Genomic DNA, 144,179 nt, shown 5'->3' with positions numbered 1-144,179 from the left:
TGTTGCGCTGGGTTCATCCCAAGTTCGTTTTACCATGAGATGTCCCTGGGGCGGTAACGGCCATGTTGCTGTGTTTGGGACAGTGTGTAGCTGGTAATGGTCACGGGATGTACAGTCTGAAGATTGGAGGGCTTGTCAGGGATCCATTACTGGAGTCACAGAGCACTAAATCAACCTTATACCCTTCTGCTGAAAAAAAAAAAGAGTAATACAAGGATGTCCAACACACACACACACGTATATACTGGTGGCACTTATGAAGAGGCAGCATGAAAAAAGACGCTGAGAATGTGAGAATGAGCAAGACAGAGAAAGTGAGAGGCAGGGAAAGAGAGAGTGGAGCCCATCCATAAAAACATCAGATGTAACACTTCAAGGACTCAGACATCAGTTTTCCTTAACAGCACACAAGTTTATATCATGCCTCTCACATGCCCAAAAAAGACAACTGAAAAAAGAAGAGATAACACCTGGATTTTATCAGGCACAAAAAATGGTAATTCACTCGGCACCAGTATTTTCAGGTGACACTTTTTTTTGTCCTTAAAGGGATAGTTCACACAAAAAAAGATAGCAATTTACTGACATTTACGGTTATTAAGATTTACAACAAGCCTATTATTGCAATTAAAGTCGAAATGTATATTTTACACAAATATGTTTTTTATAATTATGAGATAAATACCATGAGTGTCAAAATATTGTGTTCGAATTAACACAATTTTAATAGCGTTATTGTCTTAATTTAAGTATGTGAGATATTTTGATGTTTAGGTTACAACTCTGAACTTTATTTTAGAATATTAAAATAGTATTGCTTCCCACACATAGACTTTACTTGGGTAAGCCGCAAAGGTGTATTAACAGCCACCCAAGTACATTTAGTGATGCATTTTTTTTTTTTACTGTTATTATCATCCTTTTTGTATTCGCCCCAATAACTAAACATTTGCAATTGATTAAGTAGTGAGGAATCTTCTTTCCTCATTTCGTTCTGTGTGCACGAGAACTGTCAACACTCCCACAGAAAATCTCACATAGTCTGCAGACACACAGAGATGCACCTTTTTGAAACTTTAAAAATGTGTCCAGCATTTTTCTTAAAGTATTACATAGCTATGCAGTTGTCAGCAAGTTCATTGAATTGTTTGAATAAATTAATGCATCTTACAAGTAAACTTTACGTCAACAGACACTTCTATCATCATTTAAAATGATCTTTTGGGAGCTGTTTGAACAAAACTGTGTGTCATATCAAAGTGATATAATGACAACACGTCTCTTTTTTAAATTTCCTGACAATAAAATAGGATCCAAATTCCTCCCATTCTGAGGCCCACAGCAATGTGACGTAGGAGTGTGGTTTCCCAACCCACCAAATTGATTAACATCCCCGTATTAACATGTCTCCGTAGTAATGCGTATAATCATATCAACAAGACTGGATGTGCACAAAGTAACCGGGATTAAAAGATCTGTTCAGCTCGCTGTGATCATCAACATATAACAAATAATCTGATGGGTGTTTTGAGCTGAAACTTTACAGACACATTCTGGAGACACAAAAGAATTATCTTAAATCTAGAGAAAGGGTTAAAATAGGTGCCCTTTTAATATTAAATAACTTTGAAAATTCCCACTTGACATTTATTTAACTATTCACCATGATTGTTTTGGGGGAAAAAGACAACCAGTAGATTCTTCAAACATTTCTCTTTTCTTACTTTCCCCCAAAGTATGTCCCTAGGAAACAACATGAGGTTAAGAATATACGAACATCATTTACATTACTTGGGCGAACAATCCCTTAAACTTCAATACACAGAGCTTTTTAAAACTCCCCTAAATTGTGACTCACGCAAAATGTAATGCCTGTACAAGAGAAGTTGTGTTTGGGAGGAGGAGAGAAGAGCTTTTGCCTTTCCACCACTCTAATTACACAGCCTGACCTCCCACCGGTCGCCCTGCACAGGCCCTTCTCAGATCAATATTCATTCTTTTAGATCTGTCATCTGCTTTTGACGCTATCGACCACACACTGTCTCTGCTCTCTCCTCCCTTTCTGATTTATTCATTTATTTAGCTCCCCCGCACCCCCTTGACCCCTAAGGCTAGCTCCTGCACATACACAAGGGTCAGTCTATATGAGATGGTTAACCTGGCATTATCCCTGTTTTTCTCTTTCTCTGTGTCTCTGCGAATGTACTAAGAGACAGGGAGAATTGCCCTTGGTGGATTCAGATGGCGGTCATTTTCTATGGTAATATTTTGTAGGCTCCCACTCTGCGCAAAGTGAGTATATTGGTTTTTGGCTGGCGTTATTGCGGATAAGAGCCCAGGAGCTAATGAACTAAACGAGGGCTGAGCCAAGGTCAAAACCTTCATTTAGGAATATCCAATGGGCATCTGCCACTCTGTGTGGACACGCATATGGTAATCGCCTCTAGCACTCTACAAGAGTTTGCTCTCAGGACGTTGTTTGTCTAGTTCTAAACCTGTATCACTCAAGCTCTGAGTTACGCTGATTTCCAAAAGTGGCTTTTAAAGGTCTTGGAAATTATACATTCATCCTGCCTCTTGAAAATTGTGGTAAGTCTAGGTAATGATCATGATGATGATTATGATGATGATGATGATGGCATAAAAGGACAGGACACAAAGATGCTAAGTGTACAGGGTGCAGCACCAATACCAAACAAGGACAACTTTGGCAGTCTATTTGTCTGTTTGCCCAATGTATTAGCAATATTTGATATTTTCATATCTATCTCACTGTGTATCATATCTCTTGATATGCGCAGTATTTATCTCATTACTGTACATATCATATCTATCTCATACACACCTTAAAGTGTAGAAACCTCAAAGCATCTTGACAAATTTTACTTTCCTGGTTAAAATTAATTTCATTCTGTTGTTTTTTTCTATGAAATTAATGTCATTATTATTGAACTACAGTTGTTTGAATTAAATTGGAATTTTAAAAGCATTCAAATCAATTCTGAAATGAGTGCAACAAAATATGGAGAAATGTGCTGTTATTTTTTAAGATTAAACAAAAATAATAACCATCTATTTCAACCACAAAGACATATGCTAACAACTACTAAAAACATCAAAGCAGCCACAAACAATGTTCAACAATGCCAAGCAAGCAATAATTTACCACTTGTATATTCTTCACGAGATGTACAAATGTAATGTATATTTCCTGTACCCATAACCCTGCTCTGTCACTGTGAATTCCCTTTTGATGCTTAATGTGACAAGTCCATCTCTGTACTGTCCCCTTCTGGTGATGGCCTTCAAATAAACCACCACTCCAGAGTCAGATGACTGACAGCTGTCAATCAACATTTTCAAAATTGTAAACTCTGAACAGACAATAAAAAAACTAACTTTGAATTTCTTGTACAATACTAAAATTGATTACTTGGTTAATTTTAATATTGTTATTTTTATTTGTCTCTTCTACTTTATTTATTTGTTATTATTGTGGAACATTAGGGCTATTTAGATCATTGTTTTTGTATTAAAAAATATATTTTAAAAAGTAATTTCTTTCTGTGATAATATTAAGCAGTCCGGTCTGTCACATGATTAAAAAATGTTAAGATTTGTCTGAATTTTATATTCTGATTTGATGTTTCTTTCCATTATTAATAGTGCCATGGACATGCTGCTTAGTAGTATGATGCAATATCTATGAAAACTGTGTTTTGATATTGTCAACATTCTTTGTGCAAAACAATATTATTTGAAACAGGAGTCTCATTATAGTCTCATTTGACATGTATTTAATGTCTCCTTTGAACAATGTCATACATTAGAGTATTATTTGCTTAGACAAGAGCCCTCTTTCAGTGTTTTATTAACATAACATTAACACTCACCTGTCTCATGTCACCCTGTGCCTTCCAGTTTTCCCATGAACTTTAAAGGCCAGATGACTTGGTCAAAGATGCTAAGAGATTTTCACAACCGACAGCCAGATGTCAATCACTTCCAGCAAAATCCCAGGACCCTCAGCAATCTTTGGCACTGGCACCTTTTTTTTTTGGGCAGACAGTTAAGGACAGCTCATAAAAAGCAAAAGTGGGAAAGGTGTAGAGTTAAACTTTCAAAGTCAATACCCTCAACAACTTACAATGGCTAAAATACTGAAATAAATAAATGTGTATGAGTGTTAATTTTACTTAAATTGTACTTTCCCCTCTTTTGTTATTAAATTCCATCAGACTCACCTGTCTTATGTCATCTTGCACCTTCCAGTTTGTCCCATAAACTATAAAAAGGCTGGTCACTTGGGCAAAAAGGCTGAGAGATGTCAACAACAGACCCAGATGTCAATCACTTCCATCATAAGAATCCCAGGACCCTGTGCGATGTCTGGGACGTCTTTGAGTTTGGGGGGAAGGTGTAAAGTACAGCTCCTAAAAAGCAAGAGAGGGAAAAGTATAGACTCAAATTTTCAAAGTCAATACAACCAACAAATTACCCAGGCTAAAAGACTGAAATAAATAAATAAATAAATGTGTGTGTGTTGGATGGAGGGTGATCAGGGGCTCAGAGGGGTGGAGGGATGAGGTGTATGTGGGGCTGGCTGGAGGGGTTTACAAAAAATCAATAGACAAACAAGCAATGGAAAGGGAAGTGGGGAAAATAAGCATTTAAAGAAATTCCACTCCTTTGGACGGGGACGGAGATGAGGCCGTACATGTAGGGGGATGAAGCGCTCCAGGGAGCTTCGGATGAGGCAGTCGGCCCACAATGCCCTGCAGCCTGACAGGGTTGAATGACCATATTAGCGTCAGCAGGCAAACAAGGTAAACCTATGGGGGTTGGCGCAAAGAATTATGGGTAGGCGCTTTTCCACCATTTCTCCTTGGCATAAGGTAGGTAAGGGACTCTGTGTTGAGATGGTCAATTGCTAAAGAGCAAGACCAAAGTATTACTAATAGTGTGGTTTAATGTTTCAAGTGGTAAACGGGAGCGCAGGGTTGTGTGGTCGGCACCAAGGTAAACAGGTCAATAGTATTGATCTTGCTTCCCTCGCACTTCAGCCAGGGCCAGCAACATGTAATGCATTACAAGCTCCTGTTCTGCATTGCACCTCAACAGCAGTATAAGACTCAATGAGTGCGTGCTTGTATGTGGGTTGGACGCATGTAGAGGATGTACTTTTGCCTGAGTGCATCTGATTTTAAAAAAGCACAAATTTATAAGAGAGGAATTTAAATTGTGTTCTGAAAACTACATCTGTGTTCTATTAGTAACACCCACAAAACTTGAATTCATGTCCTGACAAAACTAGGGAAGGGACGATAACCGTTTTCATGGTATACCGCGGTTTAGAAAAGTTAAGGTTTTAAAACTGTCAAAATATTTTTAACGCTGTACCGTTCCTAAGGTATGTGTAAGATTTTTTATTTACTTTTTTTTTTTTTTTTTAGGAAAGCAGTATCTTCAACAGAAAGGATATCCAAAGATGCCGTTTTCAATCGTAAAGAAATCTGTGTTTTTAAAACAAATGAAGACAGCTAACTTCTCCAAAATAAAATAAAATATATTGAGTTCAAAGGAGAAAAACTTTTAGTTTTTACTTAGACATTTAAAAAGAATAGATTTTAGAGCAGAGATCACAATACTGTCAAACCGTGATTATCTAAGGTTATCATACCGTCAGAATCTTATATCCAGCCTATGCCTAGACAGAACAATTGAATACTTGCTTCAAACAATTCTGCTTTTTGTCATTTTTTGTGGGAGTTTTATGAAGACAACATAATATTTATTCTGGTGATTATTCATCATTTGGTTGTTTCTTCATCTATACACACTTTTAGCTCAATTTTGTCAATTTACAAAAGATTTTTAAAAAATGAAGAGAAATATGAAGAGCTCAGATGCAAAAAAAAAATACTCTAAAAGCCGTTTAAAAAATTACCTTACAAAATGAGCATTTTAATCAGGCTCCTGTCTGTAGGTTTAGTAATTTCAAGCTTATAGCAAAGAATACGTTCTTCTAAAGGTTTTTAAAATAAAATAACTCAACATAAACATAGGAGTCTGAGAAAAATGTTTATTTTTGCTGGAAATTTCAGACGGCACTTTAAAGGTTTTTACATCTGAACTTTTCATATTATTTAATACAAAGAATAAATTACAATAAAGTCCTAAACACACAGTCCTAAAGACTCTTCACAGTCTAATTTAAATGTATCTGCTAAAAATGAAAGCATCTTCAATAAATCTCAAATCATACTTTTTTGCATAGTTCTGTAGTTAAAACTATTCATTTTCACACAAAAAGAATGTCCATGCATCAAAGCTTTATTTATTTATTTTTTTCAAAGCAAAAAATTATAACCATTATACATTTTGAAATTATTTACAGAAGACCCCCACTGGAATTGCATTGTGAGATGATGTGAGGTCTTATATAGACAGCTGTGTGACTTAATCAAGTCCTAATCAAGTCCAATTAGTATAGTCAAACAGCTGGACTCAAATGAAAGTGTAGAACCATCTCAAGGATGACCAAAAGGAATGAAGTTAAATATATGAGTGTCACAGCAAAGGGTCTGAATACTTAGGACCATGATAGTTTTTCTATTTTTAATAAATCTACAAAATGTCAACAATTCTATGTTTTGTTTTTGTCAATATAGGGATTAAAGAAGTAATGAAGATTAATGTCAACATGCTTAATGAAGAAAACAATTTACTTAAATGATTTTAGTAAACGGCTGCAATATAACGAGTGAACATTTTATGGAGGTCTAAATGCTTTCCGTACCCACTGTGTACTGTACTGTACTGTACTGTACATCCAGTGGGAGCCTTCTGTAAATAATTACAAAATGTAGGATTGTTATAATTTTTTGCTTTGAACAAATAATAAAATAATAAAAATAAAAATAATTAAAAAAAATAAGATAATAATAAGATAAAATAAAATAAAATAAAATAAAACAAAATAAAATAAAATAAAGCTTTGATGCCTGGAAATCCTTTTTGGGTCAAAATTAAGGATCAAAGTGCAGCCCAAAACAATTAATTGTGTATTAATATCATAATTTATTCTTTATATAGATTATTAAAAAATAGATCAGGAATGTATGTTGTTTGATTTCTACATAAATGTACCTGTTATCCAGAACTAATTGTGAAATTTTCTTATCACCAAAATAATTAGAAAAACTGAACACTGGACTAGTTTTAAATTGGACTATTAAAATAGCCACTTTCATTTCATATGCTCAGTACATAAATCCCTTTTGAAACGTATTATTTCTTTCAATTACTAGTGAAGAAAGATTATATTAATGTAATAATATCATAACTAATGTAATAATAAACAAAACAAACATAATAAATACAGATAATGTACACCAAGAACATTTTCATAGATGCTTCAACATTCTGGTGTCTGCATAAATCAACATGAAAAATGATCAATGTATCTTAAAAAAGGGATGAGCAGTCCATTATATTAGATCTAAAGCGCTGTGTCAATGGACACAGCTTCAGTCAATACCAGAAAAATGTGATGTTAGTGGAATTTTTACAAAGTGTGAAAATTAGTAAACGGATCTTAAAAGTTAAGTAGATAACGGCGCAGAGCAGGAGACGTAATGAAATAATGAATCAAATCCACCTCTCTCCTCTGCAGTAACTCCAAAGCACGGCCCATGCCAAATCCATTGCATGTGGGAAATAGATTAACTCTCTATTTACACCCTCTCCTGGCTGGCAGCGGTGGCCAGCGTGGCCAGCCAGCTGATGACAAGGGAAACCCCACCTCTCCAGAGCCCATTAAGACACTCAACAGACTGTGTAACCCTGATTATTGCATCACAACACCGCGAACGGCTGTGCAAATTATGGCCGGCTGAGGAGATTGGGTATTTCCTTAATTTAAACAATAACTCACTGCCCTACTCTTGGACCTCCCATTGATGTATGGCTCTTTTATTTAATGTGTTAATTATTCCAGCTTGATCTGTAATTCCCAGCGCAAGGATTTACAGAGGCTGAGACGGAGCGAGAGAGGGTGAGAGAGAAATAATATGAAACAGAAACCTTGGGGAAGGATCTGTTTAATTTGCTGCTCGCCAAAAAACTGCTCGCTTGCTTTATTGATTTACACCCCGACTCATCTTTTTCATAGATTTACTTATTATTTTTCGATTGCGACTAATTCAATTAAAACAAAAAAAAAAAAAAGACTTTTCTCACATCTGATGTAAATTCCATGCCAACATTTCATGTTTCTTATTCACACACTTACACTCACACTCTTAGTAACACATGCCCGGACACGGTCTCACGTTCATTCGGCGGTGGAGACTTCGCAAGTGTAAATGAGCCTGTGCCTTTCTCGCAGACCGACTCCGCTTATTATACTTCAGTCACACTCGAAGCGTCAATCAGAAAGCGTTGCCCTGCAAAGTGGCGCAAAACACCGTTTCGGCTAACCATATGCTACGCGTACACGCTCCATGTCAGCTCGTGCCCATCCAGCCAGGCATTTAAGCATTGCTAAGACCCAAACGAGAGCTTTAAATAAGTGCACTAAGGGGGGAAGAAGTGCGCCAAGTGGGGCACAAACATCCACATGAACATTCTTCCACACAAATATGGTTGGGAGAGCAAATGCGCTTTCTCTCTCTCTTTCTTTCTTTCTTTCTCTCTGTCTGTCTGTGTGTGTGTTTGGCGAGCAGTAGACTGAAGTTAGCTGTGCTTGCCCTAGGGAGGACTCGTGGCCGTGGCGGTGTGACAGGCTGCTGGCAGATCAGGCTCCTGTCAGCCATGCAGGCCCCCGTTAAACAAGCCACACTTATGAGCCAGAAAAATAATTGGAGGCTGCCGCCCGCAATATGCTGCCCCCACTCTCTGTCCATCCGGGTGGCTTCAATAGTGTCAGCTTCGATTAGGGCGTGGAGGCCAGTGCAGAACATGCTCCTTTCCACACCACCTATCTATCCATTTCCCTCCCAACCTCTCTCCGTCTCTCTCTCAGGTCCACTAGGACGAAAAGAGCGACCTGAACTCACCCTATCGCCCTCCTCTTTCTGAGAAAATTCAGAGTGGAGGAGAAAAAAAGCAGAAGGGGGAGGAAGATGGGCTTTTTTTCCCAGTCGGGCCTGTCATGTCAGAGTCTCAGGAAGCCTGGCTGATTCCGTTGATGTTGTCGTATTGTGTACGCGTGCATGTGTGGGACGGTGAAGGCATGCTGAAAGGGACAGGGGTGAGGATGTCACAGAAGAGCTTAGTGAGGACCGCAGCCTCTGATCTGACAGGTCAGTGGGGCCATGAGAGATACACAGCCGGCCGCGCTCACACTACATGGCCATTATCCCCCTTGGGACGGCAGGATTGCTGACCTACTGACACCGGATCAGCCTAACTAACACACCAGCCACTGTCTCTACAATGCCCAGTGTACTGTCAGCTCGGACACGCGAGGCACAGCACATGTAACCGCATTCCGCTGCAGCGCGTTACACAGCAAACATGTCATACTGTTTGGACAGGGCTAAAACCATCTGACACACTGCGCTGTGTGATATCCCAGACAACAGCTCACAATGCCCACCTTCCCCTCTGGCCTTAAAATGGCCAGGCCATAGTAGACTCATGCAGTCTTGAGTGAGACAATCGATGCAGTCCAGTAAAAAAGATAACTATTTAGACTTTTTGGCACTTTAAAAAGAGGCATATGCTGAATTATTTTAATGGGATAGTTTACAATTCTGTCATTTTTATTTGACAGGAGCAAACCTGAATGAAAGACTTTCTTTACAAAAGAGGAACCACTCCTGTCCACTCCTTTCACACAAGGCATGAAGTGTGAAAACTCCTTTAAGGTTATTGGGCTCCAAAACAATACTGGGCACCAATAGTTTTCACTGTAAAGAAAAATAAAAAAAATTATACAGTCAACCATCTTTGGAACAACATGAAGGTGAGTAAAGGTACTTTTGTTGATCCCTCCACTCCTGCCAGACTGTTTACACAGTGCTTTTTTGGTTTCAAATCAGGTTTGCATCACCAGAATGTCAGATGTTTATCCCTGTTGCTAGGTTGTGCCAACAAACAAAAACACACACACATCTGTTTTTCAGAAATATGTGCAGTTCAAAAGAACATGGGTATCAATTTCTCCAAAGAAATGTCTGATCTCTGGCAGTGCAGTGTCAAGCTTTTTAAAATACACCAATTTTGACCAATATGCTAGTTATTAATGACAACTCTCTTCTGTGATTTAGTCTGGTTAGTTTAAAATTAAATGTGAAGCATACAGGAGTACATTTTGGTGAACTCTGGTTTGGTCCACAGGTACGCAGCAGAGGTCAGACAACAGCATTCATCCAAATGAACTCCAATGTCAAACAAACTATTGTAGAATTGAATTTTCACTTGCAATAATATCCTATAGGTTTATTAAGATTCAATCAAATCTCAAAGGAAAATATAGTCACATTTTTAACCAATAAAGCTTGATGTATTATCCAGCAAATAAGGTAAGTCTCAAAAAGTTTCCTGAAAGAATAAAGATAGATCATTTCAATAGTGAACAAGTTCCGCTGGTGAATAAGTCGCATATAAAGAACTTGAACCAGCATTAAAAAGGAAACAGGATAGAAGTAAATAAGCATTATAAATGTAGCCCTAACAAAAGCTAAATGTTTACAAAAATGTTATTTTCACATTTAATTGTATTGGGCGGCACAGTGGTTAGCACTGTCGCCTCACAGCAAGAAGGTCGCTGGTTCAAGTGCCGACTGGATCAGTTGGCATTTCTGTGAGGAGTTTGCATGGTCTCTATGTGTTCGCGTGGGTTTCCCTTACAGTCCAAACACATGCACTCTTGACCTTACTCTTCAATGCTAAAGTGTGCTTGTTTTTGCAATTGTTTTAGAACTTCTGATTCAGCTCCCTATGGGAGAAATAACTAGGAATAATAAACCGTAGAAAACGGTCAAATTACTTGTTCTACAAACAAGTGTTTGGAAGATTATACAAACAAAGCAGAATTATATAATAAAAAAATGTTAGTTTGCAACATCACGCAGCAGAACAAGCTGTTTTTACCATCTAAGAATAAGTGAAAGTAAATGAGACAGGAAGTCTCGAGCCACAAAGATTCAAATGGCTGCACCCAGCTCGTCCGCAACGAATAAGGTGAATAGGTGGATTGAATAAACAAAATTGTGCATGTGTGAATGAGTGTGTATGATTGTTTCCCAATACTTGGTTGTGGCTGGAAGGTCATCTGCTGCAAAAAAAAAAAAAATGCTGCATAAGTTGTTGGTTCATTCTGCTGTGGCAACCTCTGAAATAGACACTAAGGCGAAAGAAAATGCAGAAGAAAAATGAATCAAGCCAAAGGAAAATGAATTAACTTAATGGTATTCATAAAAAGTATTTATAGAAAAAGTATTCAGAAAGCAGAAATTACAGTCCCATATTAACAAAGTAATTCTAGCGGCATACAGGAAATGTTCAACTACTCAAATGGCCCTTTCATTGGGCATAAATCTAAATGTGTGTCAGTTTTGTAAATGTTTTGCTGGCTTGATTAAGTGAATTACATAGCACATTTCTGATAATAAAGCAGTGACTTGTTTTCTGGAAATCATGCTACTTTTTTAAATTCATGCATTTCCAGGGAACTGAACCATGAATATCATGGTCCACAAAAAATACATCATATTACATAAATAAAATTGGTTGCACATGGTAGTTCATGTGAATGGTAATGTTCTTGACTATGCATGATGCTGTTGTTTATGAAATAGATTTAAGCACTAAATAGGAAAAACAACAGCTTAATCATTTGACCTCTGACAAGTGAATCAGGCCTCTCAAACTATCCACCGCACCCCCAGATCTAGAGCCGCTCTCCAGGTCTCTGTATCCCTGCGGAACCAGTGCAACTGAGCCAGGAGACGCTGAATGAGGTGACATTGAGCGTACCTGCAGTCTCGGTGGACGCGGGGCATCCGTCCGTCCGTGGCCGGCGTACAAATAAATAATGCAATGTACACCTAATGCAGTGGTCCCAAACGTAGGAACCTGCCGTCGCCTCCAGCTGCCTTTGGGGTGGAAAATAATTACAATGCAGAGAGTGAGAACAGGCCTCCTATACACAGCGTAATGGGCCAAAATAAGGGGATGGAATGAGGCTGCCCTCTACGCTTCACTGCCTTCTCCACAAACACACACACACACACACACACACACACACACACACACACACACACACACACACACACACACACACACACACACACACACACACACTGCCCAGCTGAAAGTTACTACCAGCAAATTGCCTTTGCATATCCCCATTCAACACTGAAAAAGGCTTCCATCTAGGAGGAAGTGAGAGTTACTTATAATGGAGGGATGAATACACAAACAAGTAAACAGAGGCCGGGAGCGAGTAAATAAACCTGCGGAGTGCAGAGATGGAATCGTCTTGCTTGCAAATAACTTTTCTGTTTACCTTGTTTGTTTCCTACTGTAATTATGCATTATATGAATGCCGACAGATTATGCATATGCAGATTATTCGTAACAAATATGTCTTTTAATGCTTTAAACGTTTCCGCCTGTGCTAATTATGCATATGAGGAAGCTGGGATGTGTAATGTGCTGAGTTATAGCGATGAGGCCTTGAAGTATTGATTGGAAATGGAGTAACAGATTCATTGATCGGCTGATTACTTGATTAAGCCAGCGATTAATATTCGCTGAATATATTAATATTTAGAGTCAGGCGATTTGCATATTTCAGGGGCAGGTTTTGGTGTTTATGTATCGGGATTTATGTAAGTGAAGACACAGCAGAACAATGTTGTGATCCAGTAGGTATAAAGAGAAAGAGTGCATGTGGCTAATACAGATGGTCGATGTGGTGATGTTTGAATAAAGACCAATGTGTTTGCTCTGGCTCTCTCTCTCAAACCTCAGTCTGGGCTGAGATGTAAGCCACTGTACCTTTAGTTTCAAATCACAAACTACTTTTTTAAAGCCATTTTGAGAGCCTGTAAAAAATGCATAACCCTTATAATGTATTCAGATCAATTTTGACCTGGGATAGATACAGCTATCATTACTGTATAGTTTTGAGTAAGGGAACAAAACTTTGCAGTGCTTTAAAACCTCTTTATATTTATTAAGATATTATTCATTAATTTTTGGCTTAGTCCCTTCATTAATTTAATTCATTACCCACCAACATATCCAGCATATGATTTAACGCAGCAGATGTCCTTCAAGCTGCAACCAATCACTGGAAAACACCCATACACTCATTCACACACATACAGTATGGACAATTAAGCCTACTCAATTCACCTATAGTGCATGTCTTTGGACTATAAGAAAAGGGAGCACCAGGAGAAAACCCAAGCAAAGACGGGGAGAACATGCAAACTTCACACAGAAATGCCAACTGACCCAGCCAAGACTCAAACCAGCGTCCTTCTTGCTGTAAGGCGACAGTGCTACCCACTGCACCACCGTGTCACCCCATTAGATCTTATTATTAAGAGTTTTTTTAACAAATGTAAATTGTTACATTTTGTGTTTGGATCTTTTGTAAATTATATACAATATAGTTAGTCTTTTGTCAATATCTCAAATAGTTTTGGGACTAGTTTATAAACATGAATATGTACAAATATTGACAGTCCACTGCAGCAAATATTGATTGCTTGTTCATCTGAAAGGGAGTGTATGCATCTAAAATGAGTTTATTTTGCTTTGAAACTTTTCAGAGTAATATGTGTGTTATATATTGTGCGTGTATATATATATATATATATATATATATATATATATATATATATATATATATATATATATATATATATATATATATGTATATATGTATATATATATATATATATATATATATATATATATATATATATATATATATATATATATATATAATTATTTTTATTATTATTATTATTATCTTATTTTATTTTTTTACACGATGAGGCATTTTGTACATTGTCCTATCTTTTGAGAGACACCTGTCATTTCCAATAAAATAAAATAAACTTGCTGTTTAAATAAAAGTAAATTTAGGTCAGAATTTGTTAGGGGTGTGAATAATTTTTGGGCTTGATTGTATATATTTATACACATTTTATACAAGATTTACATTGCTCAGCATATATAATTACACCCTTCACAATTCTATCTTTTAAATTAATATTTTTAATAGGAAGCTATACAATACTATATTTGTGCATATGCATAATCTAATGGAGGTTATCTAACTAAATAACTTACGATAACAGTCTTAAAACTAGTACACCCAATTATATGGTATAGAACAATATTAAATACAAATTTTAAAAACAGAGAAAAAATTAGGAGAAGCAAAAACATTAAAAAATTTAGTTGAAATTTTGTAATTTTTTTTTTTTTTTGCAATATTTTGCTAGAATTTAATTGTATTATCTTTAAATTTCTAAATATGTTTGGTGACTAATTTATTATTTTAACAAATATATCTGTTCAATAAATCGATTTTGTTTAAATGCACCAGAATACATTGCCTATATTCACTGAGAAATGAATAAAAATATTCATTTTCCCAAATGTGGTGTACTCAATTATGGTATGCACTGTATCACCAATATTGAAAAATATTTAGATAGTTTGAATAAAAACGTGTGGAGCTTTGTGTATTGGCTCTGATTTTTACTATAATTTGATTAAAAACTAATTTGCTAATTGCTCATTATAATGTAAATCTGACAAATAAAATTTATTGACACCAGGATGACTTCAACTGGAAATCAAATCCAAAATCAATGCTTCAATACACCAGAAGTCAACAAATAAGCCAGATTTGCCAATGTAACTCCTGTTTTTACCATATAATAAAGTTTCCTCAGTCTCCTCAGCAGCTCCTCAAGGTCATGACAGAGTTTGTTGTCCCACAGGAGCAGCGCTGGAGCCGAGGTCTGCTCTTTAAGCTCAGCTCGGCTCTCTCCGGAGCGGCTCAACTCATCTGAGCAGCCCACATCGGCCTGCTTCCCCATGGGTGACTCTGTTCTGGGGCTCTGGACACTTCTCTTTGAAGCTCCACACACTTTTGCTGGAGACACTGAATGTCCTTGAGAGGCTCCACCCAACTGTGACCTCAAACCAGCTCCAAAACTCCCCTGTCTCCCATGATATTTTGAGTGCCTTATCTTTGTCTAGGGCTACAGTTTAAGAAAAAGGGAGGGGTGAGGGTCGAAGTTAATATTCTACAGAAAAAGGTTTTTAATTTTGGCAAAATTTTAAAGATTGAAATATTAAAACTATGTGACTGTATGAATCTTCAAACAGCTAAGTTGTGACAAAATGGAAATGATAATTATTTGTCAGACTACCTTGTCTGAAAACAAATAATTTATTTAAAATCAAAAGCACAATAAATTTTTGTTTCAAACATGCATCATGTACGATGACATTACACAGCGCTGTTATCTAGTTATCTAGCTGAGTTCTATTTTCAGGCACTGTGTAAAATCATTGTGCCTGCCGCAACCATAAAACAGCACCAAAGCCCCTGATTATTACACCACAATGAGAGTGTAGTTACTATATTTTGCCTTAGAAAATAGCAATTTTTCATTTACCATCTGTCTTAGTACATGATATATTTTTTGAATTTTTTGAGGAGATGCTAATGGTCTAATCCAATTCAATGATTTGTGCTAAGCTAAGTAAAAGTGTTCACGCCAGACCGGGAGAGCGGCTGAATGAATTTAAAAATGGTAAAACTCAACTGTTTAACCTTACATGACTTGTAAAATAAACGTATTTCCCCCCAAAAGTGGAGCGTTCTTTAAAAATGCTTAAATTAAAAATGAAATATTACTTTCAGTTTCAGTTTTCAGTTTTACAGTTTGTAAACACTGATACTTATAGATAAGTTAAATGACTAAGTGAATGTTGTGAAACCAAAAGAGAATTAGGAATTTGGAAAGACAGTCATCGGCACAGTGGCTAGCATAGTTACCTCACAGCAAAAAGGTCACTGGTTCTAGTCCAGGCTAGACCAGGAGGCCTTTCTGTGTGAAGTTGTGCTTCTAATGTCTGCCTAGATTTCTTCCTCTGTGTGAGACCAGTTTCCCACCCAGTTCAAATACGTGGTACAGGTTAATTAGATGAACTAAATTGGCCACAAGGGGTGAATGAAAGAGTGTGTGTGTTTTAGCAGGGTATAACAGAATAAGAGTAATTGGTAGTTTATTCCACAGTAGCCACCCCTGATAAAATGAATAATAATTATGTAATATGTTTAAATATATAGCCCTAATGTTGTTGATGCTGCTTGCAATTCAATTTTAATTAAACAATAATAATTAGGGACAGTCATGTTGGTTGCAAATAAATAAATAAACAAATACTAATATTATTGTTAATATGGCTGTTGTTTCTTATCAATCAAACAACTGATAACTCTATAAATATGAAATGAACATTTTGTCTTTGCTAGAATATAGAGACCTTTAATCTTTCAGAGGCTGAAAATACACTTCAAACTAAAATGTGCGGTTCTTCCACACACCTTTCCCACAAGGGTCTCCGTTAGTTGCAAGTCATTATCACACCATAATCCTTCTGACAGTAACATAAAGTTTAATCAACATTCTCATTCGCCTTGGAATTGGTCGCATTTTCTTATGTCTTCCACTATACATCAATATGAGTTGCATATTACGCCTCAAACTGCATCCCCGTAAGATTCATTAGCAGCTATTTTGCGTCCAACAGCAGCGCACATAAAAAATCCACAAATAACTGAGTGTACATCATTAGGTTCCCAAGCTGAACACTGCATTCATTCGAACAAACAGACACACAAACACACAAACACACACACACAAAGCTGTCATTTTCTCAGAAACAAGCAAGAAACACGCATTTGACCTGGCAGTCTTTTCCACTGTCCCACTTCTATTTTCCTGTCATTATCATCCGATGAGGAGGACTGTGTGTGTGTGTGTGTGTGTGTGTGTGTGTCTGCTGAGAAACGTCACTGTGCTTCCTCTGGCACACATAGAGTAGATTCATGCCCAGAGGCAAGTGGCTTTGAATAACGGTAGGTTAAGACATAATCATCTACACGAAGGAGAAGATTCTCTTTGACCCGTGTCACCTCGCCACCTCGTTCACCAGGAGAGAGGAAAAGCTAATTGCGGAGGGTGAACCTGGAGGCGATGGCGGAGACACTGAGAGACAGAGAGAAGTAAAAAGAGAGCGCCAGAGAGACAGAGGGAAGGGGGATCCCAGTGCTTTGAAGCTAAATGAGGAGCTCTTGTAGCGCTCCAGAGACCAGGAGACATATTTTAGTCAGCTGACACCTGTTAAAGTTGGAGTTATTGGGAGCTCTTACATGCGAGCTGGAGATACTTGAATAAAGTCAAGGGAGACCCAGAAGTCCTGTTTCTTTGTGTTCACTCTCAGATATTTTTTGTGCTTGCAGTGGGCAGAATAAAACAGTTGGCAAGAACTATAACCATCAAAAAAAGGGGATTTTTTAAATACGTTTTCTAAAGACAAGCTCTCTGACTGTTATGTCTGCTGACAGCATTTACCAAAGTGGCAAACTGTTTTAATAGATAGGAAGTAAAGCTGGGAAATATGGTAAATATTGAAACTAATTAATTTTAGGACATCTGACTGATTTAAGATAACACCAAGAGTGAATAGTGTAAAAAAATTAATTTGAGAAAACAGCCTTTAAAATATGTACTGTTAATTAAGTCTATGACACAATTTGACCAAGTTTAATTAAAGAACTGCTTAAATATGTATTTTGGATATTTTATTTCCAATGGACTGATAAAACAGTTAATGAAACAACAATTAATAACGAGAACATTATTAAAGTCTCATAATCTCTTGTATTATTTTACATTCCAAAGCCTGTGAATATTATTTACCATGAAATTGATGGTCCAGACTGATTGTACATGTTTATGACCATTTGCAAATGTTTATAAAGGTACTTCTTGCATCATTTGTTTAAATCGCTTTTAAACAACAATCAACATGCTCTTTGTTTAGGTTTATACAAGTTAATAAATTAATAAAAATGTATTAATAATACGTCAAATTTAAAATATATAATAAATTAATAGGTTACATAAAAACAACACTTATGTAACTAACTATCATGTATATATAAAGGTCAATGTACCTGTATACCTCTGCATAAAGTGGATCTTGCACCTCTAAAAAAAGTAACTATATTCAGTAAGTGTGTAACGATACGCGTATTTGTATTGAACCGTTCGGTACGAGACTTTCGGTTTGCATTACGAACCAAACGATTCAATTCAGACTAATATCTAAAAAGATAAAAGGGAATAAGTACAAAATATGTTTTCAGTGCAACAACGCTCAACATGGCATCCCAAATGACGTGGCAGACAACATGCTGCCTTCCCCGCTGTCATGTTAAACAGTAGACCATCCCAAGTCTCCCGGAAGCTTCGGGAGACTCGTGGATGCCCGCAAACAAATGATTATCTTCTGGAAATCGCACGTCTCTCCCCATAATATACCTGGGCAACTTGCCCAAGTAAAGTCTATGTGTAAGAAGCACTAATATGTCAAGATGGCGCAGACCGCAGAATCTGTGATTAGCCAGCTTGGTAGCATTGATAAGTGTGGGTGGGGCCAACAGTCGTAGATGTAGAGCAATGCTGGTGGCTAGAGTTCCTCAGAGGAGCTCTGAATGAATACTTTTGTTTTGTGTTTATTTTAATGATTAGAGCTGTTAAACATTCACTAGTTCCGTCATCTTTCTTCCTTTAGAGTGTGAGATTGTTTGTAAATTTCAAACACTGGCAATTAAACTCGACAAAGTGGAACACAGAAACCCCACTGAAGAATACCGTTTGCCAATGATATGCAGAAGTATAAATGCTCAAAATAGCATTGACTACATGCAAGGTATGCACTATGGGGGATGCCAATCACAAATAAGTATAAATCAGCCTGAAGCTTTTACAATCTCTCTAGAGTTCAACATAAAAATCTGCAACGACAATTAAATATAAAAAAGGCAACATAAGAAATAGGTTTTTTGGATCTTTATAGGCCCAATCCCAATTCTACCCCTTAGCCCTTCTTCCCCTTCTCTCTACCCCTCGTTTTGCGCATTACTGTGAAGAACTAAGGGTGTCCCAATTCTCTTTAGCTTGAAGGTGTAGGGCTAAGGGGAAAGGGGTAGATACCCCTTCAAATTATTTTTTTCAGGACCACACTCTAAACCAAGGGGTAAGAAAATTTCCTAGAATACACCAGCCACGACGGCAGGATTGTTGCACCCTGAAGTAAGGAGACCCACAAATTAGTATTTTTTGTCGTTATTACAAATTTTTACAACAAACAAGCACATTTTTTAATAAATTCATAACTGCGTTCGTGTTTTACCATCATGCTTTAAAAAAAACTGCTAAAATAAAAACGGCTAAATTTCGCGATCTATAATTCCAAATAATAACACCTGTACAGCAGTCCCACAACATTCTGACACTCGATGACACTTGAATACCCTTTTTGGGCTTTTTACAGCGTCTGCTATAATGTTAATGTTGTTTTTGGTGTGTTTACATGGATGAATATGGCCACTGTGTAAATGCAAAGTACAGTTACAATCTTCTTGCCACATTAGATCATTATGGTAACATAATATATGCCTTCAGTGATTTCCTGAAGATAAATACAAAAAAAAAAAAAACTGTAATAACTACAACAGTCGTGATCCTCTGATCTCATATGAAGCAAGAGATCACGATGGCATATGATGACGTGTACAAGTGCTGTAGTGATGTCCCAATTCTTAGGGGTAAATTTTGAAGCCCTTCACCTACATGCTCGGTTTTAAGGGCCAAGTAGAAGGGGAATGGGTAGGGGTAGAAAAATAGAATTGGGATTAGGCCCTAGTGTACCTTATTAACTAAAGAATCTATGAAAAAATCTATGGGAGATAGAAAAAAAAAAGGTATTCAAATACCAGGAACAACATTCATTCATTTTCCTTCAGCTAAGTTCCTTTATTAATCAGAGGTCACCACGGCGGAATGAGTGACTTATTCAGCATATGTTGTACACAGTGGATGCCCTTCCAGCTGCAACCTAGCACTAAGAAACACCCATACACTCTCACATTCACACACATACACTCCAGAGCACGCTGAGGAAACCCGCACAACCACAGGGAGAACATGCAAACTGACCCAGCCAGGACTCGAACTTGCGACTTTCTTGCTGTGAGGTGACAGTGCTAACCCATGAGCCACCGGAACAACATAATGGGACAATACATTTGCAAAATATTGATTATTTAGGCCACTCAATCACCATCAGCAGGTTATGGCCCCTTGTAAAGACAAACTCACATACCATCACAAAAAAATCTTCCCGCTTGTTTTTTTAACATTTGCTGTCCTACTTTCACCGTTCCTACAGGAGTCAGTCTCTCTACACGTTTGTGGTCCACTAACCTACTTTAAAGCACGTCAACACGTTCTCTCAGGTCTTCCTGTCTCGACTGTCGTTTGAGGTAACTCAAGCTTTTAATGAGCTCTTAATCACAGAATCCCCGCAAACCAATTCCCCCCTCAGCCAAGAGCCATTCTCTCCACAGAACGAGACGACTCGCTGCGCTCCGTCTGTGAAAATTCATGAATTCAAAAGCCTGAGCCGATTTGTCTAAACACAAAGGAGCAGAATCGGTTCAGGAGATCAAATCTACTGAGGAGTGTCAGTTGAGGCATCTCATGCATCACAGTAACATGAAGTTCATTCATGAATATACACAAGCCAAATCACAGAGAGGATTCACATGGCTTGACTTGGCATTTCATCCTTCAACTGTCTCACTGAAAACCTTTTCCCTAAAAGCTGGCACGTTATTTTTTCATTGCTTTCTCCTTTTTCTTTCCCCGGGCTGTGGAATGCATGATTGACCTCAACTTCAAAGGCAGGACAAAGAGCAAATTTTTAACACTGGAGCTCTGTCACTTACATAAACAGGGAAACGCATCTAAAACGACAGACAGAAACACACACATACACATACAATACGCTTCACCCTCAGGGTGTTAAAATTAGCATCATGCAAGCAGTAAATGCTAGCAAAACTTGGTGAATATTTACTAAAATTCAAAACACAGATTGTACAGTATTTTAGGCAAATTTAGCATTTTTGAAGTCAGTATTTTACTGTGTTCAACACGCCAACATTTCATTTCAACAAATACGCATGACATTGGCATTACATGAACAAAAAAAGAATTTAAAAAAACAGGCTATATGATCTAGGCATGGGCCAATATAAGATTCTGATGGTATGTTAACCTTGGATAAAACATCACAGTTTCACAGTATTGTGATTTACTGTTTTAAAAAAATTTATATATTTTTTTAAATGTCTGGGTAAAAAAACGAAAAAAAAAAAATTCCTCTTTGAACACAACATATTTTGAATTGAGAAACATTCAAATTTGCAGTGCAGTGGCGCAGTGGGTAGCTCTCTCGTCTCACAGCAAGAAGGTCGCTGGTTCGACCCTCAGCTGGGTCAGTTGGCGTTTCTGTGTGGAGTTTGCATGTTCTCCACGCGTTCGCATGGGTTTCATTCCGCTGTGGCAACCCCATATTAATGAAGGGTCTAAGCTGAAAAGAAAACGAATGATCGAATAAACATAAAAAATATTTTGGAACAGTAAACCTGTCAGGCTATGTAATTAGGCTGAATAATTGTCTTCATTAGTTTCAAGAACACAGATTTCTTTACAATTTAAAACGTCATCCTTAAATATCTTTCTGCTGGAAATACCGTTGTCCTAAAAAAACATTTTTAAAAATCTTACAAATACAAACAGTATAGCAGAAAGTGGTTTTAAAACCTTGACTTTTTCCAAGCACGGGAAGGTTTCCGCTACATTCATTCATCCATGGCGGGGCGCCACACTGCTGCCTGACTGACTGACTGACTGACTGACTGACTGACTATTTCATTGAAATGACGCCATAGGTACAATCGTTGGTATATCTGTGTAAAATGTCTGCCACACAGCTGAAAAATCTCCTAGACGAAACAATGCACGGTATACCTTAAAAACGGTCATGGTCCCATGCCTAATATGGTCAAGGTAATAAGATTTCATTCTTTCCCCACACCATAAAAATCAGTATCTGTAAAATTAGATAAAATCAGTATCTGTATTTATTGACCGTAGACGATTGCCAATACCGCTTAAAAAAATTAAAAAATCGGCATAAAGTTTCGATATGAAGGTTATAGTTTTATTAAAGTGTGACTGCTGAGCACGTGCTTTGGAAGCAATGCCAAAAAGCTTAGGGTGAAAGTTTGTCTTTCAATGGGATTGATGGGCACATGTTGTGCAAGCGGCGCACATGTGATCAGCACACATTTTCCAGATAAACTTCATTAAGCTACATCTGCTTCACATTATGTAAGGAATATACACATCCTTTAAATTTTTTTCCATACACTTGCATAGGAGCTGCAGCATTGGTTTGTCATCCTCTGAGAAAACAGTTAATGATCGCCTAGATATAAGAGAGGCTATAAAAATTGTGAAGGAAATCACAGCATTTGTCTCTTCAGGTCAGAATAACAACACACACAAACATGAGTGCGGCGGCTAGCAGTGGTGAGAAGATTTTAGCAGAGGGGGTAATATAGTCATTCAACTAGACAATTCGTAAAGTTGCAGTATGTACTTGAATAATGATGGCTGGTTACTTTACTTGAAGCTCAGATTTGATTATCATCATTTGTTTTGTTTACAGAGTTTGAGGTTTCCTGCATCATTATTATTCACACCTTACAGATGTTGATCTCCCTTAAAGTTTGCTTTGACTTTCCAGTACTTATGCTTTACGATTACACACACTTTGTAACATTTCATTTATCAACATTAAGAGTTTAACACTTATGTTTTTTATTATAAAAAGATGAGATAGTTTTCTTAAATATTTTTGTTTTTAACTTTTAAAACTATTTGCCTTAGTAATATTGGAAAATCTATGTTGAATGATATAAAACATGAAATCAAATTAACTAATTTTTCAATAGTACCCAGCCCTACTTTGGACTGTGGGGGAAACTGGAGCAACCAGAGGAAACTCACATAAATACAAGGAGAACATGCAAACTCCTCACAGAAATGCCAACTGGTCTAACCCAGGACTTGAAGCAGCAACCTTTTTGCTCTGAGGGGACAGTGCTAACTACTGGTAGCTCTAGCAGTTAACACATATATTAACATTAAATGCAAATATGAAAAATCTATTGATTTTTACAGCCATCGTTTTTTATTATTAGTTTGAGCTTAAAGATAATCATATCATCAATACTAATGCTTACAAATGATTATGTAGTAATGCACATGGAGCTGGTCTGAAAAATAAACAAAGAAATATGTTGGTTTAGACATATTTACCTTATAAAAAGACAAAAATACAAAATAATTAACATTTTTTAAAAGCAGCACAAGTGCACAAGCGAAACTCAGACAACAAAAGCCCGCTTAAATGACGCAAATATGTCCCAATCAAAACAGAGCACCGCCACACACACATACTGAGCCAGCCAGCGATGAGGGACAGCTTTAAAGGTAATTGATTTTATCCCCGCCTAATTTCCCCTTCTCTCTCCCTGGAGCTTCATCAGCAGTCTGTCAATAGGCTTGCCGGCCAAGCTCCATTCGTTAGTGCCAAGGAAACGCCTCAATCAGATCACCATCACTCACACACACATACACAGCAGCCTTGCGGAAACCCTGGAGCACAGTTCAAATACTCAAAAACACTGAAGCTCTGTCATACACACACACAAACACAAGGTACATCCACAGTGCGGATGCAAACACACGCAATGCTTAAGAGTAAATCAATGCTAGCAGCTAATCACTGGTTGATTAGCGTGTGTTAAGAGGACTGAAGTAAACACGGCCAGGCATGTCACCATTAGCTTTCAGCCCTATAAAATATAAACGCTATAAAACAACTTCACAAGTATACCAATGTTAGACTATATTCCGGCGTAGTTCAAAACTGTTGCAATCCTGCTGTTGAAAATGGTGGGATTCCTCATTTTATTAATGCTGGTGCTTTAAAAATCACTGCATTTTAAAAAGTTGTACAGTATTGAGAGTGTGTGCATATAACTATGCAGCACAGGACTGCTTAAAGATACCGACGTCTTATCAGACAGGATAAAGAAACATGCATGAATAAGAAAATAAAGCAGAGGATGTGTACGATAATAAAACAGGACAGACTCTGAAAATAACTCAATGCTGCTTTTGACTGACACACCTGAAGCACAGAGAACCCTTCCGAGAGCATGCGATCAGTAATTCAACACTCTTTAGCTGTGTTAGTGTGCTTGAACAGTCTAATACACATGAATATATGCCTATATCTTGGCGAATATCCTTATAAACACAGTTGGTAAAGTCTAATTAAATGAATGTAAACACTTAAGAGGATTCAGATGTTCATAATTCAATTGGGTTTGTGCAGTTCTAAAAGTGACCACCAAGTGTTCCTCCGAGTTATACAATCACAATCAAACAGCATGAAATGAGAAAATTACTGCTTTTTACTAAATAATTTCAGTTGTTTAAAGAAAAATCCTAAATTGAATTCCAAAAAGACAATTCCTGAAACATATTGTTATTTATACATAGTGTTATTTGTTTAATTTGTATCTTTATTGAAATGCATTGTCATTTTTGGGTAAGAGAATTAAACAAACAACTAGAACCTAAAGTTCATTGATAAACTTTGATGTTGGCTTGAGAAAGCCAACGTGACTGCGCTAGGACTGGGAATGGCAGTTGGCAGGAAGCACGGCGGCGGTTGCTAAGTGGTTGCTAGGCAGTTGCTAAAACAATTATGGCATTGTTAGGTGGTTGCTAAGCAGTTGCTAAATAGCAATGCTCGTGTACATGTTTGATCAAATGCTAATGCTTAGTAGGCATTTCTAGCATATGTTATTGCATTTAGATAATGATTCATAGCATGTAGCAAATCGTTATTAGCACTTGGCTTCCATTATCATTGTTACCATGCATAGTACACAGGAAGTCCCATTTGCTAGCATGAGTCAAACAAGCCAATGCCCAGGTCCCTATGATGTTCTGATGTAGAGATATTGCTATTTTTAAATGGTTGCTAGGTTATACTGTTTTATTGCTATGGGGACATTTGACAGGTTAGTGATGATACATCAAAGCTTCTTGGCAATATGAGTGATCTTAATCAACCCCAATGTTTCTATGACAGTCTGTATGAGTGTCAAAAACTGGACTTGAACATTATGTATTCCTGGTGTTGGGTTGCGGCTGGAAGGGCATTCGCTGTGTAAAACAAATGCTGGATAGGTTGGCGGTTCATTCTGTTGTGGCGACCCCTGATTAATAAAGGGACTAAGGGAATGAACATTATGTAAAAATGGCTTGCCGTATTTTTTTGAAAATAAAAATGCAAAATAAGTGTGAAAGTGATGCCATATTAGTAAAAAATATGGAGTTTAAGTCAAAAATGGCTTGCCATATTATGAGAAAAATAATGCTTAAAAATTATTTATTGTAAAATTTAAGTCTGATAAACCTTAAAGATATAGCAACAAAATCTAACGCATCTAAATACAGCTTTTGGCCAAATTTGGGGCTTGTATAATTTTTTTATATGCTCGTATTATAAAAAATTTATATTTAACATTTTTTATAAAAAAAAACAATAAGTCTTATAGGCATGAGGAGATATAGCAACAATCTTGAATGTAGAAGGCACATTTTGACCACATTTGGGTCTTGTGGCATGAACGGCCTAGGAGGAGATACGTTTGTTTTCAAGGAAAGAGTAGTATAACAGTATGTTGGCTTTTTCAAGCCAACATAATTACAATACAATGAAACATCACAATTATTAAATACAAATGTATTGGCAGCACAATGGCTCAGTGGTTAGCACTGTTGCCTCACAAGAAGGTTGCTGGTTCGAGTCCCAGCTGGCATTTTTTGTGTGGAGCTTAAATGTTCTCCCCGTGTTCGCATGGATTTCCTCCAAATGCTCTGCTTTCCCCCACAGTCCAAAGATATGTGCTATAAGTGAATTGAATAAACTAAATTGTTCGTAGTGTATGAGTGTGTGAATGAATGAGTGTTTATGGGTGTTTCCCAATACTGGGTTGCGGCTGGAAAGGTGTTCGCTGCATAAAAAAACATTTGCTGGAAGAGTTGCCGGTTCATTCTGCTGTGGCAATCTTTGATATAGAGACTAAGCTGAAGGAAAATGAATGAATGTACTGTAAAAGAACATTTTATATAAAAATATATATCTCATCAGAGCTCATGGCCTTAAAAAGGGTTTAAGTGAAAATAGTGTGATTTATTTTTCATCTTTTTTATTTTGGAATTTGACAAGGAAACTGAATTTATTTGGCCAATTACTACAAATTTTAACACGGGCCCTGTGGTACTGACAATGATTCACTGAACTCATGAGTCATTTGATTCATTTTGATTCCACAATTCAATTTTCTAATTAGAGTTAATCACTGCATATAATCATCGTGATCCAAACAAAGAAGCAGCATACATACTGTATTAACAGTTTTTAAATTTCTTAACTTGAAGCAAAAACATAATGGTCTAACTTTAGCTTTTATGAAGCTATTGTCCTACTACATAAAACGGTTGAAGAAATAGCAGGTTACCAGAATGAGATATATATGGAATTGAATTGAATTGAAATGCCAGCAGATGGTCCTTATGAGCAGCAATTTACAGCACTTCCATAGTAATAGACAAAGCTATATTAATACAACATTATTTTAACTTGTGGTTTGTAAGCAAGACAAACCAAACAGTCAGTTCTCCTTAGATATTCATTCATATAAATTCTTTCTCCCATCTCTCTCTTTATTGTTTTTTTTTGTCATCTCAGCTGATTTTCAACCTGTTATGAACTTTTACTCCAGTGAATGGCATTATTCAGAAAAGAAATCCAGCGAATAGTTCACATAAATTCATATTTTGTCAAAATATAACTCAGCCAACACATTCACACCACAACCATTAGTGCTCAATTCCAATTAATTATTTTTTTTATTATTTGTGTGTTCAGATTAGTTTTTCAAATAAGGCCAATATGGCTTTGCAGTGTGGACTGATAACTGATCCATATGTGCAAAAGAATGATAGCAAGACTGCACAATACGAGCTGTCTTATGGAAGTAAACACAGAAGCCACTGAAGTCACTGTTTATGTTTATTTATGGTGATGTACAGCAGAAGAGAGTGAACTCCTGCTCACACGATAAGAAGGATCAAGACAAGGATGAAGAGAGTTTGTAAATATTTACACTACAACCCCTAAAGTTGAGCTTATATAACACCTCACTGTCCCTCCACTGACATACTCAACTGTCATATTCAGAGCGATCAAAGAACTACAGCAATGAAAAATCTTTCCCCAGCACAGAATTAAGACAAATTTTGATCTCCAATTAAAGCTGCACAATATTATTTTAGCATCAAAACCATAAACCTAAAATTACTGCTATGAATAAACCACACAATTTCATTTATCATGTATTTCCTCAAGATACAAAGCCACATAATGTTTAATGCCCATCGCCCAAATCAAACAAATAGTTCAGACTTTAGAATATAATTTTGCTATAAAAAAACATCTTTTAGACTATCATTCTAATACCATGTTTCAATGGTTTCACGTTTCTACACTGTATTAGCAGTAGGCATGAGCTGGTATAAGATTCTGATGGTATGATAACACTGGATAAAAATATCACAGTTTCACAGTATTGTGATTACTGCTCTAAATTATGTTCCCCTTCGGTTGGGGAACTTCAGTGCCATGAAAGGGAGGATTCGGATCAGAAGCCGCTTATCTGGAGAGTATTGAACGGGCCAATGAATGAAATTAATTGGCAGCGTAAGCTTGCGCAGGTGTGCAACATCTGCAATCATCTCAGCATATAAGCACACCTGAAGCCAGCAGACGCCATCCTTTTCGCTTCAGATCCTTTCTGAGTGAGTCGATGAGGGTTCCTCTTGCTGATCAGCACTTCAGAGCGAACGAGTGTGTCTCCCGGTCCAGAGTGGGTCTTCGCGGTGGCAGACGGTCGAGCTGGGTTACTCCCTTGCCTGCGGTTCTTTGGGTCCGGTCCTCCAGAGCGGTGCGTATAGTTGCAACTTTCCTAAAAGAGCAACACAGTCGTGCAGCACGTCCTTTTCAGGATGGCGCTCCGACTGTGCGTTTCTGGATGCGGGGGTTTCCTGTCTCCGGATGATGGACACGATCACTGCATTGCATGTTTGGGGGTCCAGCATGTTAATGCGGTGCTCGCGGGCGGTTCATGTCGTCATTGCGATGCCATGACCGTTGCACAGCTAAGATCGCGGCTAACTTTCGCAAGAGAGCGAGCCACCCCAGTTGCCTCCTGTTCTAAAAAAGCAGCGGGCGCTCGGGCAGATCTGAGGGTTTCAGCGGGAGCCAATCCGCCGCCCACGGGCTCGCGGACCTCTCGCTCCTCACGGCGCTCCATCCAAGCTTCGGGTGGTGAGAGTGATCCGTCTAACCAGATGGTAGCTCTCACACTCGCTGACACCGGAGATCAGATGTCCTCCGCGGCATCGGAGGGTGGGCTTTCACTGTCCGACGAAGATCCGGACCCGCTCGCCCCCTCCGGGCAGGTGAGCGCTGTCAAATCGGATCCTGAAGCGGACATGTTAGCCGTGCTTTCCCGGGCTGCTTCGGCCGTGGGGTTGGAGATGGTTTATCCCCCAGCTCCGCGGCCGGACCGACTAGATGGGTGCTACGTAGAGGACCAGAAGGCGAAGCCTTCGAAGCCTCTCGTCCCCTTCTTCCCGGAAGTGCACAGTAGGCTCACGCAGTCCTGGAGGGCACCTTTCTCTGCCCGTGCTGCGAGTGCCTCCGCCCTCACCGCCCTTGACGGCGGAGCTGCCAGGGGGTATGAGGCGATCCCGTCAGTGGAGCGCGCTATCGCGGTCAATCTTTGTCCGCGCGGCGCCTCTACGTGGCGGGGTTTGCCCCGCCTCCCGTCCAAAGCCTGTAGGTTGTCTGCCTCCCTCGGAGCCAGAGCTTATAAGGCTGCGGGCCAGGCTGCTTCTGCTTTGCACGCGATGGCCACCTACCAGCGCTACCAAGCGCAGGCGCTGGCCGAGCTGCACGAGGGCGGGTCCAACCCAAGCTTATTACATGAGCTGCGCACCGCGACCGACTATGCTCTTCGGACTACTAAGTCCGCCGCGTGTGCGCTGGGGAGGACGATGTCCACACTTGTGGTTCAGGAACGCCACCTCTGGCTAAACCTGGCCGATATGCGCGACATTGACAAAGTTCGCTTTCTTGACTCGCCCATATCCCAGGCTGGCCTGTTCGGCGACACCGTCGGTGAATTCACCCAGGAATTCAAGGCGGTGAAAGAGCAGTCGGATGCGATGGGCAATGTCATCTATCGGCGTGGCCGTAAGCCCGCTCCGCCCGCCGAGCCATCCACCTCCGCTGTTCCTCGCCGAGGGCGCCCGCCAACGAGTGCTGCCCCGCCCCCGCCTGCGCCTCCGGCCAAGCGGGCGCGGCGTTCACCTCGAAAGCAGGCAGCCCCTCCTGCCCAGGGCGCCGTTAAGTCCGGTAAACGGACCGCGAAGCGTCCCTGAGACAGGCCATCCGGAGAAGAGGAAACTTGCTCTTTCCCCGCTGGAGGGCGGGGCCCCGATAACAACGGTACTTTTCAGTGCCACCAAAACATCAGTAAAAGAGCACTTTTTCCCTTCCCCGGATGTGACTGCACGAGTTCTGCCAGTCCGGGACGCGCTGCCTTCCGGCTCGCAGACTCTACGTGCTTCGCCAGTGGCTCACGAGCGCTGGGGGGACGGTCTCCCTTCCCTCAGCCCTCCAGCCCCCTCTCCGGAGTCAGGGTGCGGAGCCAGAGCGAATCGCTCTCCTCCAGCTTTTCCGCGGGACCCTCGTGCTTCCCGGATCAGCACACCCACTCCGCGCTGCCCCACCGCTGGTACGTCAGCGATTGTAGCGATGACTCCATTAGCGAGGGCTCTGCCTGCCTGGTTAGCGCGGGCCAGCCCCTCGCGGTGGCTCATACGCACAATCAGACTCGGTTACGCGATTCAGTTCGCGAAACGGCCCCCCAAGTTTACGGGCGTGTATTTCTCCAGGGTCAACCCCCTGTCCGCCCCTGTCTTGCGAGAGGAGATTGCTGCCCTCCTGGCGAAGGGTGCAATCGAGCCGGTTCCTCCAGCCGAGATGGAGAGTGGGTTTTACAGCCCATACTTCATCGTACCCAAAAAGAGCGGTGGGTCACGGCCAATCCTAGATCTGCGCGTTTTGAACCGCTGTCTGCACAAGCTGCCGTTCAGAATGCTCACGCAGAGGCGCATTCTCCAATGCGTTCGTCCTCGGGATTGGTTTGCAGCCATAGACCTGAAGGACGCGTATTTCCATGTCTCCATTCTTCCACGCCACCGCCAATTTCTGCGGTTTGCGTTCGAGGGTCGAGCGTGGCAGTACAAGGTCCTCCCCTTCGGGCTCTCTCTGTCTCCGCGGGTCTTCACCAAACTCGCGGAGGGTGCCCTAGCGCCCCTTCGGCTCGCGGGCATTCGCATACTCAATTATCTCGACGACTGGCTGATTTTAGCCCACTCGCGGGAGCAATTGATTATGCACAGGGACGAGGTGCTTCGGCATCTCCGCCTACTGGGGCTTCAGGTCAACCGAGAAAAGAGCAAACTCGCCCCCGTGCAGAGGATTTCTTTTCTCGGGATGGAGCTGGACTCGATCACCATGGTAGCGCACCTCTCCGAGGAACGCGCTCGCCTGTTGCTGAACTGTCTGAGGGAGCTCGACAGCAAACTAGTGGTCCCACTGAAGTTCTTTCAGAGGCTCCTGGGGCATATGGCATCCGCAGCCGCCGTCACGCCGCTCGGGTTGCTCCATATGAGACCACTTCAGCACTGGCTTCACGATCGGGTCCCCAGACGCGCATGGCACGCGGGCACACACCGGGTCTCGGTTACTGCGCTGTGTCGCCGCGCCCTCAGCCCTTGGAACGACCCCTCGTTCCTACAGGCCGGTGTGCCTCTAGGACAGGCGTCCAGCCATGTTGTTGTTTCAACAGACGCTTCCAACACGGGTTGGGGGGCCGTGTGTCGCGGGCATGCGGCTGCGGGCCTCTGGAAGGGTGCCCAGCTGCATTGGCACATCAATCGCCTAGAGCTGTTGGCAGTGTTCCTCGCTCTCCACCGCTTTTTACCGGTGCTGGAGCGGCAACACGTGCTGGTCAGGACGGACAGTACGGCGGCGGCGGCGTATATCAACCGCATGGGGGGTATGCGCTCTCGCCGCATGTCTCAGCTCGCCCGCCGTCTGCTCCTCTGGAGTCACCCGCGGCTGAAATCGCTGCGCGCCATTCACGTCCCAGGCACGCTCAATCGTGCAGCCGATGCGCTCTCACGACAGCTGTTACGCCCTGGAGAATGGAGACTCCACCCCGAGTCTGTTCAGCTGATATGGGCGCGATTCGGGGAGGCCCAGATCGATCTGTTTGCTTCCCCCGAGAACGCTCACTGCCAGTTGTTTTTTTCCCTGACCGAGGGCTGTCTCGGCACGGATGCACTGGCCCACAGCTGGCCTCGGGGCATGCGCAAGTATGCGTTTCCCCCAGTGAGCCTGCTCGCGCAGTTTCTGTGCAAGGTCAGGGAGGACGAGGAACAGGTTCTGCTAGTTGCGCCCCTTTGGCCCAACCGGACCTGGATATCAGAGCTCTCACTCCTCGCGACGGCCCTCCCCTGGCGGATCCCTTTGAGAGAGGACCTACTCTCTCAGGGACAGGGCACCATCTGGCACCCTCGCCCCGATCTTTGGAACCTCCACGTGTGGTCCCTAGACGCGAGGAAGACTTAGGTAACCTACCGACTGCGGTGGTTAATACCATCACTCAGGCTAGAGCCCCCTCCACGAGGCGCGCCTACGCCCTGAAGTGGAGTCTATTCACTGAATGGTGCGTCTCTCGCAGAGAAGACCCCCGAAATTGCCAGATTAGTGTTGTGCTCTCTTTCCTTCAAGAGAAGTTGGACAGCAGGCTGTCGCCCTCCACTCTCAAGGTTTACGTGGCCGCCATCTCCGCTTATCATAGCGCGGTAGCTGGCGGCACCGTGGGAAAGCATAACCTGGTCATCCAGTTCCTTAGGGGTGCTAGGCGAATTAATCCATCTCGCCCCCCTCTCATGCCCTCTTGGGATCTCGCCCTCGTTCTCACGAGTCTGCGATCCGATCCCTTTGAGCCACTCGAATCAGTATCTCTAAGATTTCTGTCCCTGAAGACAGCTCTGCTGGTTGCGTTGGCCTCCATCAAGAGGGTCGGGGACCTGGAGGCATTTTCAGTCAGTGACTCGTGCCTGGAATTCGGGCCGGATTACTCTCACGTTATCCTGAGACCCCGCCCCGGTTATGTGCCCAAGGTTCCTACCACCCCCTTTAGAGATCAGGTAGTGAACCTGCAAGCGCTGCCCCCGGAGGAGGCAGACCCAGCCCTTTCTTTACTTTGTCCAGTTCGCGCTCTGCGCATTTATGTGGACCGTACTCAGAATTTTAGATCATCTGAGCAGCTCTTTGTCTGTTATGGCGGTCGGCAGCAGGGAAGTGCCGTATCGAAACAAAGATTATCCCACTGGATTGTGGATGCCATTTCACTCGCTTATTCGAGTCGAGGTCAGCCGTGTCCCCCGGGAGTACGTGCACACTCCACTCGGAGCGTTGCATCCTCTTGGGCGCATGCACGCGGCGCCTCTCTAACAGACATCTGTAGAGCTGCGGGCTGGGCGACACCCAACACATTTGCAAGGTTTTACAATCTGCGAGTGGAGCCGGTTTCCTCAAGGGTATTAGGTAACCCTTTGGTGATTGAGGAGACAACTCGGTAGGGTGTTGAAACACGCTTGCTGCGCCATTCTCCCTAACACGGAGGTACGTGCGCCTTTTTTATCTGTCAGTAAAGTTCCCCGTCAGGTGAGCCCTGCAGATTCCTCCGTGGCCCCCAGCACTGACTCAGCGGAGGAGTCACTTGCTGGCCCACTACGTTGTAGGTCTGCCCGCTGGTCAGCCCGCGTTTTGGGTATAGGTGCCTGCTATGCGTGATCCCCACTAGGCGATCCCATATGCTTATTCCGCCACGGTTAAGTCCCCCCCTGGGCGGACCCGTGTCTTCCCTCTCCGCTAACCACTCTTTGCTATGCGTACTCCCCCTTTTTAGGGCTAGTCCATAGGTAAATTCTGCCATCTATCCCCCCCTTGGGTAACGGATGGCCTCCGCAGCGTCCTCCCTATCGGGATTGCACGCTTCCCAACGTACTGTCGTATTTCCTAGAATTATCTAGATGCTCACGACTTCCCAAAAAATATATCTAAATCCGTAAAACTTCTGTTGAAGTAGGATAAATTAGGGCCAGGGACACGTTGGAGGACCGCGCCCCCCATGATGTGGGTGCGTCACGCTTGCTTGACTATCTCCTCATCGGGGGTGTTGGTAAGGTGCAGTCATTATGGCGCTTTCCATATTCTCCCTTTCATGGCACTGAAGTTCCCCAACCGAAGGGGAACGTTCGAGGTTACAGAAGTAACCCTTCGTTCCCCGAGGAGGGGAACGGAAGTGCCATATTCCGTCGCCATAATGACTGTCCCTTAGCTGTTTGAAAGTCTCTTCAGCTTAAAAGGATGGCGTCTGCTGGCTTCAGGTGTGCTTATATGCTGAGATGATTGCAGATGTTGCACACCTGCGCAAGCTTACGCTGCCAATTAATTTCATTCATTGGCCCGTTCAATACTCTCCAGATAAGCGGCTTCTGATCCGAATCCTCCCTTTCATGGCACTTCCGTTCCCCTCCTCGGGGAACGAAGGGTTACTTCTGTAACCTCGAACGTTCTTTGTAAATGTCTGGGTAAAAAAACTAAAACTGTTTCCCCTTAGAATGCAATATATTTTATTTTGAGAAACATTTAATATTTTGCCAGGCTAAATTATTTATCATTAACCTCTGCTGTCTTCATTATTTTCAAAAAAAAGATTTCTTTACAATATAAAATGGCATCTTTGGATATCTGTTTTGCTGGAGATACTGCTGACCTTAAAAAAAACCTAAATAAAAAATCGTACATATACCATAGAAACAATATAGCAGAAAATTTTGGCAATACCTTGACAATTTCAAATCGTGGCATACCATGCATGGAAATGGTTATCGTTCAATGCCTAATTAGCAGTTTTCCGTATTTTGTGGTTTATGTGTTTATTATGTTTCCCTCATTTATTTATGCTTTTAAATGGCATTAAGCGTTCTTGATCTCTCTTCCAACAATTTTTAACCTTAAAAAGTTCCAAAAAGTGACTTTTAGTTACTATTTAAAGTTTAAAATGATATATTGTCTGGGTTGGTGTTCTGTATCACTGTACAAAATCCTCCCAGTACATTTTCAGTTATATTACAGACTTATTTCTTTATATATTATTTCTTATACATAGTATTATTTCAAACGACTAAAATGTCAATAGTGGGTGGCACGGTGGCTCAGGGGTTAGCGCTGTCAGCTCATAGCAAGAAGGTCATCAGGAATGCATCGGTTCTCTGATAAAAAAAAAAAAAAAAACGTATCATCCTGTTGTCATTCCTACGTTTCGGTGCGCCCTGTGATCCGCAGTTCAGAATATGCATTATTAATAATGGTTTGGTGATAAAAACAACAAATCAAAAAAGTTCCACTTTCGTCCGCGGAAAGATTACCTTTCAAATGCACTGCATGTGTGAAGACCTTTCCAATCACCTCTTAGTATTTAAATCTGTTTTTGACATCACGTTTCCTCACGAGTCGCTGTATGTTTCATGTATTCATTCTGCAATGAAAAGTTTTCTTTTTGATGTACTGTTCCCGCTGAATTAAGGAAAAAGACCCGAACGCTCTCTCTTTGGTTAAGTTTTATTCACTAGAATTGTGCTGTTAAGTAATAACGGAGGGATCTGGAATGATATTAGGGATGCTCAAAATAATAGATTAACCGTTAACCGAAAGGGTGCGTTTGTAACTGATTAATGGTATCAGTTCTACGATTAAAAATACTATTTTATATATTTTTAGTTGCATAAGGGGCCGATCAAATGCGTTTTTTGCATTAAGAGGGGCATCTTTTGAATGGTTTACTAGTGGCCGCAAGTGTTTTTCACACGGCTCATCACAGAGCTGCAATGTTTGTGTTGCCAAAACAACTACAGAGAACTTTTAAAGAGCATGGTTTCCGCTACATTCATTCTTTGCCTTCCTCCAAGGCTAAATTACAGTTTCCCATTCAAAACATTTCGTCATTCTTTGTTGTTGTTGTTTTTGTTTTTAATAGGGGATTGTAATTGCACTATAAAGTATTCAAAACTCAAAAAGCGCAAACTTTTCTGTAACCGTATAGTGCTGCGCACTATTTGTTAAACCCTTTGAGGTTACGTGCTGACTGACTGACTGACTGACTGACAGGTGCGTGATGCGGGAGGCCAGCGAACATGACGCAGCTTTCAGTTTAGATGAACACAGTTTCCATAAATATACTTTTTAAATATACATATTAAATATATATTTATAGATAAAGATCTGTGGCTCTAAATATAATGACTTTATCTTGCTGGAGTTTATAACAGTTTCGCTTTACTTCAGTGGGCATTAATGCCGCTCTGTAGGTCTGTTGGAAACTTTCAGAAATATTAAATATCAAATTTTTATTAAATATTACAATTGTAACAACATAGACAGCAACACTCTTGCACAATCAATTCCCAGCTGATTCAGTCGTTTTATAGTGACATGAAAAAGAGCACCGCACTTCTTGTCAACAATAAAGGCAGTGAGGTGAGCCTCACGTTTTTGGAACGGAAAAGCGCACTTGCTGTGATCGGCTCCTTGCTCAATTGCAACACATATTTGTTAACTCGCAGGACAGTAACGTGTAACCACATGTGCCTACAGACATATTTGCCAAAGAAGCAAAATGGAAGAAGAATATTGCTGTTCAACGCAGACGAGATGATGCCAAACCAGCGCTGATGCTGATAGCCTCCTGGATCTGCGTCATAAACACAACAAATATGTTTTAGCTTTCATTTTACAGCTTATAAAGCATGTGGAGTTTGTATGTTCTCCCCGTGTTGACGTGGGTTTTCTCCGGGTGCTCCGGTTTCCCCCAAAGTCCAAAGACATGCACTATAGGTGAATTGAATAAACTAAATTGCCCTAGTGTATGAGTGTGATGGAGAGTGTATGGATGTTTCCCAATACTGGGTTGCAGCTGGAAGGGCATTCGCTGTTTAAAATATGCTGATCAAGTTGGCGGTTCATTCTGCTGTGGCGACCCATAATGAATAAAGGAACTAAGCTGAAGCAAAATTAATGAATGAAGGAAAGTCAATAAAAGTCACCTTGTTCAACTACAGAGTTGAATTTTCAACATCATAAGTTGGCAGCGCAGAGATGAAAGACCCATAATGCAATTCACAACTGTAAATAAACAATTATTAATTACAAAATGCAGAAATTGTAAAATCAACAGAAATTTTTACAGTGTACAATGTTAATCATCATGACTTATGAACATGATAGTTATTTATTCATTCCTTCATTCATTTTCTTTTTAGCTTAGTCCCTTTATTAATCTGGGGTGGCCACAGCAGAATGAACCGCCAACTTAACCAGCATACTATATGTTTTAACCCATCTATTGGAAACATCCATACACTACAGACAATTTAGCCTACCCAATTCACCCGTACCGCATGTCTTTTGACTGTAGGGGAAACCGGAGAACCCAGAGGAAACCCACGCAAAACGCAGGGAGAACATGCAAACTCCTCACAGAAATGTTAACTGACCCAGCCGAGGCTCGAACCAGCGACCTTTTTGCTGTGAGGTGACAGCACTACCTACTGCGCCACGCCGTCGCCCTGATAGTTATTCAAAAACATGGTAAATGTAAACATATGACAGGTCATGCATCAAGTTATTAATTCAGTGTTACGCTATTGTATTAGTCAATGCACATTAGTAATTGATAATTATTTACTATTCATTTACATTACAAAAATATATCAGGAAGCTAAAATAATTGCAACGTCTCTCCAGTCAGTTTTTGTAAGGCATGTCTTTCCCAGCAGGAGTTACCTGTTCACTGCCACCTCTGGCGCTCGAGGGGTTAATTCTATTTTGTCTGGGCATGTGTGTGTATGTGTTTCACCGAAGTGGTTTGTATGTGGCTGTGTGTCTGTTTGTGTGTGTATGTGTGTGTGTCCGTGTAGCGCCCTGCCTCTATGTGTATGTAAAGGAGAAATTTGCCTGTCCTTGCCTAAGTGAATGGCTAGGATTAAGCTGACAGCCCACCTTAGTGATGGCGAAATAATTGGTTGTTCAGCTCTGTCCTTGTCAGAGCGCTGACAGTTCTGCAGATGTCCTGCGCGGTTCTCCAAAGGTTAGGCTCAGCTGGGGCTGCCGTTCATTAATCATTCTGCTCTGACAGTGCTCTGAGCAGCCCACAGCTGCCACCCCGTCCCCCTCAATTTCTGTCACCGCCTACCACCACAGCCACCGACCCCCCCACGCCAACCATCCCGATACACGCCCGCCATGTGTACATTTAAACACACATTTGCATCCAATAAGATCATATATACAAACGCTCGTACCAAATGACGGTGATGTATGAACAGACTGGGTTAAGGTGTCGCTGTGCTTTGTGATAGATCAATAATGTTAAGATACAGTGTGTACAGCAATAGTCTTGTCTGGTAAACCAACTCAAACTAGGATTTTGGACTTGAATATGATATTGGTGCTGCCACAAAAGCCAATGAGGTTTGTTTTGAGGCATCAAGTAGGTATGGTTGAGAATATGTTAGGAGAGAAAAAAACATAATAAAGAATCTCTCAGATTTTTCTAAAATTATCCTTTTTTGTGTTAGGAAGACGACCACATTTTTGTAGGTTTGGAACAACATGAAGTTGAAGAAAAATTAAAAGTAAGAGATTTAAGTACATTTATTCTATGGTAAACTAACCTTTAAGTTAGGGCTCTGCGATATTAGAAATATTGGACATTTATATTTTATTTTTCTGCAATATATATTGCGATATGAATACAATTTTACTAGATGACTTGAATAACTCTATTCGAGAAACCAAATCATTAGTTTAGATTGATTGGGGTGATTTTGTAAGGGTGTGAATAGTTTATAAAAATAATAAACAAATTGCAAGCAAGAAAACAGAACAAAGAAAAAAGACAAATGAACAGCGCTTAATGGTTTTCCTAAAGAGTCAAACAGTATTCAGCAACAGAAATAAGAACGAAGAAATGTAGAATAAAATGCATAGCCCTTATTATATTGATATGAAGTACAAATGTTCTTTATTAAAGTTACAAATGTTGTACGTTATTGTGCTCGAATGCACTCTTGAAATGCCTTTAAAACACATGCAAATGATAGTTTCACTCTGTCACTTATGTTATGGTTAGACTCTGTAATGATAGTGACATCACAGATCCTGCTATTGCGGACACACACATTGTAATGTCAATGCTGAAATGATATATTGTGTAGCCCTACTTTAAGTGGACCTTGTTATGTTGATTTTGTGCAAAAAAAAACATGTTTTGACTGTACACTTGAAATAAACCACAAGTAAATCTGTCATAATATCAAAATATGCACTACAAAGATCAGGCCATCAACAATAGCTCTCCTTCCTTCCCCATGTATTTACCTTAGTAAGTTTTAAATTTTGCTCCAGAATATAATCCTAGTTCGCAGACATTTTTAGAAGACAAGCTAAATGCTCCAATGGCACTAGAATTTACCCGTAATGGTATTTAACTGTTGTACAGTTGTAACAAGTATGTGTAAACGATTCCTCAGACCCGTGCAAATAAAGATCTGCTACATTTCCGATGCTTTCCGAATTCAATTCAATTCAATTCAGCTTTATTTGTACAGCGCTTTTACAATGTAGATTGTGTCAAAGCAGCTTCACATAAATGGTCATAGTAACTGGAACAGTGTGGTTCAGGTTTTAGTGTTTAAGTTCAGTTCAGTTCAGTTTAGCTCTGTTCAGTGTGATCCAATCACTACTGAGAGTTCAAACACCGAAGAGCAAATCCATCGATGCGTAGCTCCACCAATCCCGAACCACGCGAGGCAGCGGCGACAGCGGAGAGGGAAAAAAAACTTCACCTGATGGGAGTGAAGAAAAAAAACCTTGAGAGAACCAGACTCAGTTGGGCACGACCATTTTAATTTCTCCGCTGGCCAAAAGTCTTGTGCAGAAATTCATTCGCCGTGGTTTATGCTGGAAGATGGCCTCAATGAAGACTCGTCTGTCCCTGGAGCGTCGCTGGAATCAGACTCATGTTCTCCACTCCCCATGACCATCAGCGCAGCAGCAGCTCAGGATATGGCCTGGTCCCGAATATGGAATCCTTGGGATCATCACGTCGCTGGTCTTGGATCCAATCAGTGACTCCGCCTAATCTGAGGACCTCGGGATGAGTATCCCCAGGTGAAAATAGAGAATAAAGAGAATAATTAGCGTAGCTGCTGTTCATAGTGTATATAAGCAAGATGTAGAAGCCAGTGTGGAACCCGCTAGGTGATGCACTGAGTGTATGCTTTACTAAACAGATAGGTCTTTAATCTAGTTTTGAACTGGGAGAGTGTGTCTGAGCCTCGGACATTACCAGGAAGGCTATTCCAGAGTGTAGGAGCCATGAAAGAGAAGGCTCGACCTCCTTTACTTGATTTTGCTATTCTAGGTACTACCAGAAGCCCTGAATTTTGAGATCTTAAGGAGCGAGTTGGTTCGTAGCGAGACAGAAGGTTGGTTAGATAAACAGGAGCTAGATTATTTAGAGCTTTATAGGTGAGAAGTAATATTTTAAATTCAATACGAAATTTAACAGGCAGCCAGTGTAAGGAGGATAAAATTGGGGTTATATGATCATATTTTCTGGACCTGGTCAGAACTCTGGCAGCTGCATTTTGTACTAATTGAAGTTTGTTAATAGAGGATGCTGGGCAGCCAGCAAATAGAGCATTACAGTAATCCAGTCTCGAAGTCATAAAAGCATGGACTAGCTTTTCTGCATCTGAGATGGATAGCATATTTCGTAATTTAGCGATATTTCTCAGATGAAAGAAGGCAGTTTTTGTGACATGGGATATATGGTTTTTAAAAGTTAGATTGCTGTCTAATATGACACCCAAATCTTTTATAGTAGAGCTAAAGCTAACTTTGTATCCCTCTAATTGTAAATTGAGTTGCGAGTTCTGCTGTGTGCAAGATTTAGGCCCAATAAGTAATAATTCTGTTTTGTCTGAGTTTAAGAGAAGAAAATTGTTGGTCATCCAGTCTTTGATATCTTTGATACACTCAGTTAGTTTAGAAAGTTCAGACGTCTCGTCAGGTTTAGTGGAAATATATAATTGAGTATCATCTGCATAGCAGTGAAAGCTGATCCCATGTCTTCTAATAATGTCTCCCATAGGTAGCATATAAATTGTAAACAGTAAAGGGCCTAAAACTGATCCTTGAGGCACCCCATACTTTACTGGGCAGATTTGTGAAGGCTGTCCATTAAGATTTACAAACTGGTAGCGGTCAGTTAAGTATGACTTAAACCATTGTAGAGCCTGTCCCTGGACACCTGTAGACTTTAAACGATTTATGAGGATATTGTGGTCAATGGTATCAAATGCCGCACTAAGATCGAGTAAAACTAATAGCGAGACGCACCCTCGGTCAGCAGCTAAGAGTAAATCGTTGGTTATTTTCACTAAGGCGGTTTCTGTACTGTGGTGAGCCCTGAAACCTGACTGAAACACTTCAAAAATATTGTTCGTCTGCAGATAAGAGCATAATTGAGCGGAAACAACTTTTTCTAGTATTTTAGACATAAATGGAAGATTTGAAATAGGCCTATAGTTAGCTAAGTTGTTGGTGTCTAGTTGTGGTTTCTTAATAATAGGCTTAATAACAGCTAGCTTGTAAGAGTTTGGAACATGGCCTATAGATAAAGAAGAGTTGATAATGTTAAGAAGAGGTTCTCCTATAGCAGGTAGCAGCTCTTTCAGTAATTTTGTTGGAATTGAGTCCAGCATACACGTAGCTGGTTTAGAGCTATTTATAATTTTTACTAACTCTTCATGTTCTATGATTTTGAAGCAGTGTAGGTTATTATTATGATTTAATGAAATATTTACAGGATTTGGAGTATAAGCCGGTGCAGAAAGTTTGGCATCTCCTATTTTTTGTCTAAAGCCTTCTATTTTATTACTGAAAAAATTCATGAAGTCATCACTACTAATTTGCGGTGGAGTAGTTTGTTCCAAGGATGACCGATTATTAGCTAATTTAGAGATGGTGTTAAATAAAAATCTAGGATTGTTATGATTATTTTCTATCAGTTTGCGCAGGTGCTCGGTCCTGGCAGATTTTAGAGCCCTCCTATAGCTGGACATACTGTCTTTGTACGCAATTCTAAAGACCTCTAAATTAGTTTTTTTCCATTTACGTTCCAGGGCGCGGGTTGCTGTTTTGAGCGCACGAGTATGACTATTATACCATGGTATAGTTTTAATCTCTCTAGCCTTTTTTAATTTGATGGGTGCCACAGTATTTAGTGTGCTAGTAAAGATGGCATCCATACTGCTGGTTACTACATCAAGATCATTTGAGTTTGCGGGTGCATTACGAAATAGAGAAAGATCAGGTAAGTTATTGATAAATTCATCTTTAGTTGACGGAACAATAGTTCTACTAGGGCGGAGTATTGGAGCGGGTTTGCTGATTTCAGGTAAACACAGCTTATATAGTAAGAGGTAGTGATCAGTAATATCATCACTTTGTGGTATAATGTCTACGTCAATAACCTCGATTCCATAAGACAGAATTAGATCTAATGTATGCTTTAAGCGATGGGTTGGACCCACAACGTTTTGCTTTATCCCAAGTGAGTGTATTAAATCCATAAACGCGAGCCCTAATGTATCATTAGCGTCATCTATGTGGATGTTAAAGTCACCTACAATTAGCATTTTATCAGTTTTGACTAGTAAGTCAGAAATAAAATCAGAAAATTCTTTTAGAAATTTGACATAGGGTCCTGGGGGTCTATATATGGTGATTAAAGCGAGAGATAACATAGGTTTTTGTATAGTATCTGGAAGCTGAACATTAAGCGATAATACTTCAAAGGAGCTAAACATAAGTCCGTTTCTCTGTTTAATATTAAGGAAATCACTAAAGATTGATGCAACTCCACCACCACGACCAGTTTGACGAGCCTCATGTTTATATAAGAATCCTGGAGGAGTTGCTTCATTTAAGCTAATATAGTCATTTTGTTTCAGCCAGGTTTCAGTGAGACAGAGTGCATTAAGATTGTTTTCTGTTATTATTTCATTAATGATAAGTGCTTTAGGTGCAAGTGACCTGATGTTTAGGAGACCAAGTTTTACGAAATTTGTATTTTCACTTTCTACTGGTTTTTCTGGTTTGATTCTTACTAGATTTTTCCTGGAGCACACAGTACGTTTATTTCTTAATCTAATAATACGAGGAACAGACACAGTCTCTATAGGATTCGCCAGATATGCGTTACTGATGTTTAAGTGGGGTGAACAAGAGTCTAGGTGGCTATAGTGTGAATTTTGTGAATTTTTACCTGCTAGTCAGATGGTGCGAAGTAGTCTGGAGATGTTGTCCGACAGGAGTTCAGCTCCGGCTCGACTGGGGTGCAGGCCGTCAGGACGGAAGAGCCTAGGACGCTCCCAGAAAAGATTCCAGTTATTAGCAAAGAGCAATTTCTGTTCTTTACACCATGTTATTAGCCATTCATTCAAAGCTAAAAGTCTACTGAACCTTTCATTTCCTCGGCGGTAGGTAGGAAGCGGCCCAGAAACGATGATCTGCGTGGCGGGCGAGGTGCGTCGAACCGTCTCGATCAGGCTCCTGAAGTCCTTCTTCAGGATCTCCGACTGCCGGAGCCCGGTGTCGTTTGTCCCCACGTGGAGGACAACGGCACCAGGGCTCTCGGCAGCGCCCAGGATGGTTGGAATCTGTGTAGAAATATTTTTCACACGGGCACCAGGAAAGCAGAAAGTACGTACTTTATTACCTTTTGAGGAGGCGGCACGGACGTGACGAACGATCGAGTCACCGATGATGGCCACATCGGGACCCGACTCGCGGAGAGGGGAGAAGCGGTTCTCCGTGGAGATCTCGAACACAGGCGGAGACGTTCTGCCCCGGGATCTGGGAAGCACCTTGCGCGGCTGCACCCAGGCGCCGTGGTAGCCGGGTGTCGGCGTGAACGACGCCTGGCTGAGCCGCGCCCCGGGTGCGCTGGGCCTGGACAGAGAAGGAAGCGGGGTTGAGGTAGAGGGAATGATGTGGTTGTAATTTCCACGTACCTTAGGTGATGAGACGGCCTTAGCATTAGGTACGGCGAGGAGCCGTTCCCGTAGCCGCGACCGTCTTACCACCAGCGCACGGATCTGGGACTCCACTTCTTCCAGCTCCAGCTCCAACGCCTCCATCGATGCTTCTCCTGCACACAAGGACAGAGACGGAAGCGACATTTTACGGGGTAAAGAGCAAAGCCAGTAAGTCAAAAGTGTATGGTCAAAGAGGTCGGTAGCTTTAGCTGACCAGCGGCGCTAGCAGGCTAAAGCTACAAACAACAGGACTCCGAACTGTATGGGGCAACATGTAGCCCGTTTCCACTGAGTGGTACAGTACGGTATGATACGGGTCGGTACGGGTCACCTTTATCAGGCTTGCGTTTCCACTGCCAAATGGGTACCAATGGTGGAAACGGCATAAAAGCGTACCAAACCATACGAATTCAACAGAATTTTTTTGTTTTTATGGTCACATCTTGTGACATCATGAGATGTTTCTGCGTCATTTAGATTTTTTTGGTCATATATTTATTCATATTTTCATATTTTAGTCAAACCACAACAAAGCTGAATTGCAAACATACCAAGCCCATTTTTGCTGGTCTCTGACCACTTTTTTGGTATCCACAGCCATTCACACTAACACAAATGAAAAACACAAGCAAAGCAATCAGACTAGAGTTGGCTTTTATCAAACCAAACCTTTCAAGTGTGAACACACCCTAAATTATGATTGGCTTGTAGCTTTTTAAATTAACATAAAACCCTGTTCCTCATTGGCCAGCTAAGCACCTCATCCACCAATCAGAATCATCAACCCAAAAACACATAAAACTGATCAATTCCCAGACAAATTAGACCACTAACCTGCTCCACTCCCCATGATCACACACTGTCCCTCGCATTCCCCTAAATCTAACCTCTCTCCATCTCCCTTTTCCTCCATTTTTCTCATTTTCCCTCTCTCAGCTGTGGCTCTGTCTCTCAGGGGGCCAAGTGCTCATTCCTGTGTCTGTGTGCTGCTGTCGATTGGGCACTAAGTGCTGTGAAGACCCCAGATAAATCCTCAATTACGGCCTATCTGCTTCTTACAGCCACTGATTAACGGTCAGGCCCTGTGGCCGGTACTCTCCCTCCCTTGCTTTCTGCCTGTCTTTCTTTCTGCCCACTGGATACAGTAGAGTAGAAGCAGATTTCCCCAGTGTCTGGTCAGTTCTCCTGAGACCTCCAAACACCAGATGACCAGCGGACATTCACAGTCAACTGCACTCAAGTGTGCAAGCAAGTAAAAGACTGAAAATATAACATTTTTACACTTTCACAGAAATGTGAGAGCACTGTTTAGCAGTATTAATGTAAATAAATATTTTTTGTTCTTCAAATGCAATTGAAATATTTTCTTATTCTTCTTTAATGTGGTATTGTTATAAAAAAAATACTATGATTTGCCTGTAAGAGGCAGTTAAAAATCAATCAGGAGATGCATAGAAAGTTGACTATTCTGAATTCTAAAATGTGGTGAACAAAAAAATACACTGATAAGCATCAAAGACTTCTAGAAGTTTGCAGAGTTTTTAGTGTTGGACACCAATGCCACATCAATAATATCTAAGTTTGCATGTTTACCAGCATGTTTGATGGATGTTGTTTGAACGGTGGAAACTGAAGGTCAGATCAATACCTCTTAAAAAAGGGATTTCGGACAAAATATGGATGCATGAGCTTTGCGGGTTTTGTGTTTCTCAGTTTGAGATATTCACCTCTCCGATTCTTGACTCCCTAGAGTGTTGGATCTCAGTATGGTAGGACTACGGTCGTATATCTGGATAGATATTATTGATCATGTTATTTCAGTGTGGTTAAGACTCACCGGCCTCTCATCATGTCTAGTGATTCGCTCATCTGACTTGCAAGAACTTGATTGATGATGTTACGGATATGACAAAAAAGTTCCGGTGGGATGCTAATGCCGTTGCACATTTTCCTTAACGGCTCCAATGACTGAGTGGCCTTTGCCTGACATCTATGGAATATAATCGACTAAAATAACCAATATGCAAACGAGTTTATACACTGTATACCAATACACAACAGCTGGAAACTGGATTAGCGATAGAATCTGTAGCATAAACTACAAAAATGTTTTCCAAGACATCAATTCATTTAGTTATACTTGCAATAATCTTAATGAATATTTAATTGTATTAAATAAATGATTTTTTGTAGTCTTTCAAGGTATTAGAAATACTAACTTACGAATCTGTGTATTATTAGTTTTCTAAAGGGATGAAAAAGTTATAAGTAAACTTTCAAATAAGTATCAAATCAAAATGAACAGGTAATTTATTAAACATAATTAACTAATAATTTAATAAACATTTGCTGTATACAGTTAATAATTTAGTTCACACTGTAAAATTGGTAACAGTGTAGAAACAAACACCAATGTTATTACTGTAAATTATTATTGTGATTAACAAAAGCTGTAAAGGAATTGTTGTCATAACTTTCACAAAATGTAAACTAAACAAAAAAACAGCAAGTGTTTAGCAGCTTACAAGACATTTGCAAACTTAAATATGGAAATAAAAATGTATAAAAATCAAACTTTACAAAGTTATCAGTACATGGGTAAAAGTTTGCTATAAACCATGTGTAAGACTTTCTAAACAATCTAAACGATAACTGCAGTGTATAAAATGCTGGGATCCATACAAATTTCTTCAAGTTGTCCAAATATAAACTAATTAAGTTAACTTAATTGTTTTTACCAAAACAAGTGGACTGAACATAAAACAATTAAGTTGTCCCAAAAAAAACTCAAGAATATTGTCTATTCAGCTCATTTTTAATAAGTCAACAAGCGTAAAATATTTGTTCAGAAATCACTAGCAAATTCAGCAATAACAAAAAAATATTCGTGAAAATGTAAATGTGGAACATAGACATAGACTGCAGTTACTTGTAAAAATTAATATTTTGTTTTTAGGGTGGGGTGCAATGTAAACTTGTAATATGAATAATTAAATGCAACTACACTGAAAAAAAATTGGATTTTTTTAAGGTAAGTGGTTGCATACAATTTCTGAATTGTTTGCAACCACTTACCTTAAAAATCTGTAAATTCAATTATTTCTTTCAGTGACAAAATGTATTCAATAAAAATTACGTCCCTCATTCATAAAATATATTCATACTATTCATATTTTACAAATCATATTAATATTAAGCCATTATGTACCATTAATATCAGAATTGCATTTTATTTTATTCTTATATAAGGCATTTTTAAATTCCAATATATATACTTCAAAATTAATATTAAATAAAATATTTTTTATGTAGAAAAATAAATAAAGGTGTGTTCAGAACGGTAATCTTGCTGTGATGTACTGTCAACACACCAAATTGAAAAAATTCTTCAAAAAACTTACAAAGCCATTTTAGTTCAATAAAAGCATGTGAAAAAATAAATACTTTATATACTTTCAGTAGATTTCATGAAAAAACAACACTGTACTTTATGCTGAAAATGAATAATAGCACAGACACCATAACATGACATATAATGTTTACAGGAAACTTTACAGAAGGTTCACCTTATCAAGCAGCTTACAGTGTTGAGTTTCATCTATTGTGTGGCCAACAACAACCTGAGAAATGTGCTTGCATCAGCATGTGAGTAGATGAGTTTGGTAGGAGGTTGGGGGATGGAAGCGCTGACGACAAACATGATGTTGGGGAAATACCCCCCCTTTTTCACAGGTTAAGGCGAGACCTAGCAAAAACATTTTACATGCACTTGTTAATTTTGAGATTTTGGGCTATTCACCAGTATTTTACTGCAGAACAAAGAAAACAGAAAAAAATAAGTGTTAAACTTAATATTTTACCACACTTTGACTTTGTACATTTTTAATATACAAAGAATTAATTTATATACACTGTCTGTTCGCAGTATTTTCAAAACTATAGAATGATAAACAGAGATTCTCAAAATTCCATCTGTAAAATAATTTGACTGTAATGCGTCAAAAATGTAAACAGTTTTTAATTTTGAATCTGTCTTGATCAAATAGTTTAATTTCTGTGCTAGAACTGTAAATAACTCATGCACATTTAATACACCATTGCCTCATTTTTATAAATAAACAGTTTGCAAAACTTTTAATACAAAAATGTTAATAAAATCAATCAACTTTGGAAGAATGGTGAAAATGGCTTGTTTATTATCTTCCCTTATTCACCTCCAGTGCCTTAAATAAAAACATAATAGTGAAATAACAATAAGCCAATACTTAAACACATGTATAAATGACAAAAGAATCCTCCTCATTTATAATTGCATATCAGCTGTCATAAAAAACAAAGGGGATCAATGGGAAGTTTCTAAACAAGCACACAAACACACATCTTAATGGAATCCACCAGTGCAATGCTCTCATAAACAGTAGTCATGTGACCATCATGATCATGTGACTGGGTCCTCAGAGGAGCTCATCAGCCTGTATGTAGATGTGTGGTGAGTGAGTGATTGCCGAGGGCTGGAAATTGGTGTAGTGAGCTTCACAGGGGAATTGCAGCACACACATACATACACATATGCAGGCAAGATTATGGCCCTGTGCAGAGTTGCCACGCTGTAGCTGCCGTTACCTGCCAAGTATTAATATATGGTCCTGTGTGCTCTTAAAGGAACAATACACCCATGGCCTTCAGTGTGTCTGAGGGGTCAGAGGCCACTGGAGCACTCTGCATACGCCCTTATACATGTATAAATTAATCTTGTTCATGCAAAGCACATTCCGCACAAGGTTATGATTATTATATACTACTACTGAAGAAGATACAATATGTTACTTGCATTGCACTATGAGTTTATAATAATACATTAATTTATTATTATATATATACAGTTAAAGTCAGAATTATTAGCCTTATGTTTTTATTTTTTTTTTTCAGATTTACCAAATTATGTTGACAAGGCAAGGAAATTTTCACAGTATGTCTGGTAATATTTTTTCCACAGGCGAAAGTGTTATTTGTTTTATTTCGGCTAGAATAAAAGTAGTTGTTAATTTTTTTAAAAACTATTTTAAGGTCATTATTATTAGCCCCTTTAAGCTATTTTTTTTTCAATAGTCTATAAAACAAACCATCATTATACAATAACTTGCCAAATAACCCTAACCTGCCTTGTTAACCTAATTAACCTAGTTAAGCTTTTAAATGTCACTTTAAGCTGTATAGAAAAATATGTGTCTTGAAAACTATCTAGTAAAATATTACGTACTGGCATCATGTCAAAGATAAAATAAATCAGTTAGAAATGAGTTATCAAAACTATTATGTGTAAAAGTGTGTTCTCTCTGTAAACAGAAATCAGGGGAAAAAACAAAACGGGGGTCTAACTTTTACAGTTAATGTCTTATGAGCCCTTGTGCAATTTTTTTTTCTTCATTTTCAAATATTTCAAGTGATATTTAACAGAGCAAAAACACTTTTGCAGTATTTCCTAAAACATTTGCTTTCTTCTGGTTGAAGCATTTTTAGTTGTTTGGAACAGTTTTCACATTTTTAAAAGCAAATTTTATGGTCAATAATAATAGCCCCTTTTTTAAAGATTTGTTTTTCTGATGTTTGTCCAGTAACTTGCCTAGTTAACAAAATAAGTTAATCCTTTAAATGGCACTTTAAGTTGAACATTAGTATCTTGTAAAATATTAGGTACTGTCATAACTGTGATAAAAAATGAAATTAGTTATTAGAATATAGTTATTAAAACTATTATGTTTAAAAATATACTGAAAATAATTCTCAACGATAAATAGCACTTGAGAAATAAAGTATGATAAAAAAAATGTAAATAGATGGTTTCAACTGTGTTCACAATTGAACTGTGTGTGAGAAATATGCATTTTTTACATATACTAAACATGAATAGATGAGAGTCCCAATTGGGTGTCTGCATTATATTAAATTCACAAAAGTCATTTACAGCAAAGTTTAACACTTTAATATTACAGTTAATACATGCTTTGGGACTGCACTGGAATTATTAAATGGCATAAAATGTAATCAAATGATTCTTGTCGAATTTGACTGACAAGATTTTTTGATGACAGGCATTTTAGTCTGTCTTCTGATAAATCATCCTTTTTCTCGCTCAGAAAAAGAAAGATATATTAAATAATTAACTTTTTTTATTTAACCGTGTTTTTTGGTTTATGTGTATGTCTTTGTTATTTTATCACTTTTAGTGGTTTAAGCTTAATCAAATCAAAACGTTTTTTTAACCTCTATTGTCAGGATTTTGCCACTTCAGAATTTAGAGTCCAGAAACTAGTCCTGTCTTCTTCTGTATGTTGTGCTTAGCTGGAGTTTTCTCAGGCCGAGCACTCATATCCTGTCTTGATCTGTTTTGTCCGTGGCATGCTGTTTCATTCTCAGCGCTTCATTTAGTTTGGTTTCTGTTTTAGTGGGCGCTGGGATCAGAACATGCAAGTCGCATGTGTGAGTGCACACATAGTGGTAGGTGTTACCATGTATTGCGTTCTTCTGTTGGTGTGGTGTTTAGCACGTGGTTCATGTTTACATGTGCTGTGTTCTTTAGCTTTGAGTGTCACGAAAACACCCAGTTAATGGGTTCTCTCGTTGGCTGCGTCTTCTAGTCCTGTTTTCTTGTGAGTACATGGCTTGTGTTGTCTCTTTATGTCATGTGTTATCCTCTCTATTGTCTAGTCCTTTTTAACCCATTTAGTTTATTATGTTTACCTGTTTTTGTTAATTTGTTCTTCTTTATAGCTTCCTTTTGTCTGCTGTTCTGTGCCAGTTCGTTGTTAATCTAGCATTTTGTTGTGTGTTGGGCCTCTCCAGCCCTTCTTTTCCCTGCTAGCCCAGTCAAGTCTTGTTTTGGTTACTGTTTTCCACTTGTTTTTGTTGTCTTTTTGTTTTAATTTCATAATTAATAAATACCTATTTTGTATTGCATTTGAATCCTCACTCATTTCCCTTCCACCAACTGTGACACTACTGGTGTTCTGACAGCTTATTGAAAAAACCATTTGAATATGTAATGTAAATGTAATTTAATGTAATGTGTATTCATACAGCACATTTATTGCGTATGGCCATACACCCAAATCGCTTCTCACAAGGGGTGGGGGTTCTCCAAACTACCACCAGTGTGCAACATCCACTTGGATGATGCAATGGCAGCCACAGGACTACAGCATCAGTGCGATCACCACACACCAGCTATAGGTGGAGTAGAGAGACAGTGATAGAGCCAATTTGGTGGAAGGGGATGATTGGGAGGCCATGATGGGTAAGGGCCAATGGATGGAATTTGGCCAGGACACTGGAGTTAGACCCCAACTCTCTACTAGAAGTGCCATGGGATTTTTATTAACCACAGAGAGTCGGGACCTCGGTTTAACATCCCTTCCGAAAGATGGTTTCAGACAGTTGACAGACAGAAAGACAGTATGGTGTCCCCCTCAGTTTTACTGGAATTAAGGACACCTGCTGGCCCCTCAAACACCCTTTTCAACAGCAACCTATTTTTCCCATGTGGTCTCCCATCCAGGTACTGACCAGGCTCAGCCCTGCTTAGCTTCAGTGAGTAACCAGTCTTTTGCTGCAGGGTGATATGGCTTTATCACAAATAAACAAAGTTTTGCCCTCTGACTGTTTATAATAAAACTGATTTTGCTGTACATGTATCTCAACAAACTTAAAGTAATCACTGTGGAGCAACACAATTTTCACCATCCAACAAACCAAAAAATTCAATTCCTCAAAGGCTGACACAAAAATTCACAGAACATCACCTTAAAAATTTGTACATACCATATATTCACCAAAACCCTCAAGACATGAACCAAAGACACTTGCTCTCTGATCAGTTCAACATTCTATACCTTCATACAAGAGATTCTACAAGCACCCTGAACTATCTGATCCCAGTCCTACTGATGCTGTATTCAGCTCAGCCAAGTTCCCTTGGTATAGTGGAGTGAGGGGGTGATTTGTTACTCGTCTTGAGCTGCTCATTTCCCCATGCCGCGCTTTCTTACCTCCGCCTCAGTGCCGTGATGAATAGCCGGCTGCATGGAGGAGAACGGCCACACCACAACCAAGGTTACAGTAACCTGGGCTCTTGTCTTCAGCTACATGCCTCTAATTAGCAACCCATAGAGATGCTGAGAAAAAGAGAAAAGGAAAAGGGTGGAAGGAGGCCAAGCTCTATGTTTATGGGCTCTAAATCTGCATGGCAATTTTCGTCCGTCTCTCAATCTCCCTCTGATTACCTGCCCCCCACTAAAGGTGGTTTGTGTCGGCGTGCGTCTCTTCTGTCACTGATCACTTCTTCCGGCCTGCCTGAGGGAGATTACACATACACACACAACCGTGATTTATCAGAGAAGAGAATAGGATGGACTCCTCTCTCACTGACTCGAGCTGAGGAATCTAATGGATTTATGAGCTGGAGATGCTGAAACAGAGATAGAGGGTGAGAAAGAGAGATTCACATGGCTTATGTTAGTTACTTGTATAAAGAATAGATACAGTGAATCCAGCCAAATGGTATATGGTTGAGGGAGTGCTGTAAACATTAAGTCTGTTCTCATTATATAGTACAGAGAAATTGCTTAATACACTGTATAGGGGCATTGAAATGATCTGAACAGCAGGGAAAGATCTTATATGCTTTGTTTGAATATTATTAACCAACATAATGTACAGCTAGTAGTCTTTGCTGAACGACAATTGCTTGGTACTACACTGATATGAATGATCAGTCCACTTAATAAGTGACAAGTTAATAAAAGCTTCTGTTTAATAATATAGTTGTAGTCTTATGCATCTCACTCAATTTTACCATCCAAAACACAACAAATAGGATTACCTCCCAAAACAAACTTCTGAAAGTTGGGAGACTCTGTCAGTTTGCTAAAACAGTATCTAGATAAAGACAGTACTAGAGAAAAAAGTGCCAACAATAGCAGAGGTGCCAGTTGTAGAGGTTGAGAAAACAGACTTGGAACCGGGTGGCCAGTGGACAAAGAGTGGACATTGAGGATGTTTCTGTTCCTGGGTGTCAAATGATGTGAGGATTACAGAATTACATTGTTTTGTAAAATCCCTAGAGAATTCCTTAATAGAAAAATAAAAATCTTTTGCAAAATTAAGTAAAAATGAAAACATTATTAATGTATATACTCTTACATGTCTATTCAACAAATTTTCATTAAACAGCATCAAGCGGACAATTAGATTTAGATGCAAAGCGCTGTTAGAACAAACAAGAACTGCCATGTTTTCAAACTCAAAGACATCCTAGAGATAAAGTATGTCATGTGAGACCGCAAAGGCTGAAAACGCCACAAGCATTACGAGTGCTTCATGTGTGAAGTAAACACAGCCTTGCAAGCAGAACATGCAAACGTGGTGCACAGTACTACTTTGCATTTAATAATGCAAAATCTGTAAAACAGAGTAACATTCCATTTTAACCACTGTATTCTATGCCTCAATCTATTTTTCGCTCTCTTAAATGTCCCTAGGATGACATCGGGTTGAGTAAATATTAAGGATTAATCTGTTACTTCTGGAATGAACTAACTGAATGTTAGTTCAACAATTATTGTAGTTATTGTGCAGGCGGGTGGTCGTCTATTCCACACCTTCTCAGGCCACTAGACACAATCATCCCTTGACACAAACGTACTGTTTCTCTGTTCTAAAATATCAGGGTGCATGTCTGTTGTAGCCTTTACTTGTTCACTAGTGGAAACTCTTGCTGCCCAGTGCCAGTGCTAATTGCTTTTGACATTGTTTGGCCTCTTGCCGCCCAGTTTAGGACAAATCCTTCATTCATGCGGCGAGGAACGCTCACAAGACCCTCGACCCCTTCCCTTCTCCTCCGCCTCCCGCCTCTTTAATTAACTGCTAAGAAACTGCGAGGACGGTGGTGGGAAATTTGCACACAAAGGGCCGGTGTCTGGCCTCATCCCTCCATCCTTTACACTAGTGCGCTCTTTCTCACCTCACGCATCCCTTCATTTTGATCCATGTTCTTGTCCAGTACAACAAAGAAAACTGACGGAGGTTGCTTTTTTCATGTCTTGTCTTTCTTCTCACCCACCGCTCTTTCTATTTTAAAAAGGCAGCCTTTGCTTTAACACGACTCGTTGGAAAAAAGCCCATCGACCTCGTTCCTCCCTTTCATTTCACTGCCTAGCTTTTTTGCTTTCTCTTTCTTAGTTGCTCCTCATCCGATACTCTTTTTTTTCTCTCTCTCTGTCATGCTCTTCCATCCTTTTCATGGCTCTGCTGAGGGTCGCGGAGCCCTTTTGTGTGGTGGCGGATGGCGTTTTGAGGCAGTTAGCCGACTGAGTTGAGTGAGAGCCCTCCAGAGAGGCCTCAGAAGAATGCGGCCAGAGCAGAAGTGTAAACAGGTGGAGATCTCTATTGTGGAGCTCCGCACAGTTTCCCGTACAGCACACACACTCAACATTCCTCCATCCAGCCACTGTCAGTTATTGTTTTGAGATTTTTTTTTCCTTTTTCCCACTTTTTATTCAGTCCCCACCTTCCCAAAAGCAGCCCTTTGTGCTCATGTTGGGCCACAAGCTCCCAGTGGACCCCCCCCCTTGCTCTCTCCCTTGGCGATCTTTGAGGCATGGTCTGAGAGAGAAAGATGGAGTCTTGACTGGATCCATGTCTGGGTGACACAAAAGGACAGGCATTGCTATATTCATGCTGCCAGAAATCACTGCAAGGTATGCATCATACATGCAATTGCATACTGACTTTCAATAGTCAGATACTGTTTATTAATTTGTCTAAATTATCTTAGCTAAGATTACTAAATTATTAATAATACTAACTAACCATTTAACAGTTTTCATAACAGATGTAAAGTTTAAAGATTACACTTGTTTAGACAGAAAATATTTCAGTACAACAATGGGAAGATATTCTACATTATATACACTCCTTTTCCGTCAGTGCCAATTATGGTATGATTCAGTGTAAAATTCTCCAACGCACACATTGGACCAAAATTATCCAAAATGTATCTTGATGTATTACCATTACATGGTTCTGTGACTGGGTATCGATTAAAATATCTTGGTTTAATTTGATTCTGATTCCAAAGCTCTCATTTAGATTAGATTCAATTCTTGATTCAATTTATTAAAATACAAATTTAACTGATATTTTTAAAAATGAACAGTGGAGACTGTGGAGACTGAGTTTATAAATGGTGAATTATAGAAAAAAATTGATAAATTCAGCCTTGGCCAGCATTAGACACTTTAAAAAACATTAATATGGAAGCATGTATATAATATTTCCATATATAATCCTTTTATGGAGGGCTTACACCATTAGAATTAATATAATTAACACCTTGGCTAGCACTTAGATGACACAAGCTAATGGAATTTCAGCCAAATATTTCATGTTGCGCAGCATTCATGCATGTACACTAATAAGACTCCCTACTGCTATATGGCAACTAGTGTATTTGCAGTTATGGATATTACTGCATTAATAAATCAAATAATATATATATATATATATATATATATATATATATATATATATATATATATATATATATATATATATATATTCAAAATTGCAACTGACCCAGTTGGCTCCTCTATAAATGTTTTTAGAGGCAGGGAAAGAAGACTACTGGCGAAAGCCTGAACACATGCAATCACACATGGTTATATGTGTATGCTGAGACAATACCTGAAATGACACGATAGCACAGACAATCCTGGAGCACAACTCTAGAAAGAAATGACAAGCAGAACGAAAGCGAGAAAAACTTCTGTTCGCCTGGGGAATTAGCGCTGACCCATCTGTTGAAACCGCTCCACATATTGTGACCTAGATAATAGGGCACAGTTGAGCATTGTAGGTAGATCTAGTGATGCGTCTAAGCATTGGACACATATCGATTTATGTTTCTGAACTAGATGTCTTAAAATAGCGAGGGCCTTTGCATAATTTGAGAATGCAGATGGCGAGACACTACCCTAATGATGCAGGCAAGAGTTGAAATGAATGTCTCAACAAACACATTTATTTGCTAAGAACGCTCTCGCTTCATTCTGTTGTCACTTTCCTTGAAAAAGGTCTCTGTTTTGAGAACAGACTACGCAAACTGACTGTCTGAAACTGCATGGCACTCTCTTGCCCACCCATCAGTCCACTGTTCTTTTTTGGCCCCACTTTCTCATTACTGAAAATGTTGCTTTTCTTTTGCCCCTTTTCTTTCCTTGTTCCAAACATGGAGGTCTTTTGTGCAAGTCCAAAGGACTGTGCTCCGCGTGAGGGGCTGAGGTGTATGGGAGAGAAAATGATATCTCTACCTCCTAATGAAGGAGCTGTTCTGTTTATGAAGGCACCTTTTCAGGCCCACCTGACCTCAGAGGCACCAAGAGAAAGTTCTACAACACTGGAAGGATAAGTGGGGAGCATGTGTATGTAGGAGGACGGTGGGGTTAAGGACTTGTAGTTAGAAAAAAAGCCCCCCCCTTTCAATCCCTTTACCTCCATAAATGCACAGAGACACAGACAAGAGACATCCTCAAGAGTGTCTATTGTACTTGGCAGTATTATGCTTGAAACAGAGGAAAATTAATTTGGCTTTATAAAGAGTCCTTGTTGGCAGTCGAAAGGCCACTTCACAAGGGGGTGGGCTGAAGAGCCCCTGGTCCAATCTACACGTACAGGAGGACACATGTGTGAACGGATGCATCCATTTACAAACACAGCACACACACTTTTGATTCAAAAGTTCAAAATGCTGATCTGTGAATTCAACTAAACCTGAAATTCTGATTCATTAAGCCAAACGTTGAAAAGTCCAACAACTTCCATACTATTTTTTAGTTAATGAAGTACAAATATCTGAATTATACATGAATTATTATGACTAATTAATAATTACTCAAGCTAAGCAAGAGTTCATTACAAATCTAAAAGCTATGAACTGATTGAATTGATTAACCTTGAATCGCAAGTTAGTTTTGAATATTCATGAACAAAAAACTTTCATAAGAGAATTTGTTCAAAAATCAGATATTAGGGCTCACAATCAAAGGAATACAAATGTAACTAAACCTAAACAAGGAAAGAATCCTTTAGACCAGGCCAGATATTGTTGTCTGATGAGCCTCTTTGAACTTTTTTTCCTTTTGTTTTACATTTATATTTTTCTGAAATAGACCTTAATATAACTTGCTTAAAAATTTGGTTTTTATTTTTTTTTAAAAGTATGTCCAATTAATTGAATTGAGCATCACACACAGGCATCACACACACGTGTGCAGTAACCTAAACTGTACAATTTAATCACAGATTTCAAACAGTCCTAAATGATAAAGTAAAAGATAATAAACGGATTGCTATGCGTCAAAGGATTTTAATGGAATTTAATGCATGGCAAGCCATTGATTATCCTGCTTATTCTACACTCATTTACCAAAATAAGTTCAAACAAATCTCTCAGTCTCCACTCTTTCCTACTCAGTGAAAAAAGACACTGAAAAAAATATTCAAAGATGATTCCTTGGATTTACAATTTTCTTTTAGGTTAAGTAGTTGTAAACAATTTATTTAGGCTGAATTTTAAAAAAAATTAAGTTGAACATTACTAAATTTAATTAGTTTGTTTAAATTCAACACACTTTTTTTACAACAATTTTGCTGACATAATTTTTTTCAGTGTAGATACCTTTTTGGAATTATTTTTGCGCATATTTGTGAGTTGGATAGTCAACATCGGCTCACTGGTAAAGCACATGTCAGCTATTCTCTCTCTCTCTCTCTTTCTCTCTCTCTGACTTTGGTGTGGGGGAAGCGCATTTATTTAAAACTGTGATCAAAACTGACTGGAACTACCTGTGCATGAAACAATTTTATTGCACACTTTCCAGCTGTTTAGAATCAAAGTTTCAACAGGCCATGGAGTAAGTCTAAATATCATATCAGAGTTGCAAAAATACCATTCCATATGAATGCTGCCTCCTTTGCCTTCTCAGAGTGTTTTCTTTTCTTTATATTCAAATTTTGATTGAAGTTAAGGAAAATATTAATACACCTTGCGTTTAAAGTCGTTGCCAATTTATTTTAGTATTATTAGTACTACAGTCAGCTTTGACCTATTATACTCCCACAATAAAACGTGGTTCAGGAAGGCCACTGTAAATGGTCACCCCATAACATAACTTCAGAAGCTGAACTGTAATCATGACGCCCAGGCCCCAGCTTCTCTTTGTCAGCCCCACTGTAGTAGCATTAAATTTTAAGTGCGAATGTGATTATCGTGCCGCATTCATTTTTAATGGGCTTTGCCACTATGTGTTTTAACATGCAGCAAAGCACCAAAGTCAGCTGAGTCAGCCAAATTTTGCGCTGATGGTGCATATATTCGCATATATACATGTGCTGCTTATTTCTGCCTCTCTTTCTAACCCTTCTCTTATTCTTCTGCCTTTTTTTCTCCCTTCCTGGCAAGTTGTGGGACGAAGGCCAAGGCGATGTTTAGTGGTGCAGTGAACTATCAGTTTGAGTTCAAACTAAAGTTTCAAATGCAGATTTGCTGAGCAATAAATTATTTTAAAAGTGAAGAATGCATTTCTAACTTTTAATGTCACCAAATAGAACTGGATAAATTACACTGGTTGCTGAGAACACACCCCGTCTGCCAATACAGCGCAATATTGCCTATTCACTTTTTTAGAGGCTACAGTTCTGGATGTATTTTGCGCATTGGGATATTAAATAAGGGCTATACATGTTATAAGCCATGAACCAAACCAGCCAGATATACAGTAGAAAAAAATACACTTTACATAGTGCAAAATATTTATGTTTTAATACAAATATTTAAGTAGTTTGAGGGAACAGGGAGACTGACAATCACATAATTTGCAAAAATGTGATCAATCAGTTCTCTGATTGGTGAAGATTTCTCTGCAGAATAATTGGTAATGCATTTTTTTCACCAGAAGGTTTCATCTTTAACAATACATTATAATAAAAATAAGTTGAAATAATGTTCATTGCTTTAGTGTGAAGTGGTCAACATTTATATGTGAATAAAAGCCTAAATTAAACCTGTTTCTTATATAAAGTGATAGTATTTCTTCAAAAGACTTGGATTACCAATGTGACAACCTACAGTAAGTTAATTTATATGTAATGATTGATTGATTGATTGATTGATTGATTGATTGATTGATTGATTGATTGATTGATTGATTTTTATATGTTAATACAAGTTTTGAAGTATCAGGATTTTGACATTATATGGAGTTAGCGAAATCACTTATTTCAAGAAAAAATAATAATTTTCTGTTATTTAAAAAATTAACAAGTCTTGCATTTGCATAAACAAAAATGTTTATGAGTTATTATTCAAAATCATCCCCTACAAAAAAAAAAAAAAAAAAGATTTTGACTTTTCAATATATTTAATTTTTTCTTTATTTTCTTTATTTTTATTTTAAGTCCCATTGAGAAAAACAAAAATCTAAAACCTCCTCTTCCAGCAGTTGCAGGCCAAGAAAACCAATCAAAGAACTTCAGATTTTTAATTTTACAATAATGTGACATACAACGCTCAAATCATATTATAAAACACATCATATGATCATACATCGATCATACATCAACCTATTTCTATTAAATATAAAGTATTATTGGGTAAAAAAAAATCAGTAAGCATGCCCCAAATATACACCATTGGTTAAGTAATGTTTTAAAATAAGCACAGAGGCACAATAAAAACAACCTAGGTGAACCATGAACAGCTTAGATGTATATATCTATGGAAAAACCACTAGGGCAGGTGAAGACACTTAAATTACGCACTCTAGCTTTAAATGAACCAATAAAAGTCCAGTTTTGACAATTTGATTACAGTAAGTGAGAAAATCTACATGTTCACAAACATCTTTGAAAATATGTTGAAAATAATCAGTCACAATTTTCCTCAGGGCATTTGTTGCCATCTTTATCAGAAGCAATAAAGAAAATGGACCCATCTTACCACTGCCAGCTTAAAAGGCGAACAAAGACATGATTCAACAGAGGAAGAGCGAACTGAAAGGTGATGTCTCATGGGAGGGAAGCAGACAGGAAGTCTGCCAAATCAATAACACATTATTAGTTCGGGGGGCATGAAAAGAGATAGGTGAACCTTAATACACCTATGATATCTTCATAATAACAATATTGAGATTTATAAATAAAGGGTGGAGGGGAGGTGGGGGGATGCGTTGAAAGCAGATACTCAGGGCGAGTGAAATCCAGCTGGCTTTATTAGCTGCCAGTCTCTCTGCCAATATGTTCCTTGACTTCACTGCCCAAAATGGTAACTGTCCTTCGTCAGATCAAATTAAAGAGACTGACAGGCAATAAGAAATTTGCGACATTAAATGCATTTTCCTCTACTGTGTATTCATGGCTCTTTACATACAGAAATCTGTGTGTCTGTGTGTGTATGTGTGTGTGTCTGTGTGTGTGTATGTTGGGTGCTTTAGATAAAGCTTTTATTAAAGCAGGGAGAATTTTCTAAATCTATATAATGATAAGCACTGACAATGACATAGGAAGCAAAATGACATATGGTGACATCCCGTCATTTTTTTACAGGATTGGTTCTGTATGGTGTTCACAGTATTTATGAAAATGTGGACCCTATGTTGACCAGTAAAAATCTGAATATAGAGTAAAGTATTTCAGGGCTTTTTTAACTGCTATCTCACTGGAATGTGCTTGTATTTCCTTTCTCATTTTCTCTCTTTTCAACATATTTTTTTTAAATGCATTGTTCTCAGGACTTTACACAATCCCTCTCGAAGTGACTTTTTGTTCAGCAGGCCAGTTCAGCAAGGTTTTGCAAAGACCTAAACACACTTCACCTTCATATGACAAAACAAAGACAACTGAAAAGAAAGATGCTTAGGCTCAGCTGAGATCCCTGATCCTCCTGAGATCCTCCTGGTGCTTTAAGTTTTCTTCCATTGTATAAAATTTTAAATAGCCTACTTTATATTGACACTGATTATTTAAAAATACAGTAGAAAACTGCCTTTTAATTTACATTTTTTTACAAATACCAATAAAGTCAAAAACAAACAAACAAAAATGTAAATAAACACACTTTTTAACCTGACAAAAACAATTCAGTCCACGGTGAGACGTTTTGCTTCATATCATTTTAAATGCCGATGTACTGCTGTTCACCTTGCCCATCTCTCGCGTACTCACTCTATGCTATCCGAACCGTGCCCAGGCCCGTTTCCTGGATCGTTTGAGAAGTGTGGCCAGGCCAGGTTGGACGAGGTGTGCCAGAGTGCCGTTCACTTGGACTTTGGCGCGGTACGCTTGTAGTGTAAGTGCAAAGCGTGCCTGAGGATAATACATGACGTTTAAGGGACTGTTTGATCTGGATTTATTGATCATTCTTACTGTTCAATAAACACAAACTGTACGACAGTATTATTAAAGATGCAAACCCCTCACTGCACGACAGCTGCACCTTCAGCAAACCTCTTAATTCCAGCAGCATAAGGACTTTATGATTGTTTATAAGTGTCAAAAGTGGCAAAACTGTTCTGCGAAATATTTAACTGTGTGTCACTGCATTCCAAACGACTAAAACGATATTACGATATAAATAAATCTCCACTGTGCTAAACGAGAGAGCTTCTTTTAACTGAACAGCGCATCATTGATGATGTAAGCGTGCTCAGGCCCGAATGCGATGTGAGTGCGGGCCTGACGGGGGAGACGGGAGGGGGGACAAGCGTGCTTCTGCCTGGTTTAAGGCAACTGTACGTGGTGTGAGTACGCCCTTAGGTAAGTTATTGTATAACGCTGATTTGCTCTGTAGAGAGTAAAAAAAAATTTGCTTAAAGGAGCTAATAATTTTGACCTTAAAATGGTTCATAAAAAATTAAGAAAACCTTTTTCAATCTAGCCTAAATAAAACAAATAAGACTTTTTCCAGAAGAAAAAATATTATCAGACATACTGTGTATATTTCCTTGCCCTGTTAAACATAATTCAGGAAATATTTAAAAAGTAAAAATTCAAAGAGGGGCTAATAATTCTGACCTCAACTGTATATGAGCAATTTCAGCATTATAGATGTGACATTTGCAGTAAAAACTCAAAACATAAATTCACATATAAGTATACATTATCATTATATTGACATATATGTTTATATTTTCCAAAACAACTAACCAGAGTTATGGGATCAGAAAAATATCAATCTGTAAACATTTTTTAGATTTTAAATGAGAAAAATAAACATGCGTTGTGGATGTGACAATAAAAGTTTGCGAGTTTACAGTCTACAACAGATTTTGTAGGAATTCTGTCAATTAAACTGTACAACCCAATAGAAACAATGCTAATCGAACAGATATGAATCAGCTCACTATAGAATTAAAATGACTGAATGTAATGATGACATTTTTGCATTTATGAGGAAAAAGATTTGTTTTGGATGGGAACTTTTCCATTATGGATGTGACAGCTGTGAAATTGACACTTGTGTGATTTTAGCAAATCAAATATAATAGTTTGAAACACTGACAGATACATTTATGAGTATTTTTAAAGTACTCTAAAATACTTTCTAACACAAAAAAATGTAGAAATGTTTTTCTATTTTGGTGAAAACTTATTTAGTTTTCATGGCAAGATTGACATTTTCATGGAATTGCTCATATATTAAGTATAAGTCAGAATAAGTATACAGGTTAATTTTCACAAATGCATCTATTACACTGAATAATATTACAACCCAATTGTTCTCATATTTAACCCATTCACAAATACGTAATTGTCAGCATGTTTACACTACAGCCACATGTCAACAATAAAGCACTTTCAAATTATTACAAACAAAATTAAGGCTGCCACTGTTGAAGACAAACAGGAATCCGAAGCAATTTGCCAAGATAAGCACCCAAATTGAGATCATGCCAAAAACACAAATCTGTCACTCCGACACACTCCAGGGCCTGTAGTTGGCACACAACTTGCTGTGCTATAGGCTGTTCCCACTGGAGACCTATAGAGATGTGAGTTTCATGCCAGGAGGACTCCCTGATTATGTAACCCTGTCAATTCAGAGGCTCATATAGGGCTGAGTACATGTGGGTATATGTTTGTGCATGCCCTCTGCGCCCTCTCAGTGTGTGGCATGTGCTCAGTTGCCCTGTAGGTCAAAGGTATTGGGCACAGTGCCTGGTACTGACACAGGCTGGGCATCTGACTCCTGTCAGTGTTCCCATTGCCCAGGCAGCAACAGCCTGGCATGAGCCGTCGACAACTGGTAATGTTGGCACACAGACTCAGACACATTCTTCCACATGCCATCTATTCAACCCAGAGCTGTTTGGCAAGCATTCCTCATCCCCGATTCTGTCTGAGAAGGCCTTTTATTCCCTAATCATTAAATAGTTCATCTTTTGATCCTTTTCCATGTGTAATACATTTGTTTAACATGTTGCTGTAAATGCGTTGAACATTTTTTTTTTTGTTATATATTTTAGTTTTTGCCTGTTCTGTTATTCACTAGGGCTGTACAATATGACACTTCAGCGTCGATATTGTAATATGCGCATCCACAATAGTCACATCGCAAGATACACAATGTTGAGTGAATAATAGTCAAGTATTTATTAATTGTATTTAACAATTGTAATAACACAATTTATACAAAAAAAAATCTTGTCTTGTTTGTAGTCCAAATATCTACATTTGAAAGCAAAACAAGATTATTTTGTTTGCCCCACTGGAATATAATATAGCTTGTTTAGGAAAAACTTAATTTTCACCTGTTTCTTCTAAAGGTGAAAACAAAACATTTGCTTTTTACTTGATCTAAGAGTAGGGATGTAACGATTCACCTAAGTCACGATTCAATACAATTCAAAATACAAATCTCAAGACTCACAATTTAGTCACAATTTTTTTATTATTATTATTTGAGACAAATTTAAGGTGAACAAGAGACCTTTTACTTTTTCTCAAATTATGCTCTTTTCAACAATATATATCATTTTAAATATATTTTCTAATTTATTTTCTAATATAATTTATTTTTATATAAAATATTTTCTGCAATAACTAAATTGAAATGTTAAATCAAAATCCAAATAAAATGTAAATAATACAAACTAAATAAGACTTTTTAATATAAACAAACTAAAACCTTGTGCAGCTACAGTACTCTACAAATTTAAAATCAATTTCAAATAAAAAATGAGCAATACTAATTAAAGAAGGTTCTTTAATAAAAACTAAAACTGTGCTAAAAATACATTTTTTCTTTTTAAGAAATATCAGCATATCTATGTTTTCTGGCATAAGCTGAGTTCTATGCATAATTACAATTTCCGATGCTGATGAAAAAAACTATTTTACTGAGGACTGAGATAGCTGGTGTGGACAGGTAAGCCTTTCCTAAACCAGAGAGCAGTGTGTACAGAGGTGGTCAATTGGCCCTCTGCTTCAGGGGACTAGCCACTGCTGTTTAGAAGCATTCGTTTTTAAAATGAAATGCAGCCATACGTACCTCTGGCACATAATTTGCAGTCTCCAGAAATGTATGTAGGACAAGGTTTTTAGAATGAACCTGTGTTGATTGTTTACCTTGCTACTTTGAATATTTATTCTGGACTAGCATGTAGGTATGGCTTAGTAATAAGTTTAATTCCTGCACACCTTCGGGCAACCACTAAGCATACAGTAGTCGCTTTAGGACAAAGAGCGTTAGAGAGTGAGACCAGCAATCCCTGCATGCATGAAATATTGCACATTGACAAGTTTTGCTTGCTACACAACTGAAAACGTGCTACATATAATAAAAATTTTTGTTAAGAATTGTAGTATTATAAGTATTGTTAAGTTTTCTAACTGGCGAATGACATGATCTAGTGGATTGTCTACTGTCATCTTTAAGGTGCGCCCATTCGAGTTTCAGGAGTGCTTTGGACAGTGGGGAGGGACTGTTTAAAAGACATCATGCTAACCGGCTAGCATTTTGGCAGATCACCTACTGCACCTTTAATTTTGTTTATAATAATCTGAAATACATACTTTTGTTTTAGATTTTAGCATCAAATGAATTCCACCTAAATAAATCTACATTATAGCATAAATGCTGTTGATTGAATTAAAATGTATTAAACCAAGACATTTCATTAATGAAGCCCACATATTCTCACCACTCTTTGACATTTCAGCCCTTTCCCCGAGCAAACACACCGTTATCCCAAGAGGTTTTTGGCAATGAAGCTTTGCAACATGGTGTCTGGTGTGTAAAATAAATAAAAGCGCATGCTAACACAATTGGGTGGGAGACCTTGTGTGAATGTATGTGTGTGTGTGACTATGAGTGTGTACAGAGATGGATCACCACCGCCTCTATCTTCTCCGTGGCCATGCCTAGCAGCGCGTCAGCAGCGGGCCGATTTACATTAGGGAGATTTAAGCTGTCTGAGCCAATGGTGACAAGTCAAGGTGTTTCACTTTAATTACAGCCGGCAAGGTCACCTCCCTCCCCGCTCACCCTCACTCACAAGGAGTACAGAGAAAGCAAAGAGAGAGAGCACTCATGCATGTTTTTTTTGCATTTGTGCTTAAAGACCCCATGTTTTTGAACACAGAACAGCCTTAATTACAAACACTGGCACAGGACCAACCATCTCTCCCGCTTTCACAGCAACAAAACAGACACGTTCACACAGAAACAGTCTGTTAGAAATAATCCCACATGACAAAATAAATGCTGAAGCATGGGAGGCTATTTCTTTAATGTCTTGCATTGCATTGCGGATGACACAATGCATTATGATACCATAATACAACAGATTTCACTTTTTTCAGCTCTTTGTTTTACAACGGCTGCCTCTTTCGCGCACCCTGAGGCTGTTGTTTTGTAAAGTGGATATGACAGGCGCTGAGTGCCAACAGTAGCTTAAAGGTGTGAGATTTCAGACCATCAGTAGCCCTCTGCAGGATTCAGGATACTGCGCTGATGAGAGGTGTCAGACAGGTGTCTAGGGGTCTTTTTCTCTCCATCCCATGACAAGTGAGAGCAAGCCCCCTGGGCAAGCTGATAGTCTACATTGCTGTTCCCCTCGCATATCTGTCATTGAACACTGGGCCTTACTTACCCCTTTTACACCAACAGGGTGCTGGTCCCCATGCAGTGCTGGAGCTCCATTTAGGAGGTTTTCTCACATTCACACGGCAAAAAGCATTTTAGGAACAGAAAGACAGATACCTTAGGGTCACAAACATTTCCATTTTCTATTCCAGGGCTTTTCCCCCTTCTTATTAGCTGCATTAATTATAATAAGTACGGGAATGTAAATTACACATTTATAAAAGTAATTTATACAAAACATTATACATATTATTATTATTATTATTATAAATAAGGGAGAAGTGTACAAAAAGCTAAAGCGGTTAAAAAATAAAGCCAACTTCAACAGTAACAGCCGTAATAGCCCTTTAATTCTGCAAGTGCATTTTTTCCAACTTTTTTTTTTGTTGGTATGAAGTTTCTTTATGAAGGATATAGTTTTATTCAAATGTGGCTTTATACGTCATCGATGCTGCGCTGTCCAGTAAGCGCTCTCGCTCAGCACAGTGGAGATTTCTCTAGTTATATCGTTTCAGTCGTTTGATATGCAGTGACATGCAGTCAAATATTTCGCCAAAAAGTCCTTAGGGATGCTGTGACACGCAGTCAGATATTTCGCCAAACAGATTTTGGCGCTCATAAAAAATCATAAAGCCCTCGTGCTGCAGGAATGAGGAGGTTTGCTGAAGGTGTGCAGCTGTCGTGCAGTGAGAAGTTTGCGTCTTTAATAATCTAGGGCAGTTTGCGTTCATTAAACAGTAAGAATGATTAATAAAGCCATATGAAACAGTCCCTTAAAGTCACGTCTTGCTTTCAGTTTCAGGCTTTGGCGCATTTTGCACTCACACTACAAACGTACCGCGCCAAAGCCCAAGTGAACCACGCTCTGGCCCACCTCTTCTAAAAGGGCCAGGGCCAGCCAAGTGAACCGTACCTGAGCCAGATTCAGCACATTCACACTTCTCAAACGATCCGGGAAATGGGCCTGGGCATGGCTTGGATAGCTTAGTGTGAGTAGGCCCTTAGTTTGTCATTTCTAATGCAGACACGTGACTTGCAGCACAAACTGGGAGTGACGCACACACGGTGTGCAAGAGACCATCAAGTTTAAAAGTCTCTTCAATACTTATGCTTATTTCATTATAAAGAAAATAAATATTTAGTTTAAATATTTTTTGTTTTTGACAATTACAATTAGACTTAGTAATTTTGGTAAATTAAAATAAAAAGGGTTAAATAAAAAAAACCTAATATTCCTAAGTGGACTTAAAAAATATCTTATAAATATCAATACCGAATGATATGAAACATGACATTGTGATAATTTTTTTGCAATATCGCCCAGCCGTAGTAATAACGATAAGTATAACAACAATATACTGTATAATTTTTAAATACTTTAAAGTTCGATAAAGTACCATATCAGTTTAATGAATTGTTTCACTTGTATTATTTAAGCAATTAATTGCAAATAAATGCGTTTGACAAATTTGTTTTCCTTATTTTATTATTATTTTATTAATGCAGCATCACCGGCCATTTGCAGGTATGTCAAAATTACAGTTTCAAGTCCAGCATGTAGTTCTACAAACTTCTGGATAACAGAGTAAATGGTGGTTAATTCTCACCTATTAATAGTCTCAATTTGGTTTAACTAAAAAAAAAAGAATTTTTAAGCAAGCAGCTTTCTCATTTAGTATATAGTATTCATCAGAGAGTATTTGGTTATTGTGTTAGACAAAAAAAGATGTTCAAATCAAAACCTTAGATAATGTATGTTAAGACTAAGCGAAGGCGGCAATCTGCAATTTTATATGTGCTCAGGTTAATTCAAACATAGCCAGTTATGTCATCATCCATTTCTGTAGTCTGTGTGTATGTATGTATGTGAAATAGGCAGACTTTAACCATGTAAACTGAAACACTTTGAATGCATTGCTTTTTGGAAGCACCGTATCAAATTCACATGGTTTGTCTAGGACTTATCACGCATTGGCGCTCCCAGTCTAGCATCTCGGTTTTACGCAATATTACAGACTGAAACCCCCCACGGGATACGTTTAAGAGCAGAGCTCACTGAGTGGCGTTGAATGCAGATCTAAACGCACACAGATGCATTTGCACATGCACATACAATTGGGGAGACGGCGAGCTGTCAGTTAAATGCAGCCATACCTTTCTTATCAGCATCACAGCTTTGCCAGAGAGAGCCATGGTCAAATTAAAAGGAAGGGGGTGTGAAGTGGAAAGAAAAAAGAGGGAAGTGCCTTCCGGGGAAGTTATTAAAAAAAAAGAGAGCGGGAGAAAGAAAAACAGAGACCATAGAAAGCTGGCTGCAGTTCAAAGGGGGAGGGTCCTACGCCTCTTAAGAGTCCAAATGGCAGTTGCTGGCAAAGCTGCAAAACACACAATGCCTCGTGGCCATACGGCTACACACAACCCTCTGACGGGGAATACAGTAAAAAGGGGGTTTAAAGGGGCAAAGGGGTGAATTAATTTTGTTACCATTTCTCTCACTCACTTTTCTTCAGCTTTTAACAAGTGGAGACTGAATCGCCAATTTCTCTACCACCTTGGAATATAACCCTCAGTGCTGGGAAACACCCACACACTTTATGACCAACTGTGTTTATTCAATTAATTTATATGACATGTCATTGGACTAAGGAAAACCGGAGCACCTGGAAGAAACCCATGCAGACATGGGGAAATCATACAAACTCCACACAGAAATGCCTCCTGGTCCAGCTGGGACTCGAACCAGTGACCTTCTTGCTGTGGGTCGACTCCTGCTAACTACTGTGCTGCCCTGTTACCATTTCTTGTCTAGGCAAATGAAGAAAATTACCTAAATCGATGTTAACCCTTAGCTATAGGGGAAATGAGAATAGGGTGAAACCAAGGGCCAATGGAGACGCTGGATGTTTATTTATCATTTTTATGACTGACTGTTATGTGTGTCCAGACTCTATTGTCTGGGTCTCTATATAGCATATTATCATGATAGGCAGCTTTTAGCCCTAGTTACAGTAAATGCATAGAAGGAATTATGCAAATACTGCTGTTGGAAATGTAAAAGGGAAGGTACTACTGTTTACTGCAGTGCATGATCAACCCAAATGCACATGTATACCAGCCTATATCTAAACCAGCCATTTAATGAGATACTATTTCATTGCATGTATGCAGCTAAGCAGATTTATGCACAGTCCTTCTCTCCCACTGCTGCTGTAGCCCTGACCTCAGGTCAGTAGTCAGGCTGGATAGAGGAACACAAGCTCACAGTTCATCATTACAGTCGGCAGCGTGAGCCCAAAACACAACACACCCGGCTCATCCTTAATCATAGCAGTTATACGATACAGCACATGGAGACAGAACACAAAATCAGCTCTAGTGCAAGAACATGTTACAATGCAATACTGAGAATATTATTTATGTAATCAAATTATATTACAGGCATGCAACAATCACATGGGCAAGACAACTGCTGTTCAGAATTTCAGCAGGTAAACAGATCACGCAATATGCAGAACAACAATATGTTGCTGCTTTTACTCACCTTATTTTTCATGTAAGAGTGAGTGCGGCTATTGTCATCTAAATGTGTGAAGACCTCCTAGACAATTACCCAGAGTTGCAAATGTATCAGTAGTCTTAACACATTTTCAGAAAAGAGCCAATGTTAATGTTGTTTAACTTTCATTTTAGATTTTAGAGTATTTGCTAGGGCCAGACAGAATACGCCAACATTTTTTGCTATTTCTGTGGAGAATTTTGTAAAAAAAAAAAAATCTGTGGATTTATGTGGAATTATTTTGAGAGTATCGTAACTAACAACTTACATTAATATATCAAATAAAAAATAGCTTTTTAACCTTTATTAAATGTTTTCAATCCAAATCCACCTACATCCACTTATTTGGTAAACAAAGCAAGCCTATCATATATCTCCTAAAAGACAGCATAATACATCTTCTAATAGAAAAAATGACTTTACAAACTGTATTGTAAATAACCATATGAACACTTTCATATTTGTCAATATTATTACTAAAACAATTAAAAAACATAAAAAATATAAATTTATTATTTTATAGTAAATACAGTATTTTGTTAATAATCAAATAATGGGCTAAACAATCTAAGAAAATCTGCAGATTTCTGTGTGCACAGATTCTGTGTGGGCCTATTGCTGATCATTTTTGTTGCTGCCAGTGAGGAAGATAATACCAAATAAAGCTACAGCAACATGCTTCCATGCAGTTGAGCAATTTACTTCCAGAATGACTTGTGAGGTTTTGATTAGTTTGTTCCAGGATGTATTCACCTTATTTTCAGCTGTCGAGTGGGCGCTGCCATTTGAATCTTTTTGTCTCGCGACTTCCGGTCACATTCACTTCCATTCATTTTTTGACGTTAACAACTGCTCGTTACGCTGCTTGATGTTGCAATTTAATATTTTCTTATTATATTATGCTACTTGGTCTGCAAACATTTGTTTGTTGAGCAAGTAGTTTGACCATTTTCTGCCGTTTATTATTCCTAGTCATTTCTCCCATAGGCGACTGAATCGGAAGTTCTAAGACAATCGCGAAAACAGGCGCACTTCCGCATTTTAGAATAAGGTCAATAAGTGTGTCGACTCTGACTGAAATAAGTGAATGATTCAGTCCCTTTAAAGAGCCCTTTGTTTTGATGCTTCCTATGAGTCTGATAAATGAATTATTCAATAACGCATTTAACGACATTTAGTTGATTTGTTCTTGAATACATAAGTGTGTGTTTTATGACTTAAAGGATCCTTAAACCTGGTATCTTGCTTTGTTCACAGATCAATATAGCCATTACATTGATAAGAGACTCTTCCTTCTTTAATGGATCAATGTTTTAAATGGGTCAGATGTGTAAATGATTCAGTCCATCAATCATAAAGACTGTTACTTGTTTTATTTATACCAGAATGAATCAGTGTTTTGAATGAATCAGCTGATTATATGAGTCAACCACTAAGTCAAAGATAAAGCTCATGTTGCTCCAAACAATATCTTGGAACTTTTAAACATTTTATCTACTGCTGTTAGCCAAGTCTGAAAACACACACAGCATTAATACAGAGCTAATTTTTCAAAACGTCTGCCAAACTGAACAAAGCAAAGGGATGGCCAGCATTGCACGGTCATTCTTGAAAGAGAGAGAGAAAGAGAGAGAGAAAGATAGAGAGAGAGAGAGAGAGAGAGATTTGGGGTGAATAGGCCCAGGCTCCGACTTGACAGCAACAGCTGCTGAGAGATCTGCAAAGCTAACAGCTGCTACTTTCAAAATGCCTTTATTTCTCTTTATTTTCAATTAAAAGCCTTTTTTGCTCTCTCGATCCAGCTCTTTGCTAATAACATAATGGCAGGTGGAATGTCATTGCTGGGTGTAATGCAGCTAAGTCCTGGTTGCTGTTTTAATGCCTTTCTAATTGGAGCCCACTCTCTGCCACAGCGTGCGGAAGGCAAACAGAAATGATTTGTAAAATAACGACTGCGGAACTAATAACTAGCCCTCGTCCTAATGTAAGGCTTTTTGTGAGGTGGAAAAAAACTGTGCGAGCCCTAATTGGGTTTGCCTCAAAAAGACGTTTTAAACTCATCATTTCATTTCACAGGCTTTTTATGTCACATTTTGCCGGAGAAGAAAAAAGTCGACGAGAGAGCGCTCTCTCATCCATTTTGAGGTTAATGGTCAAGTTTCAGGCTTTTAAAACAGGGTGAAACCACGCTGAAAGGATTTGGGTTAATTAACTAGAAAGGTGTTTTACTTTTTTTGCTTCTCTGGATGACTTTTCAAAGTGATTTTTTTCACCATACCACATAAAAACAAACAAGCCACGGTTCACCCTGAAAGGTACCTACAGAGACAGTGCATGGCTCACCAGATGATACACCACATTAGGTATTCTAAAACCAAATCTTTTTCCTCATAAAATCTCTTAAATACTTAGGCTTCATTAAGAGTTTGCCTTTTTATGATATTTGCCAGCCTGCTCCTAAATGACTAATTTACTAAAAGTACTTAAGAGAATATAGCTTATCTGTTTTTTATAACTACAATATTTTTAGTATACAGTACATTTTCCAAGTGTTTTTTCAAAATTTGTTGCACATGCAGGTCTACAACAAAGCAAGCAGAGTTTAAAAATGGTTCCAAAAATGATTAATCTGATGCAGTGTTTCTCAATCACGTTCCTGGACCACCAACACTGCATGTTTTGCATGTCTCCTTTGTTTTTCACACACATTACAAGTCTTTCAGTCTTTTCTAATGAGCTGATGATCTGAATCAGGTGTGTTTGGTTAAGAAGAGATGGAAAATTTGCAGAGTAGATGATCTGAGTGAGAAACATGCTTGAGAAACACTGATCTGAAGCAACATTTCAGTAAAATAACAGTACAATAAAAATGTAAGTTGAAGTGAAAAAAAAATAATGGGTCAGCATCAATTTAAATTTAGGAAATTCAGGGATTTTGAACAAACTAAAAGCATAATATTAAAGTAGATTATCAAATGCATGTCTTTTCATATATATATCAGTAAATATTCACCATCATCATTCAGTGTTTCAGATATATTTAAAATGAAACAATATACTTGTCATGTACTTATTAAAATACTGTAAATTTAAATAATTTCAATTTATTTAAATAAAACCGTTTGAATAAAATAATAAATTTTTAATAATAATAATAATAACAATAATAAATAAATAAGTTTTTTAGCCGTTCTATTAAAAAAATATTTTTTTATTTAATTTATTTTTGTACACTATAACACATTTTATTTACTGTTTCTATGTAATTATTTGATGTTGTTTGATTGTTTGTGTGTATGATAAAATAAGTGACAAAATCACTTACAAAATCTATATTTTAATAGAAAATACAGACTTTTTGCAGGATTCACAGATTCAAATTTAAGACTTTTTAAGACCCCTTTAAGACCATTATAAAATTTAATTTCAGACGTATACAGCACTAACAACTAAGAAATATTTCTTTTGGTCCCATGAAAAAGAGACTTACTTTCCCTATTCAAAAAAAATCTATTTAGTTGTTCGTTTGCCACATATTTTAAATAATATGCCAAAACAAGCAAACCCTAGTTGTATGCATACACATTTTTTTTCAACATAACAAATATTTAGGTAAATAGAGTTATAAATAGAGTTTTGTTTAAAATTTTGAGATGGATTGTTTTTGATTGGATAGCCTTATATAGACAGAGAAAAATTAAGACCTGTTTTAAAGGATTTAAGACTTACAAGACACTTTATAAACGAATTTAAGACTTTTTAAGGCCTAAAATTTACTTTTTGAAATTTTAAACATTTTAAGACTTTTAGAGACCCTGCAGCAACCCTGAAATGTATTATCATTAGAAATGTCTCATTAACAAAAGTGGTTAGAATGATTGTGGTTATTCCATTATAAATTGCTTCATAAAACCTGCATTTGGTTGCTGAATAACAAAATTAGTAAAAACAAATAGTCTAAATCAGGTACAAACTGAGAGTGAACTACAGTGGACTTCAGTCTATAAACAGCCTAAGCAGAGCTCGTTTTCTGTTTAGCCTGCATTAGTGTCCTGACCTGCAGGTCCTGTTGAATCTCTGTCACATCGTAATAACCTGTCTTTTATCTTAAACACCTCCTCTCCCCCCAGGCCATGGTAAAGCACCTGCAAGCCTGACATATATCAAAAGATAATGGTAAAAGCTGGAAAATCTTTTTTATTGGAGTCTCCCTCCACTAGCAGGCAAGATGTGGCAAGGTGTACAAATTAGCCTTGGTTCTCCTCTGCTGTTTTACTCGTAGATAAACAATGACTTTAAAAAAAACTCCTCATTCTTGCCTTGCTACTCTGTTTTGTTTATTGAGAATTTGGAATATTATCTTTACAAAAAAATAGCAGTAAAAAAAGCTTCAAAAGTACAATCTGTCTAGGTCTACTCTGTTTGTTTTTGTTAGAATGCTTATGAACAGGGGACAAACTATCTTGTAAATATGTAATAAAAAGCATTTTTAACATTTTTTTTAATTCATTAACTCATTCAGAATCAAAACTAATTAATATCTTTAGCTTACCAGGAAAGATTCAAAACCCACAAATATTCCCAACTCAGTGCTCTTCGGGGATTAGATGTCAACTCATATATTTGAATATCCTTTAGTAATGCAGGAGATATGCTTTATGATATCATGCCTAACAGCAGTATCAAACTGAAAAGGGGTAAATTAGGCTGTCTGTAGCCTGTAGGTATGGGTAAAAGCCACGCAGTGGACAACAGCCACATCCGAGTTCATCCGCCTTCACACACCTGCTCCAAAACACAGCTGCAACCCTCTTTTCCACTCCACAGGAACTCACTTTCACAGCTGTAGAGCTGCTTTAAAGTGGTTCCACTAATCTGAGATCAGATCAAGCTTGACAAAGTGGATGTTGCTCACTGAATGCTATCTGTAAGACCGATCTAGGAACAGTATAGCCTCAGGTGTCCGCCTCACCTTAAAATACCTATTTTATATACCAGCGTCTCAATTTCCCTGCCAAACATCTGCTTCCGAGTTCTTTAACAACCCGCATTATGGCTAATTACATGAGATTTTATCTGAGGACCGACTCTTAAAGTTCACTCACATCTCGCCAAATGGGGCGAGAAGTCTGTGTGTGTTAACATGAGCCTTATGTGACAGATGAGAGAGAGAGAGTGACATTAGGGGACGTTCGGGATGGCAGAGATGCCCGCTCCAGCTGGTAGTGATGTCTGTGCCAAATGTTTGTCGATGCGAGCAGCTTGCTCAAACATGGCAGTAGAGACCTGCAAGGCCTCCACAATGACCAGCTCAGAGCTACAGGCCATCAGCTGCTGAAGCCACATATTCACTCACTGCCCAGATGGACCCATATGCGCATTAAATACGGAAGTAAAAATACGGAACACAACAAGAGATAGAAGGGGGAAATCTCACAATTCCGTAGAAATTAAGAATATCATGACTGAATGGGTTTGTACCAAGATCTGTGCCATTTCGATTGCTGGGGTGGGATGGGGTTGGGGGGTGAAAAAGAATTTTAACTTTTAGTTAAACAGTTCACACAAAAATGAATAGTTGTTGTTGATGTACTCAACCATTCAAAACAGATTAATTTTTTCTTCAGTACAACATTAAAGACAATTTATTGTTGAACCTGTTGTCCTTGGTTATTTATAAATTGCAAGTCAAAGCTAAATTAATAACCATGACTCCTGTTATAATCATGGTACTTTGCACTATTGTGGAAAGACGCATATACTGTATATGATGTGGTACTTTTTATTTAAATGCATGGGTGTGATCTGTTGCATGAAATCAATGAAACGTTATTTCTGTTAATGTTTATAACTTTCAAAGTGAATATATTGTGACGTTGTTTTCTGAGTGACACTTTGCAATGTATAATTAATGAGGTGACTAAGGTAGTTTGCAATTGCTAAAATTTGTTGTAATAAAACTGTTAAGTTTATATTGAACAATCTAATAGTCTCAGTTCATTTATAGTGTTTCTTAAATATGTGAAAAATTGCTTAAAAATGCTGACACGGATTTAAGCACAGTATACAACACATACACAGAATACAGCAAATGTGTAAAATAGAGTGCACATTCATTCTCTTGGCCATAACTCTAAACTACGATGATCTGAATGTGTTGTATTGCCCTTACATTTTGCACAATGCAAACATATTACATATACTGTTGAAGTCAGAATTATTAGCCCCCCTGAATTATTACTTTTTTTTCCCCAATTTCTATTTAACGGAGAAAATATTTTTTTCAACACATTTCTAGACATGAAAGTTTTAATAACTCTATCAAATAATTCTAATAACTTATTTATTTATCTTTGACATGATGACAGTAAATAATATTTTACTAGATATTTTTCAAGACACAATACAGCTTAAAGTGACATTTAAAGGCTTAAGTTAATTAGGTTAACCAGGCAGGTTAGGGTAATTAGGCAAGTTATTATATAATGATGGTTTGTTCTGTAGACTATCGAAAAAACATATAGTTTAAAGGGGCTAATGATTTTGACCTTTAAAGGGTTTTAAAAAATTAAAAACTGTTTTTATTCTAGCCGAAATAAAACAATTAAGAATTTCTCCCAAAAAAAAAATTGTGAAAATTTCCTCGCTCTGTAAACAACATTTGGGAAATATTTGAAAAAGAAAATTCAAAGGTGGGCTAATAATTCTGACTTCAACTGTATATTGTATGAATGTATTTGTCATTATTACTATTATTATTATTGCGGATAACATGGTGGTTCAGTGTTTAGCACTGTCTCCTCACAGCAAGAAGGTCGCTGGTTTGAGTCCCAGCTGGGTCAGTTGGCATTACTGTGTGGAGTTTTCATGTTCTCCCCATGTTGGCGTGGGTTTCCTTTAGGAGCTCCAGTTTCCCCCACAGTCCAAAGACATGCGGTATAGGTGAATTCAATAAAACTACATTGGCCATAGTGTATGAGTATGAGTGTGAATGTGTGGTATGTGTGAATGTATGGGTGTTTCCCAGTACTGGGTTAGTGCTGGAAGGGCATCCGCTGTATAAAACACATGCTGGATAAGTTGGTGGTTCATTCCGCTTTGGCGACACCTGATGAATAAAGGGCCTAAGCCGAACGAAAATGAAGCAATTATTAATGAATTAATGAATTATTATTATTATTATTTTTATGTTAATAGTTGATCTTGCTTTAGTTTTCATTATTTTGACAGCATGATAACATGCCATGTTAATATGAGAGTTTGGGCCCCACTTGGCCTAAGCAGAACTAAAATTATTTAACTAGTAATTTCTTTTAAAATGATTACTTATGAATGCAAAGCCAGTAGAGAACATTGTCAATGTGTAAACAAAATGTTTCTGCACACATATTGTAGTCTGGCACTGTTTTGTTTGTCAATTACATGAATGTAATATGCACAAGTATTGTTTTACAAAACGTAATATTTGAGATTCCTGCAAGTTTTCAAAGGTTTCTAATTTTGAATGGCCCTGTTTAATTTATTAAACAGGGCCATTCAAAAATAGCGCCCATGGTCACAAGACAGCAACAAAAACCTTACTTGCAAAGGTGCAAGACAATACCCGTGAGCTTAGCTATTTGCTACATTCACTTAAGCCGCAGCAGTATTCATGTGAGAAAGTCTACACAATGGAAATAAAATTATGTGGGTGAGAGAGCAGTTGTCATGGCTTTTCCTATGGCAAAATAATCAATGTGGAATTGTGAATGTAAGGTAATTTTGTTCACCTTTGATAAGATATAAAGAGAGCTGAAATACAGTACTGTCGCAGAGAAAACAGCAGTGAGAACTGTTTAAGAATTTTTGTTAAAATATCCACTTGAATTGAAATCACCACTTCAGGTATTTCATGTTATTTTAGTCAGCAGTAGATTTTAAACCAATCTGACAAGACTTCTAAAAGCACTAAAAGTTACAGGAACACAGAACAGCAGTAACTCCCCTCGGTGAGCTCGAGAAGAGAGACGAGAAACTCCCACAAGCAGTCAGAAGTCTTGTTAGTTCTCTTGGCTAATGGTGGCCACGTGAAACATCGAGGTTGCCTTTCATTAAGGCAGGGTTGTTTTTTTTGCCAACGTATAGCTCGGAGGACTGCCTGTTGCGCTAGTAGGCTCTGTTCCATCTCCAGTCAGCGGATGACGCAGAGAGCAGTGCATGAGAAATGATAGGAAGGCGTCTGATCGGAGTGAAATCAAAGGGAATCTGGTGTAGGACTTCACTGAGCACCGATTCCTGAGGTGAGTGATATATGAATGTTTGATGAATCTACCACCATCTTTGCTGGAGCCTCCCCACACACGTGCAAGATTGAGTGTTCAGGCAGAGGTTTTGATAGGCATGCAGAAGAGGGACGATGAAATACCTGCTCGTGCACGCACACGCTCAGAGCTATCGGGAGGGGGCGTGGAGGTGGGTTTGTAGAAGGATTCGGGCTGTCAGTTGCCAAGATGAATCCTGACAATCAGTCAGTGGGAGAACAATGTTGCCTGTCAGTAGGTACTCTAATCACCTCACTACAGTTTTAGTTAAACTGCTTTCTGCACGCGTGCCTCTGACACCCAAACCGTTGTTCAAAGACTACCCTGAGGGTGGGGAGGTGGAGGGGGGCAGTCGGCAGTACCAAGACAGGTAGGAAAGAGGGAAACAAACAACTGCATTTTTCACCTCTTGCCGTTTTCAAAGTGCATGGAGAGAAAAAGCAGCTTGTGCCGCCTGCCTCACTCCGGCAGGTAGTGCCTGTCAGAACACATCGATGTCTACTAATTGGGTCATTTTTGATATGAGGACGACGTGCCAGCATATTGATGGGGAAGTGATTGGGGAGCCAAACTCCTGTGAGGCCGATCTGGCACAAGATCAAAGCCGGAGCGAATGCCGCCTGCAGACAATCTGGCACAGGCCGGGCACTGCCAGGCACAAGAACAACTGAATACAGGCCCGGCGCCCCTGCTGCAGTCACAGGAATGTAATTTGTTACATGGGCATTGAAAGAGGCGAGATTTAATCCACACGTGTACTATGAAATTGGCGGTTTTGTAGTCAGTTAGACTATTCCTTCAAACAGCCGTTCTCTCTGTTTCCAGTGTCTCAAATCCCCGCAGGAATGACCACGCTGTTTAGGCTATGAAGGCGGACAAGGATCTGTAATCTGCACTCGTTGCTTGCTTTGACAAGATTTTGCTCTTTTGTGTGTGCTTGTGTCTATTGGAGGCTGGAGCGAGTGATGTAGAAAGGGAAAAAGCCCCAGGAAGTGCGTGCTATCATCCTCTCAGCATCCGTCCGTCCCCCGTCATGTTAAAAAAGACATGAACACGCACCACCCTCCTACACTTGTTTGTTTGGAGAGTTGTTTGTTTCCCTTTTTGTTTTTCTTTTTTTTTTGCTTTCTAGAACTTCAGTGAGCATTTCTACGATCTTTCACAGAATAGCAGTTGAATTGAAGGTTTCTTTAATGTCTTAATTGTTTCTCTCAGACAGCAATGTGATTAAGTTGAGCCTTTTTTTATGTAAATGTTAATAATGAGAAAAAGACCACAATAATCCTGTGTCTAACATCTCAATCTCTCACACAGGCTCAGATTTAAGGTTATTGCATACTGAATCCAAAATTTATGTGTATAACTTTTGCACATTACAAAACAAATTAAACCTTATGTTACAGTATGTCAATCGTATCTCTGAAACTTTTATTCGTCATAAAAAAAAAATCCACCTGGGTTCAATTTGTTCCACTTTTCGCATCCAAAAAAGCACTTTGAGAGGTGTTTTGACAGTAGAGCCACCGTACAAGCGAAAAGCTAAATACAGAATGGCGTCATTTGAGCTACAGATAACTTTCTGACAAACACAGTGCATAAAATAAAGACAGATGTGACAGACAGTTGAGAACCCCTATATGCTGGATTCAGTGACTAGCGCACCTCTGCCCTGCTGCTGTTTGGTCTGTGTGTCCATACATTTGACATACTTCTCATAGACATAACAGTAAGCATGGTTCACTTTCAGTTCGTTGCTTCGATATGTCAACGTGGTCGCAATCTATTATAATGTCTACAGGTACTGTCAGTCTCTGTTCAGGATTTGTTTACGTACATGAATGTGTGAAGTATAACAAGCAATGTCACAAAATTCCACTGATTTCCTAAAATAAACTTTGCATTTCGCAGCTCTTTGATAATGAGCACAATATGCAGAGTCTACTGTATTTCTCTTTCATTTCTACTTAGGAAAAGAGAATCATTCATCAAGTTATCATTGCATACTTTTAGGTAACCTAATCTGACAACTTTAATTACTTTTGACTTAAGCTGTTTATCACATGGACTTTAATAATACTTTGTACCATATCATATGAAAATCCAAAGAAATGTTTATTAAACATCACATACAGGTTTCAGAGTCAATGAAAACGTGTATATATATATATATATATATATATATATATATATATATATATATATATATATATATATATATATATATATATATATATATATATATAAATAACTTCATGTTATGTGACTAAGTCAGGGTTATCCAAACTCTGGAAAGTTTAGCTCCAACCTAATCAAACACACCTGAACCAACTAATCAAGCTCTAACTAGACATACTGGAAACGTCCTGGCAGGTGTGTTGAAGCATGTTGGAGATAAACTCTCCAGGACATCGGCCCTCCAGAACCAAGTTTGGACACCCCTGGACTATGTAATTACCAAAAACTGCATTTCATAATAAACATTAAGAAATATAATCCAATTACAATAATTCCTTTTTGTAATCATAATACGTAATCAGTTACTACCCAGCACTGCTTGCACTATTATAATCTAATACCTTTTACGTATTACATGATAACTAAGGTTTTCAACCACATTCCTGGAGCCCCCACACACCTGATTTTTCTCATCAGCTCATTAGCAGTTACTTCAGGGGCCGGTTGCACCAGCAGTGTGTAAGTTAAAACGTAGTTGTGACGTATGGGAACACACACTACTAAATATTTTTGTGTGGCACTATTGAACGTGTATACATATAAATATAACCCTATGTTCCAATTAAATATTCATGGCATCCCCTACCCATGTATAATGGTAGAAAAGAGATGACAATGAGATTAGTTTACATTGAGGAGCTTGTGATGATAATGATGAATGATCTCCCTCTACACTCACCTTAATGTCCTTCTAAATCTCCTTTTTTTGGTTTGTGAAAAAATAGTTTAATTTTCCTTTAAGAAATGTATCCATCAATTAAAATGAGAGTTTTCTCTTTCATTTGTAGGCCATAAAATGTCTAGTTTAATGTTTTGATAAATTAATGTGTATTTTGCATGCATTCATGGCTCGCAATGCAAGTGTGTGCGTCGTCTGTTCTTAGTGACTGACTGTGATGTAATTTAGTCTATTTATTTTATTTTATTTGTCATTTAGTTTTTATTGGACAGTTGTGTTCACAATATGTTGTCATTTTCTTGGAGCAAAGTACACTATAAATGCAGAATTTTTAAGCAGTTTAACAATTTAAATATTCTTATTAGATATTACGTCATTCAATACAACTACAAATTACTTTACGAAGAGCTTAAGATCAACTAAGTGCCTTTTGCCTTCAGAACCTTTGGTGAAACTGAAGTAAGAACACATTTAGTTACAAACTAGGTAGTAGTTATTTAGACTCTAGTATGGACTTTATGTTCCAGTTTAAGCAAGCAATTTGTGCAAGCCTACCCGGGACCTAAAATATACAGTCCAGAAGGGACTCTAAGCATGTGGTTGAGAACCACTGCATTATAACATTCACATATGCTTAATAAAATAAAGCAAAATAAATTGTGAATTTATATATATGCTTCATGTATTACACTACCAAAAAGCTAAATAAAAAATATGCTATTCATTTAAAAATGGTAATGCTAATATTTTATTTGAGTTAACTATCATATTTCCAGAAAAGCATGTCTAGTCTGAAAAAAATCTGGGACAAGCAGTTTAATTTTACTTATATTAACAGCATGAACGCTACAATAACAACATAGTAATATGAGCAAGCCGCCAATTTTTTAGATTAGTTGGATCTTTATATTTCCCAACGGGGTCCTGTTTAAGCAATAACAAGATTAAGCCTTCCTTGCTGCGTATCTGACAGTCTAGGCTTGTTTGTTTATTTGTTTACAGGGCGTCACTGGCTCAATCTGGCTCTAGTGCCACACTTCAACTGGGTAATAACTGTGGGGCACACACTTCCCACACCTCCAGAAGAGTCCCGATTTCCTGCATTTACAGACACAGGCAAACATACGATCAGCTTTGAGTCCAGAAAAACTCACAGACCCTTCCCCAGACCTCAGGAAACCTCTTACTGGCCAACAGAGCAGAAGACAAAGGACAACTTCTCTCCCCATGCCAAGATGAATCACGCCTCAGCCTCATCCATAAATCATGAGCTCCGGAGGAGTCTTTAAGACAGAGAGAGACAGAAAGAGGGAGAACCCAGAGGATATTTTGCCTCTCCGATTCACCCACGCTGTTTTGGGTGAGTTAGATTCACTCACATATAGATATTGGAGGGGGTTGGGGAGGAGAACAAATAAACAGGTGCAAAGGAAGTCCCTCTGAGAGAAACCCCAAAAGTGTTTGTGTGCTTGTACGTTTGCTTCCACGTGTGCTCGTAATTGCATGTGTGTGTCTGCGAACAAACAAGTAGGGGCTTTAAATGTATGGGATATAGCAGCTCTTTGTGTTCAGAGATCCAAAGAGAAGCCAGCAGCACTGGGAGAAAAGCACCTGTTCAAAGAGACCTGAAAAAGCCAGTGGAGTCCTCAATAGTCTCCATAAGGCCTGCTGAGATGCCGACTGAACTGGCCAGATCTCAGAGAGAGAGAGAGAGAGCTCTCTCTGCTCTTTCATCACTTCTAGTCCGTGTGCTGCCATCTCCACCAGGGCTAGGGGAAAAAGTGCTCCAAAAAAATGCCAAGGTGACTGCTAAGACCTTGTACTTGTAAACTCACAGATGGACTAAAATTCATGTTGCAAGATTTGGCAAACCAAAAGTGCACACACTGGAGAATGTAAAAATTATGTTTAGTATTTTGATAATAATAATAATAATAATAATAATAATAATAATAATAATAATAATAATAATAATAATAATTATTATTATTATTATTGTTATTATTAATAATAATAATAATAATTATTATTATTATTATTATTATTATTATTATTATTATTATATTTGCTTGTGATGTTGAATCTTACAAAAGAGAAAAGTTAAGTTAATAAGTAGATATTCAAATGCTTATATACATTTTTTCTGATTAATATACATGACATGGGACGACATGGTGGCGCCATGGGTAGCGCTGTTGTCTCATAGCAAGAAGGGCGCTGGTTCAAGTCTCCGCTGGGTCAGTAGGCATTTCTGTGTGGAGTTTACATGTTCTCCCCGTGTTGGCCTGGGTTTCCTCCAGGTGCTCGGGTTTACCCCACAAGTACAAAGACATGTGTTATAAGTGAATTGGGTAAGCTGAATTGTCTGTAGCGTATGTTTGTATGTCCTGGTCCTCCAGTTTGGAGGTTGAGTGTTGGATTAACAACCCAGGTCATAAAAATTAGATGTTACAAAACACCAACATGGTGTGGTTAAATATCAACTTCGACATAAACAGCCCTGGGAGTAAGTAAAGTTGTCCTCAAATCATTTGAGTAGTCTTAACTTATTAGGGTTAATATCCCCCCCCCCCCCCCCCCCAACATAGTTACAAAAATTTCTCCATAACATAAATAAAACAATCAAAATGCGTTTAAGAAGTGATCTGTCATGGGGCGGTCAAAACTATAGTTACAATGAACAAAAATAACACACGTAGAGTTAATCGCACAGTAATAAAACCAGCACCGTCAAAACTTATTTGCGTTGACGTGTTAACATTGACAACTTTTGAGCACCTCTAAACTCCTGATTAATTGCTCATCTCAAAACATCAATACTTATTACAAATACACATGAACATAGTTTGAAGAATGTTCAAAACCAGCAGAATTGTCTTCCAAAGTTTTGGGGGATTTTCGTTTAACCTTTTAAATAAAAATATTTATAAAAATCAAATGTGTTCAACAGAAAAACTTGAATATAATGAAATTTGGAATCACTTGAGGGTAAATAAATAGTGAGCAAATGTTTATTTCTTGCTGAACTTACCCTTTACATAATGAAACAGCACAGAAAAGATGTACAAGTAAATGGAGAGTGGTGCAAAAAGAAAGAAAAAACTAAGAATTAAAAATAAACCTGCACTCTTTCCATAAGTATTACATCACCTGACAGCATTTTCCTCTCAGTCAGTATTACTCTGCACCTAAATTTTGTTCCTTTAAGCATCTTCACTCACAGTTAGTCACTAGTCTAAAAGCATCATCACTTATTACAAGACACCAAAGTTCTTTGTTACAAAAAAGCTGGTCTGATTGGGAAGTTGCTAATTACACTGTCACAGGGCTATCAGTGTGTTCCCACCTCACTGGAAGTAGAGTGCAGCCTCCTGAGGGACCCTCATAATGGGGCAAGTGGTGCTATCACCTCAGGGCCTGAAGTGACAGGGTGTACGGATGTCAACGGCAGTTTGGTATGAGGTGTCTGACTGGGAGTTCAGTTCAGAGCGGGCCGATGACATCAACCCATCATCACCATCACCGTTCTTACAGTTCTCGGCATCTGTGATGAGTATAATCATCACACTCTATCCGTTAAGTCAGACTATCACACACTCCTGCCCAGCCAGAAGACATCTACTGCCAAAAACAAGAGTCTTGCACTTAAAGTACAGCAGCAACACGGACGAAAGGGAGATCAGAGGCTCAAGATATGCTTCTGGGTTAAAGGGAGAGTCATCAGGAATGTCACAAACCAGTAGCCAATTACTTCCAGAGTCAATTGATTCTTGAGAAGTCGGACAAAACAGGGTGCAAAGTTTAAAAAACAAACACAAAGTATCTTACATGTACTAAGCTTCTGAGCTACACTTTGAACTCCTTAAATAAACATGCATTTTCTCTGGGCATCCCTTATATCCATACCATTAAGATAGCTACCAGGATATTTTTAATATTTCAAAATATTATTATGTTAGCCAGAAACATATTTAGGTAACCAAAAATTCAAGAAATATAAAATAGCAAAATGAAAAAGCAGTCTGTCTACTGTGCTTCAACAGTGCGCTCCATTTTATTTATGAATGAGCTCTATATGCAGAGAGCATAAAGCCTGCACTCGACTACATGTACGACTACACTACAACAGCAATCCAAATCCTCTGGATGTGGTCAAAAGTGGACACGCTCAAAACGGTTTACACCAGTGTTTACACAGTCATTACTGTAACATTATTTCAGGTTCAGTTAAATGCACTAAATCTAAAAGCATAAGTTTCTTTAATATTTTAATTTGGTCCTTTATTTAAACGTGCTATTTAAGATGTTTATAAAATGTTGCAAAATGTAAAACAATTTTAAAAATGTAAGAAATACTATTGTAGATTTGAATAATTGTTTGAACGTTCATATATTTTTGTATATGCAGTGCTTCACACATATAGGACGGCCGCCCAAGTATTTGGTGACATTTATTTTTTTACTATTATAATCCTTTTTCAGTTTTTTTGTATCCGCCCAATAGCCAAACATCTGCGATCGACTAACCAGTGAAAAAATCTTCTCTCAACCTATATGTTTCCCAATTGTGTTGTGACCTCTCATGAGACCTCTCAACACTCCCACAGACAATCTCACATGCTCTGCAGAGACCCACAGAGACTCACCATTTTTGGACTTGATGGATCTTTCCAAGGTTTTTTAAATCTTCTAAAATGTCTGGGAATCGGCTTTTGATTTTGCTTTCAAAAGTAATCATTAATTGTGTGGGTTTTTGCATTACATTTTTATTTTAAGCCTGATTTACTTTCGCTTGGCTTCGCAGCTGACAGCACGTGCACAGCCAGCAACAGCGAGAGAAACATTAAACAAATAATTCCTTGATCTAAACGACTCAGATAAACTTTTCTATATACACAGAGTATGAAATTATATCTAAACTACCTGATAAAATATTTTTACACCATTAGAAGTGGTTAATTAACTCATTTGCTTTATTTAAATAATCTACACTTTTTATTCTTGTAATTAATGTACTTTTTAGAGATATTGTCTTTTTTTATTCCTTTATGTCATTTATTTCTCAGTTGCTGTATATATCATTAATTTGATAATGTTGATATATTACATATTTTTCCATATTAAGCATGCTTTGGCAATAATGTACAAATTGTCAGCAGCTTTCAGTGGGTGCACGTGGCTCCTAAATAAAATAAAAGTAAAACAATTAGTGGATTTCTTTATTTCAACAGTCTTTTTTTTAAACTTCAACCCACTGAAAAGAAACAGTGTATAACAGTGTTATAATAAATTTAAATATTGTTTAAAATTACTTCCTTTTTTTCTCATATAAGTAACCATGTACGGTGGGTAATAAGTAGGCCCACACGGAATCTGCGCGCGCAGAATTCCACAGATTTTCAACAGAATTCCGCAGATTTCTGCTGATTTTTAGCCCATTATTAATTCTGTTCATTTACTTGAGTAAATGTGTAAATCTGAATTTATTCAGGTCTTATTCAGTAAGTTATTACTTTTTATTTAATAAATTAAGGTTTTAGTTATGATACTCAGTTGGATACTCCCAAAATAATTCCGCAGAAATCCGCAGATTTTTACCAAACTTCTCCGCAGAAATAGCAAAAAACGTCTGATTCCGTCTGGCCCTAGTAATAAGGTGCGTTTCAGTCCGGCTACTACCGCAAGTATATTTTAAACCTGTGGGAAGCACTAATATTTGTATATTATAAGTTATTTAATTTCTTTTATATGTTAATATTTATTTTAGTTTTAGTCAATTAGTTGACATTAAAGTAAAATAAAGGTAACAAACATTTTCTTGGCAACTAGATCAATATTTTATTTCACTTATTACTTATTAACCAATTTTGATTTTAGTGTTAGTTACCTAAAATAACCCTGACATACAATATTCTGCAATATAAATGAAACTGATCTCTTTGCGAGATTTAATCCCTAATGCCCAATATCAAAATGGTTTATTAACATACAGTATATGGAGCTCATATATGGGATATATGTTTGCCACAGGGGCTTTCCAGACCAATATATTTGTGTAAAAGACTGATCTGCCACAGAACAAGTATGCAAAGCGGATCACGCACAACCCTGATGTACTGTCGTCCACTGCCACCTCCAGCAGCAGGGCTGTGAGGAATGAAGGGACTGAAGTGGAGGGCTCTATATAGGGATCGATGGTGGGGGAGGCCAATAAGAGCTCTCGCCCCGCAGACATGCTGGTGGTACCAGGATTCTGCAGGTAATCAATCTACTCCCCAGGCCGCCCGCTCCAGCCAACAGCTTTGTTGCAGAGGGCCCCGTGGAGTCATGGGGGGAATCTGCTTTATTAAGACTCATTTGTCCTCTAACAAGCCACAGTGGTGGACAGGTGATGAAACACCACACCACAAACACATATGATTACCGTCATCATCGTTGGCATTGTAGGCTACAGCCGCCATCTCCCCCTGTGCAGGTTTGTTTTGTTGTGGTAGCTCACAACACCGACCGCAAAAAAAGCATACACCATATTGACCAGAAGCTACAGAAAAAAGCAGTGCAAAACGTTGGGTAACCTCCATATAATAGGCATAATATAACGCAATAATAATGACAATAGCAGGTTGCCATTCTAATTTTTTTTTTTTGTTTTCAGTGTTGTTTTGAAGTCACCTTTTGGTCTTGTTCATTGGTTAGCAATGGTTGACTCATCAAATTTGTCTTGTTATATTGCTAGTTATGTTGTTTACAGTTTTTAGGGCTGGGTGATTAATTAAAAAGAAATCAAAATTCAGAACCTAAAATCGATAAAATTTTTCTAGGTAATTTTTTTCCCGATTACTTACTCTACCACATGCGGAGGCATGTGACTCCGCTGTGTTAAGGCTGATTTATGCTTTTGCGTATTCTGCTCTATGCACGTGTAGCGTAAAAAAAAAACACCTGCAAAGACACAGAGGAACATAGAAGCCCCGTTTACACTAATGCGTTTTAGTTTGACAACGCATAAGTTTTGCTACGGTTACGCCATCCGACCACACTACGCTGGAGTTTACGAGCACTGAAAACGGAGCGTTTTGGAAATGCTGAAGAGGCTGTTTTCATCCTAAAACGCTGCTGCTCCGTCTCAGTGTGGATAGGGGAAAACTGAATCATCTGAAAACGGAGACGAGGCTGCCGACATACGCCTCTCTCATTGGGGCTTTTCCTCAATATTAAGTAGCCTACTCACAGTTAAAGTTCTGCATCCTCTCCTTGTAAGTTCAGACTTCGCAAGTTTGATATGGAAAACAGACTCCCGAGAACATGTCGGGTAAATTTTCAAAGGGAACAGTGTACTGTATAACCTCATTTACATCATCCTGGCTACTTTGTTTCACTTACTTAACAATAAAATAAAAACATGAAGGAACTGCTATTTTCATTTTGACATTAACAACTAACAGACAGCAGAAATGTTGAGGCGTTGTGCTGCATAAATGAGCGTCATCTTCACTGTATGCATATTTGTATCAAAACGGAGCCTATAACATTACTGCCTCCTTTCATTTTCTTTGAAAATATGAAACATACCCTCTCTTTTGCTGAATATCAGTTTAATAATCAATAATGGCCATTATAAAAGTATAACATACAATAAGTTTATACATTATAAGAAATAAAGCAATTACTCAACATACAGAATGTATGTGGTTAGATTAATTATTAATTTATCTCTGCGATCAGACAAAACACGTTACCGGAGAACAAGTAGCCTAATAGATTCAAAAAACCAAAGTCTGGGAATATGTTAGATATAGATGTAAGAGTTGAAATATTGCAAATATTTTGATATCTTTGACAATTCAAAACATGAGCTGAAAAAAGAGACTGGTGACTCCACAACCCAGCAGGTGGGCACCAGTTCCTGCTGCATTTGCATCTGAGTCTGCTGAAACTCGGCTTCATCCACCCCATCTCACATATGGTCATTTCAATGTTTGAATGTTCTAGATTAACCAAATTGACTTTAACTATCATGTTTGATATCATTTGAAATGTCCAATGTAGTGCGATTGGTACAATGGTCCCATTCTCTCAGAAATAGACATAATCAAAACAATAAATATATAACTTCAGGCATCTTTTGAACCACTGTGAAGGGTGTGACTTTTCCACTAAGTGTGAATGCCTTTTGTTATACACACACCCCCTTCCTTGAGGGAATTCTTGGATTATTTAAGGTAAGGTTTGAGAAAGACTCAGCGAGATTCTGCATAACCAGATCAGCCCATAACATGGCTTGCTCCATGTTATGTATATTTTTGAAGTCAGGAATGCATCTTTTTCATCTTGGATTTGTCTTTGATAATTTGATGTTTTGTATTGATCGTTTATGAATTAACCGATTGAATTTGGCATAATACATTTACCTGACTAATAAATTATGTTTTGAATTATTCAAACCTCGTGTTATTGCTAGCTATGTATGCTGGCTTTGTTCTGCAATAAATAAATAATAAAAAATATATATTTAAAATTTTTTTTAAAAAAACCTTGTGTTATTATCACTGATAAATGTTGTTGTCCATAGCACTACAAGCCACGGTACAGGTTAGTAACGGACTAAAACATGTTAGACGGAGCAGCGTGGCACGCTATACAATGTTGTTAGAGATCCGACTAGCAAATTGGCATTATTTCAAGTATACTTAGACTGCAAAAGGCCAACTATGGGTTTTTTATTTAGAACAACAAAATATTGTTGAAACTAATTTAAGTGTGGATATTTAGGCCTTCATCTACAAACTTATAATCCTGTGCGATTATTATTAAAATACTTTGTCTTGATTACGTAGATAACAGATCTATGGGGACCACATAAAAATCTCCTAAATTGAGTAAGTAGGGTTCTGCCTTTTTAGGAGAGTGGTTAATCGCCTCTGTTTAATGACCAAGACTGACAAGCTTGTATTAAGAGATTGTATACCCGGCCAGTGCAAGACTCGGGATGCTATAGGAATCTGAGTAAATGAGAATAAGGTATAATAACAAATCAAAAGAAGTCAGATATGAGCTAAGTTTCATATAAATCAACATTGTGCACTGGAAAGACCGAACATCCAGTGAACCTTCATCCACCAGTGGATACCGTCATTGGACCAACTGGGTGGACCCTACATAGACAACAAGATTGATTAAATATCACGTTTAGCAAATATAGTAAGATTAGATCCAGCGGGAGATCCTTGATGAGCAGACCGACTAGCACAGCTCACATCTGTGTAGATAGGCTGCTGCGCTTGCCAGAGAGTGTTGTGTATTCATGTGATGTGCGTTTTCAGTGTTTTGTGTGGACGGAGAGCTGTTCAGAATTGCTGGGTGAAACGCTAGAGTGAACGCCGATCATTTTCATTCTAAAACGCCGTTTTAAAACAAAAACGCACTAGTGTAAACGTGGCCTTAGACTACAGCCAGCTAGCATTTCAGAATTGTTATTGCAGAGCTACACAAAAGCAGAAGTATAAATGCACGGCTATGCGCAAGGTAGGCAAAACATTTTTTATTTATTAAGCGGAATCGAGTTAAAATGTTCAGTTAATTGAGATTATAACTTTAAGCTAAATCCCCCAGCCCTACAGTGTTTCCTCTAGGATTTTTCCCTCTTGTTTTGCTCAAGGATCACTGTTTGACAGTCAATCAGTCACCAAGTAACCTTAATAGGTCAACAAATAACGCAGAGCACTACTACAATTAGATTAAAGTTTGCTCTGTTATAATTCACTTACATTTTAATACATTTTGGTGCATATGTAAACCACTATTAAAAAAATTTAACTGCAACAACTGAAGGTTTTGAATAAGAAGCTGTAATGTAGCCATGGTTGGAATGAATTTTGGTGTGGCGCCAAAATTTGCAGAAACCACGGTATAGATAGATGTCTTGTTATATTGTTAGCTTGTCAGTCCCTGTTTTTATATAGCCTTTGTGTTCAAATGCCAACCCGTACCATCAACTAATAGATCCATCTTGGGACTAACATCTGTCGTCAAAATCTTCTAAATAAAACCTTGAATGTTGAAAAAAAATGGTACAGAACAACTGATTTTCACCCGAGCCACCAAGCCCACATTTCTGCACATATGCTTGACTATGAATACCTAATGATGACAAAGACCTACAATAATCATGATGACCTGCTCATATTTCAACACAAAGAGAGCGAGCGAGAAAGAAAAACTGAAACTAGACGAACAGCAAAAACTATCCCCAAGGGCCTTTTTTACAGTTAAATGAAATAATTAGAGCCAACTCCCCTGTGGAAGCACTTTTAAAATTCATTTTCAAGGAAATAATTAGTTTTTTGTAATTATGTGTGTGTCTTGCATCTTTAATCTTTAATCATTAGGAGGCAGCCCCCTTTGGGCAGCAAGGTGCTACGCTACACCTCTTTGTTGGCACACTTGTAGTTTCTCTGACTGTCCACATGGAGTGCCAAAAATGGACATGAAAATCAGGGATGTTAACGCTGAGCATGCATTGTGTTCCTGTGCTTAAAGTAGCCAAGGTTTAATTGGGCCACAAGGTTCAAAGGAAGTCCCTTTGGTGGCAAAAAAAAAAAAAAACATTAATTATAAGCAGCCTCCTCAGACTATTGACGAAGCAAAAATCTCAACAGAGAAGGAATAAGAATAACCACATTCAGTCTCATGGGTCACAGCATATTTTAAACAGACAAATTTATGACAAACAAAGGTCAATGGCAACAAAGGAGTCAAAGATAGCAGGGCAAGTCAGGAATGAGTATTTTATCTAACAAGCTTAACACACAAATCTAACTATACTTAATAAATGCTAACCAAGTGCAACAAAATGGCATGCAAGCACTAACCCATGTTTCAGTTCTTAGAAGAGGCCATATTTTCCTCAAGAGCCTTTGTTTGTATGTTTATAAAACCCTCCTCACAAACACAAACTGCACTTTAAACAGGATGAAGTATTAACGGTTAAGCCCTGAGATTGGATGTGGGATTGCCATGGGCGGTTTAGTTTATGCTTGGCCACAACATCTACTGCGTAACGTCTTCCCTCAGAGCTCTGAGCTCCCAGGCACTCGTATTAATTGAGCTAGTAATTGAACAGTTGTCTTCATTAGTTCTGGTCGCCTGCACACGAGTCTCGGTTTTGGGATTACCAGCGATGTGTTTGTGTGGGGAAGAGGGGGTTGAAGCCCTGAGGTGGATTTACAGAGGGTTTCGAGCGCACACTGCTAGAGTCTGTTAAAGGAAATGAGAGATGACCAATGGGCTCACCCTAGCAACCAGAGATAATCTAAACAAAAAATAAATGAGATGGAATTCTATATAAGATCAATATAATCAATCACCAAATACTACAATAACATAGGATATATTTAAACAGTGTACAGATTTTATAATAAAATCTCGATTTTTTTATATTTGATAAAACAATTATTGCTAATACAGTGAGTGGAAAAAGTATTTAACATGTCACATTTTTTCTGGGAAAAATATTTCTATAGGACCTGTTAACATGAAATATGACACAAGTGATAGTGTAACTACGGAAATGTATTTAATACATTATAAAATTATATATATATATAAATATATAAAAGGTTTTTTTGGTGATGTCAACTTAAAAAAGCCTCTGATATGGAGAATGAATCTACGTATTGCACAGGTGTGAGTTTTTCACAGACTTCAACAGAGTGTAAAAATCTTGATGGTTCTGTGGGTCTCATCTATCTAATCTGAGCTTTATATTGTATCCTCTATTGGATTCAAGTCAGGTGATTGACTGAACCATTCTACAGCTTGATTTTCTTTTTCTGAAAGCATTTGAGAGTTTTCTTGGCTTTGTTTTAGATCATCGTCTTGCTGAAATGTCCACCCAGGTTTCATCTTCATTGTTCTGGTAATGTAGATGCTGGACTGAAGCAGCTAATATTAATTTACAATGACAAAGGCAGAGGGTTGCTGAATAACTACTGAGAGATTTTAGCTGCTGTCTGGGCTTTCACTGCCTTTCTAAACCTCCCATTCTTCATGTTTTCAATACTTTGTCGTATGTCATTTCATTTTATTACACATAGCTTACTTTGTAAACTATTTATTATTGTTTTCTTTGCATATATGGATTTCTTTGGTTGTTCCCAACATCTGGTAAAAATATGTTTTCAAAGAAAAATGGTGACGTGTTGAACATTTATTTCCCACAATGTAAATGATTCAGTGAATGTGATGTCCATTAAAATTATATACAAACAACCTGAAGGTTTCAATCTCATTCATAATTAATATGCTACTTTTTAAAACTGTTTTTAGTAAATCAACTAAACCAACTCATCAACATTTTATTTATTAAAAGTAGATACTTTCTAATAATCACCTAAACCAGTTCATAAAATCTGTATTTTTCACACAGTATTTTGCATTCAGAAATCCAGATGAGGTTTTAAACTGTATAGAAATTTCTCAAATCTTTCCTAACACTGAATTCAAACCAAATGAGAATTTAAGTATTCATGCAGGTTGATTACTTACAACGTTGATGCAAACATGCAGATGCAGGAGAATTTGCAACAGGTAAATCAAATGATGCAAAATGCATGACACGTTTGTCCCGAGCACATGGTACTTTCATGCAAGAAAAAAAAAATCAACAAGCTGAAAAGTTGCATAAAGAGAAAAAAACATTCCGTGAGTAATACAGAGCAAGTGACACATGTTCACTCTAAATTTAGGGTGAAACCAGCATAAGAGCTTGCTTCCAATCTTATTTCATGAACAGAAAAAAAAGCTAGCAAAACAGAAGCAGGCCCCTTTATAGCAAAGCAATGTGCTTGAGGTCAGGCAGAACTGAGGATAAAACTAAATTAACTGAGGGCTCCCTGACCCCCTTTTGGATAGTTTTAAGGGGTTTACAAGAGCTGCAAATCCTCACAAGATGAATAAAAAGCTGGTGTCTGACCTCATCCTAAGCCAGAAGAGGTTTATTGATGACAAAAAAAGAGAGAAAGTGGATACAAATTATACTTTGACTTCCGAAGAGACATCTCCATCCCCTTTTAAGATGCATTTTAACATCAGCTACAATTTGCATCCCACTCTGCCGACCAATTATTGTGGCATGCAACGCGGAGAGGCAAACTCAAATTGTCAAGGAACAAAAAAATAACATACCAAATAAAAAAATAATAAATAAATATGTACACCTCAGACTTCAGGAAGAGTGGGTTAGTATTCCTCCTGATTTGCTCAAGGATTTAGGACAGTAGTTCTACTCACAGAGCGCCTCGTGCTGAAATAATTATGCCTAAGTGCTTTCTGAGTTACGCTGAGAATGAAAAATGGTGGTGGTGTCCGCAGTTAAATAATGTTAATGACTCAGACTAGAAAAAATGCAATGCACTTTGCAGCATGTGTCAAGAGCAAAGCACGATGTGGGCTTAAAACAACCAACTTCACACAATATAGAGGGTTTTGACAGGGGGTTGGCTGGGGGTGAAGATCAAGCTACGCTTTAAATATCATACACAGCGTGTGGCAGACACCTAACACCTGTTTGCAAGGAGTTGAGACACCTTCCTCCTCTCGCTGATGCGGATTCAACTATTTCCTGGTAGCTAACAGCTTCTCAAAATGGGAAGCCGCTGCACCAAACTGGAACAAACAACAGCAGAAAGCATCAGAAAGGAATATATTATGAATATTCAGCGAGGAGGAAAAACTGAATCCCTCATTTTCACCTTTCCTTCGTTCTCTACATTGCAGCTTTTTCTTAACTGCATAATTAATGAGCAAAAAAAGGAGTGTGAATTTGTTTGTGTTGCCAAATAAAAAGTGGTGGAAAGACTTTCTTTTTTGTATTGTTCTGTGAAAATAAAAGCAAAATAAAAATAAGCATTATGTGTGCTGTTGTATTTTGTTCTCTAATCAGGTGTCAAAATTGAGGATCATAAAATGTTTGAGCACCAAATCAGCATATTTCAATGATTTATGAACACTCTGAAAATTTACAGCTGCCATTATAAAAACTTGTTAAATTTGATATGGGTGAACAAATTACTTAGCGTTGAAAAAGTCAACAATAAATAAAAGCTACCAGCAATTCATTTTTTGTCAAAGTCTTTCTTTCTGTTACTTCCCAGAAGATTTTAAATAAATAAGTAATTAAATAACTAGATGTTGGGCGGTACGGTGGCTCAGTGGTTAGCACTGTCACCTCACAGCAAGAAGACTGCTGGTTTGAGTCCCAGCTGGGCCAGTTGGCGTTTCTGTGTGGAGTTTGCATGTTCTCCCCATGTTGGCATGGGTTTCCTTCAGGTGCTCCGGTTTACCCCACAGTCCAACTAAATGTACTTTAGGTAAATAGGGTAAACAAAATTGGCCATAGTTTGTGAATGTGAGTGTGTATTGGTGTTGTCCATTACAAGGTTGCGGCTGGAAGAGAATCCGCTGTGTAAAACATATGCTGGATAAATTGGCGGTTCATTCCGCTGTGGCGACCCCTGATTAATAAAGGACTAAGCCGAAAGAAAATGAATAAATGAATGAAATAGATATTTTCTGTTAACTTTGATCATATGGCTGTGTATGCTAGAGCAACTAGCAACTTAGTAACCAATAATCAACAACTAAAAACTAAAAGCTCATTTTTGGTCTAACAAAAAGTAAATTTTTTGTCACTTCGCCCTTAAAAATACTCCAAATAAATCCTTTCTTCTCAGACATAAAAACACTCCTTTTAAGCAGACACAGGTAAATTCGCAGCATCACAACTCGCATTTGTTTCCCAGACGTCAACTGTTTCTGCTGTAATTTCCTTGACCTTTCTGTGCAATTTTTATTCACTCAAACGTGATGTGCTTTTAAAATTTGCTTCCATGAAGACAACTTGCCATAAAAAAGGAACAGAAGAAAAAAAATTAAGAAAAGGGGGTAACTGTGTGTATGCCCGCTAAAGGGGTGTGTGTGTGTTTTTTTTCATCTCTCCAAAGGTACACAGGTCCCCTCAGGAAAAGATTAACTGGCCTAGAATCAGCTGTCAGAGTTTGATACATTCAGAAGTTATGCAGAGAGGAAACCAGACAAATTCATGCATTTGTGATCCACCGCACTCAAGTAAGGGGAACATTAGACACGGCTTGGCTGCAGGGAAGTATATGAAAGAGGTGGCAGAGGCTAATCGTGTAACCATAGCCTAAAGAGACAAACTTCAGTTCTGGAGCTCCATTATACTATGTTGCACTGCTTATTTCTATGGCTTCATGACGGAATCCAGGCCTCTGAATAACACCTCTGCCCCTCCATCTATCAGCACTGCTACAGCACAAGTGGAGAAGTTTAAAGGCAAAAACACAGTTTTAACTCTGTTTTTAAGTTTTCTTTAACATACAAAACAATCTGACACTTAAACTTGATTGTTCATCATATAATAAGTGTGGCAAAATTTTGGCCCGTTCATAACAATATATATTATACATGACCCATGTAGCCCATGGTATGTCAATGCCAAGCCATAAAATCATTAGACCCAGAAAATTAAGGAATGGTTATCTTATTTAATGAGTTATCTTATTTAACCCCAAATGTAGTTTCAAACATTTTAGTCTAAAACACAATTTAAATGTTTTTAATTAATTGTGAGTTTATCTTAACTTAATATTCTTACACATCAATATTTCTGTAGCAATGTTTGTTTTTATTCAAATGTATTAAATTATTTACTTAAATCTAAAAAAAATGGTGAAAAGTTTACATTCATCAAGGAATCATAAAAAAAGACATCTGTTTCCACCAAAAATATCTCTCTATGATGGATTTTTGAAAATTACGTTTTTATTGAGTTTAAAATACTGTCTATATAGTTACTGTCTCTTAAAAGTCAACTCAAGTCATTTAAATGAGACTTTTTTTTAAAACAAATCTCAAGCTATTTTCTATTTACATCAACAGAAACATTTGCTCACCCACTTGTTATATTGGGAATCCCCAATAATAGGCTGACATGCATACAAGATCAAAAACCCTATTTCGTGTGTTTCATAATATCCACTTATTTATTACTTTTTTTGCTGAATTATTTTTCATACCTTTCTTTTGCATGACACTCATCTGCAGTGACTGCTCTGAAGACCCAGTGTGTTATGATTGATCTACTTCATGCAGCACATGTTGGAAAGGAAATGCCTATCACCATTATTATCAGGTGTTGAAAATTTTTTAAGACAACGTGGCTTCAATTTTGCTTTAGAAATTTGAGTGAGAGTCCAAATTCCTCAAAAAAATCCCTTAATAAAATAAAAATGCTTATAATTCTTTCTTTAATTACAACTGGCCTCTGAATCCCACATTCATGGGATTCATTTAGCTTGCTGTTAAGTACTGTAGAAGTCTTCAGACACAACACAAGGTTAGGGCTTCGGTGCTGTGGTACTGCTGTAAAAAGTAACTTTAACCATGCATTCTTCACAGTCTAATCAGCAGTAAAAAGAAAAATTATATTTACCATCTTAGTGTAGAACACGGCATTTTCCTGATATAATGCTAAACTGGTTCTAAGAATTTAAATAGTGACTTTCATGATACATAATAGGGACATTTAAGCACTGTTTTCAGTACTGATGACAGAATGAAAAATCTCGCATCAGCATATTGTATTTATTTCTGAACAATCAAAAGTTCAATTCAGTGTTGAAATTATCTTTTAAAAATACAATATTCTTATACTATGTTTTCTTATACTAAAGAAAAATATGTACTGTATGCAATATTTATTCACAAATTAAACTCAAATACTTACTAAAATATTCAGCCAATGTCATTATGCTATTAAAATATGCATTTTGAGTCACAAAACTTTAAACCTCATCAAATTTATGTAAAAAAAAATTTCATGTAATTTTTAATCAATTTAATCTAGAATTGAAAAGATTTGTATGCCTAATTTGATACTCATACTGTATTTTGTTAGAATAGTGTATTTCTCTTTCTCTCTCTCTTATCTTTTTGTTTTATCAGAAGAATTTGCATCTAATGCACTGCATCTCCTGCACTGAAAAATCCTTAAAGACCCGGCTCTGTGTGTAATACCCCAGCACTAACCCCAGTGGCTGCTTGTTTTCCATCTCGGCTGGGTAACTGCTGACCGTGCTCTCTTTGTAAATATCTTTGATATGTATTGTGCTCATGTTTAAGCAAATATCAGAGGATAGCAGTGTAGCTGTTTGGTGGCCATTAAGATGCAGCGAGTGGCGTTCGCTCTCAGACACTGTCTCTGCTCGCAAAGGTCAACTACCAACCCCCCAAACACACACACACACACGTGTGCGGGTAAATAAGGGCCCGTTTACAAATGTGATGGGGAAACAGTTCACCTTAAAAAGCCATTAGGAGCTGGGCTTTTGAACTTTACAGCCTTCTTTTTAATTTGCTACTGCTGGACCTTTGGTTTTCTGCTTCCTAGGAAACACAGACTCATGAAAATAAAGGGGCCTGTAGTGATATTACAGTGATTCTTGCATGTTTTCAGGCAGTTTCACAGTTAATTTTTGTCTGAAAAAAATGTAATTGTGATTTGTGCACTTATCACATCAGTCTGATAAATTGACTGATGACAAGCACTGTAAAGTTAATCCTTTCATTTTATCATGTTCATGGGAAATTGACAATTACATTAATAAAGCTAAAAATTTTAGTTTTTTCCAAGGCATTTTCCCAATATAAAGGGCAAATATTCCTAGTCATCTTTCATAATAAATTATTCAATTCTATTAATAGTTAAACTCATTACAAGAAGACACTTTAGGGTTTATACCAATCAAATAAAATTAAAAGCGGTCTCTATACAGCAGAGGAAACAGAAGCAGCTGAAGTGGTAACTCATATGCAGCACGAATACATTTACATTTCAAAATTATAATTGCTATGTTTTGAGTAAAATATATGTTTTATACATAATATGTAAACCACCCATAAGTGGATTTATTTATAAAATGAAGCAAATGCATGTCTATATAAATCACTGATTCACCTGATTTATTTAAAATGTTGAATCATTCAGGGAACAATCCATAGCTATGTTTTCTGTGGGTTACACAACTTCACTGCTGAGTGAAAAACTAGGTAACTTGTCTTGCCAACTAAGCAAAATTCATTTTAACTCACCCATTAAAAATTTATTTTTATAAAATTCATCCCAACAAAGTTAATGGGAGTGACTGTTACACATTACTCACATTTAAAAACCTTTCAGTGAATTATTCAGAAAAGAGCCATTTCGTATTTATTTGAAGAACACTATAATAACCTAAACAACTTTTTTCACTGTAAAAAACTTTTCATCAAACAGAAAGGCTCTTTAAAGGTTTTTCATGGAGCCAATAACGTTGGAGCTCTTTTGTCAAGTAGAGTTTAAACAGAGAACGCTGAACTAGGTGAGCAACAGGCAAGTTTAGAACATTGAAAAAATCATGTACAGTTGAAATCAGAATTATTAGCCCCTCTAAATTATTAGCCCCCCTGATCATTTTTTTCTCCAATTTCTGTTTAACCGAGACTTTTTCAACACCTTTCTAAACATAATAGTTTTAATAACTAATTTCTAATAACTGATTTATTTTATCTTTACCGTGATGACAGTAAATAATGTGTCACGTTCGGTGAGGGGAAAAAGGAGCGAGGACTCAGGTGCAGCAAATAATGGGTGTTTATTAAGAATAAAATAAAAACAAAAAGGCAAAACAAACAACCCCGAGGGGGAAAACTCTAATAAAACAAATAAACGAACAAACAAACTTGAATAGACTGGCAGGACAAGACAGGGCTGGACACAAGACAGGAAACAATCGACGACGAACTGGCAAAGGACTGAAAACATGAGGGGGATTAAAGCAAAAAGTAAATTGACACACAGGTGAACACAATTAACTAATGATGGGTTAACAAGGAGGGTGGGACTAGACAATAGAGCGCATGACACAGAGAGACAATACAAGCCATGCACTCACAAAACACAACACTGAAGCACACGACAAAAGCACGTGACCACAATGTAAACACCGAGCCACGTGCTTTGACAAAAGACGCAAGACACGAGCACACGATGAATGAAAGCACTCACCTTGCGCTCACACACGCAGCGTGCATGCTTCATCCCAGCGCCGACCAAAACCGAAACCAACAAGACTGAGACGCTGGGAATGAAACACCACGCTGCTGACAAACGAAAACACAAACACGAGTACAAGAGCGCACGCGTCTGAGGGACGCAGAGCGCGCGCGCGGCCGCGTCAAGCAGAAGCGCGCACACTCTGCGTACACCCACGACGGCGCGCGCGCACACAGAGACAGAAACAGGACCAGACCTGAGTAGTATCAGAGCTCTGCCACCAAAACAAGAATTTACAAGACCAAAGTGGCAGAACCCTGACATAATGTTTGACTAGATATTTATAAGACACTTCTATACAGCTTAATGTGACATTTAAAGGCTTAACAAGGTTAATTAGACAGGATAGGGTAATTAGGCAAGTCATTGTGTAACCATGGTTTGTTCTGTAGACTATCAAAAAAATATAGCTAAAAAGGGACTAATAATATTGACCTTAAAATGTTTATTAAAAAATTAAATAACTGCTTTTATTCTAGCCAAAATAAAACAATTAAGACTTTCTCCAGAAGAAAAAATATTATCAGACATACTGTAAAAATTTCTTTGCTCTATTAAACATAATTTAGGAAATATTAAAAAAAGTTTAAAAAAAATCAATGGGGGGCTGATAATTCTGACTTCAACTGTAAGTGTTTTGAGGTTAAATCAGCATAATGCAAGAATCCGTTGTTCATTTACTGATAATATCCTTGGTAATTATAACCTGCATTTACATTCATTTTATCTAAAACCTGCAGCAAAGGTGCATAAAGATACACTTCAGTTAGTTCAGCATCAGATAAATAGTGCTAAACTTCTAAATGTCTTTCTTCTTCCATCACAGATGTGTATATACCTGTATGTACCTGACATGACATGAACCGATCGAATGGAAGACTGGAGATGTGACTCACCCATCCTTCCAGCAGTGGTCAGTGCGAAGGTTCACTCTCTAGCTGGAAGCACTGCTTGTCTCCTTGGGCTTGACAGGAATCTGCACTGTCAACACGGATCAGACCAGCAGCCTAACCCACAGTGGCAGCGTCTGACCTCGGCACCAGCACACCGCAGCTCCAGCTTCAGGCACGGCCTGACCAACAGCAGCCCTGGATGGACTCGGCTGCTGCAGGATTGTTCTGGGGTGAGTAAAATGAAAGTTCACTGTTGTGTTTTTGTGACCCAGGTGTTTTGGGCCAGGTTTTGTTTGAATTTCAAGGTCTAAGGGGTTGTACACACAGGACACATGTTTTTGTGTTCAAAAATAGACAGATGGAGAGAAATGGAACAGGATGCAGTGGAGGTTTTTTAAGGTTTTACTTTTCATAACTTAACAAAATGACATGATAATCTATTTGAATGACTGTATTAATAACAATTAACTAATAATAATTTATACAGTAAATTAATCAAGTACTAAATTAAAAATAATAAAAAAAATGTATAGTAAGTTTCCCAGAGATGGGTTGCGGCTGGAAGGGCATCCGCTGCGTAAAAACTTGCGGGATAAGTTGGCCATTCATTCCGCTGTGGCGACCCCGGATAAATAAAGGGACTAAGCCGACAAGAAAATGAATGAATGTATTGTAAGACGTACAAAGAAATCATAAATCCTCTAAAATCCGCCTCCTCACATACCAATGAAATACATTTACGCTTATATTTACATATTTAATAAAATAGCTTGTATATTAACATGACATCAATAACATTATCTCCTTAAAATAGAATACTAAAAAGTTACCATGTATTTCCATGGTAGTTGTTATGTGAGGCCAGCAACAGTCAAAACAGGGCCAAACAGATGTATACAGGGAATCCAGAGTTATGGTCAAAAAACAGGCGAATGGTCAGTCCCGGCGGCAAACAACATAAACAATAAACAAACAAAGCAAAGATCGGTACTTGGCAAAACAAGGTAAGAGAACGCATCATGATGTTCACAATACAGTTAAACAGACGGAATGCTGTTTATAAAATTCATGTAATCAGTTCATGAGCGGCTCCCAGCCATGTGTGTGTGAAATCAACAGAATCCGGAACAGTTGTGTGTGAGCATTATATTGACTAGATCTGTAGTCCATATAATGGCAAATTTGTAGTCCTTTAGCAATCTGCCAGGATAAGATCACTGGTGATTGTGACTTTCTTATACAACTTCTGTCATTCGTAGATTCTAATTTGTGTGTGACTTGCCTGTTTTATGGTCCATTAAACAGGTAAACAACTAGAAATACACATAATTTTGTAATTATCTCACATTTTTGTAGCAATGCACTGTTCAATACACTTTTAATTGTGTTTTTGTTTTTTTTCATATTTTGGAAGGAGCAAATTTGGCTAATATAACCCAACAAGTTTTGGCTAACTGGCTTTATTTTCATTCAAATTGAGTTTACAACAACCTACAACATATTACAGCTTAATTATGTAATCAATTGACTTACTTTTGAAGTTCTTTAAAAAAAAGATTTTTGAACTAAAGCAATTTATCAAAATAGTCTTCTTAATAGGGCTGGTATGTAAATCACTTGGGTGACTGACATCGCATCTTTATACTTTGCTTTGCAAAAATACTCAGCAAAATGATTAAGAATTGACCAGAAGCAAACATGTCCACATGGTGGAAAACATGTTGGCGTCTCCCACTGCTAAACAACCATCAGCTGAACTCTCTAAATAACCACCACTGACAAACCCTTGCTCAAAGTTTTTTGAAAGCGCCACAGTGCTCTGGTGCTCTGTGTTTTTCTGAGGTAATTACTCTGCCAAAATGTCTATAATGAATTCAAAAAGTGAAGCTGCTGCTTGATTCTTGTAGCATGACATGTGAAGTGCTTGCAGCATTCTGAAAAGGAGATGTTTACTACTGCCTGTGCTGTAGGCTTGTCTCGAAAAACCTAGTGTATTGCTCTGTATTGCTCTCAACTTCAATCTGCTTAGATTTAAAAGGCCGTCTACAAAGGTCACAAGTTTTTGGTGTCAATGGTTACAAACTCTCTGTTATTGCGCTTGTCCTGTCTCAGTGAAATACACATTTTAAACACTTTTAAGTAGACCTAAATTAAATACATATTTTTATCTTTTAATTAATAAAACTCATTTTAGCCTGTTTTGCAGAATTGTGAACACATTTTTGATGTGTCTCCCACCACCTCACCTGTCTCTGTTGTTCTCCTGGGCTTCCTCTATCAGTGGACGCATCCCGCTGGAGTCTGCAGAAGCTGTTAAGACTGCGGTGGCACAGTAGCTTCATGGGCCCCACAGGGACTCTCCACCTGCAACAATGGACAGGTTATGAGAGTAAACAAATATGGCTTTTCTCTATTTCAAATGCAGAAAGCTCTGGCTGGGGGAGATCAAGCTAACTGAGAGGGAGGAATACTAACACCCTGTTCAATATCAGAGGAATAAAGTCTTATCTGTGAACAAGAATGAATAAATCCCAGGTTTAGGACTAGGGATCTGGGAGAGAACCCTTTGGAAGAGCAGTCATCGTCAGTTGAGTTGGAAAAAAACAGGCTAAAAACAAAATCCTGTCTTTTCCAAACCTTTAGTAGGTCCCAGTTCTGTATCTGAGGATGTGACTACATTACATTATGACAATGGCATGTTGTCATATCAAGTAAATTATTCTATTGTCTTATTTTTGTTTTCTTTTTTGCAGGTTGATAATGAATAAACACCTCATGAATTAATATTTTCTCCTGTATTACAGTAAAATTACTTTTAAAATACATAAAGTCTTGTTTGCAGATTGTAAAAAACCTTTTTTGATACTGAATGAAAAAAAAGCTCTAAAAAGGATTTTCATTTAAAATCTGGATGAAATGCCATCAGCAGCTAACAAAAAAGGGTGTGTTTATTTAAACCTCAATAAACTATAAATATTTGTACAGTGGTACAGTTCACCTTTCGCGGTCTCACACTTTTGCAGATTTTTTTTATGTAATTTGACTTGTTTTTTTTACGGTGCTTTGTGTTCTGCATCCTGATTAGCGCATTGCCTTTTTGCATCTTGATTGGCTGTAGACCATTATCAATTAATCTCCTCCATGCTGTGTTTCCTGTACAATACAGAATGCATTCAACTTGCCAAATTTACATACATCTTTGATCAATAGCAGAGCTGTACTGTATATTTGCAAGTTTTCTCCCCAACAAAATACCATAATGTCGACGAAAAGTTTTGCACTGGCAAAGGCACCTGCGGTAGCACTCAAAAGGCAGGGGAAGATGCAAACCAAAAGTTGGACTTTTGGACATGCTAAAGTTAGAAGTTATGCGGCTGTAGGGCACCTTTAGAGAATAAATAAACATTCAGTTCATTACATAAAAATGATGAAAATGATGAAAAATGATAAAAAATAAGTTGCCACTCTCCGCGACAAGAATGGATTCTGATTTAGGTCAGTGACTGCAGGAGAAAATGTTTATGCCTGTCTGAGAAAAGTGTATAAAGTTTGTAGTGAGGGGTTTTGCAGCTTTAAAACATCTATAATAATTGTAAAAAATAAAGCTGACTACTTTGCAGATTTCATCTACTGTGGGTTATTTTTAGAATGTAACCCTCGCGATTAATGAGGTACAACTGTACACGGCAGCAATATGCTGCAAAAGTGAACTGAATTCAACCCTTGCCCGTTGATTGAGAATTAGGAGTAGGGCTGCACAATATATCATTTCAGCATTGATGTCGCAATGTGTGCATCTGCAATAGTCACATCGCAAAATATGCAATTCGGGATTATAGTTGACTATATAGGCGATTATAATCTATGTGGGGTTTAATCATAATAGATTTAATGTTTATTATCTGGCATGCATTTTTAAAGTGATAGTTCACCCAAATTTGTTTCATTTCACCCTTCACTTGTTTCAAAAGTCTGAGTTTCTTTTTTATGTTGAAAAAAATATATAGATATTTTAATAACTGAAACATTTGAAACGACTGAAAGGTGAGTAAAGTTTCCTTTTTGGGTGACCTATCCCCTTAAAGCATGTTACTGTGTAAACTTTTTAACATTTTAGAGTTTTAGGGTGCTTTCACACCTGTGAATCGATTCAGTTTTTCCGAAACAGAGATTAAAATTGTTACATTGTTGCTCTTTGTTCTTGAAGCGGTTCGCTTTCACACTGCAAAGTTTCTAATCGGACCAAAAGAGCTAAAACAAGTCACGTGCGAGTAAACTCTCCTTACATTGGTCAGAGTGTCAGGGTTTATTTTGCAGCGTCCCGCTCAGCTGTCAGGAGAGGTGGTGGTTTGGTGGTGATTGACAGGGTGCGCGCGCGTGACGTGTCTGAGGAGAGACGCGGTGGGGAGGGGTGAGAAGGGTGTGCGACAATGCCTATTTGAGGACTGGGAGAGAGACGCGAGATTACCCGGAGATCATCACTCGTTTGCGGGCATCCGGAGACTCGCGAAACTTCCCGCCCTACTCATAATTCTCTCTTCATATAGCCGTAAGCCATATGCATATCCATAAAACACTGTGATATAACCGCGCTCGGATCAGATCGCTTTCTCACTGCAATCCAACCGCTCCAGGGTTCGTTTCAATCGAGCCGAGACCACCTCATTCAAGCGATCTCGGAGCGATTACTTTGGCGCGGAACAGAGCGCGATTGCCCTGTTCACATATGCCAATCGAACCGCGCTAACTGGGCAAACGAGATACGTTCCGAAACAAAAGTGTAGGTGTGAAAGCACCCTAAAACATACGGCCACAAGATATTGTTTGTCACTTTAATAAAGATCACATTATATAAAATAAAGAATATGCATCATTGATTATTCAATTAAGGTACTTGAATTTGGTTAGAATCTCCAATACAGCAGATTAGTGATAAAAACTTTTATTTTTACTATATTGTTCTTATCTATTCCTGTAATTCATTTGTGGTATATTATTTGAGACCCACTCCACTACAAAATTACCCCAATCAATCTAAAATGTAGACCTCTTTCCAAATAAAGCTGTTTAAGTCATTTGGTGAAATTGTATTCACATCGCAATAAATATCGCAGAAATACAAAATATTGCAATGTCAGATTTTTCCAGTACCGTCTGAGCCTAGTAAGTAGCAATTTTTGTTTCCTATAATTTTTTTTAATTATTATTCATTTTGCTGCTCTAACAGGGGAAGTACAGAAACGGAGGGCACAATCAAACCCGACCAATAAGAGTACCACCAGCCAGATACCAAAACTGATGCTTTTTTTTTACTCGCATTTGGCACTTGGCAAGTGCTAATTTTGGTTTAATTTTAAGTCCATACAGTTTTACTTAATCTTACCAGTTTTAAGAAAACATAATACAAAAATATCAACATAAATAAATAAAATACAGTATTCTGTGTAGGAAATGAAGGGGCCTTCCTCTGCATACCCTATTTTCTCTGTGTCAGGACAACCTTGCTTCTGAGAATTATTAATGGCTCCCTTGTAAGCTGTCATCTTTTTTTTCCCCCTCATCTTGCATGTTTCTCCGGTCCCTCTGAAGCAGCACCACCACCAAACAGGCCACAGATCAGTTCTATCAAACTCTGAGGGAGAAACCAAACAGTCCCTAAGGGTGAAAGGAGTGACCCAACACAGCACCCAAAAAAGTGGAGCCCTGTTTAAAGCACGCCATATTATTTAGATTGCGTGTGTGCTGTTGTTTTTGCGAGGAAGCTCAGACGAAGGGGTGCGGGGACAAATCGCAGCATTGGGAGAGACATGTGGCCTTCGTTTAAACTGAGTCATAAATCAGAGCACTGACATCGAGAACGAGAGAGAGAAAGGAAGAGAAAGAGAGAGACTCAAAACTTAAAACTGCCTTGGCTCATTTTCTGTGTTTTCCTCATTTTTTTTCCTCTGCTTCACCTTCCTCTCCTCATCCTGGTACTTTGTTTACACACCTTTTAAAATGCAATATCTCAGACGCATTAGCCTTCTTCCCTCTTTTGCAGACGCTCTTCTCTGGGTTAAAAGTTAATAACTATAAGCTCTTTTCCTCACGTACCTCCATCACTCTCTCTCTCTCCGTCTTTGCAGTCTCTCCCCCCACAACCCTAAGTAAAGTACACAGTGCTTCCCTTGGGCTCACAACCAAATGCCACGGCCACGTTAACCCCCATCCGAATTCACACCACTGCCCCTCACTTTCATTTGGCCCTGCATACATTATGGCCTCACGTGTCCTCTGAGCGTCTCGATCCGCCCAGCACCCCGCCATCAAGCACAGTTCACCGCCCGTAGAAGACGGAAGGTCACTGTAAGGAAAAGCAAGGGCAAAGCGGCCTTTTGCAAGAACAACAAAATAACAGCATCTCAACATGTTTGCTGTATATTAAAGGAAACAAGTTGTGTTAGTTAAAAGAGACAATTCTTGCTAATTTGGGGAACAACCGCTACTTCTTTCATTGTTTACATTGCAGTTAATAGTCTGTCTTCATTTACATCACAGGTGTCAAACTCAGTTCCAAAAGGGCTGCAGCTCTGCACAGTTTAGTTCCAACCCTAATTAAACACACCTGATCGAACTAATTGAGTCCTTCAGGCTTGTTTGAAACCTACAGGTAAGTGTGTTGGAGCAGGGTTGGAACTAAACTGTGCAGGGCTTCGGCCCTCAAGGAATTGAGTTTTACACCCCTGATTTAAATGATTTCAAACCATTAAAAAATTATTGTTAAAGTGTGTTTTTTTTTTTTTTTTCATTGCCATTTAGAATCTGTCCTGTTTATTCTTGGTTTAATGAGATGTTTTTTTCTATACAGTTCCATTTTGTTATTTTAAAAATTGTGCAATCTTGTTTATTAATTTAGCATTTTTTGTGATTTAACAGCATGTTTGTTATTACTTATTACTTATACCATTGTTGTGACGTATGGGTGAGTAAATTGATGTTTTTACTACTTATCAAGCTTGTTCTTTTACAGGGTTTCTGCTGATTTCATGAAGTCAAATTTAAGATTTTTAAGACCTTTTTAAGACAATAAAGAACGAAATTCCAGATTTGTATAGGGCTAAACGCTAAAGATTTTTTAATGGCCCATAAGGAAAAAGTTCTATTAAAAAACTAATTCCATTTAATTATTTCTTAACAACTTATTTTAAATAACGTGTCAAAACAAGCAGACCCTAGTTATATACATTTATTTTTGCAATGTAACTATTAAACATAATTAACAACGTAAAATAAAACTCTTTATGCACAACAGTAGAGGTGTCAAAATTAATTGTTTCTTTGGTGCACCACGATGCAGAAGCGGACAATTCGGTATCGGTTCAGTAATAATCATAACCGGTTATCATGTACTGATGTTATTTATCTCATTTGCGATGTCTCCGTAGCTTACTATGGAGAGGGAGGTGAGCGTGAGTATGTACAACGCTCCAACTACTTAAAAACGCAAAAACTGACACGAGCGCGTGTCTGCAGAGTTTTCTCCACTGTGTCTTTCATGGATTAGCTGTGATCGCCGCTGCCGTTTAACAGTGTCATTCATCTGTGAAGAGCGCCAGCGAGTAACAGCCAATCGCAGCCCTCTCTGTTGAGCGCGTGACCAATCAAAGGGGTGTAAGAAAGAACTTGGTGAACAGGACTCAGAAAACGAGCAGGATTTTTATATTCATTTGTTTATTTCCTATAAATGCTTGTGTTGTACAGTTTATATATTGCACTGTTTGTATTAAAAGAATTGTATTACAAATAGTATATAAAAATAAATATATTTGTACATTTTAATACAAGAATTGCTGTTCTGTGAAGAAAACATAAAATACTGTATGGAAAGCGTCGTCAATGTACCGTGGCGCACCAAGATATCGAATTGCACCGAATCGATGGCATGATAATAGTAACCGAACCAAACGAACCTTGAGATCATTGTAGGTTCACACCTCTACATAACACTTTCCTAAAATTTTATTCAAATGTATTTGTTGGTGATTGGATGTGTGTTGGATTGATTGGATAGCTTTACATAAACAAAAGAAAATTAAGACTTGTTTAAGATGATTTCAGACCTACAAAACAATATTTCAGTCAATTTATAAGTTTTTTAAGGCCTAAAATTTTGTTTAATTTTAGGACATTTTATACTTTAAGACCCCACCGATACCCTGTTTTACCTGAATGAGTGCTTGTGTGATACAAGTTAATGCAGTGAGCAATGTTTGAATATTAATATACGCTAAAGGTTTCCAAAAAACATTAAATGAGATTCACATTTGACAAAAAAAAAAGACTAAAATATATTTGAGGGTTTTTTTTGTTTGTTTGTTTGTTTGTTTTAAGTTTCTGTGGAGTTAAAAAAAATATAATTCATTACGTTGAGTGAAATACACAACTGTTAAAAAGTTTGGAATCAGTAAAATAGCATATTATAATGAAATTATAATAATATACAAAAAAATTACAATCACCCTGAGATTGAAAATATATTATTTAAAATGTTATTAATGTTATTTGAAATGTTATTAATATTTCACAGTGCAATAGTTTTCACTAACTTAAAAAAAGAGCAAAAGTAATTCATTCAAACAATATGGACAAACCCAACAGTTATATTTTTCAAACTTTTTAACCCTACAATTGTGTTTGTCTATATTTTACCCAAAATGTGCTTGCAAAAACCTAGTATTTTCATTATACATGTGCAAATGCAAATAAAAGTAGTATTATATTAACAATCTGTACCATCTCATTGCGATATTGTGTTTAATTGAAACAGCACATGAGAATGGTTTAGTACATCTGCCCGGTCTAATCCTATTTACATCAATTGCCACTTATCAGTATCATGCAAATACCTAAAAGCTATATTGCCACTTATATAGATTTTCCAAATGAAGTGCTGAAGATGATTATAATTGCTCAATATTCATTGGCTTGTGCATGCGGAAGAGCCTAATAACGCTCTTTGGTAGCTGCAGCAGCTGTAATATTTATCAGCTTTTCAATAATCTACAGTGTTAATGTCAATCACCGGAGTGCTACTTATGCAAGGAATCGGATTGCATTCAAATCCGTCAGACAGAAGGGATAAGAACAATAATCCCAATGTCATTACAATGAAATTTGTAATACAAATATGATTAGAGGAAGAACAGGGATTTAATGCATCATCAAGGTATCATCAGATTGTGAAAGCAATAAAGAGTTTAAAGAAAGAAAAAAGAAAAACTGAAAGGCTTTTTTTTTTTTTTTTGCTTTGCTGTTTGCTCTGTTTGTCTGCTTTTGCATGATTAATATTCTAGTCCATGCCGTCCCACTGCGCCCCTGCAGACAAACCCCAACCAACTGCCTGGACGCTCCATTTTCCTCCAAAATTCATGCCCGAAACTCTCCGAGCGTCCCATCAACGCTTCATCCTAATGATGATGATGGTGGTGGTGGTCCCGGAGAAAAAGTAAAAGGCCTTCCAGGGAATGAGGTGTGGGGGTGATGCCGAATAACACCCTCCACCCTCGGCGGCGCTGTGGGCCGTGGCGATACGCAGAGTCCATTGTGTAGCGATTATGTAGGACGAACACGAAGGGTGCTAATCTTACTGTGGGAGGGTATACGTGCTTGTGAATGATTGAGCAAGAGGAGAAAGAGAAAAGGAGGAGATGAGGAAGAGGAGAAGGAGAGAGGACGAAAAAAAGAGAGAGAGGGAGAGAGCGAAGCCCCTTAGCAGCGATTAAGAAATGGTCTGTCACAGATTAAAGCTGCGGGGAGGCAGGAGGGAGATGAGCCGAAGCCTCCCACAGACACAGGCTCATGAGGACGCTTTACCCAGATTACCTGCGGTTATACGTACGCCAGCAGCTGCTCGGGCACACACACACACACACAGAATGAGAGACATTGAGAGGGATGAGAGGGGGTAAAACAAACCCAAACCAAATAGGCTTGCAATTTACAAAGGGCGAGCAGAGAGGGAGGACGACAGAGATGGAGAAATAGATGGACGCCTGAGGAGAAAAGAAGGAATAAAGGAAAGGATGGAGGCTTGAAAGGATGCCTGGCATGACAGAAGTAGAAAGAAAAAAAGAAAACAAAAAGCAGACGGCCACACAGAAGATTTGCATTACTCTTTTATTCTTCATTTTGATTTTGATTGTAAATACTAAATTTGTTTTTGTTTTGCTTTTCTCACTTAGGCTAATTTCAAGTTATGTTTTATGGTAGAGTTTATGTCAAAAAGTAAGTGGTGCTAAGTAATCATTATTGCCATGTTTTGAAATACAACTTCAAAGATCTTAATAATAATTATACACAAACACATTTTAACACTAACAATCATGAAATTAAGAATCAGTTCTTACAGTATTACATAAACAAATAAAACTGCTGCAATTTATAACTTTATTTGAAATAAAAATCAAAAACTAAATAATTACAACTGAAATGACAAACATTTAAATAAACATAGATTTTTTTGTTTTTCGCTGATCAACAAATGTTTAAGTTGATATTTAGAAAAATTATGATGTGTTTTTTACTTATAAATCTAGCGCATGTTCATGTTTTCCAGCAAAAAAAAAAAAATATATATATATATATATATATATATATATTTTTTTTTTTTTTTTTTCTGTTGCTGTTTTTTCTGTTATCTATTTTTTAGTATTAATTGTGTATATAACTACACAAAAACAATCCATTACAAAACAATAAATTATTATAATAAACTACTAAGTTTAATTTAAAAATACTTACTATAGCCAGATTTCTTTTACTGTATTTACTGGATTAAACATAAATCTTATGGATTTATTCTATAAAAGTCTGATAACATTCTATAATAATAAAATTTATTTTTATATAGCGCCTTTAAAATTAGCATCTTAAGGCACTTCACAGACATAAAATGTGCAGCAGTAAAAGACACGAATAAATGCAAAAAAAGTAATAATAAAAATAATTAAAAACACATCAAAAATAATAATAGATCTAAAATCTTATAAAAGTCAAATAAAATCTAATAAAATTTTAAAAGATGATTTAAAAATACTCAGGGATTTTGCATTGTAAATATCAAATGGTAAAGAGTTCCTTAATTTCCACAATCCAAATCATAAATCCAATTTGGGCTGGGTAATAAATTGAAAAGCAATCGAAATCGACATTCAGAATCTATAATCTATCAAATTTTTCCAGGTCAATATTTTCAATTAATTTCCCTATTATGTGTGGAGTCATGTAAACATGCTTTGTCAAGGCTCATTTATAGTTATTATATTATGATTTGTACTTATTATATTTTTCTGATATTGTACTTCTGCCAACCGCACAACAGGCCTTCACATACCAGCACACATCTCAAAAAATTTAACTACACATCACAAATTTGGTAGCGGTGACGAGGGTCAGCAACGCGGAGAGCCGCGTTTTAGGTAATGTGTGTTTTAATATCAGTTGTTCTGCACTGATGTTCGATAAATAATCATAGATAGTACAGGGCTCGAAATTAACTTTTTTACTTGGTAGCGCCGGTGCTCCCAACTTCAAATATTTAGGAGCACCAAAATAAATTTAGGAGCACCAGAAAAAAATTAGGAGCACCCACCAAAAATGAATGAGCACCGCTGCAAATTGCTTTTTAAGGGATTTATTGTATTTTAAAACAACATCAATAGGACTGACAAAAACCAGAAACAACTATCGAACTAATGCTGCGAAGACATTGATATTTGTGTGCAATAATTCCAAAATGAATGTCTAATAATTAGGCTATAGAATATTAGTGATGATGAAAATGACAATAATAGTAACAATGAATTACATTTCTCATTATGATACTGCCTTGAATGTGCATGAATGTAGGTTATCTGCTATAAAAAGTCTGTTACTTTGTGAAAAATAAATGTATAGTTTGCATCAAACAAAAAGCATTGCAGTAAGAAATATTGATTTTGTACTGCTTTTTATATATGCATGTCAATTTAATAAATAATATTTCTGCTACAAAACAAACAAAAGATTATAATAAATCATTCAATTCAATGATGAAAGCTGCAAAGCAGTCATCAGTAAATAAATAAAAAAATAATAATATACACCTCAAAAAAGAATAGACAAAAGAAAAAAAGTAAAGTCTCACTTCTATCACTCTTTAAAAGCTTTGGTTTCAGTTTGTGTCAATTTAAAGGTTCAGTCTGAGATGATCTTCATTTTTCTGTGTTTGTGGAAAAGCAGGCGAGTCAGCCGACCCAATTTATGAGCAGGCAGAGCAGGAATCTTGCGCTAACCATCGGCGCAATACCGGTCTTTGTTATGAGCCGCAGTTTCAGTGTAAACTTAGCAAAGGCGAGCTTCTTTGGCGATGAAATGTAAAGTATTAGATTAGACTTTTAGCGGACATTTGCGCTGAACACGCAGTGAATGCGACGCATGAACATTCGGGCGCCTTCTCCAAGAAGCGCGTACTCGATTGATCTCAGCTGGCGGATCATCATTCACCACGTGACGTGTCATGATCGCTTTTATCTGCGCCTCAACTTTAGGTGGGGGTTTGCAAACCTGTGTGTTTTAAGTTTTTACTCTTCAGCCGTTTGCATTTCCCGTGGTCATAAAAGCTCCTTCCCTGTCATCTGACAGCGGAATACCTTGAGTGAATGACAGCTAATATGAACCAATATAGCGGCAGAGAAGAGCGATTCAGCACGTTTTTACAAAAAATCAAAACAGGTCGCACTACAAACATTATCTGCAGTCGCACTAATGCTCCCAGATATATTATGAGGTCGCATAGATTAATTTTCGGGCGCATATGCGACCAAAATGGTCGCAATTTCGAGCCCTGTAGTAGATAGTGTGTGTTAACTTCAATTATTTTAAATTCAAGCAATGCACCCATTATTCAAAATTCTCTCACTTGTAATATGTGAACATATTTACTGTACAAAACTTGTCAGTAAACTATGACATAGAATCAATAAATAAAATAATTGGTTATTAATTGTGATCAAGTCAAAATGCTCAATTAATCGAGATTTGGATATTAGGCCAAATCGACACTCCACACAGAAATACCAACTGGCCCAGCCTGTACTCGAACCAGCGACCTTCTTGCTGTGAGGTGACAGTGCTAACCACTGAGCCACCATGCCACCATCACAATATTAAATAAAATATTGTTACTCACAGGATTTTTTTTGTTTGATGTTTGACTATTGGTCAGAAAAACTAATGTTTTTATTTAAAAATCAGGGATATTCCACCAAATATTGACTTCTTAACCATTCTCAAGTTAAAACACTGATGTTAGCCCCTTTCACACAGTGATACTAGTAAATGTCCAGTAGATTTCCTAAATTACTTTACTGGTAAATTCATAACAAAAAGTGTTCACACAGGCACGGACGTTCCATAATTTTTCCAGAAAAGACCATTCCCTCATCAATCCCAAAATACAGGTAAATTCTAACATCTTTAAACAGAAATGACCTACAAAACAGCTACACTTGTATTTGTAAACATAGAAGAAGTCGGCCTTTTCTTGATGTTTTCACTTTTATTTAAAGTTTTAGCATGCAGCTGCTTTGTTAGACATCCAAAGGCAGAAACGCAAACTGGAGCTAAATGTTTACACACTTGACTACATTACAAATTATGTGGATTGAAGTATTGTAAACAATTTACACATATGGAGGAACACTTTCACATGTCGAGATGTTCATAATATTTGTGTGTGCTGGTGCTCACCAGCTCCTTCACATGCACATATCATGCAACTTAGGGCAAGCAAACAGTGGTTTATCATAAGCATTTTGTTGATAATTTTTTACACAGTTGGTATTAGGAAGGAACATAGAAACGTTATTTTACTGAACATCTAGCTGCTAAATGTATCTGGAAAAATATTCAAAGGCTTTTAATTTCATAAACCGTGCAGATGTGAATGTATCTGAGTGGTCTGATTGGCTAAAGTAGACATCTCACGCCTGCGCGTTCTAGACGTGAATGAGCTCTTTCCAGCAATCTTCCTTCTGCGTTCACACGTCGCTGCATTCTGACAAATTACCGCTGTTGTTACAACATCTCTTTCTGGAAAATTGCCAGAAAAAAATTACCGTTGTTTCCAAAAAGGGCCTAAAAAGTTGGCGGTAATTTTCCAGAAGGGTCTGTATGTGTGAAAAGGGCTATTGTGTTGTCTAAAAAAGATACAAACAAGGCAGAAAACATGCCACGTATTTATTTTATACAAAAAAACTGCTCAAAATAACAACTTTTTCGTTTTAAATTTTGAAGAAATGCCATAAACAAATATTTGATAAATTATGCAGCTTTACCCAAACACCAGAAACATCAAAAACTGTAAAATCCTGATTTTGAGTTATCTCTGTATGTAAAGAGTAAGAAATGCAATTCCTGATCTACATTTACATTTATGCGTAGCAGATGTTTTTAACCAAAGCAACTTACAAGTGAGGACAAAAGAAACACTTCAAATCAACAGGAAGTAGTAGTATATAAATTATATGAACAGTCAAAGCTACAAAGTCTACAAATCTTAAAGGGTTGAAAAAGAGGAGAGAGAGCGAGTCCAATAGGTGGTTTCTCAAGCCCAATCACCTGTGAACTCATCAAAAAAACTGAGGTACATAAAAGCAGGTGTCTGTTGCGTATGAAGAGGAAAAGAGTGTGCATACAGAAAAAACAGAGTGTGAGTCACTTACAGGTGGTTTGTAAAGCCCACTTATTTGTGTTAATAGTTAAATACTTAAGTGTGCTTAACTACTCAGGTAAGTATGCATATTTAGATTTTCTTTAAATAAGGTTCAATAAGTTAAATCTCACAATGTTTGCTCCAGAAAGAAATAAAAAGTATGATTCTTCTAGAGGAAAAGCTGGCTAATTAGGTCTGCATTCTTCATCTCACTAGAGTCTCATTTTCACATTCTACACCTGCCATGTAAAGGTGAAATTTCTTCACTCTCTTATTGACTGATTGACACATATGGGCAAGTGGCTTCCCATAATGCATCAAGCTGGCAGGTCAAGTATGGCTTTAGTTTCATACTGAGTGAAGAAGTCGAAGGTTTGCTCAGTTTGTTAGAGCAGAAACAAGCTCCTCTGACTGGCAGGTGAGGCTTGTTTTGAACTGCTGGAGCAATTAATTGACGAGCCGATTGAAAGGAAAAGCCTGAGGCAGTAAGACCTGAGTCCTGAGTCTAACTGTTTAAAACAAGTGTTGACACAAGACAGACTGTTACTATTAGGTTTTTACACTCTCAGACAAACAGCTGCAGTTTTTACCTGATATAAAATTTGAATAGTTGTGCTGAAAGAAGAGCAGACATCCTCTGATGACATATGACCAAACTGATAACTTACTGGAATATATAACATATATTCCATATATATATTTTTTGTTTTTTTATTATTTTTTTATTTTTTTTTTATATATATATATATATACATATACATATATATATATATATACATATATATATATATATATATATATATATATATATATATATATATGCATAAATTATACCATAATTTATTTATTCATTTAATTATTATATTTAAATTTTTTGAAATAAACAATTTTAATAATCAAAATAAACTAGGGCTGCCAATTGATTTTCTTTTTTAATAGTGCGTTAATCACTAACCATGAATGCAATTAATCTAGATTAATCGCAAATTTACATTGTAGGTTTAACTGTAATTATGCAGTGTTAAAATAAAGAAATGCATGACAATCTAGTTTAAGAACCTTTAGTTTTAGGCTATTATCCAGTGGCCGCAATGACATGTGTCTTCTTATTTAGATTTTAAATGTTGTACAGTTAGTTTCCTTTCGGAGTTTGCTCTGTGAGTTGATGCTTGTGTAACAACTGTGCTTCATGACCGCGACAGGAGACCTTTGTTTAATTGCCAATGCCATTGGGAACTTTATTGTGCAGATTTTTCATATTGGCTTATTTAAATTGGCCTATTGTTACTCGAATGAAAGCCAAAATACTGCTAGACAGACCACATAACTTTCAGATTTGGAACAACAACGAACAATATAGCTGAAATTATAGCAAGAAGCTGGGGTCAAATCTTATCAAACGTTTAATTGCGTTTAAGAAATATTATTGGTTACTCTTTTCCGATTAATTACATGAGTAACGCATTAACGACAGTCCTAAAATAAACATAACAATCAGATTTGAATAGTATGTAAATAAACAAGTCAAATTATAATCATGACAAAACAAGTGTCCTTTCAGCAAAAAAATATTACAATTTCTAATTTTAAAATAATTAAACAACAGATACACTGTTCGACCTAAGAATTTGAGTTTTTTGAAAATACAATTACAAAAATGGACAGAAAAAGATTTTTATAGATTTTTGGCTTTTACACATCATAAACATCATCTGTGAATACTGAATTCATATTTCTAATACTATGACATCATTAAAATCAACTGAAAAATCAGCCCAGAGGTATCCTCAAAATTACAAATAAAAATGTTTTTTTTGCCATTGATGGTTTAATGAAGAACCTTTAACAGTCACGCAACCTTTTGAAAAAACTTCTCCAATGGCTACACTGTGAAAACACCATTTGTTATGGAAAACTTCTATTTGTAAGAGTGTAGTTGAAAAAAACAGGTTTGCAAAAGTCTCCTGGTTTGATATTTTGTATCCAGTGCAATGACAATTTGCTATAATCCCGCAGAAATCTATCTAGTCTGAAATGTATATAATAATACTATAGTGTGAGAATGCATATGATCTGAAGTAAGGCTGTTTTTCTCTGCAGTGAAGCATTATGCAGAATTCTATACCTTTAAATCTCTTCAGAGCTCCACTGCAGTTTGAGGGCACAACAGAAGAATGGCCTTGTGAACCATTAGTTTTCAACCTGGTGACCCGCTGGTCCCTAGTCCATCTCCACAAGCTCTAATAAAACACTTATAAAACACAGCGAGTTGTGAATTATTACTGCATCACTCCCGACATGCTTCTGACAGGCTACAGTAGGCGAAGATAATTGCCCTTGCACTTGCTGCCTAATGAACATAATTACACGTTATTTCCCATTCTCCCTGTGATTAATTGTTACAACGTTTCTTTGTTGGGTTCCCGACAAATTGCCACTTCATAATGACACTATTGCCTCTCTGTCGAGCGCACAATCAAAAAATGGTTCTGGCACTTCAGCAGGCAGGCCCGAGGTCCTTGACAAGCAAAGGTAAATTGGTAAAGTAAACAGTCTTGACATTTGTTTGACCAGTAAGCAGTTAAGGCTCTTTAATTGAGCTTTTACCTTTATATTTAGCTGTAAATTACAGCAAGTTTCTTGGTGTGTGCCTGATACTTAACAAAAACAGTCCTATTTTAGCCATTCAGACATAGTGTTCATTATTGTGATGGGTAGTAATTATGGGTGGGCGATATGGCCAAAATATATCATTATTTTCCAGGAAAATTATGATTTACGATTCTTTCTGATATAGGTTTTACTATTCTGCAAGTTATTTAAGCAGTAAAGCCAAAATAATCCTTTATTTTAAAAACAAAGCCAGTGTTGCCAGATTGGGCGGTTTTGAATTTTATGGTGAGAGTAAAATATGGCTTTGGCGGGTTGACAAAATTTGAGCATTTTTCAATCATAAATTGTTATATGCTACTTATATAACAAAACATAACTGTGTGCTCCTACTAAATTCTGTTATTAGTGACCAGTGCATAACGCAAATCACGTGGGCCCACCTGCAAGAGGAGGTGAAGGAAAGTTGTTTTAAAATCTGACTCACCAGACAAATCTGACTCCCCATTGCGTGCACGTAAAACACATTTTGACGTAAGCACATATTGACAGAATTACATTTTTGGAGTGAAGTATCCCTTAATGACAAAAGCAGCAACATGTTGCGTCTATTTTTGCTCGCCTTTTAAGATCTGCATAGTACATGTACCAGGCATCTGTTTTTATGTTAACTACTTCCTTTCACTTTTGGCACAGTAAGCAAATATGCCAAATCTTGTGAGGCGTTGACAGTTTTGGTGCAATTAGACTTTAAGGATAAACTAATCCTGTAATCAGGTGACATTTTACAGGCTTTGTAGTGGCAAACTTGCATAGCGTTCCCCTCAGGTGTATGCACTTGGGGAAAAAACACAGAGCCACTTTTGCTGTTAACAGTGAGACTTTGAGAAAAACAAATGCAACTAAGTAATTTTTAATATAAATAAGTGCAGTGACTGTAATGCTACCAACTGTTGTGAAATAGCAATATCGAAACAGACACACCACACTGTAAATGCGAATAGTATTCCTTACTGTCAAAATTCTAGTGTGTTTACTTAATTTTAAGCTAATTGTTGAGTTTACTAGAAATGCATTAGTGTTGCTGACATAGTAAGGTATAAAGTTCCCATAACTAATGTAATTTGAGTAAAATTGCTTATAAGGGCTAAGCCATGCTGTTACGCATGCGTACTGGGTGGTGATTTCCCATCCCCCATCCCGAGTCACAACCAACCGCCACCCAGCACCGCCATTGAAGGACAGGATTTCATATTGAGAAGATGTACTGCTGTAAATCAAGGTAAACTTTTCGTTTTAATTACTACTTTGATTTTATTTGTATAGTATCAGTAATCTGTTTATTTCCTGCACTTTTGAAATTGTTTGCTGTTTTGTGAACTAATTAATAGCCCATGATGTTGTGACTAAACGTTTTGACCACTGCACGTTATTTGCAATACTGTCTACTTTACTAGATAAGCTATTTTTAGCTGCTTAGTCCTTTTTAATAACTATTAATAATTTGTAAAGTTAGTAGTAATTTGTAAAGTGGGCGTTATGCTCTAAAAGAGCGGGCCGCGCCATTTTAAATGATGCACTGAGAGAGCAAGAGCGCGCGCAATGATCCGTTCAAATAGATGTAAAGTTAACACATAGCTGTAGGTCTACATTTTTAAAAAAGAAAACGAAACCTATTTATCCGCATTACAAATACAGTAACGTTAGTTATCGCTGAACTTTAGTGGCGCTTGTTGTGACGAAAATATGCGTGTTTTTTTTTTAAGATTTACTTTTATGAGATCACCTGCAGGAAGCAGGCGAGGAGATCAGCTGTGATTCGGTCCGGCGTCAGCGAGCGGCTCATGACCAGACCAGTCGTTTTTTTCTCCATGATCGCCGGGGCAGCAGCAGTTTTAACCCGCCGATGCTTTTAGAACATTATAAAGCAGTTTCAGCTCAAAATGGACCCGTGAGTGTCGTAGGTAATTTAGGATTTCGATGCGATTACGATTCGTGTCACTGTATGAAGCAGATACATATTTACACATGATGCTAAAGTGTGCTTATGCTAACAATCCCTATGAAACTTAAAGATAAACTTATGAAAATGCGAGAGATATTTAATTAACTCATTTATTTGTTTTATATGCTATTTGTCTTTTCTTTATGCCGTTTGTTTATTCCAGTGTTGCCGTTACGTTATTGAGTGTTTTGTATTGCTGTAATGACAAATAAATCTGACCAGACCCGACTGAATATGTGTGATGGATAACGTTAATGATGAAGTGGTATAACTCGTACAACCAAGCACAGAAACATCCCTTTGTTTGCTCAATATCACACAAAGGCATCAACAAGCCTTTGTTATAAGCAAACTTTCTGTAAAGAAACAGGCTTTGCCAAACCTGTTAGTTTGCATTTTTAAAGAAAGTTTCGCTAATTTTTAACAATTTAGGGCAAATAAATTTGAACAATTGCAAGGTTGTTTAAAATGTAGCACACCATTAGAGTATTGTGAGTGGCATATTTGGTTTGTAATATCATTATACCCTTTATTTATTTTTTATTTCAGACTACCAGTTTGTGAGCTGATATGCAGTGGAAATGTAAGTTTTGCACTTACACATCAAAGAAAACTTTTTGAACAATACCGCACAAGCCATAGAACATATTCATGAATTGTTCTATTAACGTTACCTTGTCTCCATACTGAGTGTCAGGGTAATTTTAAATCGTTTAATGCATTAAAAGTACATTTAACAAAATTCTCAGCAAAGAACTGCATGATCAAGAATAGTCCGAATATTTTGTCCATTTGAATAATCATCTGAGGACTAGTTAGAAATAGGGTTGTTGTGTTGTGATACCATTAATTTATGTTACAATACTATACCAGCTGAAGTATGGTGATACCAAGTAGTATTGCAATACTGTAATTCATAACTTAAATCCATGAAATAAAGAAAAATGTCAGAAATAATATATTGTATATGTTATTATAGGCCTACTTGAATTTAAATAATTCCCTTATTGTTGAAAAAAGTATTTGCACATCTCTTCACCTAAAATGTATTCATTCCAGCAAAAAAAATACATTAAAATAAAGATACATAAAGAAAAGAGCATTTTTCCAACAAACCTATGCTATATGAAGTGGTCAAAAATTGTTTCCTGTTGCTATTTTGGGTTTTTCATCTATCATACTTTTTTCACACTTATTATCGGATAAGAATCCAAAGTAATTCAAAATTTCACTTTATGAGTCATTCTTTTTAATAGATTGTCACGGTTGTTGTAGCTATTATATCATATTGACAGGAACAGAAATAAACGAATTCCGATTCAAAATGAACCATCACAAAATATGCAATAGGCTACTATAAAAGGCGCAAATTCTACAGTTTTACAACCTTAGAAGGCTACCGTGACAATCTATTAAAAAGAATGACTCATAAAGTGAAATTTTGAATAACTTTGGATTCTTATTCGATAATAAGTGTGAAAAAAGTATGATAGATGAAAAACCTAAAATAGCAACAGGAAACAATTTTTGACCACTTCATATAGCCTAGGTTTGTTGGAAAAATGCTCTTTTCTTTATGTATCTTTATTTTAATGTATTTTTTTTGCTGGAATGAATACATTTTAGGTGAAGAGATGTGCAAATACTTTTTTCAACAATAAGGGAATTATTTAAATTCAAGTAGGCCTATAATAACATATACAATATATTATTTCTGACATTTTTCTTTATTTCATGGATTTAAGTTATGAATTACAGTATTGCAATACTACTTGGTATCACCATACTTCAGCTGGTATAGTATTGTAACATAAATTAATGGTATCACAACACAACAACCCTATTTCTAACTAGTCCTCAGATGATTATTCAAATGGACAAAATATTCGGACTATTCTTGATCATGCAGTTCTTTGCTGAGAATTTTGTTAAATGTACTTTTAATGCATTAAACGATTTAAAATTACCCTGATACTCAGTATGGAGACAAGGTAACGTTAATAGAACAATTCATGAATATGTTCTATGGCTTGTGCGGTATTGTTCAAAAAGTTTTCTTTGATGTGTAAGTGCAAAACTTACATTTCCACTGCATATCAGCTCACAAACTGGTAGTCTGAAATAAAAAATAAATAAAGGGTATAATGATATTACAAACCAAATATGCCACTCACAATACTCTAATGGTGTGCTACATTTTAAACAACCTTGCAATTGTTCAAATTTATTTGCCCCAAATTGTTAAAAATTAGCGAAACCTTCTTTAAAAATGCAAACTAACAGGTTTGGCAAAGCCTGTTTCTTTACAGAAAGTTTGCTTATAACAAAGGCTTGTTGATGCCTTTGTGTGATATTGAGTAAACAAAGGGATGTTTCTGTGCTTGGTTGTACGATTTATACCACTTCATCATTAACGTTATCCATCACACATATTCAGTCGCGTCTGATCAGATTTATTTGTCATTACAGCAATACAAAACACTCAATAACGTAACGGCAACACTGGAATAAACCTTCAAAACGGCATAAAGAAAAGTCAAATAGCATATAAAACAAATAAATGAGTTAATTAAATATCTCTCGCATTTTCATAAGTTTAACTTTAAGTTTTATAGGGATTGTTAGCATAAGCACACTTTAGCATCATGTGTAAATATGTATCTGCCTCATACAGTGACACGAATCGTAATCGCATCGAAATCCTAAATTACCTACGACACTCACGGGTCCATTTTGAGCTGAAACTGCTTTATAATGTTCTAAAAGCCTCGGCGGGTTAAAACTGCTGCTGCCCCGGCGATCATGGAGAAAAAAACGACTGGTCTGGTCATGAGCCGCTCGCTGACGCCGGACCGAATCACAGCTGATCTCCTCACCTGCTTTCTGCAGGTGATCTCATAAAAGTAAATCTTAAAAAAAAAACACGCATATTTTCGTCACAACAAGCGCCACTAAAGTTCAGCGATAACTAACGTTACTGTATTTGTAATGCGGATAAATAGGTTTCGTTTTCTTTTTTAAAAATGTAGACCTACAGCTATGTGTTAACTTTACATCTATTTGAACGGATCATTGCGCGCGCTCTTGCTCTCTCAGTGCATCATTTAAAATGGCGCGGCCCGCTCTTTTAGAGCATAACGCCCACTTTACAAATTACTACTAACTTTACAAATTATTAATAGTTATTAAAAAGGACTAAGCAGCTAAAAATAGCTTATCTAGTAAAGTAGACAGTATTGCAAATAACGTGCAGTGGTCAAAACGTTTAGTCACAACATCATGGGCTATTAATTAGTTCACAAAACAGCAAACAATTTCACAAAGTGCAGGAAATAAACAGATTACTGATACTATACAAATAAAATCAAAGTAGTAATTAAAACGAAAAGTTTACCTTGATTTACAGCAGTACATCTTCTCAATATGAAATCCTGTCCTTCAATGGCGGTGCTGGGTGGCGGTTGGTTGTGACTCGGGATGGGGGATGGGAAATCACCACCCAGTACGCATGCGTAACAGCATGGCTTAGCCCTTATAAGCAATTTTACTCAAATTACATTAGTTATGGGAACTTTATACCTTACTATGTCAGCAACACTAATGCATTTCTAGTAAACTCAACAATTAGCTTAAAATTAAGTAAACACACTAGAATTTTGATAGTAAGGAATACTATTCGCATTTACAGTGTGCAGTGTAATTAGTACAACAAACACTGTAGCATGATATTTCTTAAAAAGCAGATATCAATGATCCAAAAAATACTGATAAAAAATTACCATGATCAAAAATCCTCATTTGGCTTACCCCTAGTAATAATTGACAAATAAACATTTAACATTTAAACAATTATGTCTAACCTGTTTTATGTCATACTTTAAGAATCACCTCATTGCAATTTAAAGAGGTCGCTCAAACCAAAAAAGGAAATACAGTCATCATTTACCTTGTGGCAAGGTAACATTTCCTCATTTCCTGTTTATGAAACATACTTTTTATGTTTCCATGTAAACTACAACAATGACATTTTGCAAAAACAAGCAATTTAAGTTATATAAAAAAACATTAAAGTACTTGATTCTGCAATCATTTTTCTGTTCTACAGAAGAATGAAAGTCATACAAATTAAAAAAAGATATGCAGTTCACTAAACAATGACAGTATTTTCTTATTTTGTTGGTTATTTAATAATTCATCAATGAAAACATTATCACCATCAGGGAAATAACATCAGACATTAAAAGTTCTTAGCAGGTTCCCTGGGGTCATTTGCCAGGGCAATAAAGTTTGAGATGTTTTGCACAGAGAAGACTTAATTGTGAGGTTGTCTACCAGTTAAGCAAGGTCTTTCATATAAGCATTTGCTTAATAAGGCATGTGCTAATGCAATAGGATGCTTATTTCAAATCAGCCATGACAAAGACTAATTCGGGCAAAGAAAACGTACAGTAAAAAAAACAGAGAGGCGTCTAAGAAACTATGACAGAGACTTGGAGACATGAGGAATGACCCTCACACAGGAGGTAAACTGAGGTAGCATTTTTCCCCAAAAAATGTCTAAGGGCTGGGCCTGAGGAAGACAAAAAGCCGGTCACAACGAAGGCTCATGCTGAGAGGATACGCTTGTCTCTCTGCCTCTGTTAGTGCATTCCTGCAGGTTGATTGATTCACTTGAGTGGCAAATCGTTCACGTTGACAAATCATTCTATGACACCGCAACAACAAAACCGGGCCTGTAGCCTGACACCTAACCTGTGAGGAGAACCGCTGATGGTGGAATGAGGGAGAGACACAGGAAAAGGTGGAGGAGGAGTAGAAGCAGGGAGGTGGTTGACCCAGAAGAAGACGGAGGTATGCTTTTTCTGTCTCTTTCTTCCTCTCACTCTCTTTTTGGAGCAGGGAGTGATAAATTCCCCCTTAGTTCATTTATCCAGGAAAGCAAGGAGACGTGTGAGTGTGTATGTGTGTGATGTGATCCATCTCTGCGCTGTTCAGGAGAGCAGCGTGTCCCTGATCATAGACCCTATCAATCTCACTCATAGCCTGACATCACTGCCGCTGTCACAGACATCACCACACAAACCCAGACTGCTCTTCTTTACCTGCACTATGTACACACTGGGAGTTCTGGTGATAGACTGTATTATTTGTGAAAAGGTTAACAAGAAAAGATTAATGATTAAGTTAAATCACTTATGTTTAAACAAATGAGTCCAAGTAGGATTGACAGAGAATGGTGCAGAAAAAATACAATGAATGCCAGATGTGTGCGCAAAAATCTCTTTTTGATGGCAGAGGTCAGAGGATAATGAGCAGACTGGTTTGAGCTAATAGAAAAGGCAACAGTCAAATAACTCAACTAATCATCATAACTGATGTCTGCAAAAGATCATCTCTGAACTCAAACACATCAAACCTTGAATAAGGTGCGCTACAGCAGCAGATGAGCATAAAGGTGCCACTTCTTAATTTTGCAAGAATGCTATTTGTGGTCTTTTCCTTTGCATTTAATACTTTAGAAAACATGCTTTAGATGTAAAACCGGTGAATTTCAATGGAAAACAAGTTGAATGGGTAAAGGAATATAATTATCTTGGTACAATCTTTGATACCACATTAAAGTTCTAGCAGAACTCAGAAGCTGGTACTAAGAAAGTGCATCAGAGAATGTATGTTCTTAAGAAACTGAACTCTTTGTATGTAGAAAAAATATATAAACTAATAACTTTTTATACTACTTATATTGAGAGTGTATTAAGCTTTTCCTTTTTATGCTCGTTCTCCTCACTTTTCGTTAGAGACACACAAAAAAAAAAATGCCTTCAAAACGTCAAGACTTGCTCCAAGATTATTGGTTTGCCTCTGCGGAGTCTAGCAGAGTTAAATGAACAGCAAATGCTAAGGAAAAAGTGTGATAGGAGATGATTCCCATTTTCCAGATCCTTTTTTTGTTGTTTTGCCCTCTGAAAGAAAATTTAGACGCATTAAATGCTCTTCTAACAGATATAACTTCACCTTTATTCCTGAGGCAATAAGGCTTACCTTACATTTTAGCAAGTTTTAAATTTTTTATATACGAGTCCTTTCTATGTTTTGTTTTAGTACTATTTATAAAGTTTTTGTGAAGCATGCTGGATTTTTTCAATATTGTTTTTAGGTGATTTGCTTCTTTATTTGTTTGTTGTATTATGAAATACTACTGCCGTAATTTAATTGCTCCTGGTGAGATTAATACAGTTGTTAAACTTAAACTTAACTTCTGTCAGCTAATTATGGGTTTACATTAAACATCAAAAGTGCAAGATTGGTGGTGCTACAGCACATAAAACAGTTTAGATTTCTGAAAAAAAGTGTCCAGAAAAAGAATGGAAGGTGAGTGTTTACTAATTGGTTGTGTCTGAGAATTGTCACAGTGACTACAAAAACATGAACAAAACAACTTGATAGTGTTTCCCAGCACAGTGCTTGGTTGTGGATGGAAGGGCATCTGCTGCATAAAACATATGATAAAGTAGTTGGGAGTTAATTTCGCCGTGGATACCCCTGATAAATCAGGAACTAAGCCAAAAGAAAATGAATGATTTAAAGAATGAATGAATGAATTAATTGGTTGATTAATTCATTAATGGTGGTAAGTTTAATAGTGTATCACAGTAGTAAGCATGATAGATAGTTTTACTGGTGTAGTACCAAACTTTATGTTGCAGCTAAGATTCAGGTTGCTACTGGTGTAAAGGACATTTCCATGGCACATAAAACTATGAGCCACATTCTACCAATTGAGATTTATTTAAATACCCCATCCAACTTGATAAGAATTGCTGGTCAAAGTGGCCATGCATAACCCTTAATGAAAACTTACACCAGGATAATGCATCCTGTATTACTGTTTTACAAGCCATAAGTGAACATTGTGCAGTTGACATTGTAAAAGCTAAATGTAACTCAATGGTAAGATATACGTGAGGGGAAAAAAGAACAAGATAAGTGTTGAAGTGGATAGTGGACAGGATGCCAAAAATGCATTGTTGTGGTCAGTGCCACCTTGCTTGCGAGACATGAATTTAAGGTAGGCCAAAAATGATTTGTGTTCTAAGTAAAAGTAGTTTGTCAGATATTTGCCACATGTAAATGCATCATGCTTAGTTTGATTTGGCCTGTAAGATCAGAATTTGGTATAAACTACGTGAAAGAATGAATGCATCCTGCCTTGTATCAATGGTGTCAAAAAAAGTGGAGGGTTCCTTTAAGCTGGTGATGCTGTTATGGTTTGGAGGAGACTTTCTTGGCACGACAAACCTGTCTTAACTTGTTCCAATCAGATACTGGCAAGGTGTACTTAACAAAATGGCCAATGAGTTTATATATAAATATTCACAACGTATATAAAACATGGAAAACAGTGGCAAAAAAAGAACAGGTTTCCAAAATGTCGACTGCTTGTGTATGAGTCCTAACTCATAGTCCGATAAACAAAATATGCAGAGACAAAAACTCCTAAATGTTAACACCTCATAGGCAAATAAAAACAGCATCCATCCACAATGTAACTGTGAAATGGAGAAATCAGCAGACAGAAGTTAGAAGTGGGAACTCTGTTTTTTACCTGCTCAATAATTACATAGATTCAGAGTCTGTCAACATCAGAATCCGCAGCCCCCATTCACACCGACACTTTCGACTGATCAAATTAGGCTTGATCAAAACATGCCATTCAGGCAGTCTAGATCACACACACTCAGGTATACTCACTCAGCAAAGCCCAGCTCAGGCTCTGACCTTGGGAGCAATTAGCATGACTGGTGCACCCTGAGCTGAATACTGAACCTGCACTGCACAGCCGCACACAAACACAGTCCAACACATACTCTCAACACAGTCTGCACAGTAGATACATCTGCCATCGTCTGAAGTCAAACAAAATACAGATAAATGGTTTCTCTGTTCTTTGACTCTTCATCTATACTTTTTATTAGTTTTTTTCATTCATTTCATTTCTGGCTAAGTCCCTTAGTCTTATTATTAATTTTCTTATTAAAGTACAGGATTGAAACATGATCAACTCATGCTATGAAACTGAAAACTTTAGTGCATTATAACAAAATCACTATTTAAATCATAGTTCCCATAACCAACAAAGTCATTTGATTTCCTTTCCACTTGCTTATAACATGGATTTTTTTTTCATTCACTAGTCCCTGTGTTTCACTGAGCAAAAGTGAAATCTGAAACAAAATCAGGACTAGGGCTGGTTGATTGTGGTAAAAATCATAATCACGATTACTTTGGTCATAATTGTAATCACGATTATTCAAAACGATTATCAGTTGAAATCACAATTATTTGCGCACCTGAGAATTTTTTTAAAATAAATATTTCCTTAATTATGTTTAACAGAGCAAAACAATTTAACAGTATTTCCTCTAATATTTTTCTTCTGGAGAAAAGCTTATCTGTTTAATTTTGGCAAGAATAAAAGCAGGTTTAAATATTTTGAAACCCACTTTCAGGTCTATAATATTAGCCCACTTAAGCAATATATTTTTATATTGTTTGCAGAAGAAACTGCTGTTATACAATAAACTGCCTAATTACCCTAATTAAGCCTTTGAATCACACTTTAAATATAAATGCTTGTATTTTGAAAAATATCTAGCCAAATATTGTGTGTGCTTATCATAGCAACGTTAAAATAAATAAGTTATTAGAAATGAGTTATTAAAACTATTATGTTCAGAAATCTTCTTTCCATCAAACAGAAATTGGGGGGTTGCTAATATTCAGGAGGGCCCATAATTCTGACTTTGACTGCATATATTATTTTCCACCCTGCAAAGGTAACAGAAATAAATACAATAGAATAAAAATATAAAACAAACTGCTTCAAGCACCTTTACTGTAAGAAAAACACTTTAGATGCAAAAGTCCAGAGCAGTGAGAGATTTTCTCCTTTTGTTATTTGATTAATGATAAAAACAGGCGGCAGCAGGAATTGCATGCTGTCACTTTAATGGTTTCGCTTTCACGTGTCTTTTGATTCTCAACTCGTTTGTTTATTACACAAATGAGGGTTAATATAAATAATTTCTTAACACAGCGCTTTGACACCTATTTGACCATTAAAGCGCTCACGTTAAGTTGAGATGTGTGCTCTCTGCTCGTGTGCGAATGGGACCGAATGCTGACCGCATGCTTCCAATTGTGTGTGCAAAGCCCTAATCAGGACAATAGTGGTCAGAAAAGATGGATTTGAATGATTGTTAATACCAGGCATTCTCTTTTGCTGCTATCAATAGTTTGATTTTATATTTTTTGCAACCAGCTGTGAAACAAATGTCCAGATCTGTTTTGACATCTTGTGGACAAGCCAAGTAGTGCGTAAACAATTTTGCATCTGCTTACTGTCCCAAAGATAAAATCTGCATCACATATACTGTATGCATACACTACTGTGTGGTGAAAAACAAGTGTTACACTCAATGGCTTTGAGTGTAAACTAAACGAGAACCTGAATGCCTACATTGCATCTTGGGATTGTAAACCAGTTCCAAAAGCTGTAACTGCAGTCAAGGACCATCTATTCTCATCTAACTTATTCAAATCCACCCCAGCCTGAGTATCCATGTACACTTCAGCAGAAAATAAGCTTACATTGCTTTCTGACATAAACTGATACACAGACACTGGATTTAAGCTGTGAAGCATGAGTATACATGGACTTCAGTTGGTATAAGCCTATAGAAACACACAATAATCCACGATTCACAACAGAAAATGGCACATTCAGCTTATAGGCCACAAGTGTGATCTGTTTTTTTTTTTTTTTTTCCGGTGGGCTGAAAGTCAGTGAACACTATTATCGGAGATAAACCTCTCTTTTAAGGCATGTAGCCTTTGTGACCTTGACTAGGGAGGAAACAGATATAACCCAAAACATGGATGAACGTGCCACACCCATGCTTGAGTGAATTGTTATGTAGCCGTAATTTTTAAAAAAATAATTCAATAAATAAATGTGTTTTAAGACCAATTGATTGATTGAATTCGTGTCATATTTATTTCTAAAGCACTTTTACAATGTAAATTGTGTCAAAGCAGCTTAACAGAAGATTCAATTAATCTTCCCTTTGAGCTTAGAAAAGCCTCATCATATATTTTTTAAAAACTCCTAAAAACATAACTATTTAGCATGGCTTTTTAATATTATTTTAATAATCCTTTCTACTGCTTTATTTTTTAATGCAGTGTTTCGCCTACCATAATATTAGGGCGGCGCGCCACCCTCCCAACGGCTTTCCCCACCCCCCCTTGAAGTCAATTTAATTGTATTTTATATATAGCACCAGATCAAAACTTCTTTTAATAAACAAGCTAAAAAGCCGTATGTAATATGTTATTTACACAACGGCATGTGATTTCTGTCTCTACATGGTCACAAGATTACAAATTTTGCTCTCTGAATCGCGCATGGTGGAGTTCACACAGACACTCTCAGCTGTATGGGAATGAGAGTGAGCGCCACATCTGACAGGACCGAAGACGCACGTGCGCTCCCTTATATTATGCATAGTCTACAGCAGCTACAACACAAGTAAATAATGTGTGGGGGTGACCAATGTGTTCGCGTCACAGTGACAGCAGCTAAAATATATACAGATGCTGTGCGACTTGTTTACAGTTTATTGTTACGACTCACGCGAGTGATGCTCTGCTCTCTTTGTTGCAAGTGCAGCCATTGTATCTCCACTGTTTTAAGCTGATGCGATGCAGTCGCCCCTATATAAATGTATGACCTCTGCTGGAAGCTCCGCGAGTCTACCGCAAATTTATACCGGCCCCGTGATCACCAAAAATGAGTTAAAATACTCAGAAATCATGGCCACGAGAGTGAATGCAAGAGTACAGATCGCAAGAGGCACTGTAATAGCATTACATTTCTTTAGTTAAATGAATAGAGCAGTAAAGATATCGCGAGTGCAAATGTCCCTCTCTCTCATCATGAGTGATCTGCTGTCAGTAGTTAAAGATGAGCAAAATATTTAAATGGCCTTGCATGCATTTAGGCCTTTTTACATATAACAACTGAAAGTTCTGTTTTGACAATATCGCAAGTTCACTAGGGCTGCAACTAACGATTATTTTAATAATCGATTATTCTGTCGATTATTTTTTCAATTAATCAATAAATCGGATAAAAAACAAAACAAGAAAAGCATTAATTTTCAACCCTTTATTCAAAGAAGCTCACCTCTGAGCTGTTAGAATAATGATAATAATAATAATAATAATAATATTAATAAACTAGCTATTTTTGTCTTGTTTTCAATCCAAATAGCTAAATGTTTTTAAATGAAGATACATACTAGACACATGAAATATCATAAGAAGTCACTTAACCTAAAAATTAAGTGATTGTTAGCTTAAAACAAGAAATAATATTTGCCAATGGGTTAATAAAAATGATCTTAATAAGATATAATCTCAAACAGAAGTTTTTAGCATCACTTCATTTTCTCATGCCATTTTTCTTGTCTGGTCTTGATGCAAGATTTTTTAAAATGACTAAGTAAGAAAAGTTTTCTGCAGTGCAGCTATACATGACAACAGATGGCACAATAAAGGATCAAAAAAAAGGCAAGTGAATAAAAATGTGTCTTTAGTCTTGCAAAGCAAAATACTGCTGAGTTTAAAAGATTCTATCTGGCCCGGGAGTTTTTTTTTTTTTAGAACATTCACCCTTAATATTTTCGTGGCATATTTCCGACAGTCCCTTCGGCTAAACGCAAATTGCGACAGCTTAAACGGAGCAGTGCTCGTAATATTAAACGAAAAAAAGCAAAAGACAGCTGTGGAACATAGCCTGCTTTGTCTTTTTGTATGAAACACATTTTAGACCTTTTTAGGGTAAGAGTTTTTTGAGTTAATGCCGTCCATCACTGTATGAGTCAGGATCCCGAAAACAAAACCAACTTAACCCCGCCGCCTTTCTTTGGCTCAGCGCCTGACACAAAACACCAGTGCTAGGGACTTTATGGTTCTCACTTCAAAACGGAACAAAAGTTGATTTTGTAGTGATTCTTCCGCATCATCCCTGTCTTCTTTGAGTCACTGAACAAGTAAAAGTTCGTAACTATAAAGTTGAATCTATGCTTCTCTAAGTTCACCAGCCACTTACTTGCATGTATTTTGGGAGAAATTTATGAATATGAGTGCACGAGAGACGGAGAGGTGCCGTGTTTACTCCGCTCTGTGCTGAGCTAAAGTGTTCTTTTTTTTAATCAAACGTCTCCGTGTCGCGCGACACAATGAATCGATAATGAAATTCGTTGCCAACGCTTTTAGTAATCGATTTTTAGCGATTTAATCAATTAGATGTTGCAGCCCTAAAGTTTACTAAAAGCTGGCTGGAATTATTAGATAAATAAAACTTTATTTATTTTTAACATGAATATTTAATAATATAACTTCTTGTAATACACTCATTGCTATAAACAGTAGTTTATAGACCTCTTACCTTTAAGTATATGAGTATTAGATTTATAGGTGTGCATTTTAATTTCTTATGCATCAAATGTGAGCTGTCTTATGCATTAAATGTGAACTTTTTCTTGATTAAGACATGTTGAATTCTTCTATCATCATTTACAATGTTTCCAAATTAAATTGTAATTCTTTGGCGGTTCATTCCGCTGTGGCAAGCCCTGATAAATAAGGGACTAAGCCAGAGTAAAATTAATGGATAAATTATTTTCTGTAAAGCTGCTCCTGGCCATGACATGTTCACACCTAAATGGTTATAAGAGACGTGTTTAAGGGATAATATGCAGCATCCTTGATTTATTTTCTTAGGTAAGGCAAGATCTTCTCTTATGGTTCATACTTAGAGGGAAAATGTGCTTAATCAATTATAAAGCATTAGAATTAGTACTCAGTATCAGCCAATCACCATGACAAGAAATCAGTACTCTGTATCGGCTGCAAAAATCCTTATCGGAGCATCCATAGCTTTGACCTAACTTGGCTGTCGAAGCAGCAATACTCCCTCTAGCTGTTCAAAACTGATCTTAGTAAGTCAGAAAATACACCCTTATGAAAAAAAGTATATTAAAGTTAAGGTCAAGTATAAAAGTATATTTTATTTAGTAAGTATATCCATGTACTAGTAGTGTACTTGAAATGTTCTTCCAGAAGCCCATTAAGATAAACTGCAGTGACAAAAGCACTAATTAATTGCAGGTCAGGATCAATCATAAATACGAGTCACTAATATGCATTCTCATTTAAAAAAAACACCCATCTTTATCCACGAATGGATTAAGCACAAAACGGACACAGATAAAAGAGGAAAATAAAAAATAATTAAAAACATAACAAACGAAAGGCAAAAAGTACATTGTGGGAAATTTGGCAATGGGGTTAACAAGCCATTGCTCTGGCTGAACATATAGTGTTGCATTGAAGGCAACGATGACATTTCCATTCAAGTTTGAAGGGAGTAATAACAATTGTGTTTATTTTATTGAAGAAAAAGTAGGCTACTCTAAAAAGCCAAACTTTTGATTTATTCAAAAGCGATTCACGATCAGTGTATTTATCATACATGCACACAGTGCAGATTAGTTCTAATTGTTAAAAACGAACAATCCAATTTGCGTGCAGATATCAATATCAAAGAAAATTGTAAGTGGCGGTGGGTGGCAAGTGAATAATTTGCTTGAAGCAGTGGATTTTGGTGACATTTCAGCTGATCCACGCATCTCTATTATATTTCTATGAAGTGATTCATGATATAGATGTAGTGCTATAAATATATATTTTTTGGATGAATTTATCTGCCTTATTATTATGTTGCTTTGGTTTAAAATCTACCTCAGATATTATAACAACTGCCTATTAAGATTAAAAAACTCAAGAATTAAAAAAAATGCAATTAGAATTACAAGTCTTAAACCATTAAAATGTGCTTTAGCTTATGTTCTATACTGTAAGAACTCATAAAATAACTGTAATAAGTGGTTGTTGACATCACATGAAAATTAATGAGCTAAAATAATGCTAGACTCTTTATCTTAGTATAAAGCACAACAACCATTTAAATTGTAAATTTGAGTAGTGGAACAACCCACATCAAAAGACAAGTTACAAAATGTGACAACAAGATCAACAACACTACAAATTAACCCACTAAATGATGTAATTATTTCACAAGCATGCAAAGGACGGTGAAAAGTCTAGACCATACAGAAAAATAAGAATAATTAAAAAAAAATTGATAATTAACACATCTGACATTCTCAGTGGATTTGAAAAGGTAATTTGATTCAGCTTTATGGGAGAAACACATTTTTTTTAAATGTAAAATTGTTTTAACTTTTGCCATTTTTACTTGTGATTGAATATTTGTCAAAAGGTGTGCATTATACAGACCCCCTAGTTTTTTGAGATTTTGTGTTGGCTGAATCCAACGCAAAAATCAACAAAAAAAATTTAATAATCTCTTAAAACATCTAACAATAAACTATAAAATCAAATTATATTTATTTCAGTTTGTAATTGATTGCTTTACATGACTTCTAGACGTTGCATATGCGGCACATGTGCTGTATTTGAGTGTCTCAAATTCTTAAATTCCACCTGCGTGAGTTATTTACATGTGAGACATCTTATGGTGTCAATCGAGTGAATGACACGACGCAAATTGGGCGTTTCGTGCATTTGACATGCTTTAGACTGCAAAAAAAGTGGGAGCAAACCTCTAACAAACGGAGCAATGGAACAGCTTACAAAGATGAAGGGTGGTTCAAGGACGAAGGTCGCTGGACCTGACCAAATTGAAAGACATTACTTTTGCTTTAAATGTATGGCTGGTATTATGACGTGTGTCAAATCGATAAATAATTTTGTTTAACTCTTTGCCTGGCATTGACGAGAGAAAACGCTTCCCTGCAATTGACAAGTTTTACGGCAATCCATGTTTTAGCTGTATTACTGTAGTTGAAGCCCTAACGCATGTTCTGAGCAAGGTACATGATGTCACATAATCCGTGGAGTGAAATCTGATAAAGAAAATGTAAGATTGTGAGTAAAAATAATAGTTATTCAACCTTCCTTTGGCTTAATCTCTAACGTTTTAGATCTTGTCTTGACAAAAGACCAAAATAAAGAAGCTTTAGTTTTATCATTTGTGTCATGAAGATTGCTCATCTAACATAGTAGGCTACTTAATATTTTTTATATTTATATATATTTTAATCGCAAAATTTTCCTCAAATTTCTGGAAATTACCATTACAAAATCAGTCATTTTTATAGCAAAAAAATATAAACAAATAAATAAAAAATGTGAAAAACTAGGGGGTCAGATTATAGTGCCCTGATTGGCCAGGCTTTTGTTTTTCCAAGTCATTTTCTGCATCACTTGTAATTAACTGTTAAATTTTATGAGATGAAAAGGGGAAAAAGACCCAAAAAAATTGTTATCATGACATCCTATATTGATCATTGTCTGCCATCATTTCTAAATATTGCAATTGGCAAGAAAAAACCCATGTTGGTTGACCTCTATTTAAGAATAAACTTCATAGTAAGAGAAATATGAGACAATGTGAAAAAACCTTTAGGAGCAGACACAATGAGAACATACACTCGATGCTACAGTAGATTACTAACAACTCAGCAAGTATTTCTCCTCATCCTATTTTTCTCACTAAACCTGTCTGACGTTTGCATGTTTAATAACAATCAAATATGAGCTAACAAATCTGTACATAATAGCTTTCTCTCATTGCACGATAAAGATTCAGTATTATGCTAAATACCCCAGCTACAATGTGGTGAAAAGCAAGAACACTTCATCTTATTTGTCTTTCTTCTGCTTCACTAAAAACAAAGGCTAAATCCTGATTAGCGCATTGGGTTTTCTTGGCTGCTGTTTCCTTTAGTCTTTGTGATCATTCAAAACTGTGCTGTGAACCAGTGCTTCTTTTTTGCAGATAATTACATTCAGATGTAGCGTAGAGATGCATAGTTTACAGACGGTTTAGTGGGCTTAGAATAGCAGTGTGTGTAAACCTGTGGATGGAACAGTGTAATGCGTGAATGCCATGGGAAGTACAATGTTCTCACTACAGCTATTCTTTGATCTGAGTGCTGTGCTTGAACACTGATAGGGATTTATTTTTGTCTGTTTGGTGTGTGGTCTGATATTGTTCGTGCAGGGACCTATCATACTATACTTTTTTGTTGAGAGAAGTATATTGAATATATCGTTGTTTTAGCATGATTTAGATAGAATTACTATTGTGATTTTATTAATAATTTGTATGTACTCTCAAATTTATAGTTTTCTTTAAAAAAAAACATTTTTACAGATTGGAAATAAATTTGAATAAATACAGTTTGCGTTTATTTTTATATTTTTTTGTTTTTATTTTAATATTAGATTATTAGATTAGGTGACTCTGGAGTCAGATATGAGTTTCCGTCATGTCAGAGCAGTTAGTAAATCAGCATACTATCAACTCAAAAACATTTTAAGAATTAGATGCTTTATTTACACTGAAGACTTAGAGAAACTTGTTCATGCTTTCATCAGCAGCAGGGTGGATTACTGTAATGGCCTTCTCACGAGCCTTCCCAAAAAGACTGTCAGAAAGTTGAAGCTTAACCAGAAGGCTGCAGCCAGGATTCTGACAGAAGCAGAAAATCAGAGCACATCACACCTGTCCTCAGGTCTTTACACTGGCTCCCAGTTACATTCAGAATAGATTTTAAAATTTTACTACTTGTCTATAAATCACTAAATGGCCTAGGACCTCAATACATTACAGATATGCTCACTGAATACAAACCTAAGAGCTCACTCAGATCTTTAGGATCATATAAACTAGAAATTCCAAGAGTTCAGTCAAAGCAGGGGGAATTTGCCTTCAGCCACTACGCCCCTCGCTGCTGGAATCAGCTTCCAGAAATGATCAGATGTGCTCCAACATTAGGCACATTCAAATCAAGTCTGAAAACACATCTGGTTAGCTGTGCCTTTACTGAATGAGCACAGTGCTACGTCCCACATATAACACTATTGTGTCTTTCTTTTCTTTTTCTTTCTTTTATAAGCTGTTTTAACACATTTTAATCTGTTTTTAATAATTTTTATTATTTGTTTTTTATTTTCTTATACTTAATTTTTCTATTCTTGTTTATGTAAAGCAATTTGAATTGCCACTGTGTATGAAATGTGCTATATAAATAAACATGCCTTGCCTAATATTAGATTAAAATAATGTCACTTCTTTATAATCAGTGGTATATTTTCAATTATTTTTTTTTACATTTATTCATTTATTTTATTTTCTGCTTAGTTCCTTTATTAATCAGGGGTCGCCACAGCAGAATGAACAGCCAATTTCATTATTATTTTAGTTATTTCTTTATGTCAAGTTACAGTGGCCCTTAATTATGATTTCACATTTTTAGCTTAAAGGTTATTGCACACTGAATCTGAAATTTAAGTCTGTAATTTCCAAATGTAAAAATATATTCGACCTCACGTTGTGTAAATCGTATTGACATACTGTCTCTGAAACTGTCATGCGTCATTAAAAATTTCAAATCGGGTTTAATTTTTTCTGTTATTCGCATCAGAAAAAGCCATTTGAGAGGCATTTTGAGCTAAAGCTAAAGGCAAAATACAAAATGCCGCCAGTGCATAATATAAGACTTGGCGGACAGTTGAAAACCTGTATGCTGGACTCAGTGACTGGCACACTTCTCACCTGCTGCTGTTTTTTGTGTTTCTGTTTCTGCTCATGGACATTATAATAAAAAGGCATCTCATTGTTCGATTCGGTCTGTTGCTCAAATATGTCAATGTAGCCACTTATTATAATGTCTATGGTACTGCCATTTGTTTACGTACATTATATGCAAAGTATCACGACCAATGTATCAAAAATCCACTTATTTCCCAAAATAAACTTTGCATTCCGTGATAATCCCGCAAAGCTCTTTGGTAAGTAGGACTCTTCTCCCTTTCTATGTAGTAAAGGGTGAACACAATATGTAGAACATTCCCCTTTATTTTTTTACTTTGGAGAGGAAAGAGGAGAACAAAGTATCACTGCTTAATTTGACTCCAAAATGTTTTGCTTTTTTAATTAATACGCATCGGACTCCGTGTGCAAGGTTTGTCCACCTGACAAATTTTTCAGATATGAATATAAAAAAAACATACGAAAATTCAGCGTGCACCTTTAGTGTGTAACCACCATTTGAGCATAAACATCTACAATGAAAATGGAGAGGAATATATTTTTTTAAACTATTTTTAAGGCCTATAACAAATCACTGCTAGAACTCACGTCATTTTCATTTCGATACTGAGTATTAAAAAAAACAATAAAGATGTGTGTAACGATATACCATATATGTTAGAGGAGGGTTCAACGCTAAGGATTTTTTCTACTGGCCCGATCGGACCAGTGGTTCAGATTTTTACTTGCCCTGCCAATATTTTCACTGGCCCCACCAAAAACAAAAGTTAATAGTTATTTCTTAGCCACACATATTTAAAAAAATATTTGTGAATCTAGAATTTAAATAATAAAAAAATTTAATTAATGTAGTATGAGAAGTTGATCATTTGTCATTGATCTGTTGTCATTTGATAATGCTGTCTCTTCGCTGTACTGGTTGTCATGGAAAATAATAAAGTGCTCACAACATCCAATCAGATAAGAGGAACCGAAAAGCAATACAGTGCTTACACATCACAGAGAAGGTAGCATTTGAAGACTTAAAAACCTAAACGGTTTCTTGATTCTAAGACTGTATTTGCATGCAGTTGACAAATAGTCGCAGACAAATTAAACCCGTGAAGCTGGCCCAGTACTTATCGTTGAGCCCTGCAGAGTGTGACTGAGAGAAGGAGTGTATATTTGTCAAAACAATTATGAACTACCAGCTAAAACTTGTTTCTGAGTGTTGTTCTTTGGCAGAATTGATAAGCAATCAATTACTCATCATTAGAGATGGTGATATGGCGATTAAAAACAAAAACAAACAAAAAAGTTCTCTACTGACAATGAACTTCCTGTCGTACAAATGCACAATTTAATACCAGCTGCGTTTTACAGCCATTAAAATTATAAATATAGTTTTGCGTAAAAATATTCAAGCATACCTCAAAATAGTGAATGTCTGGTCCACTGGAATATCTGATTGTCATCCTCGCTGAAATATTGCAGACAGAACTTGTTGAACAAACCCATCAGCTGACTTGAACAGACCGGAATCGAATTCACCTGTTTGAACAAAACAAGCCAATCTGAATAGAGTACTCAGACAGACCAACTGCTTTGACACAGAACAAGCTGAAATGTCAAATGTAAAATAATGTTTTATTGAAAACAACAGCTCATGATGTGATATAGGGCATGAGGGGACACAAAAATTCAAATATCTTTAGTTACAATCTGTTGTGACTTTGTAGTGTCTGTGTTGATGAAGACTAATTGATTTGTTAAATGTATTTCTTTAAAAAACCTTAACCATTTCAATTGTTAATTTAAAAAAAAGAAAAGAAATAGCTGTTTTGAGCTTTAGACAGCCTAAGTTAACTGTTAATGTTACACAAGAATTAAGTTAACTTACATTGCCCAAAGACCTACAACTAACGTTATTTTTTTCCGTCAGGGGAAAAAAACAGGCATTTTAGCAACATTATTCTACAGAAGGAAAACCACATAACTGCAAAATACAGTTTACTGAAATGTCAAGGAACACAGTAACATTAACTTAACGTTACCTCACCGTCGAAGCAGCCCTCAGTTTTTCACATCATGAAAAAGTTAAGTTGTCCCGATGAACAAAAACATTCACGATCTTAAATCAAGATTCCAGATGCTAGCAACAACAATTTAGAAAACATATAAGTTTAGAGAACATTTACTTCAGAGCCCTGAACCACTGAGGCGGTCGTCGACGTAAACCGTTGCAGCTCGACTGACTAGGTTTGGCATAGACTGTATCCTTGAGCCGAGGCGGGAAATTCTTTAGTTAGCTAATTTAAAACTTTCATAGCTGTCATTAGAATGTAATTCAAATGTAATCAAACTAAGTATGTATGATAATAATATATGTTGATGTGATAATAAATTCTTAAATGATATCATCGGATACAAGAGAACTACTTTTTTAAGCGGTATAATCAATCGAAGTAGCGATGAGTGACTGAATAATGATTCTATTGTTTTGAACGATTCAAATGATTCTGTGAGTGAGTTGCCGCCATCTACAGACAGTTATTTGTCGTATTTAATCAAATCTGATGGGGCTCAAAACCTCAATAATGTGCATTTGCAAAGTTTTGTTGGAGTTCTGAAGCAGCATTAATGCATTAATTGCATTTACACAGGAATAAAATTTTGGAAAACATACAGATTTAACAAAAACATGAGATTTAACAAAAACAATTGCTACAAAAAATAAATAAGGTATTAAGAGCAAATAATATAAAACAATAAATAAATAAAAACAATGTTGATGGTGTAATTCAGTGGAAACTATTCCCCAATGTGTTTTTATTTGTCTAGTTGTAAAAACATAATTATATTTCTAAATTAATACACATGGTTTTAGAATAAAATTCTTTAGTCCTGCACCTTGCAGGCATGCAAAGATAGACTTGTACTAGTGTCAGGGAAAGAAAATAGAATCTTTTTTTTAAACTAGCCATTTATGATATATAATATTTATAATACAATTTATATCTGAACATCACATGAAATAGAAATAGGAAAACCTACTTGTTGATGGACACATGTATTTACCATCTCTACTGTAAATACATTTTCCTGAATTTCAAATATTAGGGAAAATCTGACAAATCTAACAGTAAAATATATATTTACATACTTTGTACAGTGAAGTTTTTTATTTTTCTTTAAGGACTTTTAGGGCAACTAAATGTAAAAAACAAAAGTTTTTCCAGATATTTTATACTGTTTCATTTGGCTATTAATTTAGGTAAGAAAAATATTCAAAGTTTTGGGTAAATGTTGAATAGTATTTTTATTTGTCATCACTTAACCCGACATGGTATGGGAATACATTTAAGTTATGTGTGAACAGATAGGCACATCTTATAGTGCTGGGTTGGATCCCATTTTGCCTTCAGAATGGCCCTAATCCTTAGTGGCATAAATTCAACAAGGTACTAGAAATATTACTCAGAGATTTTGGTCCATATTGACATGATAGCATCACGCAGTTGCTGCAGATTTGTCAGCTGCACATTTATGATGTGAATCTCCAGTTCCACCAAATCCCAAAGTGTTCTATTGGATTGGAATCTGGTGAATGTGGAGGCCATTTGAGTACAGTGAACTCATTGTCATGTTCAAGAAAGCAGACTGAGATGATTCACGCTTTATGACAAGGTGCATTATCCTGCTGGAAGTAGCCTTCAGAAGATGGGTACACTGTGGACACACAGGGATAGACATGGTCAGCAATAATTCTCAGGTAGGTTGTGGCCCTGACACAATGCTCAGCTGGTACTAAAGGGCCTAAAATGTGCCAAGAAAGTATCCCCACACCCTTACACCACCACCACCCTGAACTTTTGATACAAGGCAGGATGGATCCATGCGTTCATGTTGTTGACACCAAATTCTGACCCTATTCGAATGACGCAGCACGAATCAAGACTCATCAGATCAGGCAATGTTTTTCCAATCTTCTGTTGTCCAAATTTGGTGAGCCAGTGTGAATTGTAGCCTCAGTTTCCAGTTCTTATAGCTGACAGGAGTGACACCCGGTGTGGTCTTCCGCTGCTGTAGGCCATATATATACATACACAACGGCAAACAACAAAATATCAAATAAACAACATTAGAGAGTTTTTTTAAAAATCCAACATATCAACTAGGCCAATATGTACAGTATGTGCTTGTTTCTGTAAGTCTGTTGAAGGTCTGTATAAGCTACTGCTCATTAGCTCTTCAGATAACCAGGTCTAGAGCATTTCACGTACCAGTGCAGCACCTACAAACTCTCTCTAAAACTAAATGAGCAGCACAGGAAACACTGTGGCCTTGACTAGCCGTGTCCTGCCCCACGGCTACATTATTGAGCCATGCTAATAACCTGCCTTCACTCATTTAAACCAACTTTAACACAATTTTACCAACTTTACACACGCACACACATTGGAAACCCTCTGCTTCTTTCACTCTCAAGGCTGTGTCAGCGCTGGTTGCACGTGTTTGCCCAGATTTTAATAAGCAGAGAAGAGAAGGTGTTTAAAGGCGAACCGTCAGCAGCGCCGCGTTCTTGTTGACTTAAACAAACCCTTGCCGCACACACAGCTTCACTACTGTTAATTGGTCATTAAAGGTAGTAGTTTGCGGGCCTCACTAAATCTTTAAACAGACCATGAAAACAGAAAGGCTTGCAACTATAGACCTGAGGTTTAAAAGGAGAGCGATAACAGCAGCGCTTTTGATCATTACCTCAGAATGAGACATTCTTTCGTTCTACAATTATAAACAATTGTGAAAGGATTAAGATAATGTTTTTAATCAGAATTTTGTAGTTTGCACATGCAACATGAAACCAGATTGCGTTAGCTGGATAATTAACTAACCATGGTAGGCTACTGCAGCAGTCAGTGTAATTTCTTTAATAAATTGTATGATGCACACATTGGTGTTAGTGGATTAAGGAGAAGATGCTTTGCAGGAATTATGGAAGAAACTTCTCTATCAATAAACAATATGTGAAGTGTTTTAACATCAATATTAAAGGTGTGTTGAATATTACTGTACTGTGAGGAATATAAAACAATGGAGCTAATTTAACAAAATAACTTAATAAATTATTAGATTCATAATTGTGATATAAATTATGTTAGAGAAAATTTACATAAAAAAAAGTTTTAAAAGTTTCTTTTCGGCTTAGTCCCTATATATTAATCAGGGGTTGCCACAGTGAAATGAACCGCCAACTTATCCATTGTTTGTTTTATGCAGCCACAACCCAACACTGGGAAATGCCCATACACACTCTTTCACACATATACTCTATGGCCAATTTAGCTTATTTAATTCACCTAAAGCGCATGTCTTTGGACTGTGGAGGAAACCAGAGCACCGAGAAGAAACACTGCAGAACATGCAGACTTCACACAGAAATGTAAGCTGACCCAACCAGGGCTTGAACAAGCGACCTTCTTGCTGTGAGGCGATTGTGCTACCCACTGCGTCACGTGATGCTTTTTATTGAAATTTTGTTTTTTGTTTTTTTTTCCCAATATTTTACATGAATTTAATTGTATTATCTTTCTATTTTTTAATTCTTCTATTTCTATTTTCCATTCCTTATTTCTATGTTTGGTGACTTAAATATTATTTTAATAAATATATCAGTTTAATAACTCTGTTATGTTTACATGCACCAAAATTTGTTACCTATACCTATAAAAAATTCATTTTCAAAATGGGGTGTACTCAGTTATGCTGAGCACTGTATGCTTCTCATACTAATGTCATTTTATAACACTAAGCATAAAATTATAAATATAAAACACAAAGGGTAAAAAGATCTTTCAGTTAGTTCGAATAGAAATTCCCCCAACCAGAAATGTAACCAATTATTTGAAACACACAAGTGTGGAAAGAAGTGGATTAAGTAGTGAGTTAAAAGTAACATTGCGAAATTTGGAAAAAAGCATTAGGCAGAACAATATAAAGATTAGTTGATATGGTTTTATTTAACACACCACATCCAAAGCTCACCTCAGCTCCAGTCACCACAGTCCAGAAGGAGCTGCTATCTTTAAAGAATAGCCTAACACCAGCATCAGGCTTCTTAGTCGAGAACACTGTGTGGCGGACAGGGAGCAATTCCTGAACCTGCTGATCTCCTGGAAAAGCATGTCACAGGTATATTATGCAGAATCTGCTCTCTGAAGTGCAGTACCAAAGATTTGTGGTCCCAATCCTGGAAAAGAAGTTTTTAAGACTGTATTAAAGCCAAATGCATATAGTTGCTGAATACTGGTAACAAAATGTCCTTTCATTTGGACATGCTTTATTTTTAGACAATTTTTCATTTTGTCTTAAATGCTTAAACACAAAGAGATTTTCATAC

The 144,179-nt window shown here is 37.4% G+C and overlaps 1 protein-coding gene and 1 long non-coding RNA gene across 51 annotated transcripts in view; both read right to left on the bottom strand.

The window, feature by feature from the left end:
* Positions 1-4,048, bottom strand: part of LOC141378231 (uncharacterized) — a 230,306-nt gene extending 226,258 nt beyond the window's left edge. Inside the window, exon 1 of the long non-coding RNA XR_012392236.1 lies at positions 3,894-4,048. This is a non-coding gene — a long non-coding RNA (uncharacterized lncRNA). The remainder of the gene's footprint in view (positions 1-3,893) is intronic.
* Positions 4,049-39,126: 35,078 nt separating this feature from the next.
* LOC137487928 (uncharacterized) lies at positions 39,127-140,032 on the bottom strand. Of its 50 annotated transcripts, none has more exons than XM_073926237.1 (9): positions 139,834-140,032; positions 139,210-139,330; positions 106,160-106,316; positions 102,931-103,048; positions 100,688-100,909; positions 51,932-52,001; positions 51,698-51,823; positions 42,881-43,765; positions 39,127-39,697 (listed from the first exon to the last, which is right to left on the bottom strand). In XM_073926237.1, the coding sequence occupies exon 8, from the start codon at positions 43,752-43,754 to the stop codon at positions 42,888-42,890; it is 867 nt and encodes a 288-aa protein (XP_073782338.1). In that variant the 5' UTR covers positions 43,755-43,765; positions 51,698-51,823; positions 51,932-52,001; positions 100,688-100,909; positions 102,931-103,048; positions 106,160-106,316; positions 139,210-139,330; positions 139,834-140,032; the 3' UTR covers positions 39,127-39,697; positions 42,881-42,887. The 50 variants fall into 50 exon arrangements, 48 of the variants coding, with proteins under 48 accessions (XP_073782338.1, XP_073782339.1, XP_073782343.1 ...); XM_073926238.1 differs by having other exon boundaries at positions 39,127-39,689; XM_073926242.1 differs by having other exon boundaries at positions 100,688-100,896.
* Positions 140,033-144,179: the final 4,147 nt, after the last annotated feature.

The sequence above is a fragment of the Danio rerio genome, chromosome 16 (genome assembly GCF_049306965.1).
Source record: "Danio rerio strain Tuebingen ecotype United States chromosome 16, GRCz12tu, whole genome shotgun sequence".
Classification (NCBI taxonomy): Eukaryota; Metazoa; Chordata; class Actinopteri; order Cypriniformes; family Danionidae; genus Danio; species Danio rerio.
The sequence above is the reverse complement of the archived record's forward strand: the minus strand, read 5'-3'. Positions and strand labels throughout refer to the sequence as shown.

Excerpts from the sequence above, each read along its gene's own strand:
- LOC137487928 (XM_073926196.1), bottom strand. The coding sequence starts at position 43,796 with ATGTCGCTTCCGTCTCTGTCCTTGTGTGCAGGAGAAGCATCGATGGAG.